This window comes from Arvicola amphibius, chromosome 14, assembly GCF_903992535.2.
Source record: "Arvicola amphibius chromosome 14, mArvAmp1.2, whole genome shotgun sequence".
NCBI lineage: Eukaryota > Metazoa > Chordata > Mammalia > Rodentia > Cricetidae > Arvicola > Arvicola amphibius.
Window position 1 is genome coordinate 6,160,949 of NC_052060.1, and position 139,611 is coordinate 6,300,559.

Sequence of the window (139,611 nt, forward strand, 5' to 3'; positions counted from 1 at the left end):
TATTTCTTATACATTTTTAAATGAACTGCACAAACACAATACCTGTGAGGAGAAATATACACAGTATAACAAAATTGACCTTAAATTTGTATCAATAAATCAAGATCCATACCCATGCAAATCTTTATAGCACATCCTCCTTTAAATGTAAAAAAATTATAAACAATATATGGGAATATGAGCATAGTTCTTCTCTAAACTGCTTCTTGCTTTTTATTGGGCAAAATAATTTTTGAGGGGTATTCAAGGCAACCTTTCAGGGGCTCTTGGTCCATCAAACCACATTAGTCCGGGAGGATTCCACAGGTTCTCACCCTCTGTAGAAACAAAAGGAAAACCTCTTTTCCAAAGCAACATATCCTTAGACTCAAGTTTTAAAAACAAGATACCTTTATAATATACATGCTGATTTAGCTTAGCAGCCCATACAATGAAATGTCTCTCTGTACTTAGCTCCTTCACAGTCAAAAAAATTCAAAGAAGACACAATATAAAAATCCAGACTCTCTGTGTATATTCCAGCTTTACATGGCTTATTTTTACTCTATTACTTTTTAATATTTATCTTTGCTGCTTCAATCTGTGACTGTATGTACTCTGTCTCTTTAAAGACTTTGTTTTTAAACCATTTATTTATTTTTATGACTCTCTATACTTTTTCTTTTCTCTCCCAAGCCTACGTATTTATCCAACTCTGTGACCCATTTAGAGGTCTTTTATATCTGAATTTGTCCTATTGTGTATCTGTAATCCTTTATTGTTCAAGAGTGCTTTTTAAAACTTAAGCGGCACCATTGCTTGGGGAAATATGGTACTTCCTGCTTGCCTTGCCCAGTCCAGCATGGTGGAGCTGCTTGCTGCCTGCGAGAGCTGTGCACAGTGCCCCATCTCTAGGCACAGTAGGTCTATGTTGCCATTAAGCAAGTTGTACCAGTCTGCTCACCGATCCCACTCAAATGCTCTGTAGGTGGACCTCGAGAAAGAGTCAAGAGTTCATGCTGGCAACATGGCCCTGATGGAGGACTCTCATTGGTTAATAAAGAAACCACCTTGGCTTTTTGGTAGGGCAGGATTTAGGTGGGTGGAGTAGACAGAACAGGAAGAAGGAAGTAAGGCAGATGCCTTGGGCAATTGCCATGCCTCTCCTCAGTGAGACAGACGCGATGGAGCCAGCTGCCAGGTCAGACATGCTGAATCTTTCCCCGTAAGACACCGCTCGTGGTGTTACACAGATTATTAGATATGGGTTAGTCAAGATGTGAGTAAGAAGCTGAAACTAATGGACCAGGCAGTGTTTAAATGAATACAGTTTGTGTGTTGTTATTTTGGGGCATAAGCTAGCCAGGCGGCTGGGAGCCGGGTGGGACAAAAAGCAGGCCTGCCTGCAGCTCCCTCTACATGGCCCAGAAAGCCAGCATTTTAAAAATACTGCTTTTTCCCTGCTATTGGTGAATCAGGAAAACTAAATCTCTTAATGGAACCACAGCAAAATGCTGGCTACCAAGATGCCATGCTTACTTAACTCTGGAAAAGTCTGCTAGGTACTATGGGCCTGTAAGCTGAAGATGGATGCCCCAACAATACAGAAGAACTTTGGATGCCTGGACAAAACAAAACAAAAAACAAAGAATCAAAAATTACACCTTATTTAAAAAAAAAAAAAAAAAGAAGGGCACCTCTGTAATTTTCCAAGAGAAGCACATTAGGTTAGTCAGAAGGAATTCTAGGGCCAAATGACACCTTGCTCTCCTTACTCTTCCTCTTCTCTTCAAGCCGAGTGAACTCAGCTTTGGATTCTCAAATCCTTGAGTTAATAGACTGAGTTACAATCTACAAGAGTTCTTCAAGTTTAAACTACTGCAGTTGGGAACTGAAGCCACTGCTCTCAGCTTGAATCACACTTCAGTTGAAGGATGGGAAGGCTGGGTGAAGATTTTGTTCACGCTAACACAAACTGAGCCTGGGTGGAGGACAGAGCTGGAGCAGAGGGGATGTGGAAAAGATCCAATAAGGCTGGGGTGCGGCTCAGCAATCAGGCACAAGTTCTTTCTCCCTGGGTTTAGCCCTAGCACCAACAACTAAGCCATAACAAACAGCTCTAAAGAAAGGGCAGCAAGGGAGGTGAGGACGATCACGCACACTATGTACATGTATGAAAATGTAATAAAACCATCACTACCAGGGTAACGAAAATATTTAAAAGTGGGTCAAGTATTTGATAGAATTTTAATACATGAAAACCAGGTATTTATTCCTTTATATCGCATTTGTCATTTTCAACAATACAAAGAAGAGACAAATAGTAACACTCCATAAAAATGTTGACTCCCCATGTCCTTTTCCTAATCCAAGCCCTCCCTCAAATATTCCCTCCCACCCCTTACAGAACTTTGTCCTGAATACAACACTTAAATACATCATAAATAGTAAATTATGAAAAAAATAGCAAGAATTGTTTCTTTCCTTCTTGTAAAAAAGAACATGGCAGCAAAGACAGGCAGCCAGAAGCTGGCTGGGGTGTCTAATATAGACAGTTACTTAGGGGTAGGCTAACTTGATATCAAGGCGGGACGGACTGGAAAAGTAACAACGTGGGATTTCAACAGCCTGCCTGCAACACCATGCACCGCCCCGCAGGCCGGGGCCGGAGGGACCACAACCCTGAGAGAGGACAGGGTTTGAGACCCCACTTCCAGCTCTCTAACAAAGCAAGGGGGCAGGCCAGGTGACATGCGATCACCCTACTGAGGGAAGTCTGTGGCTCCCCAGGAGTTTAAGAAAATATTCTCTAACCTCATAGATACGGACTGCCTGTTACACAGACACAAATGTCCCCCTCCACCAGAGCTCCACAAAGAGCAGAATACTGTTGGAAATAAGGGAAGGACAAAGAAATCTCCTTTGGAGAATGGTCTAAAATCATTTGATAATTCTTTATATTTAGAAAAACTATTAGAATACATTCCAAATTGCAAAATAGTAATAACTGTATGACCTGGCAGTGAGTAGAGCCCTGCTGAGAAGGTCTACTTTCCTAACAAGGCTGCCCCATTGTTTAACAAAGGGTACAGGGGGCCATGCCCCTCACGACTCCCTCGGCCCTAAGTGTGGGAGGGGAGCAGCTACTGGCGGGGCATAGCTTTTCTGCTTCAAACACTAGGGCTCTTCTCAACACTTCTACAACTTTTATCTGAGACTGACTTGAATTCACAACATGTGCTGTTTGTCCTTTTCCTTTTGTGAGGAAGAAAGAAGGCTGGGAGTAGGATCATCCTTACTCTCCCCCAAAAAGCCTTTAAAAAAAATCACTGGGGTCTTCTCAAAGACCAGAGGGAAGAGCGAAGGTAGAACCATGTCCAACTAGTCTGTCCTGAGGAAGTAAGAGTCCAGCTCCAGGAGAAAGGTGAAGAGAAGAAAACCACCTCGTCCAGCAGCCCCACCTCCACACAAAGAATGGGGTATGAAAATTATTCAGTTACATAGGCCATGGCTGGCCCGGGGAAAATTCATGCCACCCAATTCTGGAGCGGTGGGGACACTGCTGTCCTCGACTGTCAAAGGCACTAATGCCCAGAGGAAGGGGAGAACTGTGTTGGAGAGCCCTGCTAGCTCCACACTTCTCTCCTCTTTTGATGACCAAGAAGACGACTCAGCATTCCTGGGGCAAGGGCTGACATCTTGGGATCAAAGTGATAGTAGAGTCTCGTTTCAGGTCTTCTCAGGCTCACTGCTCACTGAAAAGAGAAAGAATGTTAAGTTGACCATGAAACATGAGACAAGGAGGTAGGAATGGAATCAAGTTTGTTTCATCTTAGCTAGCAAAATTGACTTTTTTCCTTTTCTTTTTAGTTTCCACTTCCAAAGTATGAAGTTGTTTTTGGTTTTTGTTTTTGTTTTTTTTTTTTTTTTGGGCACAGTGTTTCTCTGTGTAGCTCTGGCCTTCCTACAAGGCACTCTGTAAGAACTCACAGAGATCCACCTGCCTCTGCCTCGGCCTCCTGAGTGCTAGGATAAAAAGTGTGCACCACCAGGCCCTGCTCCAAGTATGAGGTTTTAAAACCACAAACCTTTTTACTTTGGGGAGACAGAATCTCACTATATAGCCTTGGCTGGCCTGGAAAGACCAGGCTGGCCCTAAATTCTGTCTTCCAAGTACTGGATTAAAGGTATGTGCCATCATGCCTGATCACAAAACCTTTTAAAAGCAAGGCTCAAGGGTATACCAATATTTCCCAATCAACTTTTTGCTCTGTTCCATCAGTGATCCACTTTACACCCTGCATGCAATCGCCTTCCCTAGACCCCAGGTACTCACATGGGTGAACTCTGACTCTGCAACTTCAAGCTTTTCCAAGGTTGAACTAACAAGAGGAGAAAAAGAGAAAATGCAGAGAATTAGAAGACAAAGGAAGTTGTGGGTGTAGCTCAAGTAACAGAACATGCACAGCATGTATAACCCTGGCTTCCACCCTCAGCACATCCAATGTCAATTATACTGCCTCTTCATATTTCTTTTAAGATTCACAAAACACGCTGGGCGGTGGTGGCGCACACCTTTAATCCCAGTGCTCGGGAGGCAGAGGCAGGCGGATCTGAGTTCGAGGCCAGCCTGGTCTACAAGAGCTAGTTCCAGGACAGGCTCTAGAAACTACAGGGAAACCCTGTCTCGAAAAACCAAAAAAGATTCACAAAACACAACTGGATTGAAGAGATGGTTCAGTACATAAAAGGAGCCTGCTGCTCAAGCCCGGCAGCTTTGAGTTTGATCCCTGGAACCCACACCACAGTGGAAGGATTGATTAATGACACAGAAAAGAAGACCTAGAAGCTACTAAATTTAAGCTAGGCACAGTGGTACATGCACACAATCCCAGTTACTTGGAGGATTGCTAGCTCAAGGTCTGTGTGGCTACAGAGTGACTTCAAGGCTATTCTGGGCAACCTTATGAAAAACTGTTTCAAGATTCAAAGTCAAAGGTGGTAAAGCACACCTTTAACCCCAGCATGTGGGAGGCAGAGGCAGAGGAATCTTAGCAGTGGTTATTATCTAACAACTCAAACAAGCAGAGAGAGCTTTGGGGAGAGCATGGTGGTATAAAGCTCAGTGCCTAACATTAACAGGCTCTAAATTCAATCACAAGCACTACAAAATGACAAACAAAAAGGAAGTTACAAGAATTAAAACTGTTTGCATTTGGGGTGTGTGCTGTGTGTGTGTGGGGGGGGGGGGGAAACCACAAAATCAGTTCTCTTTACACCATAAGGGTTTTGAAGGTCAAACTCATCAGGCTTAAGGGCAAACACCTTTAAAGACTAAGCCATTCCACTGGCCTGAAGCTAATACATTTGTAAGTATTATTGGTTTAATTAGGTTTTTTGTTTGTTTTTTCAGACAGGGTCTCAGGGTCTCTAACTAGAATGGGTCTCTATGTAGCTGAGGGTTATTTAAACTCTTGATTCTCCTGCTTCCCTTTCCCAGGCATGTGCCACTGGCCTGTCTACAGTAGTACTACTCTAAAGCACTTCCTCTGACCCCGTTTTCCTTTCTGTCCACATGGTGGAAGGTGATCTCCAAAGCTGCTCCCAGTACTATCTGCTTCCTGACCTGTCTCCTGTCTCCATTGTGGGCTGCACTCAGGGACTTTCTTCTACAATATGATGCAGCAGAAATACAAAAATGTCAGTTCTGAGGCTAGGTTAAAAAAAGAATGTGGCAGCTTATTCTTTTGAGACAGAGTTTCTCTGGCTGTCCCAGAACTCTCTCTGTAGACCAGGCAGACCTTGAACTCAAAGAGATCCATTTGCCTCTGCCTCCCTAGTGCTGGGATTAAAGGCGTGCACCAACACTGACCAGCTGGCTAAGTGGCTGCTTCTTGAATGAAGGTTTTCTTTGTTTTCTCTGAAGAAAGCTAGCTATAGAAAGGAAATGACAAGCAACTAAGGAATAAGTACCACTGGCCAACAGTCTGTAATGAATTGAGCACCCAGTTCAACAGCCTTGAAAGAATTAGATTATAACAACAGCCATATTAACTGAGCTTGGAAGATGATCCTTGCCCTACCACCCCTTGCCAAACTTCTTTGTTTGTTTTTGTTTTGGGGGAGATTTTTCAAGACAGTTTGTCTATATAGTTTTTTTTTTTTTTTTTTTTTTTTTTTTTTTTTTTTTTTTTTTAGCCTATGGGGTCTACCTTGTAGACCATGCTGGCCTCAAACTCAGAGATCCCCTGCCTCTGTCTCCCGAATGCTGTGATTAAAGGTTTGCGCCAACACCTGATCAAACTTTTGGGTTTTTGAGGCAGGATTACTTTAGCAATCTGTAACTCAAAATGTAGTCAGTCCAGGCTGACCTCATGACAGTCCCCCTACCTCAGTTTCCTAAATGCTGGGACCGTGTGAGCTACCTACCATGCCTGGCTCAAACTTTCTTTTTGGAAGATGAGCACAGGATCTCACAAGTGCTTGTTAAATGTTCTGTTACTAAGCTTCCTCCCCCAGAACTGAGGGGAAGGCTCAGTTAAGACAGCTGCCCAGTCTAGAGTTTCACAGTGACCACTCAAGAGCTCCTGAGCCAGAGGATTCATCTAAACTCCTGACCACAGAACACAAGTCAGCAATGTTTGTTATCAGTGGTCTGTCTGCATGTATGCCTGCACACCAGAAGAGGGCACCAGATCTCATTATAGATGGCTTGTGAGCCATCATGTGGGTTCTGGGAATTGAACTCGGGACCTCTGGAAGAGAAGCCAGTGCTCTTAACCTCTGAGAAATCTCTCCAACCCCAACAATGTTTATTTCTAACTGCTAGGTTATGGAGTAATTTATCATGTTAACACATAATTTGTATTAATACATAATACAAATTCCTATGTAGTGTTTCCCTAACAGAAACCTATAATGTAGCAATGCAGTGGTAATAATGGAGCCCAGAGGCAAAGGTGCTTGTCCCCCTTGTCTACCATGCCTCACACTGCAATACTGGTACTGGGAAGGCCAACTTACGTTACAGAGTCAGACATCTCCAATAAATAAGGCTGGTTATACGCTCAGTTAAAGTGCTTGCCACCAAGCCTGATAATCCGAGTCTGATCCCTGGAACCTACATGGAAGGCTGTTCTCCAATATACACAATATGGCATATGCGCGCCCTCTACCCCACAAAAAAAAAAAAAAAAAAAAAAAAAAAAAAAGTGAAAAAAAAATTTAAAATTCAAAAACAAAGGCCTAAGTCTGGTAAGGTAGTATATGTCTTTAACCCTAACACTGTGAGTTCCAGTAGCCATCCTGTGTTGTGTTGCCAATAGCACGGCAATCCCATAACACCCTGTCTACACAGCAAATTCCAGCCTATTCAAAGTTACATACGTTGAGACTTTTTCTAAAACAACGAAACAAAGAGTGAGATACAGATGTAACTAGCATATATAAAGTCTTGGGTTCTATCCTCAAGTACCACTAAGAAAAACAAACAGAAGCTGCAGTATTGTCTCAGATACTCTTAACCCTAAAAGCATAGGGCATATGAGGAAGGCAGCTGTGGACTGCAGAGATGGCTAACTTACTGCTCTGGCATAGGACCTAAGTTCAGTTCCCAGCATGCATCCAACTCATAACCACCTGGAACTCCAGTTCCAAGTGATCCAATGCTAGTCCCTGTGGCACCTGGCACATGGTACACAGACATACATGGAGAAAAAAATACTCATACACATAAAATAAAGGGAAAAATAATTAGAAAAAAAAGAGAAGAAAAAAAAGATATTCGTGAGCGAGGCTTTTATCTAATGGAGTAAACCTAGTAAGAGTCACACGAAGGAATGACTCTTTCCTAGAATTCTACCAGCAGAAACAGAGCTAACTTACCAAGAAGGCCTGAGACAGAGAAACACCAAGAGATCACTAGAGGCTGCTACCCAAACACGCACGCACACGCACGCACACGCACAGAGTTAAAAATTTCTTATAAAAGTTGTGGGGTTTTTGTGGGGCAGGGTCTCACTCTATAATGCTGGCTAGCCTTGAACTCAGAAATCTTTCTGCCCCAGAATACCCAGTTATGTATCTTATTTTAAGTCATAAAGTATGGGAGTAATTTATTATGATGTAAAAGATAACAAACTAGGTGACTAGGTGACAAACTTAAGTCATGATTATTACTAGCCTCTTGAATGCTTGACTGCAACCCCAGGACATAGGAGACTGATGAGACAGAAGGATCGCCCATCTGAGATAAGCGTGGGCTATTCAGTGAGACTGTCTCAAAAACAACCAAGCAAACAATAAACTCCTCTCTCTCTCTCTCTCCTCTTTTGAAAATCATCAAAATGAAGATTTCTGAGGACCTGAAAGAGATTATATAAAGTAACAGGCCAAAAAACCAACCTCAAATTTAGTATTTGCAAAGGTTCTCCAACTACAGGTGAGAAACTGGGACCGGGAACAGGTGAGCCCTCACTGATTTCTTCCAAAGGTGGAGTCTGAGGTAAGACATCAGGACGCCCATGGTGTACATCTGGAGAAAAAAGAAAATCGATAAACAAGAAATTAAGCAATAAATAAAGGATAGTATAGTCAGGGAAAACATGTAGTGACTTAGAGGGGCGTGGTGATGCATTCCTGTAATTCCAGTACTTGGGAGTCTGAGAAAGGAGGGTTATGAGGTTGAGGTCAGCTTGGCTACATACATAGTGAATTCCACGAGGGCCTGAGCTACATAGTGAGAACCCGTCTACAAACGAACAGCTGAGCATGGTGGCACATGCCTTTAGCCCCAGCACTTGGGAGGCAGAGGCAGGAGGATCTGAGTTTGAGACCAGCCTGGTCTATGGAGTGAATTCCAGGACAGCCAGGGTTACACAGATAACCCTGTCTTGGGGGGGATAAAACAAAAACCCAAGACAAGTTAGCAAGTTAGTTTCTATTGCACAGAAATGGGGAGTAGAGTCCTGGCCAGAGAACATGAGACCTCAGATGAAGGGAGGGAGTGTCCAAATGCAAGGGGACCCCAGCCCTGGCGCTGACCTGGCTCCACTTCCGCCTTTGTAGTCACTTGTGCTTTGTGTTCCCCAGAGACCGATGGCTGGTAAGTAATGCAGGAGTTGCCGCTGGGGCCTGATCTCCGAGAGAAAGACGAGCCAGACCGAAACTTTTTGGAAGGAGAAGGCTTCACTTCAAAAGGGAAAGAAAGAGCCTACTTAGCACCCACCTCAGAAACCATCACCAAGACAGACAAGACACAACTGCTAGTATCCCCAACACATGCACAAAGTAGTTCTCAAGCAAAGGCAGAAAACGGGTTAATGTCAGAAAAGGTGGCCTACAGAGTACTACTGCTCAGAGAAGAGAGACGAGTCCCCTCACTCTGGAAAGAAACAGAAAACTTAAGACGAAGCAACACGAACACAGCTTTCTGCCCGGCTTCACTTACGGAATGACTTTTTCTTTACTAACATAATAAAAGCTACAGACAACACATCTCTACCCCTTCTTAGTCCTGATGCACACAGCATTGTAATTTACACTGGTGCTCACTTTGATTTTTAGGCCTCACAGCCTGTCCGTGATGTCTACGCCTTCTTCACCTCACTAAGGGACAACTGATGCCTATGATGACAGCAAAGGAGGAAGACTTGAATCTGCCAGTGTCAAAACAGAGTTTGAAAAAAAAAAAACATTGGTACTTGTGTATCAAGAAAGACTAAAAACTCCTTCAACAGTCATCAACAAGGCTTCAACCACTTGAACTAGCAGGGTAATTCCTGGGCCCTGGACATGGGAGGGAAGTTAAGAATACTGCTAACATCCTTGCCTGTTCTTTTCTACACAAAAGTCTGTTCTTAGACACCCGAGCCTGTGTCACAAAGTCTACAGTGAGAGCTACACATTTTTTTTTCCAGTCCCACAATCCCCAGAAATGGCCCTCACCTCAGCGATACATGTAGGGAGAGCCAGGGGGGAGCAGCAACTCGGAAACGACTGGGACAGACAGTGACTGACACAAAGACGAGAAGCAGCGCTCACAGGATGTAGGCAGAGCAGGAGAGGCCTCTGGCCTTGGCAGCTCCCTGACAGAGGTGTCCTGCCCACCATCACTTGGGGTAAGGGAGCCACTGGGGGGTCATCTGGTAGAAGCCACTTACAGGGAATCTTCTTGAACACTGTGTTGCACATGAAGCGCTGGAACCGCTCAGCATAGAAGCCTGGACGATGCACTGATACTGTGTCCTGTTGAATAGAAGAGATGACTACAGAGTAAACAGAAAGGCCCAGAAAGAGGCTGTGTCATCCAAGGGCCTTGTTCCCTTACACTGAAACCCTACCAGAAATGAGATGTATTCATTATGTATACACATAAGAAATGAATAATACATAGACTACACATATACATATGAGGTGGGGAGGAGGCCTTTAGCTAACTGCTATACTCACCCCATCATGTACCAGTGCTTTCCAAGAGTGCTCTAACTTCTTAACAAACCTGCCAAGAAAAATGTGTATCACACATTGTCTTTAAATGAAAGGCCATTATAATTACTTATTTTAAAGGGCTAAGAGACCATGATATCAGAAAACCTTAAAAAGATAAACACAGGGCAAGTATACCCATTGTGGTATACTGGCTTTCTGAAGAACTACCATGGTAGCCCTATTCCACACGGAGACCAGTGCTGTTTTTAGCTAAGCCAATTAAATGAGCGGGACAGTTCAGTAATGAAACACTTGCCAACATATATGAGGCCCTGGTTCAATTGCTGGAAGAGCAAAGCCAAACAAAATTAATTAATTGTAAAGGAAAGGCAGGATCAGGCAATAGCACATGCCTGTAACCAAGCACTTGGGAGACTGGGTCTAGAGGATTGTTGTGAGCTCCAGGTCTGCCTGGGCTACATGTGAGACACTGTCTGAAAAACAAAAACAAAACTCAGAACAACCAATGAACCAGAAGAGAAAAAAGAAAGCTAAAGGAATAGAAGGGTAAAGCTGAGAGAGTAGAGCTACACGTGTGTAAGAGGGCTGGTGAGATGGCTCAGGGGTAAAGGTGCTTGCTACCACATCTGATAACCTGAGTTTAATCCCCATGATCCACAAAATGGAGAGAAACTACAAGTTGTCCTCTGTGGCATAAACATACACAACAGATAAATATGCGTAACAAAATTTTAGTAATAATAATGGGTAAATCAAATACTGACAGTCAGTCTACTTTAGCTCCTCCCTCATCACCACTCTACTGTCACAGGCTTGTCATTTTTACCTCACACATAAACCTATCTTCCCCTTGTGGGAATGAGAACGTGCTCCCAGCTATCTCACCGTATGGAGGATGACTCAACCCCCAGGTTTCTCACGGAGAGTCAGGGCAGATGGAGAGCTCTGCCCTAAGCGTCTGAGGACTGACTTGGTATCCACACAAAGTATATATCGTGTTGAAGAGGCGGTAAGCCAGAAAAGCCAGGGAATAAAGCACCTAAAACCTAAAGGTAACCGGACTGTGATCACTGTTCTTGCATCAGAAAGAACACATCTAAAGCAGGCAGATCTCTGAGTCTGAGGCCAGCTGGTTTAAAGAGGGAATTCCAGGACCGCCCAGGTTACACAGAGAAACACTGTCAAGAGAAAACACATACACACACACACACACACACACGCACGCACACACACACAAACACACACATCTAAAAGTATGTTGGGGAGTGGACAGATGGCTCAACAGTTAAAAGCACTTGTTGCTTTTGCAGAGGATCTGGGTTCAGTTCCCAACACCTACATGGTGACTTACCCTCCTCTGACCTCCATGGGTACCAGACATTCAAGTGGTGCACATACATAGACCAAGGTAAAACACATTTATAAAATGGAAAAGGGAAAGTTTAAAAAAAAAAAGGAAGGTTGTGTGGCAGTGGTGCACACTTTCAAGCTCAGCACTCAGGAGGCAGAGACACGTGGATCTCTCTGTGTTCAAGGCCAGCCTTGTCTTAAAATAACCAAAGGAAAATAAGTAAAGAACCTTGAGTGGCCACATCTCAATGTGCCCTTTCCTCAACCTGTGATACACATGCCCCTCACCTGTAGGACTGCAGAATATCAATGATTCCAATATAAAGCAGGAGCCTTTCCCCTTTGTTATTCCGGGCAGGGATGCCACCCATGCTGGGGAAAGCAAAAGGATAAGAGTTAGAAAGTCTGTTCACTAGCAACTAGAGGCTTCTCCTAACCTCCAGGCAAACCTGGGCACGGACTAGGAGCTAAATATAACTGACATCTCCAGACTAAGCCCCTCCGAATCATGTGTGATTATCTCCTTCCATTTCTTTCACATAGCTCCAAAGAGACGGAAACCACGACTATTCAGCAATTTTGGAACTAGTCCCCAAATAAAAACAAACATGCTGGTCCTTTTATATTCTAAGTTGTTCCCACTAGGGTACTTTTCTTGGCAGTCATGTTATATGACACCTAAAAAAAATGAAACATCTGAAAATTTTCATAACTATAGTAATTTTATAAACCCAAGTCAGTACCAGGCCTTCCTCAAAGAAGCCTACAGGAAGCTATGATAAAAGTTCTAATGTGAGCCAGGCTGTGGCGGCGCACGCCTTTAATCCCAGCACTCAAGGAGGCAGAGGGAGGCGGAACTCTGTGAGTTCCAGGATAGCCAGGGTCTGCTACACAGAGAAAATGTCTCAAAAAAAAAAAAAAAAAAAAAAAAGTTCTAACATGAGCTGGGTGGTAGTAGGGAACGCCTTTAAATCCAGAAGAGGTAAGGGGATCTCTCTGAGTTTGGGCCAGACTGGTCTACAGAGGTAATTCCAGGACAGCCAGAGCTATACAGAAACCCTGTCTCAAATAACAAAACAAACAAAACAAAATTCTAATGTGATTTACAAATGTGCACCTCGGCTTCTAAGGGTAGGCAACTCTTTCTCATATGAACTGCAAATTCAGACATTTTCCTTTTCTCATATTCTTTTATTTTTTCCCTCTTATATCCCTATAAAAGAACGGTCAATGGCCCCACGAGCATTAATGCTGCTGGCCTCACTGCAAGATCAAAGCTACTCTTTTCCAGAAGCAAGGTGCCTTCGAGAAAAAGCACTATGAGAATATGTGTGAAAGGTGCTTCTCCCAAGCCCACTCACTGGTCCTCAGTCTCCATAGTGCCACCCCGTCGAGCCTCGCCCTGGATGGATTCCATAGCCGTGGAATAAAGAGCCTTCTGCGGGGCTGGCCTGCGAGTGTCAATTGAGTGTTGTGCTTCATTGTTTATGGGTTCTCGCTGTGCATGATCCATATTGTGGATTGACATCAGGAGGCTATAGTCCATTATCTTGAAGCTCTGTAGCACCTAATGGTTAAGTAAGAGAGAACAGCATGATCAAAATCTGAGAGGTATCAGGACTCTTCAAGCTCTCACCACTTTAAACCTAACTAAACTTGACAAGGGAGATAACCATAGGCTCAGCCTTTGCTCTTAAAGAATGTATCACTCTGGCAGGTCTTTAGTTACACTCCTTTTCTTCCCTTTCTCCCATTTGAGTAATATTAACTACTGAATAGTAATAATTTTTTGCAGTACTAGAAATTGATTACATATCTCTGGCATATATCACTAAACTATATCCCCAGCCTCCCTTTACCCTTTAAATTTTGAGTTATGGTCTCACCAAGTTCCCCATAATTGGAATTAAGGCCAGAGCCGCCAAAGAGAGTACCCAGTGCAACTTTTTTTTTAGTTCATTTTGTCATTTATGCAAAGAACATTCTCTTTTTCAATGAACAAGAACTATGTATTTCTACTGTAAGGAATTTGTAACAACAGGCAGGCATCTTATCTAAGTCCAGCTCCTAGCACTGCCTAAGCCTGCAACCTCAGAACTTGGGAGATGAAGACAGGACAAGGAATTCAAGGTCATCCATAGCTACATAGGGAAGACAAAGATAGCTTGGGCTACCTAAGACCCAATCTCAAAAAAACCAAGGGGGAAAAAAGTACACTGCATGACAGACCTGGTTCAGAGCAGATCTGTAGAGGGACTTAATACAATCAGCTTCAATTCAGCTCAACATTTACTGAATATAAATATTAAAAATAAGTGCAATACAGCAACACAGTACAAATGTTTACATGATAGAAGACCACATAGGAGGTTAAACAAAGATCACTGAGCCAGGTGGTGGCGGCACACATCTTTTATCGCAGCACTTTGAGAGGCTGAGGTGGACGAATCTGAGTAAGTTCGAGGCCAAGCTGGTCTACATAGCAAGTTCCAGGACAGCCGAGCTACACAGAGCTACATAGAAATCCTGTCTCAAAAACAAGACCAAGGAAATAAAGTGAGAAAAGACCAGTATAAAAGCCTAGAGTAAGAAGTACACCCCCTGCACAAGGACGTTCAACCTGATACCACTGAGATCAAATGCACATGCAGGTGTGGCAAATGAAAGAGGCTGACAATGACAGGCATGATGCATCACACCAAGGACCTGGACGGCATCTGACAGTCTGTTAACATGTTCTGTTCCCTAGCACAGGCTGACATTAGCTCCCATGGCTTACTCCGATGGTGCTGTTCAACCAAAGGTGTCATTGATAAGAAGAAAAAAAAATAGATGAGGAGTGGTGGGCTACAACTGTCTGAGTAAAAGTTAAAACAACTATCGACTCATTTAGTTGAGAGGTCTCTAGCCTTTGAAACTGAAGGAAACAAGCTAAAAAATGAGCATCATAGAGGAAGTAGTACAGAGAGAGCAAATAAGGGCACGAACGTGGCAACATGGAGAGGTGGAACAGGATGGACCGTTCCAGTCATCTGCTGAGAAACAAGCTGGAGAGATGGAGGCTAAGAGTATGGTTTAGAGACAGGAGATAGTAGCACACATATTTAGTCCCAGTACCAACAGGTCTGAGTTTGAGGCTACCCTAGTGCACACAGTGAGTTCCAGGACAGTCAGGGATACATGGAAAAGCCCTGTCTCAGAGAGAGAGAGAGAGAGAGAGAGAGAGAGAGAGAGAGAGAGAGAGAGAGAGAGAGAGAGAGAGAGAGAGAGAGAGAGAGAGGGAGGGATTGATTTAGACAGCTAGGCATAATGTCTTTTACTTTTAATTCCCAAACTAGGGAAACAGTCAGGAGGATCAGCTGGAGGTTGGCGGCAAGGAAATGCCTGCTGGGAAGAACAGGAGACAGAATGAGTGATGTGGATGGACGGTCTGGACAAGTGGTTCTCAACCTGGGGTCACGACCCCTTTAGGAGGTTGAACAGCCCCTTCCATGGGGGTCGCCTAAGACCATGGGAAAACACAGAGATTTACATTATGATTCATAACAGTAGCAAAATTAGTTATGAATAAAAATAACTTTAGAGTTGTAGTTACCACAACATGAGGAAATGTATTAAAAGGTCAAAGCATTAGGAAGGTTGAGAACCGCTGATTTAGAACATTACAAATCAGCAGAGCCAGTGTATATCTGTGTAGTGATAACAGCATTCAAATTTCTAAGATATAAATTTGGATTTGGCAGGCAAGACCAAAATTTAAGGAATAATGGCTCCACAGTACAACTAAGTTAAAAGTTTTCCTACAAATGCTAGGCTTTTTCAACAAGAACTATATATACACAGCCCTGGTGGAGGGTAAATGACAAAGGACCAGCATTGAGCTAATGTAAAAGTCATCTAAAATGCCATCTGGGGGTGGGGAGAGGCTCAGTGGGAAAGTGCTCAATGCACAAACACATGGAGTTGAGTCTGGGTCCCCAGCACCCACAGAAAGGCAGGGCATGACAGAGCACACACGTAATAACCCCAGTACTGTGAGGGAAGGCACAGGCAGATCTCGGGGTTGGCTGGTCAGCCACATTAGCTGAAATGGTAAGTTCCGGGTCCAGTGAGAGAGAAAGTGACATCGAGGAAGACACCACTGCTGACCTCTGGCCTCTACATGTCTACACACAAGCAAGCACATACTATTACATAAGTGACAGCACCTGTGCTTCACAAGGCAAAGTACAACTGCAACCCTCACACACACATATATACATTCCCCAGAATAAAAACAAAATAATAAAAGCAGCCCAGGACACAGAGAGCAAATGATCAGTTTCACCTCCCATAGACTAAATGCCAGAGAATCACTGAGGTTTTTCTTTGGGTTTTGTGTGTGTGTGTGTGTGTGTGTGTGTGTGTGTGTGTGTGTGTGTGTGTGTTTGTGCACGCGCGCGCGTTTCTTTTTTCCCCCAGTTTTTCAAGACAAGGTTTCTCTGTGTAACAGTCCTGGCTGTCCTGGAACTCCCTTTGTAGACCAGGCTGGCCTCCAACTGACTCACAAGAGATCTGCCTGCACCTGCCTCTGCCTCCCAAGTGCTGGGATTAAAAGCGTACGACACCGTCACCCAGCAAGGTTTTTTAATGGTTTCTGTGTCTGAAATAGAAGAAATATAGCAACTTACCAAACAGTCACGCTGCAGAGTCTTACACAGAGCACTGTACATGTCAGCATCTAAAAAAAGACCGTCAGGGATATCTTGTAGGAAGTCCAGGTCTTTAAAGGTGGGAAGAAGCTTCTCTCGTTCTTTCTGAGAAGCCCGCCGTTTATAAGTTGAACCCTTCAGGTCATATTTCATATGCATTTTGACTGACCGAGGTAAGAGATTGTTCATCACCACAATTCGTATGTTCTTGCCGCCTGCTTGCACACAGTACAGTCCATAGAATTTAGGCAGCAAAGTTCGAGGGTTTTGGTTAAGATTCTAAGGCAAAAAAGGAAGAAACAGTAGAGCAAGTTAGCTGATTCTCATGAAATTCAAGGCAAAAGTTGCTACCTACTGCTCCTTTGCTCTGCAAGGGATTTAGGTAAAATGTGCTGACCTACATATTTGTTCAGAATCTCTCCTGGCATCTAAGAGAGTTTAAAGAGAGAAATACTATTAAGCCAGGCAAGGTGGTGGTCGCCTATAATCCTGATACCACAGAGACAGCGAGCGGCAGGAGATTCAGAAACCCAAAAACGGCTTCGGGCTACACAAGAGGATTCAGTCTCAAAACAAACAAAAACACCAGAGTGCTTGCTATCTTAGCATTCACAAAGTCTAGGGTTCAATGATCAGCACCACTTAAACCTAGCTGGTGGCAGCACACACATAATCCCAGTACTTGGGAAGCAGAAGCTGGATGATCATGGCCAACATGAAAGTTACTATCTCAAAAAAAAAAAAAAAAAAAAAAAGCAAGCACCCAAGGGAAAAAAGTCTGTCTTGACTTTTATCTCTAAGTAAGATCAGACCCTGGCACTAAGACCCAAGCAGTGGTACTGCTGAGGACAGCTCTGCCAGTGCTCCCCACTCACCATGTAGTATCCGGGAAGCAACTTCTGCAGAAATTCTGCTTCTTTATGCTGGACTGTCTTAATGATGAACTCATCATCACTGGACACATAGAAGAGGGAACCACTAGCTCCAGAGTTGGAGAGTTCAATCAATGGCTCACTGCAAAGGGAGTACTGAAAATAAGAGAAGACATTAAGAGCCAGATATATCAGGGCCTGCCCATCACAGAACTTACGTACAGATAAACATTCATTCGAAAGAACACTAAAGCAAGATGGTGGAAGAGGGAAATTCCTTTTGCCATATTCCCTGGAACTTAGAATCACAGGTTCTGTGACTAGAAACTTACCAAGTAATCATCAGGCCGGATGCCAAACAGCTCTCTAAAGTAACGGAAGGCAACAGGTGCATAGGTCTTGAAACGAAAGTCATTGTAATGATGAGCCGGTGTCAAGTTGCTCCCTTCACTGTGAGATTGAATATAAAGAAATCTTAACTTGCCAGACACCAATATCCATGGAACTTACCCTGGGCAGATGCTGTAAAGGATGCCCAACAACACTTCTCAGAGACACAACAGGGATGAAGATGAATTAATTTATGGGACAAAGGTGAAAATGAGAATAAGTCATAGGACTTACATTATTTGGGTTTTGTTTTGTTGTTGTTGTTGAGACAGGGTCTCACTATTTATCCATAGTTAGGCTGGCCTGAAACTAACAGAGATCAATTTGTTTCTGCCTTACAAATGGGACCACCAAACACAACTAATTCTGTGTGTATGAATGTTTTGCCTACATGCACGCTTGTACACCATACACCTGCCTGGTGGTTTTGGAGGCCAGAAGTGTCAGATCCTTTGGAACTGGAGTTACAAATGATTTGTGAGCCAAAATGTGGGTGCCAGGAAATGGACCTAGGTCTTTTGAAAAAGCAGCAAGTGTTCTAAATCACTAAGTCATCTATCCAGCTCTGAAACTTATTAGATTACATTTATTCAGTGTGTGTGTGTGTGTGTGCGCGCGCGCGCGCACATGCTCGCATGCATATATGCCTTATACATGTGTTAAGTCAGAGTAAAACCTGCAGGATTCAATTATCCCAATCATGTGAGACCTGGGAAGCAAACTCAGGTCGTCAGGCTTTACCTTCACCTGCTGAGCCGTCTCACCAGCCTAACTGGTTTTGTTTTGTTTTTTTAAAGATTTATTTATTATGTATACAATGTTCTGGCATATATGCCTAAACACAAGAAGAGGGCACCAAATCCCATTATAAATGGTTGTGAGCCACCATGTGGGTGCTGGGAAATTGAACTCAAGACCACTGGAAGAACAGCCAGTGCTTTTAACCTCTGAGCTCTTTTAATCTCTCAAGCTCTTTGTTTTTTATGTAAGACATTCCATTGACCAGAGGTGTACAGCAAAGTCTGCTCTCTAAACTGTCTGGTCCCATTTACCCTATTTATAACAAGGTTAAGGACTAACAAACTTAAAGTAGACTAGACCCCTTCAAATTGCCGAGGTTGATTTGAAGAAAGTCCTACTGTGTATTGACCTCTGTACCTGGGAAAGAAGATACTCTCCACCACGTAGAAGTCTTGCATGAGGACATCTCGCTCTGGCTTGGTACTCAGGCTGCCCACAGTGTGGGTGATGCCCAACTGGATGGCACCTTTCAAGGCTGATGAAGTTGTCTAACAAACAGTAAAGAAATTACAGAAAATGTTGTAATATCAAGTCTACCCAAAGTCTGGGCATGGTGGTATATGCCTATAATCCCAGAACAGAGAAGGAGGACTATCTTAAGTTCAAGGCCAAAGACCCTGTATTTCAACTCCGAATCCTCCCCCCTCCCCCCGCAAAAGCCTAATTATACCAAAATGACCAAGGAAACAACTGGGCATGGAGGAACATATCTGGAATTCTACCACTTAAGTGGTTAAGACAAAAAACAAATTTAGATCAGCTTGAGCTATACCTGGTCTTAAGAAACTAAACCAATCAACCAAACCCACAAAAACTCATGATGGAAATGTAAGAAGAAATACTTGAAAGCAAATGCCCTTCCAATAGTTTAGATAGAACTTAGGCTATCCCAGTCCTCTACTTTGCAGTTAATCCTAGAAATGATTAGGAAACAGTAAAGATTCAGAGTAGCCAGGGAGGACCGTCTGTGTTGGCCTCAGTTAGGGAAAAGCTCCATATTACTACTATCTGCCTTTTTATTTTGTATTGGGCCCCTCCAAACGTTTGAGTCATCTGATAAAGAATGTAACGAAAATTAACAGAGATTCTGATTTGACTTTTGATTGCATACTTAGAGAAGCTTTGGTCCTCTGAAAGAAGGACAAGAACACTAAAGTAGTGAAAACATACAAAAAAAAACCTTTTGCTTTGATTTGTGAAACAGGGTTTCTCTGTGTAGCCCTGACTACTGGAATGCACTCTATAGCCCAGGCTGGCCTCAAACTCACAGAAATCTGCCTGCCTCTACCTCCTGAGGGCTGGGATTAAACAAAGACAGTCATGAAAACCCTCTTATTAAAAAAGAAAACACAGCCAGGAATAGTGGTGTATATCTTTAATTCCAACACTTGAGAGGCAGAAGCAGATGGATCTCTGGGCATTTGAAGGCCAGGGTGGTCTACATAGAGTTTCAGCTCAGCCAGGACTACACAGACAGACAGACAGACAGACAGACAGACAGACAGACAGACAGACACTCACTCACACACACACACACACACACACACACAACCATCACACATGAAAAATTTGTGTACAGGTGTTTTGCCTGAATGTATGTCTATGCACCACATGCAAGCAGCATCCTGGTCAGAAGAAATCCAATACTGTGGGACTTAGGATACCGGAGATTAGTTTCTAGTCACCACCATTGTTAGAATGTACGAACTTGCTGAGCTGGGCGGTGGTGGTGTATGCTTTTAATCCCAGCACTCAGGAGGCAGAGGTAGGTGGAATCTCTGCGAGTTCGAGGCCAGCCTGGTCTACAAGAGCTAGTTCCAGGATAGGCTCCAAAGCTAGAGAAACCCTGTCTCAAAAAACCTAAAAGAAAGAATGTACAAGCTTGCTTGGTAGTACCAGGCAACTTGAGACTAAAATCTCAAATTAAGATGAATCAGAAAAGCAATGGCTCAGCAGTTGAGAGCACTGGCTGCTCTTCCAGAGGGCACAAGCAACCACATGGTGACTCACAACTGTAACTGCATCTAACTCCAGTCTGAGCGGACCCAACACCCTCTCTGGCCTCTTTGGGCACCAGGCATGTGGTGGTGCACAGACATACATGAAGGACAAAACATGCATAATACTAAAAATAATAAATTCAGCCAGGCAGTGGTGGTGCATTCCTTAAGCCCCAGCATTCAGGAGGTAGAGGAAGGTCAGTCTGGTACAGAGTAAATTCCAGGACAGCCTGGTCTACACAGTGAATTCTAGGCCAGTCAAGGCTAAATATAAATAGGGAGACCTTGTCTCAAATAAAACCAAACCAAACCACAAACCAAATAAATAAATAACAAGGAAAACCAAATGGAGTAGTTTGTAGAGAGCAGTATCAAGAACAGTACTAGCCATGCCAGGCAGTGCATACCTCTGCACTTGGGAGGCAGAGGCAGGAAGATCTCTGTGAGTTTGAGGCCAGCCTGGTCTACGGAGTGAGTTTCAGGACAGGCTCCAAAGCTACAGAGAAACCCTGTCTTGAAAAACCAAAAATAAACAAACAAAAAAGAACAGTACTGGCCAGGCCTGGTGGCTCACACCTAAAACCTAAGCACGTGAGAGGCTAAGAAGACTACCAGGAGTTCAAGGCCAGCCTCAACTACAAAGTGAGTTCCAGGCCACCCTGTGTTAGAATGAGACACCATCTCAAAAGGAACAAACTATAACAAAAACCAACATGGTAACAGTACTGCCCCTGGTGTGTTACCAAAGTAAGGCATTCCATCTAGTCTGTCCAGACTTACCTTTTTATATGTAGTCTCTCCAGAAGAATCAACACCTCGGTGGCCTATTTTCTTGACAGGCATGACAGAGGCATAAGGTCCCTAAACAGAAAGAATTAAAATTACCATATGGCCAAGTAGTGGCATACACTTATAACCCCAGCATTTGGGAGGATGAATTAACTTGTTAGTGCAAGGCTATCTGAGGCTACACAGTGAGCTAAATGTTAACCTGTGGTACATAGTTGTGGCAGTCTCAAAAGCCCAAAAAGACAATAGTTTCTCATTCCCATATAATATGATAAACAGCTAAAGTGGTAGTATATAAAAATAATGAGTCTGGAAACATAGCTCAGTAGTTAAGGACACTTGTTGCTTTTAGAGAGGTCCCAGGCTTAAAAGCCCCTTAACTCCTGCTCCAGGGGATCTGAAGACGTCTTCTGATCTCTTTGGGCACCAGACATGCACAAGAGCATATACATAAATGCTAGGAAAACATTTATACAAGTAAAATAAACAACCATCCCACTCTCTGTCGCCCAAACAAATCAGGAAGTTGGGAAACGGTTCAAGAACATTTGCTGCTTTTTGGGAGGACACCTGGGTTCAATCCCAGCACCCACCTGGCCACTCAAAACTACTTCTAGGGGCTGGAGAGATGGCTCAGAGGTTAAGAGCATTGCCTGCTCTTCCAAAGGTCCTGAGTTCGATTCCCAACAACCACATGGTGGCTCACAACCATCTCTAATGGGGTCTGGTGCCCTCTTCTGGCGTGCAGGCATACACACAGACAGAATATTGTATACATAATAAATAAATAAATAAATATTTAAAAAAAAAAAAAAAAAACTACTTCTAACTCCAGTCCAGAGGAACCCAACACTTTCTTTGGTCCTCCATGGGTACCAGACACACATGTGGTGCACGTAAGTGGGAAAACGTTCATACAAATCAAAGTAAAATCCATAAATCTAAAAAAAAACTTAAAAAGAGTAATAAAAAAAAGTAGGCACAAGACTAACACCAGCACTTGGGAGGCAGATGCAAGCAGATCTCCGAATTCGAGGCCAGCCTAGTCTAGAGAGTAAGTTTCAGGACAGCCAGCGCTACACAGAGAAACCATGCCTCAAACACAACACAAACAGGACACAAAAGCTTTACAGGAGTCTGTCTAATCAGCCCTGAAGAGACTGTCCTGTGTATGAGACTCTGTATGACAGCTCCAGAACCAGAAAAGGAACAAAGCTGCCAGAGCAGACTCTAACTACTCCCAGGGGTCTACATGCTGGTACAACAATCACCAAGTTACGTTTCATGTTATTAATATCCATCAAGTTAGGAAACCAGGGGACAAGACTAGTGAAAACAGTATGTCACAATCTCAAAACCTGATAATCAAGGCCCTTAATATAAGGGCAGAGTACGTGATCATGGTAGTGAAAAACCCAGTCAGTACTTGGGAGGAAAGAAGTGGGATGACCAATTTTGGTCACATAGCAAGTCTGAAGCTATGAGGTCTAAAATAATATCTAAAACAATAAGAAGTATAATAGTATATCTTTCAAAGACCTGAGAGATAGTCTAAAAAAAAAAAACCCTAAAATCTAAGAAAGTGCCAGTTCAAGATTCTGACCCTGACACAGTACAGGAGTGAAACACAACTGGGGGGGGGGAGGGGGACGGGACGGGACTGGGAGATCTCCATGTGGGGAAATACTCTGCACAGGAAACACAGGCATACATATAACCACAACCCCAATATATGGGAGGCTGAGGCAGGGGACTACCCAATGTTACAAGTTAGCTCATGCTATATAGTCAATACGAGACTAGCCTGAGTACAGAGGGAGACTGTCTCCAGAAAAGAAACAAGCATTAGGCATATAGCTCCTCTGTGAGAGAGCCTGCTCAGTCTGTGAGCAGCCTGGCGTGGTGGCACTTCCTGTAATACCAACATGCAGGTGGTGGAGGCAGAGGCTCCGGAGTTTAAAGCCAGCCTCAGAGGCCCTAAACAAAGAACAGTGGAAGGCTAGACTTGGTTAACTGAGACCCTGCCTCAAAATTAAGTAAATAAATATTCCAGTAAAACTCAAAAACAAAAGATATACTCAATCAATATAAGATATTATAGCTGAGGGTGGTGGCATGCACCTTTAATCCCAGAACTCTGGAGGCAGAGGCAGGTGAATATCTGAGTTTGGGGCTAGTCTGGTCTATAGAGTGAGTTTCAGGAGAGCCAGGGCTGTTACACAGAAAAACCCTGTCTCAAAAAAAAAATTAATGTATATGATATTATTGTATCAGAGTTGGCTCAGCAAGTAAAGAGCCTGCAGTTTAAGCATGAAGACCAGTATTTAGATCCCCATGTAAAAAGCTAGGTAATTGTGGCAGTCCACTGTAATCCTGTCACTTGAGAGGCAGAGAGAGAACTGCCAGATCAGGCTGGCTAGCTTGACTAACCCAATTGCTGAGTTCCAAGTTCAGCAACAGACTCTGTCTGAATATATATGGTGGAGGAGCATCTATACTGAGTATACGTGTATACAGAGACACCTGACAATTGCCCATCTCTACACACATACAAATACAGTGCTCCCACATATGCACGTGCACCAAACATACATATACACTATTAAAAAAAAAAAAAAAAAAGCCTGGGAGTGGTGGCACACATTTTTTTTCTCATTTTTTTTTATTGAAAATTTCGATCTCCTACCCTCCTCCTCCCCCTCCCTTCCCCTCCCCTCCCCCCATACCCCCACTCCCTCCCTCTCCAGGCCAAGGAGCCATCAGGGTTCCCTACTCTATGTTAAGTCCAAGGTCCTCCCAACTCCCCCCAGGTCCAGGTAGGTGAGCAACCAAACTGACAAGGTCCACACAGAGCCCGTCCACGCCGTAGAATCCAAGCCCATCGCCATTGTCCTTGGCTTCTCAGTCAGCCTCCACCTTCGGCCACATTCAGAGAGTCCAGTTTGGTAGCATGTTCCATCAGTCCCGTTGCAACTAGAGTTGGTGATCTCCCATTAGTTCTGTCCCACTGTCTCCATGGGTGAACGCACCCCTCACAGTCCTGACTTTCTTTCTCATGTTCTCCCTCCTTCTGCTCCTCATCAGGACCTTGGGAGCTCAGTCCGGTGCACCAATGTGGGGCTCTGTCATTTTCTCCATCCATCGCCAGGTGAGTGGTGGCACACATTTTTATCCCAACACTCTGAACGCAGAGGCAGGCAGATCTCTGAGTTTGAGGCCAGACTGGTCTATATAGTGAGTTCCAAAACAGCCAGAGATACAGAGAAACTCTGTCTCATAAAAAAACAAAACAAAGCCAGGCGGTGGTGGCACACATCTTTAATCCCAGCACTCAGGAAGCAGAGGCAGGCAGATCTCTGTGAGTTCGAGGCCAGCCTGGTCTACAGAGCTAGTTCCAGGACAGGCTCCAAAGCTACAGAGAAACCCTGTCTCAAAAAACCGGGAGGAAAAAAAACAGGACGGGAGAGATCCTGCAAAAGTCCTGGACGATGATCCCAGACTACCAGTAGAGACCATACATACTGATTTTCGACAGACCCAGAAAGTTTCTGAAAAAGACTCGGGAGAAGTTGAGGAATGTAAAGAAAACACATTCAGTACCGGAGTCGGTGAAGCTGGAGGATTCAGACTTTTCTGTATAGTGTGGGTTTTGTACTAAATCCTGTGCCCTATTCTACAATTATTTGTACTTTTGCTTTGTTTTGTTTATTGAGACAGTTTCTCTGTAGCATTGGAGCGTGTCCTGGAACTCTCTCTGTAGAGCAGGCTGGCCTCGAACCCACATAGATCCACCTGCCTCTGCCTACCGAGTGCTGGGATTAAAGCCATATGCCACCACCGCCCAACCATTATTTTTGACAACTGCTGTGTTTAGAAATATGATTATGATTGTTTTTATACAATTGCATGTTTTCCTTTGAATAAATTAACAAGTCAAATAAATGTTTCTCTCTATCTCTCTCTCTATCTCCCTCTCTCTCTCTCTCACACACACACACACACACACGAAGATCCTCTCTAACTCTCCAAGACATAAGCAAAGAGAAAATCATAGCCATGTCTAATCCATGGCCTACATCCAGCTCAAGACAACTTCAAATATGACCCAACACAAAGCCATAAACTTATTTAAGATATTTTGTCATTTTTTTAAAGATTTATTTATTTGTTTTCTTTGTGTGGGGGCTCTACCTGTATGCATGCCTTTATGCCTGAAGAGGACATCAGACTCCTCCATAGATGGTTGTGAGCCACCATATGGTTGCTGGGAATTGAATTCAGGGCCTCTAAAGGAACAGCCAGTGCTTGGAACCACGGAGCCATCTCTCCAGGCCTTCTTTTTCATTTTTTGCAACTCAACTACATGGTTCTTAAGTATGAACTCTGTAGGTGACAGCAGTGTGTTGTGGGGTCAGGAGTTTGGACATACCTAGACAGCTATCCCTCTATGCCAGAATTATGCTTTTAGCAAACCAAGAATCAATTAAAAACAAAAAACAAAAAACTCACCTCAGAACCTGTGGCTCTCTTGATTCCAGATGCTGCTGCTTCAAAAAACAGAAAAAAAGAAAAGAAAAATGTTAAGCATATAAACACAGTCACAAAACCTCTACCAAACTCACTTTGGAGAACACGGTTTAAGTCAAACCAAACTAAACATGGTCATGAACTATTCACTGCCTCTTGCACTAATACCAAATCCTTTTAGATAGCACTTTCTGTTTGTTTGGGTTTTATTTTGGGGGGGGGGGGATGAGTAAGGGTTTCTCTTTGGAGCCTGTCCTGAAACTCGCTCGTAGACCAGGCTGGTCTTGAACTCAGATATCTGCCTGCCTCTGCCCAAGTGCTGGAATTAAAAGTGTGCATGCATCCCCACTGCCTGGCTGAATAGCACTTTTAAAAAAAATCACCTCATTTAAAATCAAATCTACTTACTTATTTATTGTGTGTATAAGCCTAGATCATTCGTGTAGATAGCAAAGACAACTCTGAAAAGCTAGTTATTTATTGTCTTCCACCTTTTATTTGTTTGTTCTGGAGGCAGTCTCCTTTCTGCCTCTATGATGTTTACTTCCTGGTTCCTGAGCCTTTCTGCTATAATTACAAAAGTGAGGCACCAGCTTTCAGGGCTAAACTTGAGTGCTTAGGTTTGCATGGCTATTTTACCAGCTGAGTCAACAGCATTTTTTTTTTCTTTTTTTGGTTTTTCGAGACAGGGTTTCTCTGCAGCTTTTTTAGAGCCTGTCCTGGAACTAGCTCTTGTAGACCAGGCTGGCTTCGAACTCACAGAGATCCGCCTGCCTCTGCCTCCCGAGTGCTGGGATTAAAGGCGTGCGCCACCACCGCCCGGCTCAACAGCATTTTTTTAAAAAAATATTTATTTATGTATCATGTATTCTGTGTGTATGCCTGCAAGGCCAGAAGAGGGCACCAGACCCCATTACAGATGGTTGTGAGTCACCATGTGGTTGCTGGGAATTGAACTCAGGACCTTTGGAAGAGCAGGCAGCGCTCTTAACCTCTGAGCCATCTCTCTAGCCCCTTCAACAGCATTTTTAAATGTTCTTTCTTCCTCTTCCATACTTGCAAGGGCCTTATACATATTCCATTCTTTTCTGTTCAAGACAAGGTTTCTCTGCATAGCTTTAGCTATCTTAAAACTCACTTTGTAGACCATGCTGGCCTCAAGCTCAGAGATCTGCCTACCTCTGCCTGTTGAGGTTAAAGGTCGCACACTGCATATTCCATTCTTATTGTATCCCTCCCCCTTTCTAACTCACATGGTTATATTTGTTAAAAAAAATAAAAGGGACGTCTCCGTCGGTGCAAAGAAATCCAATTAGGTCAGATCAAACCAGATTAAAATGCCCATCGTTTTATTAAATACAGCGCTCTCGGGTGGCTGGGAGCATGGCGGAGGGACAGGACAGTGGGGAGCACATGCAAACCCAGAACTACGTGTTTCTCCTCTGGGAGCCCACTTAAAATACCCTGTGGGAGTGGTCCTGACTCCAGGGAGGGGTCAGGACCAGACTAATGCAACTCCCAGGCCAGGGGGGCTAGGATGAATGCCAGGGGCTGGGGCTACACTCCAGATTTAACAATATTCTCTTTTCATAATTTATCATTATGTGTTTGGTGTGTGTGTCATGCGAGCCATGACATACATGTGGTGGAGTGAGTTCTCTTTCACCTTTATGTGGATGTTATGGATCAAGCTCAGGTTATCAAAAGCTTTACCCACTAAACCATCTCACCAGCCCACCGTTACTATTTTCAATTGGAAACATATCTGTTTTTTTTTTCTTTTTGGGGCGGTGGCAGTGGGATGGGGGAAGGAGTTAGAGACAGGGTTTCTCTGTGTAACTCTGGCTGTCCTGAAACTTACTCTAGACCAGGGTGGCCTTCAACTCAGATATCCACGAGCTTCTGCCTCTCAAGTGCTGAAATTAAAGGCATGTGCCACTAAAACAAGCAACTGTTCTTAATACATTTAATCATCAGAGAAAATATCAGTGATATATGGCTGAAAGAGAGAAGGCCCAAGAGACAGATACCCAAGGAGCTCGGTCAAGTAGCACTGCCTATAGTTCTAGCACTTCAGAGGCTGAAGCAGGATTATCAAAGTAGAAAGCTTGCTAGCTCAAGGCCAGAGTATGATACATAGTAAACTCCAAGGCCAAACGAAACAATAAAAAGATTTACCTCCATAGATAAGACCAGAACATCCAGCTAGGATAGAATACTTGCCTAGAACGTAAGATCTGAATCTATTTCCCAGTACTAGGGGTGAGTGTGGGGCATGCCTGGGAGACCTAACAGTACTAGCCTGTAATTCCAGCACTTGGGAAATGGAGGCAAGGTCATACTAGGTTACACAGTGAATTCAAGGAGAACCTGAACCATGTGACTGTCTCATACAAATAACAGAGTAGACTACTGTCCATCATAAATTTTTCCTAGTATTTGTTTAAAATATCTTCAGGAAACCGAGGAGTGGTGGCACACGCCTTTAATTCCAGCTCTTGGGAAGCAGAGGCAGGGGGATCTCAGTTCGAGGTCAACCTGATTTATAAAGTGAGTTCCAGAACAGCCAGGACTTGGAAAAACAAACAAAAAAGACAGGGTCTCGCATAGCCAAAGCTAGCCTCTAACTTTTGATCAAACATATAGCAAGACTAGTCGTAAACACCTGACCATCCTGCCTCTACTTCCTAAGTACGGACTGAGACTACAAGTACATACCATCACACCTACCTGCTATATATCTCATCTGGCTCTTACTACAAGGAGTGGGGGCTATTCAAATTAAGATTTTAGAGATATTATTTACCCAAACTTGTTTAGATGCTGAACCAGCAAGATGGGTCAGTGAGTGAAGGTGCCTGCCACCTAAGTCTGATCGCAAGGCACATGGTGGAAGGAGAGAACAGGCACCTGCAACTTTTCCTCTGACTTCCATAAGAGTGTCATAGCACACCACAACCTCCCACACACAAATAGATGTAATAATAATCATTTTAAAATGTAGATAGAAGCCTTAAGAGAAAATTTAAATAATAATTCTTATTATTTAGTGTGTTTTAACTTGTTTGTTCTTTTGCAGCACCAGGGAATAAGGCTAGGAAGGCTTCAAGGCTAGGAAGGCCACTTAGAGGGAAGGGCACCCGACAAAGCCTAACAACCTGAATTCCACATCTGAAAGCCCCATAATGGCAAAAAAGGAGTCAACTTTCACAAGCTGTCCTTTGATTGCCCATACATGCACTGCGGCGCACACACCCTAACACACAGGCAGCCACAATAAACAAATGTTTTACCACTGAATTGCATGTCTAGCCACAACTATTTTTAAGTTTGTAGATACAACAATACTGTGATTGTGACAACATTCTACTCCCCAGAAAGAAGACTATTTATCTATAGAAATACTTTCTCCCCCATTTTGGTTTTACAGACAGTGCCTTCTGCAGCTAGACTGGTCTCCAATTTGATATGTAGGTAATGATGACCTTGAGCTGGATCCTCTTGTATCCACCTCCCACATGATGGAACTGCAGCCTTGCACCACCATGCCCAGGTCTGCAGAAATATGATCTGAAGTGTTTGCTGGTGTAAAAGAACTGAATTTACTTAAGACATTCCAAGACAGGGAAGAGGGAGGTTTGGGGAGAGGGAAATGGAAGAGAGCAAGAGCACATCAAAAGAACACCAAAGCCTTTGCTTCACAAACAACACAGCTGGGCCTAGCCAGGCTTAGTAGTCCGTGCCTTTATCCCAGCTTGGGGAGGTGCGAGGGAGAGGCAGGTGGATCTCCATGAATTCAAGGGCAGCCTGGTCTACATAGCAAGTTCCAGGACAGCCTGGGCTACATAGTAATACCTGTCTAAAAGAAAAAAAAAGGGGGGCGGCACTTAGGCAAGGCACATGTCTTTAATTTCAACACTGGGGAGACAGATGCAGGAGGATCTCTGCTTTCAAAGCCAGCCTGGTCTACATACCTGGTGTAGGAGGTCCTTCTGTTTGTGTGTTGCTTTCATTGGTTAATGAATAAAGAAACTGCCTAGGCAGAACTTAGGTAGGCGAAGAAAACAGAACTGAATGCTGGGAGGAAGAAGGGCAGAGTCAGAGAAGCCATGGATCCTCCACCTGAGATGGATGCCAGTTAGAATTTACAGTAAACCACTGCCCCATGACAAAATACACAGATTAATGGAGATGGGTTAAACTAATATGTAAGTGTTAGCCAGTAAGAAGTTATAGCTAATGGCCAAGCAGTGTTTTAATTAATACGGTTTCTGTGTGGTTATTTCAGGTGTAAGCCAGCCGGGTGGCTGGGACAAACAAGCGGCCCTCTCCTTACAGCACATACCAAGTTCCAGGAAAGTCAGGACTAAATAGAAAGACCTTGTCTCAAAACTAAAATAACAAGAAAAGGCTGGAGAGGTGGCTCAGAGGTTAAAAGCACTGGCTGCTCTTCCAGGTCATGAGTTCAATTCCCAGCACCCGCAAGGTGGCTGACAACCATCTTCAGTGAGATCTGGCGCCCTCTTCAGATGTGCAGGCATACATGCAGGCAGAGCACTGAACATAAACAAATAGATCTTTAAAAAAAAAAAAAGACAAAAGTAACAAGAAAAAGTTGAGCTTGCTGTTGTGTACTAGCAATCCCAGCACTTGGAAGGTTAAAGCAAGATTACAGTGAGTTCCTGGCCAGCTTGGGATACATGGTTCTAGGCCAGCAAAGACTTTTATACAAAAATAAACAAGAGTCCAGCATGGTGGTGTGTATCTTTGATCTCAGCACTCCGCAGGCAGAGGGGCAGTTGGATTTGAGTTCAAAGTCAGCCTGGTATGCACGAAAGACCCAGGACAAACAGGGCCAAATAAAGATTTCATCTTAAAAATAATAATACATGAAATAAAATAAAAAGGAATTAAGTAGAATTTGAGAACTTAGCTCCCCTCTTGTCACAAAAGAAAGCTATCTGTCCATCTTCAAGCCATACACAAGAAACATTAAAGACAGAGTTTCTCCATGTAGCCCTGAACTCAATCTGTCCCTGAACTTTCCAGCTGTCCCAGAACTCAATCTGTAGACTAGGCTGGCCCTGAACTCAGAGATCTGCCTACTTTTGGCTCCCCAGTGCCAGGACTAAAGGCATGTTCTGCCACTGCCCAGCCAGATATGACTTTGAAAGGGTTTCTCTATGTGGCCCTGGCTGCCCTGGAATGTTGTAGACCAGGCTGGCCTCAAACTTACAGAGATCCACCCGCCTGCCTCTGACTCCCAAGTGTTGGGATTAAAGGCGTGCACCACCATCACCCGGCCCTTTTTACAAAAGAAAAAGAAACTTGGGTGTGTGGTGGTACATGCCTTTACCCACAGCACTTGGGGGGGACAGAGGCATGTGGATCTCTGTGAGTTCAAGGCCAACCTGGTCTACAAATTGAGTTCCATGACAGCCAGCACTATGGAGAGAAACCCTGTCTCAAAAACAAAACAAAAAAAAGCATTTTATTTTTTGATGGAGTCTTGCTATATTGCTCAAATGATCCTCTCACCCTTAGCCTTCTAAGAAGCTTCCAGCATACACACCTGGCTCAGAGAGTATAGGTATTCTTTATGGTTTTGGTGTTCTCTACCCAGGCTGCCCTCACTAATGTATAGCAATTCTCCTGCACTAGTCCTTCAAGTGCTAGGATTACAGGAACAGACTACCAAACACATTTTAGAAGGAACTTTTGTTTTTGCTTAAGATATTAGTGGGACCAGGCATGGTAGCACTTGGAAGGCAGAGACATGCAGATGTCTGACTCCAAGTTTGAGGCCAGCCTGGTCTAAACAGAGAGTTACATGACAGCCAGAACCACATAAAGAGATTCTTGTTTCTAAAAGAAAAAACAAAAAGTCAGCCAGGATTAAACATGCCAGCACTCAGAAGGCAGAGGCAGTCAGATCTCTGAGCACAAGGTCAGCCTGAGTTACGAGAGACCTTGTCTCAAAAGAACAAAAGCATGGCTGGCAAGATGGCTTAGTGGGTACTTGTTACGCAAGTCTGCCATCTCCGTTCATCTTCTGAACAGGTACAGGTGAGAGAATTGAGTCTACAGGTGTCCTCTGCCCTCCACATATGCATGTCCCCACACAAATCTCTCTCACACATGTACACAATACATTTTATACTAAAACAATAATAAAAATTTAAAACAAAACAGCATGACTTTTCACTGTTATGTCATATTAGATCAAAAGAAGACTTCCAATAGATAAACACAAGAGTTTCTTTTAGATATCTTGTACTTATCTACAAGATCAGTTATTAATTCTTGGCAAAAACATATATTAACAGGGCTAGAGAAATGGGTTACCAATTAATCACTGACTGCTCTTCCAGAGGACCTGGTTCAATTCCCAGCACTCACATGGCAGCTCACAATCATCTACAACTGCAGCTTCAAAGGATTCCATACTTCTTCTGCCCTCTACAGGCATTAGGCACAGAGCAGAATACATGCAAGAAAACACCCATACACACAAAATAATAAAATAAAATAAATTATTTTTCAAAACTGCATGTTAACTTTCAAAATTGTTTCTGAAGGAGTGACTAATAATTCACATACTAAGTATGCTTGCGAGAGTTCAGAATTTTGATGCTTCTAAAAGAGATCAGAAAGATTAAAGTTCTTTTCTATGCTAGTCTCTCCTTGAAGGACTTCTGGCCTAGAGAAAATACATTCAGCAAAAAACATCTAGTTTACAGCCAAGTTAGTTCACACAAATCAGCAAGGGGAGAGCAGGCAATCCAGCAGAGTGTTGATGATCCTCTTCCATGATCAAGGCACTGGGTTTGAGCCCCAGCACCAGAAAAATAAGACTAGCAGGAGCAATAACAACATAGTGGGTAAGAATATGGGCTCCAGAAAAGGGGGGGGAGGGAGAAGGAGAGGGAGAAAAGAATACGAGTTTTACAATTCAGACAATTAGTTTTGCTAGGTCTTAACTCAGGGTTCAACATTTACTAAGTAGGTAAATTGGGCAGTTTGATTAAAGCTCTCTAGGCCCTGGTTACTTCCTTCATAAAATGTAAAAATAAGGCCTGGAGATAATACAAACTTTCCGTTTGTTGTCTGTTTTTTGAGTCAGAGTTTCTCTATTATTACTGTCCTGCTTTGTAGACCAGGCTGACCTCAAACTCACAAGATTTACCTGTTTCTGCCTCCCAAGTGCTGGGATTAAGGCATGTACCACCATAGCCTGACAATACAAACTATTTTTGCTAGAGTACATTCAAATCTATAGGGTCAATCTCCTGCAAGCCCACCCAATCCACTACAAAAAAAAAAAAAAAAAAAAAAAAAAAAGAACAGGGGGAAAAAAGGAAAAAGAAACCACAGGAATAGTAGCATCAAGTACCTCCACAGAGTTGCTGTAAGAATCAAACCCCATAGACTTATAGTAATTGTCAAGAAACACTATCAATTATCATTGTGAATGATTATAACTACTTGTTTGGTCTTTTTCTTCCCAAGATAAGGTCTCACTGTGTAGCCCATCTCCATTTACAACTCACTGGTTGGCAGTTCTCCTTCTTGAGCACTGACTGGGATTAAAGCCATGAGACTCCATGCTCAGATGTAAGCAAACATTTTGAACCTCATCTACAGGATTGGAAAACTCAAGAGGAATAAGTATAACATAAATAGAAAAGAAAAAAAGAACTGAACTAATAAAAAAAAATCACAAGGAAAAAGCTGGGACTAATGCACTGAAACAAAACTGAGAAGGGGACGCATCCATGTTAAAATAGCATCGTCCTGGCAGAGGACAGCACATACTATCACGGTTAGGGGAAAAGCTGGCTGCCAGTTACTACAAGGAGCTCATGCTTCTTCAGCACAGACACACACTGGATCTACCTCTCTTACGGTGGACCCCACAGCACAGAAAGTTGAAACCTGATAAGGGAAAACAGAAAGTTACCACTCATTCTGGAGTACCATTTGCTTAGACTAAATATATTCACAGTAGTTAATAAAAACCCATACGTACATAATGGCACTCCATTCCCAGCACCACACTGTGAACTGACTGCTTTTGTCATTCTAAGTTGAATTGCTCTTATCCAAGAGACATAGTCCTGGCACAAAAATTCCAGTAGCTGCCAGGCAGTAATGGGACACCTTTAATCCCAGCACTCAGGAGGAAGAGGCAGGCGGATCTCTGTGAGTTCAAAGCCAGCCTGGTCTACAGAGCTAGTGCCAGGGCTATTATACAGAGAAAACCACTTTTGAAAAAAGTAAAATAAATAGATAAATAAAATTTAAAAATTCCAGTAACCACAAAACTTTTACTCCAAATCATTTAACTCTCCAGTAAATTCCAACTGAATGAACTTTTCAGATCTAAAGCTATTCTTTATAGAGTGCATATACAAAGATAGTTACTATACATAAATGTATATAAGAAGTATAAATGTACAGGTACTGTATAGGAAAGAACATATGTAAAGAAGAATAAATCACAGGGCAGTTTAAAATAACCACTACTTTATATCAAATAACCATTATTTTTTAATGTATGTTTATTGATAACTTAGATGGCACGTCATAATAAAAAATTAAAAAAACTTCAGTCAGGGTCTTATAAGTCCAGTCTAGCCTTGAACTCAGAATCTTCTGCCTCAGCTCTCCAAAATCTGGAATTACAGGTGTGAACCACTATACCCAGAAAAAAGTTGCTGTAAAAGAAAGTACGGTAAGAGCTGATGGTGACTGCCTCTACACAGCACCCACAGCTCACAGCTGTTTGCAGCTCCAGTCCAGGGGATGGATAGCCTCGTTTGAACTCTGGAGGCATTGCACACACGTGGTACACAGACATACACGTAGGCAAAACACCCATATACATAAGAACAAAATGGGAAAAAGATTATGACAAACTTGAAAACAACTAGACATATACTTATTCATATGTAAAAGACTCTCAAATGACAGTGAATACATGCTGATATCAGCTTAATTTGATTAGTTTCTATTTTTCGTGAACCATAGATTAACCTTTTATAAACAGCATGTTGACTTTTTTTTGGCTGTTTTTTGTTTTGTTTTTTCGAGACAGAGTTACTCTCTGTTGCTTTGGAGACTGTCCTGGAACTCGCTCTGTAGACCAGGTCGGCCTCAAACTCACAGAGATCCGCCTGCCTCTGCCTCCCAAAGGCTGGGATCAAAGACGCCACCAACGTCTGGCTCAGCATGTTGTTTTTTAAAGGCTGATATTTTTGTTGTTTTTCAAGACAGGGTTTCTCTGTGTATCCTTGGCTGTCCAGGAACTGACTCTGTAGACCAGGTGGCCTGCAACTCACAGAGATCTATCTGCTGGGATTAAAAGGCATGCACCACCACTAGTTTAAGACTGATTTATTTTTATTTTATATGTATGGGTGTTTTGCCTTTGTTTGTACACAAGAGGGTGTTAGATCCTGTGGAACCAGAGTTACAGACAGCTGTGAGCTGACATGTAGGTGCTGGGAATTGAACATGGGTCCTTTGGAAAAGCAGTCAGTGTCCTTAACCACTGAGCCATCTCTCCAGCCCAAGAAGTATGTTAATCTGTATACTGCAAACTAAAGAGACACACAATAAGCTTCAGTGTCATTCTCTTTGTTTAAAAACCTTTAGTTCCAACATTCCAGTATTCAACAGCTACCCAACAAACCACTACCACCACCACCCAAACACACATCAACTAAGATTCTTAACAAAATCACTGTCCCATGCTACAAAAATAAGTTAGAAAGAAAAAAATGCCTAGAGGGCCACTTAATAAAGGTGCCTACCATGGTACCTGACAACCTGAGTTCAATCCCTGGGACCCACATGGGAGGAAGAGAACTGATTCCTACACCTCATTCTTTGACATCTCCCCACACAAATGTATGCATAAACATACACATATACACATGGAGAAAAGTATACAAATTAATAATAAACAGGAGGCTGGACAAATGGCCAATTCAGTTTCAGGGGTTCTGATGCCTCTGGCATCTAAGGGCTCCTAAACTCACATGAACATGCCCACATACAGACATGTATACATACAACATCAAATCATTTTTTTTCTAATGTCATTACTTTGGGATAACCTACAATCTTAAACAAACCTATATAAATATATATAGAGAGAGACTCTTCTCTGAAAGAGGGAAGCATGGGGTTGGGAGGTAACTCCACAGGTAAAAAGATCTTGCTGTACAAATCTAACAACTAGAGTTCAACCCCTAGAACCCACGTTAAGAAGTCAGGTGGATAAGAAGGCTACAAGCCACTCCCAAAGTTGTTCTCTGACCTCTATATGCATGGTATGGTGCATGCACACACACGCGCGCAAACACAAAATAAATAAAAACTTTAAAAAAAAAGACAGGGGCAGTAGTGGCGCACACCTTTAATTCCAGCACTTGGGCAACAGAAGCAGATGGATCTCTGAGTTTGAGGACAGTTTGGCCTACAGAGAGAGTTCCAGGACAGGCTCCAAAGCTACACAGAGAAACCAAACCAACCAACCAAACAAAAAGACAGGCTGGACAGATGGTTCAGCGGTTAAGAATACTGGCTACTCTGCCGGGCGGTGGTGGCGCACGCCTTTAATCCCAGCACTTGGGAGGCAGAGGCAAGCGGATCTCTGTGAGTTCGAGACCAGCCTGGTCTACAAGAGCTAGCTCCATTCCAGGACAGGCTACAAAGCCACAGAGAAACCCTGTCTCGAAAAACCAAAAAAAAAAAAAAAAAAAAAAGAGCTAGCTCCAGGATAGGCTCTAAAAAAGCTGCAGAGAGCCGGGCGGTGGTGGCTTACGCCTTTAATCCCAGCACTCGGGAGGCAGAGGCAGGCGGATCTCTGAGTTCGAGGCCAGCCTGGTCTACAAGAGCTAGCTCCAGGACAGGCTCTAGAAACTACAGGGAAACCCTGACTCGAAAAACCAAAAAAAAAAAAAAAAAAGAATACTGGCTACTCTTCCAGAGGTCCTGAGTTCAATTCCCAACAACCTCACGTTGGCTCACAACTATCTAAACTATCTATAATGAGATCTGGTGCCCTCTTCTGGCATGCAGAGTACTGTATACATAATAAAAAATAAATCTTTAAATAAAAAAGACAACCCTATCTTCCAAATTATTAGTGGTCTCTCTTATAATGTTGATACTCCATATTTGCATATCTCAGGCATGTTACAACATGAAAAATAGTTTTAAAAACCAAACAAAACAGGCTCTAGCAGAGTGTGGTGTCACAATCCAATAATCCCAACACATAAAGTAGAAGCAGTATCAAGAATTAAAGTCCAACTTTGGTTATACAATAAATTGAAGGCCAGCACTATTTTCCATCCCAAAAATCCAAAGCCAGATATACTTTAAGTTATTTATAAATAAGGTGAGAAAGCCAGGCAGCGTTGGCACACGCCTTTAATCCCAGCACTCAGGGAGAAAAGGTCAGGTAGGTAGATCTCTGCAAATTCGAAGCCAGCCTGGTCTACAAAGCAAGTTCCAGGACAACCAGGACTGTTACACAAAGAATCCCTGTCTCAAAATACAAAAACAAAAACAACAAAAGCTGAAAAATCACTGTTACTAAAAATAACTTCAGAACAATTGAAGCAGCCACATCAAATACCAAAGTACAGCCGGGCGTTGGTGGCGCACGCCTTTAATCCCAGCACACGGGAGGCAGAGGCAGGCGGATCTCTGTGAGTTAGAGGCCAGCCTGGTCTACAAGAGCTAGTTCCAGGACAGGCTCTAAAAAAAAACTACAGAGAAACCCTGTCTCGAAAAACCAAAAAAAAAAAAAGAAAAAAGAAAAAAGAAAAAAAAAATACCAAAGTACAGACAATCAATTCTTTCTCCCTTTCCTACCTTTGCAGTTTTTGAGCAAAGTCTTGTTTTGGTAACTCAGTCTGGCCTCAAGCTCCTCCAGCCTCTGCCTCCCAAGTGCTAGGATTACAAGCACATACCACTACACAATTTTGTTTGTTTCTCTCCTAGATTTATTTATTTATTTGGTTGTTTTTTTGTTTGTTTGTTTGTTTTTTTTTTTGAGACAGGGTTTCTCTGTAGCTTTGGAGCCTGTCCTGGAACTTGCTCTGTAGACCAGGCTAGCCTTGAACTCACAGAGATCTGCCTGCCTCTGACTCCCGAGTGTTGGGATTAAAGATGTGTGCCACCACTGCCCGGCTATTTATTTTTAACTTATACATGCATCTTTATTTTGCCTATCTGTATATCTGTGCACCATGTGCATATCTGGTATCTGTGGAGGCCAGAAGAGGGTTTCAGCTTCCCTGGAACTGGAGTTACAGGAAGTTATGATCCGCCATTATGGGTGCTGGGGCTGAACCTAGGTTCTCTGGAAGAGCAGCCAGTAGTGTTAACTGCTGAGTTACCTCTCCTGCCGACCTTTAAAACAAACAAACAAACAAACAAACAAACAGGGTCTTATTACCTAGGTGACCTGGAACTCACTAAGTAGCCCAATCTGGTTTTGAACTCACAGTGGTCCTCCTACCTCAGTCTCTCAAGTTGCTAAAATTGCAGGTATGCACCACAGCACCTAGCTGTTTAAAACTTCTGTGTAACTCTCTACCAGTTTAGTCCTTTGTAGCACCCTGTCTTGTGTTTGTGGAGGAAAAGATACTTGAAGGACTGCTTCCAGCCACTTTGCCAATCACCATTCTTAGTCTCTACAAACTTGTTTGGTAATACCAGGCAATCTTAAACTTTATCAGATTAAGAAGAATTAGAAGACTTAAAAAATAATAATAGGGGCTGGAGAGATAGCTCAGCGGTTAAGAGCAGTGCCTGTTGTTCCAGAGGTCCTGAGTTCAATTCCCAGCAACCACATGGTGGCTCACAACCATCTGTGGTAAGATCTAGTGCCCTCTTCTGGCCTGCAGAACACTGTATTTTATATATATATATATATATATATATATATATATATATATATATATATATATATAATGAATCTTTAAAATAATAACAATAATAAAATGGGGGGCCGACAATGGATGGCTCAGCAGTTAAAGAGAACTGGCTGCTGTTCCAGAGGACCCAGCCACCAATATGGTAGATCACAACTGTCTGTAACTCCAGTTCCAGGGAATCCAATACCCTTTCTGGCCTCTGTGGTCACTTTCATATGTGGTACATGAAGGCAAAACACCCATAATATAAAAATATTAAATTTATAAAGAAAAAAATGTAAGAAAGGAAAGCGAACCAGGTAGTGGTGGCACACACCTTTAATCCCAACATTCGGGAGGCAGAGGCAGGTAAGTAGATCTTGGTGAGTTCGAGGCCAACCTGATCTACAAAGCAAGTTCCAGGGCAACCAGGATTGTTACACAGAGAAATCCTGTCTCAAAACAACAACAAAAAAGAAACAGAAGAAAAAAAAAATTATCAACATGATTCTGAGAAGTATGAAAACAGTACATTTCAGAGGTAAAATGTACTAGTGGTGATAACTGGGTCTGGAGGGATGGCTCAAGGGTTAAGAGCACTCACTATACTTCCAAGACCCAAGTTCTATTCCTAAAATCTACAACAGGGGGAAGCCTGCAACTCTAGCTCCAAGAGATTCAAATGCCCATTTCTGGCCTCCTTGGACATGGCATTCACTCATACATACACACACAGATACACATAAATTTAATAAAAGTGAATCTCTAAAAATAAAGAGGTTATAATTTAAACAAAGACATCTTCATATAGTATGTAGTTCTGAAGTGAGCTGGGCTCTCTCTAATATGTGGAACAAAACAGGGTTGGCCTCAATAGCAAAGCCTCTCCCAGCACTTTCAGAGGAGAAGCATTTCCTTTGGAGATGAGATGACATCATCCACCAGTCGAGAATCTAAAAGACACTGTGGGACTGACTTCAGTGTTTGAAGTACACATATAATTTGTGGATGCTTGAGGCTAGCCGGACGTGCATTCTTCAAGACAACTAGTTTTGCCTGAACAGGTCATAGACAAGGTATTTCAGAGACTCAATTCAATACTTACCAATAACACAACTTAAATGTTTCACAAAGTAAAATACTAACTCTTAGAAGCTAGTTTTGGAAAAAACAAACAAACAATCAAAAAAACAAAAAAAAACCCAAGAGCCTAAGATTAAAAAACAAAATCCCAACAAATTCAAAAACTAAAAATCTCTCTCCAACATTAAAACAATAAAAAAAAAAAAAGCTAGTTTGTTGAAATATCCAGAACACCTCTTTGCTCCCCTAATCTGGAATACTGAAAGTCATTCTAACTATACAGGCAGGAGGCACAGTATGTTCCCCAAAGAACACTCAGAAGTATCAGCATGCTTCAGTGAAGAGCTGCAGATCACAGTCAGCTCTAAGTGACAATGAATGTTAAAAGAAAGACAATGATAATGCCAAGGCCTCAGAAATCTAAGACAAAAGGATCTCAAGCCCGAGGCCAACAGAGGCTAAATAGGAAGACTGTGCTTCAAGAGGTTAAACAATAATTTAAACTTAGAACTGGCAGGGATGGTGTTGCATACCTTTAGTCCCAGCCCTTGAGAGGCAGAGAGACTGGAGGATCTCTGTATTGGAGGCCAGCCTGTTCTACAGAGTGAGTTCCAGACCAGCCAGAGTTCCACAGAGAAACTTTGTCTTGAACCACCACTACCCACCACCCTTCACCCTCTGAAAGAAACAAACAAAAACACCTGGACAGTGCACTTTTAATTCTTGCACCCAGGGGACCATGAGTTCAAGATCTGCCTTAGCACAAAGTGAATTTGAGGCCAGTTTAGATATATCAGACTCTGTCTCAAAAGAAAGTGGAGGGGGGGGGGCTGGAGAGATGGCTCAGAGGTTAAGAGCACTGCCTGCTCTTCCAAAGGTCCTGAGTTCAACTCCCAGCAACCACATGGTGGCTCACAACCATCTGTAATGGGGTCTGGTGCCCTCTTCTGGCATGCAGGCATACACACAGACAGAATATTGTATACATAATAAACAAACGAACAAACAAACAAGAAAGAAAGAAAGTGGAGGGAACAGGGACTGGACCAAAACTACCTCCATTCAGTAACTGAATCTAAGCAATTAAAACCAAGCCACATGGCAAAGAAAAGCTCAATTCTTGTTTCCCAACAAGTATCAATTTTCTTTTCACAGAACAGAAAAAGTCAGAAAAGTCAAGAAAGGGCCTAAAAATAAAAGCTCAAAAGTAGTTTGAACCAGGTAGTAGTGGTACACACCTTTAATCCCAGTATTCAGGATGCAGAGGAAGTCAGATCTCTGTGAGTTCGAGGCCAGCCTGATCTACAAATCAAGTTCCCAGACATCTAGAACTGTTACACAAAGAAACCCTGTCTCAAAACACACACACACACACACACACACACACACAACACAACAACTTTGAACTGAGACAGCAAAATGGTGCATCAGGTAAAGGCACTTACCATCAAGCCCAATGACCTAAATTCAATCCGCAGAATTCCCACAGTAGAAGGAGAGGACCAACTCCTCTGCGGCCCACAGCCGTTTTCTGAATATGCATGCACGCTCTGGCAAGCTCCACTACCACAGATCCACCAAAAAAATGCAGACAACATTTGTTTTAGTTTCATCTACCAATCCTGTCACCTAATAGCCAATATATTGCCAGGAATGAGCCATAAGTTTACTAAGATCCTTTTTAATAGCATTCAATCACCCTTGTCTTTAGTAAAACTCTCTATACCTCAATTGCATAATTTAGAAAATGAGGAGGTGAAATTAAAATTTTCTCCTAATGAACTTTTACTTTCAGTACCACAAAAGCAAATTTCACCATATTCCTTAGCACCAATATTTTGCCAAAAATTATATAAAAAAAACTGTCTTTTTTCCCCAAGACAGGGTCTTACTATGTAGCTCTAGCTGTCCTGCAACTCGCTCTGTAGAATAAGATAGTCTTGAATTTAGAGACTAGCCTACCTCTGCCTCCCAGGAGTGATGGAATTAATGGCTGGTGTCATCACAACCAATCAAGTCTTTTTTCTTTTTTTCCTCTTTCGAGACAGGGTTTCTCTGCATAGCCCTAGCTGTGCTGGAACTTGCTCTGCAGACCAGGCTAGCCTTGAACTCACAGAGATCCTCCTGCTTCTGCCTCCTGAGTGCTGGGATTGAAGGCATGTGCCACCGCTGCTGGCTGCCAGCTGCCAAGTCTTTTCTTAAAAGACCTGAGCCTTCTGAATTAGTCAGCCATAGTCAAGAGGCATTTAAGATTTTTTTTGACAGATTGCCACCTCCCAATTCTATGTCCAAAGTTTGGGTTTTTCTTTTGTGATGGGGAGTCTCTTTTGCTCTATAGTCCTAGCTAGCATGAAACTATGCAAACCAGACTGGCCTCAAAAGTTGTGCCAATACTCCTGTTTCTGCCTGAGTCCTGGGAATCCGGCAACCTCAGGCATGTCATCACACTCCACTCTGGTTCTAGCTATCTGGAGTTTTGCAGGATTAATATACACATGTGTGGTAGAGTTTGACTAGATTATGCTTGCATTCCATCCCGAAACTTGGACAAGGGGGTGTATGTGAACAAAATGCATACAAGGTTGAACAGAAAAGGTTTAGCTTTTATGATTTCAAATCAAGTATCAATTGCAATCAAGTATCAATTGCAAACAGCACTTCCTTCAACCAGCAAAATAAAAATATAGGCAGCTGATAACGAAGCTTCCTTCACGAAGTCTGCCTAAGACAGAATTAAAAAATAATAATAACTCTGCCTTTTCTTTCTTTCTTTTGTTCAGATGCTGGCCCAAAACTGAATGACACTTCCTCTGAAACACTGAACTTGCTCAGTTTTTCTGACCTCCATGGCTGACTTCAAAGGCATGACTTTGGGGGCTCAATAGTTACTGGCTATTCTTCAGGGAGGGGAATTCAGTTTCTAGCACCTGCACTGCTTGTTCAGCACCACCTGTAATTTCTGTTCCAAGATTCTATGACATATTCTGACCTCTGCAGGTCATGTGGCATACACTAACACAGACAGACACACACACACAAATAAAAATTTGAGTTGCTCTCCATCTTTCCCCTAGCAAATACTAGGATTTCCAGCTTGCCTGATCTGTTGTTTTCTCTCGAACTCTAACAAAATGGTCCCTGAAGATTAAATAAATAAATAAAAATATAGCCCCTTTTATACAGGTTCTTGTCAATGAGAACTTACAGCTTAAGAGATTTGGGTTTTTTTGGGGGGGGGGCTTTTGTTTTGATTTTTAGAGACAGGGTTTCTCTGTAGCTTTTGAGCCTGTCCTTGTAGACCAGGCTGGCCTCGAACTCATAGAGATCCACCTGCCTCTGCCTCCCAAGAGCTGGAATTAAAGGCGTGAGCCACCACCGCCTGGCCAAGAGACTTGCTAACCTACACTATGCAGAGATGTGCTGATACATTCTAGTTAGTCATATATTCTAAGAAAGGCCTCTTCTTCCCTCAGAACTCCGCTTGGCTACTTCATCTATCCTAATACCATTTCTGGAACAGAATGTTGGGCTTAGTTTGGAATAAAGAGAGATTCCCTCCACCTGGGTGACTATAGAGAAAACAGTGTACTTCACCAATGTTTTTATCTTTGGGGAAAAAAAAACCCACACAAAGAAGAGACAGAAAAAAAACTTATAATTTTAATCTTCTTGCCTTTTCTTTTGTTTTAGGACAGGGTCTCACGTTACCCAAGCTGGCCTTGAACTCTCTATCCTGCTTTCTGTACCACCACACCTGACCTTCCTTGCTATCTTCTTTATTCATTTATTTACCTTTTATGCACCAAGTACATGCCCTTGCTATCTTCTTCATGCCATGAAAGGTAAGGATACTCAAAAATTTTAAGACATTTGAAGGCAGACACAGGCCCACTTACTTACCAGAAGTAAGCCTGGTCTACATACCAAGCTCTAAGACAACCATGGCTACATAGTGAGATTCTGTCTCAAAAGGAAAACACCTCAAAGATAAAAAAGTTAAATGTCAGGTGGAGGTGGTATAGGCCTTTAAACCCAGCACTTAGAGACAGAAGTAGATCTCTGTGAGTTCAAAGCCAGCCTGGCCTACAGAATGAGTTCTAGGACATTCAGGGCTACAAAGTGAAGGAAAAAAAAAAGAGAAAAGAGTTTAACTTAAAAGAATAAAATAACACTAGGCAGTGTCATCCACCTGTACTCTCAGCTCAGGAGGCTGAAGCAGGAAAATTATAAATTAAGAGACCAACCTGGGTAGCATAGGAAGACTCATCCCAGAAATAAATAAATAAATGAATGAATAAATGAATGAATAGATAGATAGATAGATAGATAGATAGATAAATAAATAAATAAATAAATAAATAGGTTGTTGGTGGCTCACTCCCTTATCTCAACTATAGGAAGAAGACTATTGCAGAAGGATCACATCAAGTTCACAAAACCTTAATGAAATCTCGGCTCATAAAAAAGCAAGCAAACAGAAAGAAAATACCCTTCTCCCCCTTATCTGGATTCTTATTCTGGTTCTTGTTATCTCTGTTCATACCACAAGCCATGGTTTCCTATATGATCAAAGAAAAACAAGCTAATAAAATATTTAATAGCTTTCAGGTAGCACATATTTCAGCGAAGGTATTAATCAGATGAGTTAGCATCAACCCTGAAGTGCACAGACAGCAACAAGTAAAACATACTGTTTTGACACTCAAAGCTAACCTTCAAGTATACATACCAACTAATCTCAGATACTAGACATCTATAAAACAAAATACAATTATACCTGACACTGAGCCTAAAAAAGTCATGGCAGAGAAAATATTTAAACAAAAACAATGACACTCTGAGAAGCCAAGTGTGACTGAATTTACATGTATACCAGCTACCATAGCAACTACAGTAGTCTAAAGCAGGTTTGACTGAAGGCCCTGAAGTCCAGGGCAGGTACAGTAAAGACCTGACGTTCTTTGTTGTAGTTTAAGAAGTAGTAGGGAGGGGCTGGAGAGATGGCTCAGAGGTTAAGAGCACTGACCTCTCTTCCAGAGGTCCTGAGTTCAATTCCCAGCAACCACATGGTGGCTCACAACCATCTGTAATGAGATCTGGTGCCCTCTTCTGGCCTGCAAGTATACATGCAACCAAAACACTGTATATGTAATAAATAAATAAATAAATCTTAAAAAAAAAAAAAAAAAGAAGTAGTAGGGAGATCAGGCTGGCAGGATGGCTCAGCGGGTAAGGGCATTTGTCACCAAGAGCACAGGAAGTCTGAGGACCCATATGATGGAAGATTCAGATGGAAGGGTAAGGTGTCCTCTAGCTTTCACTTATGAGTGCATACACGCACACATACATGCATTCTCAAAATGAAAACAGAAGGTCTGATAAAACACATGTGGCAGTTCATGCTGATTAAAACAAAAAAACAGCAAACAAGAAACCAGAAGAACTCCGTGTGACCAGACTAGGCCATAACCCTACCTGACAAGCCAGAGCTACACAGCAAACCCTGAGTCAAAAACAACCTGCCTGGTGTGGTGACACACAACTTTACCCCAGCCCTTGGAAGGCAGAGGCAGGCAGATTTCTAAGTTCCAGGCCAGGCTGGTCTACGAACCAAAACAAACAAACAAAACAGCTAAGTAGAGAATCAGTACACAAGCGTGGGGTTATTCCCAAATCATTTATGGTTTCGATAAAACACAACAGATGAGCAAGGAGTGACTATTCCACAACTGTTCTCGGGTAAAGCTGAAGGAACTAGAGCTCACAATCATCTAAGGTTTCAAATGTTTTTTTTTTTCTTTTGGGGAGTCAAATGTGATTGATCACCTAAAGTTTCAGATGTTTTTCTTTTGGGGAGTCAAATGTGACTTTAACCACAGAGCTCTCACTTCAGGGGAGCAATACACATCTGGGCATTGGCCTCCCTTTTCAACTTCCACTCTAACCTCAAATCCAGACTCCAAACACCTGGGGTGATGACTCCACCGAGTTCCTTCCAAAACAGCATGGTCTACACGGAGAGTTCTAGACCAACTAAGACGGCACCTTCAGACTGTCTCAAAACAACACCACAAACTCCAAATCAGAAACTCTTGGCTCTCATTTCTAGCAAAAGCTGAACTTGGCAACTTGAATTCCAAGTTACTGACTGACTGAAGAGAACAGGAAACCAGGACCTAGGACCCCTGAAGAGATTGTCAGTCACCAGTACCTCATCAGGGCTGATTTTATGAAGTGGGTGCCATTATCCAAATAATGAAGACAGGGAAAAAACAAAGGGAAGGAATATGTTTTCTTTATAGACCAAACAGCAGAACCCATGTGGCAAACTACACACTTACTACCAGTCAAAGCATAAGAAGCATATGATGACAGTGACCTTAAGATGAAATTTCATTTACAAGTGCCTCCTCCAGATTCAAACATGGTAACTACACCAATGGAAAAAATGCTAAGTATCATTTAAGAGCTTATAGTTTTCCCAATGTGGTGAGGCACACCTGTAATCCCAGCATGAGAGGCAGAAGCAGGAAGAGCCCATGAGTTTGAGGCTAGCCTGCTCTATATATTGAGTAGCCAAGACTACAATGAGAGACCCTGTCTCAAAAATATAACAAGTAAGAAAAAGAATGTTAAAAAAAATCTAAGTAGGCATACTGGAACAGGCCTATAATTCTAGCACTTACAAGACAGACTAAAAAGCTCAACGCCATCTGCCATATGGTGGATTTGAGGCACACCTTTGATACCAGCATCAGGAAGCAGAAGCAGTGGATCTCTGAGAGTTCAAGGCTGGCCTGGTCTACAGAGCGAGTTCCAGGACTGGCTCCATAGATACTGAGAAACCCTGTCTAAGAAAAAAAGAAAAGAAAAAATAAAAATAATCAAGTAAGACCGGTGGTGGTGGCGCACACCTTTAATCCCAGCAGAGGCAGATGGTTCTCTGTGAGTTCAAGGCCAGCCTGGTCTACAGAGCTAGTTTCAGGACAGCTAGGGCTGTTATGACAGAAAAACTCTGGTTTGAAAAAAAAAAAAGAATTGTTATGGCTCTCTAGTGCTTTTAGAGGAAAGGCAAAAGCTACCTCTCCACAAAGCTGGAAGTGTCTATGACTATGCTTCCTCTGTCTAAGATGAAACGTTTAGGATTTAACTCAAGCCAATCCAAAATGATAAGGACAAAAATCCCAGGCCTAAGAAAAAAATCAGCTCTTAAGAAAAGCATCTAACAGGCAGGCAGGTTCTCAGGCAACAGTTACTGAGGAACACCGCCGTTCCTGACAGCTTCTGATTCACCTCCCATACACATTTCCCTCCTACACACAATCTGGGGCTCTTCCTGCTGGGCCTTTCAGCCCCATCTCCATTAGTCTCCACTGCCCGGTTCCCTCAGGATTTCTTCGTCCATCATCGCGGCATTCCTCCAGTCGTATCCTGTTATGCAACATACCCCATGGCACTAGGAGTCACACACCCTCCCCATCTTCCCGGCCTAACTACAGGCCCAACTCGGGCTCTTCTACAATTCAAGCCTCCATTTCCTTCACCCTCTCCGCTTCAGGGTCTTCTGACCTTTACCCCCGCCCCCTCCTTTCAAACACTTCAGAGTTCTCCTTGTGCGCTGGCTGTGGTACACCCCTGCAATCCCAGTCGGGAAGACACAGGCGGTGCCTGTGTCAGAACACAGACAACAAAACTCCCCGCTCCTTTCCGAAGGCAGGAGTCACCGAGAGAGTTAATCTGAGAAAACACGTCTGTGGCCGCGCTGCTGCGGGCAAGAGCTGAGGGGAGGAGGAATGACGCATGGGGGAGGCTGAGGGGAACCGCCACTCCCCAGAAAATCCACAGTCCCCTCACTCCTCAACGTTGGACCTATCGACTCCGCAACCAACTGCGGCTCCACCCCACACCGGGGACCCCGTCCGCCAACACCCCGTTGACGCTGTACCCTCTGACTAAGATCCTGGGCTCGAACCCGCGCCTGACGCACGCCGGCCAAGCCCTCCGCCACCCGACTGTGCCCCCTCCACCATCCTCCATCCCTCCTCCTCAAAACCCTCAACGACAGCGCCGCTGAGACCCAGTGCGGGCGTTTCCGTCGGCTTCTCTTTCCTAGTGGCACCCATCCTTTCCCCCAAACTCCTCCAGGGCTCCCCAGTTGTCCAGTCTGTTGGGGACAACCAATCGGACACCCCGGCTCCGGGCCCCTCTTCCCAGACGTCGCTCCTGCTCCCGCCCCAGCCTTCCCGGCCGGCTGCCCGCGGCCCCCCGGGCTCACCTGCGGTTCCGGCGGGGACCCCGGCATCAAGGGAGGAAAACCCGGCCGCCGCTGGCCCAGAGGAGGCGGACGCCATCTTGGCAGCCCCCTCCCCCTCAGCGGCCTCGCTCCCTTTCAATCCGGCTCTTCCTTTTCTCGGAATCGAATCTTCCCCACGTCTCTTCACAGAACCCGCGTTCTGCGGGCTTCTCAGGGGCGTCGTTCAGGCTCCAGGACCCGCTCAGGACCGCACCACCTGCCCGGCATGGGGGAGAGCACCCGTCTCTCGCCCTCCGAGCAACTCCAACAGCTCTCCGCCAAAGCGCCCTTCTCCCGCCGGCGGGCACCCTCAAGCCGGCTGCCGGCCGCCCCGCGCCCGCGCCCGGGCGAGCCGAAAGGAGACAGCAGGCGGTGGAAGGCCGGAGAGCGAGCGCCCTCCTCCACCTCCTCCCCGACACAACCTGTTTATCGCCAGCTCCGCCGCTCCGCTCAGGGTGGGCGGCCAAGGAAATCCCAGCACTGCGCATGCGCGCCACCTACCTCCGGCTCCCTCCGTCAAATCCTGAGGGAAGCAGAGCCAATCCGGAGGCGACCGTGGGTCACGTGTAGATCGCGTCACACCCTGAGGACGCCACCGGCGAAAGATTTGTGCCTACGGTGGCCCGGTAGGCCAATATAGATTCGTGTCTTTGGCCGTGTTGCGCTCAGTTTGCTGTGAATTCTGGTCGAGAATCAGCTGGACTGGGAAGGACTGGGCGCTTCGAATGACAGCCCTGGAAAGAACCCAGGACGCAGCTCTGGTGTCAAGTCCAAGATGCTAAGCACTTGTGTACTACAAACACATCACAACCACCAAGAATTCTTCCAGCCTTTACTGTTTAAGGTGCGGTCTTGTGGGACCTTCCTTCTTAAGACATGAGACTAAATCTGTTTTGTTTGCTTCAAACAATGCTAGACACGGTAACAGAGTTCAGTAAATGTAAACATGTTTGATAAATAAATCAATGAGGATTTGTCAACAATATAACAACAAGAAACGTAAGAAAAATACACAAAAACAAAGTTTAAAAGACCTGTGAAAAAGACAACAGAACTCGATCAGACTGCATCACACGATCTTCCTCCCATCCAAAGTCCTTCTTAGTGACCAGTTGCTAATTATCTGTACTCCAAAGGGCACAGAATCACAGAGGAATTCCCTTCTAGCCTAACCTTCGTATGAACTCTGCTCAGTTTTAGCAAAGAACCCTGGTGGCTGTGCCTATCGTGGGAGCCCTAGTGAAGACCTCGCCAACAACCTGAGCTTCTGAAGAACAAAGCCTGTCACGTCTTTGTACAAAAGAATCACTCAAAAATTATTTGAGAAATGAATTCTTAAAAGGTATGGAAAAACAACCTAAGGCGGCCTGGATGCCCATCCAGATGTTTTTTGTTTTGTTTTGCTTTTATTTTTGTTTTGAAGGGAACTAAGGACCAGAGCACCCATCAAAAATCTCCCATTCACTAACCTCTCAGATTTCTTTCTCTTCACAACCTAAAATCGTTGTTTTCTTACTGCCATCTGCTGGCTTCTTTGTGCTCCCTTGGGTACTGAAAGCAAACAGCGTTGTGAGTAGGTAGCAAGGAAATATTGTTTGTTATGCTATCCCTAAAACCTTCACCCAGCTGAACAGCACTGGAATTAGAGTGAAGCATAGGATCTGTCTCACAGGTCCTTGATAAATACTGTTGAATAAATTGTCCATATTTCCAGAACAGGCTTTCAGTTGCCTGGGGACTGTCAAGACAACTCACCAGATAAAAAAGTACCAAGCTTGACAACCCAGGTTCTATCCCTGGGTCACTATGGTGGGATAAGAGAAATGATCCAGTCAGGCACTGGTCGCGCATGCCTTTAATCCCAGCACTCAGGAGGCAGAGGCAGGCAGATCTCTGTGAGTTTGAGGCCAGCCTGGTCTACAAGAGCTAATTTCAGGACAGCTAGGACTAGTATGTAGAGAAAGCTTGTCTTGGGAAAACCAAAAAAATTCAAGAAAAGAGGGGCTACAGGAGAGAATTGATCCACTCAAGTTTTCCCCTGACCTCCACATACATGAGTGCACACACTAAATTAATTAAGTGCAAATTCACCTAATTGATACCATTTCCCAAATTGCTCTAAAAATCAGCTGAGGGAGACATTAAAGCTATTTCTGATTTTGAAATTGCAAATAGACCATTAAGACCTGAATGACTCAGACAGTTAGGAACAGAATTTTCTTCCTATAATCTTTATTTCAGGCCTGAAAGAAAAAAAATCCATTTTACAGCACCCTAGTCACCTTTGTTTCTACCTTGAGTACCAGAAAATGGCTGCTGTAACCTGCCCACCTAATGCCTCTGTAACCTGCCCACCTAGTGCTGCTGTAACCTGCCCACCTAATGCCTCTGTAACCTGCCCACCTTCTGCCACTGTAACCTGCCCACCTAGTGCCGCTGTAACCTGCCCACCTTGTGCTCTTCCTTTACGTGTGTCTCCCTCATAAGACTATTCTTTTTTTTTTTTTTCTGAGACAGGGTTTCTCTGTAGCTTTGGAGCCTGTCCTGGAACTAGATCTTGTAGACCAGGCTGGCCTAGAACTCACAGAGATCCACCTGTCTCTGCCTCTTGAGTGCTGGGATTAAAGGTGTGTGCCACCACCACCCAGCCAAGACTTCACTTTTTAGAGCAAACTGATGCTTTTCATGTTTCCAGCTGAGGAATGCAGACTATGCCTGGCACTCATTAAGTGCCCGAAATATGTTTTCTAAATATATAAATGGGAGAAGGTGAAATTCAAAAAGTGGAATTAAGAATTGGAATTAAGATATGGTAAGCCAGGCATGATAGCACATGCTTTTAATCCCAGCATTTTGGAGGCAAAGCCAGGTCGATCTCTGTGAGTCCAAAGCCAGCCTGGTCTACATAGCCAGTTCCAGAACAACCAGAGTTCCATGGTGAAACCTTGCCTTAAAATAATAATAACAATAATATAATTATTGTTTAAAGATTTGGGTGTGGTGGTACATGCCTGAGGTCCCAGCTACTCAGAAGGTTAGGGGAGGAAAATCTTCATTTCCAGAACAGCCTAAGCAATAGGCAAAATAGCATAGCTTTGTCTCGAGGATAAATACAACCAAAAGGAAAGCTAGGAATGTTTAAGAAGCATTTTATCATAAGTCTCTCTGCCCAAACTTCCCAGTGCTCGAGGCGTCCTCTGAGTCAGGCGCTTCTCTTCCCCAGCAACATTCCTGACATAGCAGGACTTGGGTGATGTGGCAAGGTGTGGAGCAGGGGCAGAGCAGAGTGTGTGGGCTTGCTTCTCCTGAGGAAATGGAAAAGGGTGTTCACCACTACATACTTTTGGGAGGCAGGCATTTGGTGAGCTCAAAGTGGGGCCACCCATTCCCTCTGGAGTTCCTGTGAGTGCACTTTATCAAAGCACCTCTTCCCTGCCTTGTACAAGGCCCTTGATTTAATCCCTGGCCCTGAAAATAAAAATAAAAACAACAATGAAAAAAACAGTAAAAGAATGAGTACCTTATTTCATTTAGTTAGTCTTTCATTAATTACCTAGCCCCAGCTTTATCCCAGGCAATCAGAATTCCTAATACAGATACAACCTCTCTCCTCACTTGTACCTCAGTAGTTGAGTGCTTCCTTAACATTCCCGGGGCCTTGGGTTCAGTTCCCAACAATGAAGAAAAAAAAAACACCGAAATGGCTGGGCGGCGGTGGCGCTAGCCTTTAATCCCAGCACTCGGGAGGCAGAGGCAGGCGGATCTCTGTGAGTTCGAGGCCAGCCTGGTCTACAAGATCTAGTTCCAGGACAGGCTCTAAAGCTACAGAGAAACCCTGTCTCGAAAAACCAAAAAAAAAAAAAACACCGAAATGGAAAAAAAATTTCCTTCAATCTAGTATCATGAAACAAACAGTCAAAAGACCAAGGCAGACCAGTTCAAGACTGGCCTTGTTACTACTGCGTTCCAAGGTAACTTGGATTACATAAAGAGACCCTATCTCATAAAACTGCTCCGTGGATAGAGGTATTTGCCATCAAACCTGTTGACCTGATTTTGTTTCCCAGGGTCCACATAGTGAGAGGGGAGAGCCAATTCCTGAAGTTGCCTTTTGACCTCCACATCAGTGCAGTGGCCCGTGCTCACATGTGAACACAGACACAGTTTTAAAAATGTAATAAAATTTTTAAATATATTCTTTAAAATAGGCCTGACAGTGGTGGCTCATGCCTTTAATCCCAGCACTTGAGAGGCAGAGGCAGGCGGATCTCTGAGTTCGAGGCCAGCCTGGTCTACAGAGCAAGTTCCAGGACAGGCTCCAAAGCTACAGAGAGAAGCCCTGTCTTGAAAAACAACAACAAAAAAAATGAAAAAAAAATCCAGTTATAGTGGTGCATGCTTTTAACTCTAACACTTGGGAGGCTGAAGCAGGCAGAACTCTATGAGTTCAAAGCCAGCCTGATCAACAGAGAGAGTTCCAAGACAGCCAGAACTACATAGTGATACCCTGTTTCAAAGACAACAACAAAGCAAACAAGCAAAGAAAACAAAAGTTCACAAACAAATGGGAATGGGACCATAAATCACTGGAATGAAATCAATAAGTATTAGCATGGAATTGTCTGAGTGCTATATTTCTTTTGTTTTAATTATTTATTTTTATTTTATGTGCAATGGTGTTTTGCCTGCACATATGTCTGTGTGAGGGTGTTAGAACCCCTGGAATTAGAGTTACAGACATTTGTGAGCTGCCATGTGGGTCCCAGGTCCTCTGGAAGAGCGAAGAGCAGCCAGTGCTCTTATCCACTGAGTCATCTCCCCAGCCCATTGAGTGCTGTATTTCATAACTATATTTTCAGAACAAACCATGAAAACAGAAGTTAACGCAGTCTTGACAACACAGACTATTTGAATTTGGAACTATCTCTGAGACTCTGGGAGACATCCTTTCCATGTTTGCGGAAGCTGTGTCTAGAAAGAGAAGGATGGGTGTTTGGGAACTCCTCACTGTCCTATAATAGAGAGGGAAGAAATGCTAAAGCAAAGGGGACCCTGGAGTGACAGAGAGCTGCATGGTAGGAGAATGACACCAAAACCGGATGATGGAGCCAGAGCTGGAGCCAGAGCTGGATCTGCAGAGACACGAAGACAAATGTGAGAGACCTAGATCAGCGGCTCTCAGCCTTCCTAATGCTGTGACCCTTGATACAGTTCCCCATGTGCTGACGGCCCACCCTAAAATTATTTTCATTGCTACTTCATAACTGTTATGAATTGTAACATAAACATCTGCTTTCTAACAGTCTCAGGCAACCCCTGGGAGAGGGTCATCGTGACCCACAGGTTGAGAATCACTGACCTAGACGTTTATGCTAATGGTAGTTTCCTGCTAATGTTTACTATAAGCTTACTAAAGCTGTGCTAAACAGTTCACAAGAGTTATAACCTTAACAATCACGTCTCACTTTACAGGTGAAAAGTGGGGCATTCAGAAATGGATGGCTGCCTTTCCTGAGAGTAGCGCAAGTCACGCTACTGCAAGACTTTCAGGCTGAGTCTGTGGATTTATTTTGTTTTGTCCAGATCTTCCAGTTCAGTCTCCTTCCCAAGCGCTGAGATTACAAGTCTCAAATACCACACTGGGCTTTTGTTTGTGGTGCTGCTGTTTGCTTCTGTTATTGTTGTTTTGAGGCAGGGTCACATTTTGTAGCCCTGGCTGACCTAGAACTTGTTATGTAGATTTCCAACTCATAGAGATCCCTAGCTTCTGCTCCCTGTGTGTTGGAATTAAAAAGGTGTGCAGGCCAGGAACTTAGATGCTTGTGGGTTGTTGCTGTTTTTCTTTCTTTAGACAAAAGCTTGCTTTTGCTTTTTGGTTTTCTGTGTAACAGTCCTGGCTATCCTGGAACTAGCTCTATAGACCAGACTGGCCTTGAATTCACAAAGATCCATCTGCCTCTGCGGCCCCAGTGCTGGGATTAAAGGCCTGTGCCACCACCACCTGGCAACAAAAGCGTCCTATGTGACTGAGGCTGGCCTGGAACTTACTATGGTTACCTAGGCTGGCCACAAATTGTGATCCTCCTGCCTCAGACATTCAAGTCCTAGGGGTTACAGATGCCTGCCACCACCTCTGCTTTTAAGGTTCTGTTCTGTTTGTTTGTTTGCTTCAAGATAAAGGTTTCTCTGTGTAGCTTTGGCTGTCCCGGAACTCCTTCTGTAGCCCTGACTGGCCTGGGACTCAGAGATCCACCTGCCTCTGCTTCGCTAGTGCTGGAATTAAAGGTGTGTGCCACCACCAGCAGGCTTCAGGTTCTGTTCTTAATGACAATAATGTTGGTTTTGAACATGCTAGGGATAAAATCCAGGGAGCATGCACGCTAAACAAGCACACCTCCACTGTGCTATCTCCCCAGCCTTCTTTTCATGTTTTTAAATTTTGAAATAATTCTACTGTGCTAACTAGGCATGCGTTGAATTTGTGATTCTTCTACCCTATAGTTGCTGAGAGGATAGGAGTAACTGTTATTGGGGTTTTAGAGGAAGGAAGTGAAGAAGCCAGGATTTTTAGAAAGGCTCCTGGTAGCAGAATTAAAATCTGATGGGGGAAAAGAGCTTGCCCCGAGCCTTTAATTCCAGCACTCAGGAGGCGGAGGAAGGAGATTCTCTGAGTTGGAGGCCAGCCTGCTCTGCACAGACAGTTCCAGGCCAGTCGGGACTATCCAATGAGATCCTGTCCGAAACAAACAAACAAACAACAAAAAAGTGGGTGTCGTGGAGGGGAACTCCTGATACTGTTCCTAGGCTCTGCCTAAGAGTAGCCAGGACAGCCCGGAGGAGAAGGCTTAGGAGGCTGGATTTAGAACCGCTCGACACTCGGCTGCTTTTGCCTGTAACGCCGGACTTCCGCCATTGGCTGCCGCCGCAGGAACTAGTGTGGAGCGCCGATCTCCACGCACCGGCGCTGGGCTAGGGGCTGCGGATGGCTACGCTGTCTCCGTGGGCAGCATGAGTTTGGCGGGGGGCCGGGCCCCTCGGAAGACCGCTGGGAACCGGCTTTCCGGGCTCCTGGAAGCCGAGGAGGAAGATGAGTTCTACCAGACGACTTATGGGGGTTTCACAGAGGCAAGAGCCGGGCCCGGGAAAAGGGAGGGAGGAAGCGGAGGCTCGAAGGGAAAAACCCTGGACAAAGAGAAAGGGGGCGGGGAGTAGAGAGGTGTTCTGAGAGCTAATGCTCCTGACTGCATGGCGGAGTCGGGAGGGAGGAACACCGTGTGTGTCTGTCTGTCTTTGTGTCTGTGTGTCGGCTTTGCAGTTTGCTTGTCCTGCTGTCGGGTTATTTACAAGAAGAAACCACTTCAGAAACAAGCTTAATTAGCATACTCCGTTTGCAGCTTTCAAATCCATTCCTAGATGACCCTTTATTGGCTGTTCTAAGAGAATCCCTATTTATTCCCATCATAGAAACAAAATTTCGGTCTAATTAAATTTGGCTTCATTTCATTCTCTGATTGGTTTGTAAGGTCTGCAACACTAGAGTTCAGTTTTTTGTTTTTTTACACGTCCGGGGCTGACTCTTGGCTAAATTTTTATTAACAGAAACTATTCATTGAATATATGTTGAGCACCCAGGTCAGCGTACCGTATGTGATAGGTTGTGGTGGGCTCCTTGGAAACATTAAAAACTGCCCTGGAGTTGGGACTATAGTTTGTGGCTTAGTGATAGACCACTTGCCTTGTAAGCCCTAAATCCTGTGTTACCAGCTCTATCCTCAGGGGAACTGTCTGCTGGATTCTCAGTCAACAAAATACTTTTTTTTTTTTTTTCTTGAGACAGGGTTTCTCTGTGTAGCCCTGGCTGTCTTGGAACTCACTCTGTGTAGACCAGGCTGGCCTCAGACTCAGAGATCCGCCTGCTTCTGCCTCTCAAGTGCTGAGATTAAAGGCGTGTTTCACAACCACCTGACTCAACTAATCTGGGAAACGTGAGACGTTAGGGTAACAGGGGAGAGGTTTGCGTTTTGTGTTTTAAATTGCATTAGATTTGTGTGCATGCAAATGAAGATCCGAGGGCAGCTTGCAGGAGTTTGGTGTCTCCATCCATCCTAAGAGCCCTAGGCATCAAACCCAGGTGGTCAGGGTTGGACAGCAGACTGCTTTACCCACTGAGCCTCTTGAAGGCCCCAGAGTGGGCAAGGATAAGCACTCAAGGGGAAATCTAATTTAAACAGAGGACATTACAAGCAGACCTTGGTTGGATGCAGAGTGGGGGAGAGGAAGATGAAACAGTGTGGAGGCGCTGGAGTCCTGGCCTGAGACCAAGGCGTCTGCTTCTGTTCTCTGGGAGAACAAAGATTGGTGTGGCTAGAGGGTGTAGACCTCAGCTGGATTTGTTTTGGGGGTTTTTGTTTAGCTTTGTTTCTTAGAGACAGGGTTTCTCTTTTTCTCTTTGGCTGTCCTGGAACTCACTTTCTACATGGCCCTGACTGTCTTGGAGCTCACTATGTAGACCACTCTGGCCTCACAGACATCCCCCCCCTCCCAGGAGTACCACCTTCCATGTAGCCCTGGAGCTTGCTTTACACACCAGACTGTCCTGGAACTCAGAAATTCCCCTGCCTTTCCCTCTGAGTGCTGGGGTTCAAGGCGTGTGCCACTGTCGTTTTTTGTTTTTGTTTTTTTTTTCTTTTTTTAATGGGGTTACTTAGCCAACCTCAAAGTTGAGGCCGCCTTTTGCCTCAGACTCCTGGAATTACAGGCACTTGTCACTGCCCTCGGTGTCCCCCTCCCATCTCCTGTCAGATTCTGTGGGACAGGGAGGCAGCATCAAGCAGCTTGACTTCTCATCTAGAGGTCTGAGATGAGGTATCAAAGTTCCATCATTAAAAATAAAACGGAAAAAAAGATTACTCTGGGGCTGGTAATCTCAGGGAGACGGACAGCCGGGTCACCTCCAGTTCCAGGCCACCTGGGTTGTGTTTCCAGTTCCGTCCTGGGGCGTGTGTGTGTGTGTGTGTGTGTGTGTGTGTGTAACTAATGAGATAAGCCTAAAGAGGACAGAGGCAGAAAAGAAACCTGGCCAAGGGCTAGCTGAGGATGTCACTGTTGTTCGGGGCTAATTTGCTTAGCGTGCCTGAAGATCTGGGCTCCATCCCCTGGCACTATGGGGAGAAGATGGGTATGAGACAGTGTTGGGGTGGAAGGGAGATTTTTGAACAAAGAGTAGACAAGACTTTATGACTAACTAGGAGCTTCTATGTACACAGCTTTAGTGAACTAGTTTAAAATAGATCACTCTTCATCCTTCCTCCAAGATTGGTTTTCTAGTCCTGTCATTTTATGAGGTGTTATTTAATAGGCGCACTTCATGCTTCCAAGAAGGGTTTAAGAGAGGTTACAGTAGAAAATTAGGAGCGATAAAAATAGAAAATGAGCAGAACAAAATATGTTGTATTAATGTATGAAGTTTTCAGACTAAGTAAAAATATTAATTTTCTTCAAAAATCAGAAGTAATTGTGCCAAGAATCTATGCTAAGATGGAAATGGCATTTGATAGCTGTGAGCTTCCTAGCAGTCAGACTAAATTTGTCCTTTTGTAAGACTGAAGTATACAGTGTATTAAGACAAACTTATTTAGCATTAAATTCTTGGGAGAATTTCTCATTATTTCCTTACATGAGGCTCAACTAAAGTAATCATGGATTTGGTGGATGGAGAACATTCTGGAAAGGAGCCCAGTGCTGCGACAGTAATAAATCCATAGTGTAGTGGAGACATCCAGACTGGGCACACTCGGGACTTGACTTACCACTCTGGTGATGTGACTTAAAGCAGAGTAGGGCTGGGGGAGTTGATGTGTTCTGAGTCTTTCACACAGTGGCTCTGAAGAATGGTGGTCATTTGTGCTGGACTGAACTCTGGCTGGCTTGGGGTTTCAACCATTTGTTATTTGCTTGCTTTGGCAACATGTGTACCACAGTTAATCCACTAGTTGAGTCACTGATTGAAGAGCGAGCACTGCTTGAGGTACCCGGTACAGCTGACTTTCCCTCATCAAGTGATATCCCCCCTTTCCATTGTAGCTGCCATTCAAATCTTAACCAGCACTTGAGGTTCCGTACTCTAGCCCTTCCAACACCCACAGCTTTCTCAAACGTTCCATGTGCGTACCCCACATCCTCAGCGGCTTCCGTTATCCATAGTAGTATTCAAATGGCTTTCTGTCCCAACACAGATGAAGAGCACATTTCTCTCAGTGACTGTACCTTGGCAGTGATGATCAGCAGTGGGATAGGTCAGATGAGGGGGTGAGAGCTGCCGGCCAGCAGATTAAGTTATAAGTGTATTACTTTGACATTTAAATTTTCCCAGGGGGCTGGAGCTGAGATAAGAGCAGTTGCTGCTTTTGCAGAGGACCTGGATTTGGTTCCCAGCACTGTCATGATGATTCACGGCCATCATAACTTTTTTGTGTTCTTTGGTATTTTGAAACAGGGTTTCTCTGTGTAGCTCTGGCTGTCCTGGAACTCACTCTGTAGACCAGGCTGGCCTTAAGATCACAGAGATCTGCCTGGCTCTGCCTCCCAAATGCTGGTATTAAAGACGTGCACCACCACCACCTGGCTCATTCATAACTCTTAATTTTAGAGGATCTGATTCCCTGATTCCCCTTCTGGCCTCCTTGAGCACTAGGCACACACCCACACATGCACATACACACATGCAAGCAAAATACATATCCAAATACAATAAATATGTTTCTCCATTGGGAAAATGGTAGGCTTCTTTTGAACCTAGAGAAGTCGTTGTTGGAACTAGAGCAGTCAGCTAACACATTCCTCTTTTCCTTTTCTTTTCTATCATTTGTTTGTGGGGGAGGGTCGTGTGCCACCCCTTCTGTCATTTGTTTGTGGGGGAGGGTCGTGTGCCACCCCTTCTGTCATTTGTTTGTGGGGGAGAGTCATGTGCCACCCCTTCTGTCATTTGTTTGTGGGGGAGGGTCGTGTGCCACCCCTATTTGTGAAAGCTGAAGGACAACATGGCTTGGCATGGTTCTGTCTACCTCGCCTGGGATCAGGTCTCTGGGCTTGGTGGCAAGTTTCTTTACCTGCTGAACCGTCTCACTGGCTTTAATACAGTTTTGTGACAGGGGAAACTCTGTGCTTGGGTCTAAATCCTTATTCCATAAATAGCTGTGCCTGTGTCTGCCTTCCCACCTACCTGTGATTCATCCCTCCCCCTTGGCTGTTTTAAACACTGCCATGTATTAAATCAAGACTCATGTCCTTTTTGTCCTTAGTACAGGTTCAGCAAGCTTCAGTTAGCTCACATCTGGCTCACTACCATGAGACTGTCTTTAGAAAAACAAAGCCAGGGCCTGGAGAGGTGGCTCAGTGCTGAAGATAATGTCCTGACGCTCTTCCTGTGCTCAGTGCCCAGCGCGCTGTCTTCTGAACTCTGTAGGGGCCTTCACTCACCCAGCATACCCACACATAAATAAAATCCTGAAGAAAGAGAAGAAAACTTTCACAGCCTCTAGCTTTTTGTAAAGGAGTCTAAAGTTTAGACTCTTGGACTGCCAGGCTGTACTGATTTGCAACTTTTTTTTTTTTAACTTAAGCGTCTTTAACGGAAGTTGTATATGAGACACCTCTTCTGCATCTTCTCAATCGTTTCTCCCTTGTGTTTGTCCTTCTCCTTTCCTACTATTGAGACTTGCCTTCCCTTCCAGGATCTTTTGTGGTCTTTGTCCAGCTTTACTCTGGTGCTAACCACCTTGCTGGGGTGGATGCCCACGTGGACAGTTGTGCTATTAGCCTTTTCTCACTGTACTCACTCACTCCGTGTAGGTGACGCATTTCTCACTGCACTCAGTGTAGGTGACGCATTTCTCACTGCACTCACGCAGTGTAGATGACGTATTTCTCACTGCACTCATGCAGTGTAGATGACGTATTTATCACTGCACTCACGCAGTGTAGATGACGTATTTCTCACTGCACTCATGCAGTGTAGATGACGTATTTATCACTGCACTCATGCAGTATAGATGACGTATTTCTCACTACACTCAGTGTAGATGACGTATTTCTCACTGCACTCTGTGTAGGTGACGTATTTCTCACTGCACTCAGTGTAGGTGACGTATTTCTCACTGCACTCAGTGTAGATGATGTATTTCTTACTGTGCACTTGGACCACTTTGCCAGTCTGCTGGCCTTTGTAGTTGGACAACCTGAACTTCATCTTCCTTTTGAATGGGCAAAAATCGAACATTGTGCTTCTGCCTCAGCTCTTATAAAGAGGGGAAGACAAAGCTGGGCTGTGGTAGCATACACTTTAATCCCAGCACTTGGGAGGCAGAAGCAGGCAGATCTCTGTGAATTCGAGGCCAACCTGGTCTATAGAGTGAGCTCCAGGACAGCCAGAGCTATACGCAGAAACTTTTTCTTAAAAAAACAAAAAGAAGAAGGGGAAAGACATGGTCCTCCTCCAGATGTGAGGTACACTGAAATGCTGTTTGAGGTTCTTGCTTCAGTCAGAAGTCTCAAAAGGATTGAATTTCATTTTAGTGGCTGTAATCAGCGATAGCCATAAAGATTACTGTTGTTTTGAGTCAGGAATTCTCTAAGTAGGTCTGGCTGTCCTAGTACTCACTATGTAGAATAGGCTGGTTTCACAGAAATCTACCTGCCTCTGCCTCTGGAGTGCTGGGCTTAAAGGCCTGTGCCACTAATGCCCAGTTTGCAGTTTTGTTTTGTTTTTTTAAAAACATCAGTAGGGATTGAACCCAGGGTCTATCACATGCTAAGAAAGCACTCTATCGTTGAGCTGTAGTTCTAGCCAAAAGTGTAGCCCAGGCTGTCCCCAAACTCATGATCCTTCCTGGTATGTGTCACCACATTTGGCTGTTTTTGTTCTTATATATGTAGGGGTTCTTATTTTTATTTCATGTATTTTTTTATTTTTTTATTATTCTTGTTTATTTATTTTTGGTTTTTTGAGACAGAATTTTTCTATATAAAAACACTGCTTGTCCTGGAACTTTGTAGACCAGGCTGGCCTCAAACTCACAGAAATCCTCCTACCTCTGTCTCCTAAGTGCTGGGATTAAAAGTGTATGCCATTTTCTTTTATTTTTATTTATTTATTAAAAGTATATGCCATTTTATTTTTATTTTCTGTATGTGGCGGATGTTTTGCTTATATGATTGTTTTATGCCAAATGTATGTACTGCTCATGGATGATAGAAGAGGTAGGATGCCCTGGGACTGGAGTTGTAGGTGGTCGTCAGCTGCTTTGTGGGTACCTAGACCTGAACTCAGGTCTTCCAAAAGTGCAGTTAGTGCTGTCCTTCTAGCCCCACTTTCTATGTTTTTGAGACAAGGTTTTATGTTCCTTAGGCTGGCCTCAAACTAGCAACATGGCCAAATATGGCTTTGAATTAGTTTTTTTGTTTTGTTTTGTTTTTGTTTTTTTTTAAAATATTTATTTATTTATTACGTATACAATATTCTGTCTGTGTATATGCCTGCAGGCCAGAAGAGGGTACCAGACCCCATTACAGATGGTTGTGAGTCACCATGTGGTTGCTGGGAATTGAACTTAGGACCTTTGGAAGAGCAGGCAATGCTCTTAACCTCTGAGCCATCTCTCCAGCCCTGAATTTGTTTTTTGTTATTGTTGTTTTTAATTTTTTATTTTTATGTGCATTGGTGTTTTGCCTTCATTTGTGCCTATATGAGGGTGTCAGAGCCCCCGAACTAGGGCTACAGACAGTTGTAGCTGCCATGTGCGTGCTGGGAATTGAACTTGAATCCTCTAGTAGAGCAGCCAGTGCCCTTAACCATTGAGCCATCTCTCCAGCCCACAGTGACTTTGAATTTGTAATCCTCCTGCGTCCACCTACTTAGCCTGGGATTACAATTGTGCAACCCTACACGCAGACAATGCAATGTTGGGGATTGAATCCAAGGCTCATTCATGCTAGACAAGCATTCTACTAACCGAACTTTGTCCTCAGCCCCTATTTAGCTGTTTGGGGAATAGCATCTCTTCCAACCCAGGCTTGACCTGAGCCACTAACTAGCCAAGGAATTTTATATCTATGTTTCCTTGTGTTAGAACGTACTTATTTATTTGTGTTTCATTTCAAGTCTCACTCTGTAGCTTATGCTGTCCAAACCTCACTGTGTAACCAGGTTCCCTTCAGTCCCACAGCAGTCTTCTTGCCTAGGCTTCCTGAATGTGGAGTTACAGTCACGAACCAACATGACTCATGGCTCAGCTTCTGCTTCTTTTCACAGCCGTGTCCTGTCCTTCAATAGATGAGGCCAAAGCACATCCTTTAGATCCCCAGCGATTGATAAGGTATTATAGTTGATATAGGCCAGTTGTCTGTAACACTGGAAGGCGGTGGTACTCGCTAGGAACCATCATCTGGAAAGACTTTGTCTGTGGGGGTGAAAAGCTAAGTAGGAAAGACTCTTAAGAGTCCCTGTCAGGGGAGTGAATTAATCCACTTCCTCCCCAAGAACGTGTACAGTGCCCGCCAGTTGTCCTCTCCCTTTGTCCTCAGGAATCTGGAGATGACGAGTATCAGGGGGACCAGTCTGATACGGAGGATGAGGTAGACTCTGACTTCGACATTGATGAAGGAGATGAACCATCCAGTGACGGAGAAGCAGAAGAGCCCAGAAGGAAGCGCAGAGTTGTCACCAAAGCCTATAAGGTACAAAGGAACCTTGGTTTCCTTGGACACCAAGGAAACCTGTGTGTGTGGTGGGGAGGGTGTGGGGTTGGGGTGGGGCTTGTTTTCTTTTTTGTTTCTTGCTGTGTAACCCTGTCTGGCCTCAGACTCAAGGATGTTTGCCTGCCTCTGCCTTCTTGTGCTGGGATTAAAGACATGCTCTTTGGACTATCTTAATTGTATTCTCTTACTGGGTGCTAGTTTTCTCTGATAAAGTCCTCACCTTTACCCTTATCTCTTATGTTTTCTTGTATCTGATTCTAATTTGTCCCCAGGAGCCTCTAAAAAGCTTGAGGCCTCGAAAGGTCAGCACCCCAGCAAGTAGCTCTCAGAAGGCCAGAGAGGAGAAGGCACTGCTGCCCCTGGAGCTGCAGGATGACGGCTCTGACGGTGAGTTATATACGTGTGCCTACTCCAGTGTGTGTGCACTTGTGTGCACAGATGCATGCAGAAGCAGAAGAGCTAGAGTTACCATTACCTGGGGGCGGGTTGTTACGTGTGTGCCAGTGTCTGAGCTGCAGTGGGCTCAGCAAGCACTTGAGCGACTGAGCCGGCTCTTCAGCTCAGGAAATCCTTATTCTTAGAAACAGACCTGGGTCTGATGGTGCGGGCCTGTAATCAGAACTCTCCTGCAGAGGCTGCAGCAGGGGAATCGCAAGTTCAAGGCCACCCAACAGTTGAGTGAGAATGTCTCAAAATAAAAAATATGAGGGTGACAAGATGTCTCGAAGGTGTTTGTTGCCAAGCCTAATTACCTGAGTTCTGTCCCTAGGACCACATGGTGGAGAGAACCAAGCCCTGAAAATTCTCTCATTTCCACATGAGTTGCCTCCCATAGATGAATGTAATAAAAAAGGTTAAGGTACTAATAAAATATAACTATGAAAAGGTGTGGAGAGCCGGGCGGTGGTGGCGCGCGCCTTTAATCCCAGCACTCGGGAGGCAGAGGCAGGCGGATCTCTGTGAGTTCGAGACCAGCCTGGTCTACAAGAGCTAGTTCCAGGACAGGCTCCAAAGCCACAGAGAAACCCTGTCTCGAAAAACAAAAAAAAAAAAAAAAAAAAAAAAAAAAAAAAAGAAAAAAAAGAAAAGGTGTGGAGATTTAACCAGTGATGACATACTCCCCAATACCACAAAAAATAAAAAAAAAAAACTAAAATATTTAAGAAAATATGTATACAACTTAATTCTTTTTTTTTAAATATTTATTTATTTATTTATTTATTATGTATACAATATTCTGTCTGCGTGCATCCCTGAAGGCCAGACAGGGGCCCCAGACCTCATTACAGATGGTTGTGAGCCACCCATGTGGTTGCTGGGAATTGAACTCAGGACCTTTGGAAGAGCAGGCAGTGCTCTTAACCGCTGAGCCATCTCTCCAGCCCTACAACTTAATTCTTAAGTCATTAAAAAATAGTAATCTACAGAATGAAACAGGGTGTGATGTTTACAATAGATGATGAGACTAAAGGCTGCAGACATTATTTTTATTATGTTTGCTAACATTTTTATAAGCTTAAATTGGTTTTTTATTTTTTTAAATTTTTACCTACATATTTTTTGTAAGCTTAAATTGTTGAGTTTGTTTGTTTTTTGGCTTTGTTTGTTTTACTTGATTTTTAGCTGGGCATGATGGCATATGTCTAATCCCAGTGCTCCAGAGGCAGAGGCAGGACATCTCTGAATTCAAGGTCAGACTGGCCTACATAGTGAGTCCAGGACAGTCAGGGCTGCATTGCTGGAAGCCTGTCTAACGAGAAAAAAAAAAAAAAGAAAAGGAAAAAAAGGAAAAAGAAAAAGAGAGACTACAGAAACAAATTCAAAGATTTCTTCCCATCTCACTTCCTGCAGGTCGGAAGTCTATGCGTCAGTCTACAGCCGAGCACACGCGGCAGACTTTCCTTCGGGTTCAGGAGAGGCAGGGACAGTCGCGGAGGCGGAAGGGTCCCCACTGTGACCGACCCCTCACCCAGGAGGAGCTGCTGAGGGAGGCCAAGATCACAGAGGAGCTGAACTTACGATCGCTGGGTCAGTTGTGGTTCGAGGAAAGGAGGTGGAGACACCTGCAGGACCAGAGGAATGGAGATTTGAGGCAGAATAATTAGAAAGTTCACATTTAATAGTCCCAGCTTGCTGGGTGGTGACGGCGCACGCCTTTAATCTAGCACTTGGGAGACAAAGACAGGCGATCTCTGTGAGTTCAAGGCCAGCAAGAGCCACTTAATGAGAGCGTGTCTCCCTCATAGACAAACAAGGGGAACGGTCCTCAGGAATTGTATCTTAGCTGAGAACTGGACACGCTGTCTGGTCTTCTTGTCGGGGTGAGGAGCAGGTTCCCGGACTGAGAAATGAAGGGGTTCTTATCACAAGGCCTCTGCCTACCTGAGATTCTTCCCATACTGAGTGAGTAAGGACCCTGTGTATTTGAGAAAGGAAGGACTTCTGCCAGAATGGCAGTGATTAGATTGATAAGTAAGATCATAGGACAGGGCCCATGAGATCTGTGATGGCTCAGCCAGTAAAGGCACTTGCCAACAACCCCGTTGACCTGAGTTTGATCCTTGGAATCCACGTGATATACACAGGGAGCTGACTCCATAAAGTTCCCTCTGACCTCTGCATGTGTGTGCACACACATACACAAACACTCATAAATACATAATGTAATTTAAATAGACCATGGGCCAGAGCTAGCGTGTGGGAAAAGGAAAACTGATCATTTCCTCATTTCTCCTTTGCTCCTGAAGAGACCTATGAAAGGCTTGAGGCTGACAAAAAGAAGCAGGTTCACAAGAAGCGGAAGTGCCCTGGGCCAATCATCACCTACCATTCAGTGACGGTGCCGCTTGTTGGGGAGCCTGGTCCCAAGGAGGAAAATGTGGACGTGGAAGGGTGAGTGACTCCTGTGTCCCTAGCTTCTCCTCATCACATTCCTCACCGCACATCTCAGATCTCACCCTTCCCTGTAGCTCTGGCTGGCCTGAACTCACTATGTAGCCCAGGCTAGTCCCAAACTCATGATCTACCTGCGTCTTTCTCCTTAGTACTTAGTACTGGGATCACAAATATGAATCACCATGCCCAGTTTTTATTTATTTGTTTGTTTGTTTCTGTGTGCAGCCCTGGCTGTCCTTGAACTTGCTCTGTAGGCCAGAGCTGGCCTCAAACTCATAGAGATCCGCTTGTGGGGTTAAAGGCGTGTTCCCAGCCCAGCATTTTTATTTTATTTATTTCATGTTAAATGTGTATCATTGTTTTGCTTGTGAGTATGTGCCCACTGAGGCCAGAAGAAGGGGACAGATACCTTGTAACTGGAGTGGAAAATGGTGTGAACCACTCTTTGGGCTCCTATGTCCTCGGGAGAGTAGCCAGTGCTCTTTTTTTAAAAACAAAAATATTTATTATGTATACAGTGTTCTGCCTGCAGGCCAGAAGAGGGCATAAGATGTGGTTGCTGGGAATTGAACTCAGGATCTCTGGAAGACCAGTCAGTGCTCTTAACCTCTGAGCCATCTCTTTAGCCCAGTAACTAGTGCTCTTAATTACTGAATCATCTTTCCAGCCCCATGTCCAGCTTTTTGTTGTTGCTTTTGTTTGCTGTCTCTGCAGTGGCTTGAAACTCTGGGAATCATTTTCTCACCGCCTCTTGAATACTGATGTTACAGGCATGAATCACTTCACCCACCCTGACTTCTTCCTCTCTCTGCCTCTTTTCTTCTCCTCAGCATTTTATGTTTTCTATCTTTTACCCTCAGACTTGATCCTGCTCCTGCAGCTTCTGCACTGACCCCGCACACTGGGACTGGAGCTGCGGGCGCTCCTGCTCAGTGCTCACGCACCTTCATCACGTTTAGTGATGATGCAACATTTGAAGAGTGGTTCCCCCAAGGGCGCCCCCCAAAGGTCCCTGTGCGGGAGGTCTGCCCAGTGACCCACCGTCCAGCTTTGTACCGCGACCCTGTAACAGACATACCCTATGCCACTGCTCGAGCCTTCAAGATCATTCGTGAGGCCTACAAGAAGTACATCACTGCCCACGGACTGCCACCCACTGCCTCGGCCCTTGGCCCTGGTCCCCCGCCCCCTGAGCCACTCCCTGGCTCTGGGCCCAGGGCCTTGCGGCAGAAAATTGTCATCAAATAGACGCTTGCTCCTTAGAAACGTCTTCTGGCGACCTGGGCTCACATGTCCACCGTTCCCTTTGTCCTCGCTCATCTTTGCTCTGGGTTTTGTTTTGTTTTGTTTTAAATCATTTCCTTCCCTAGTTCATTCTGGTTTTGTTTTGTTGTTTTTTCAATTCTAATAAAACGGTAAAATCCCTTTTGTGTGGTGTGTAGGGTTGGAGGCAAGATATGGATGTGTTAGTGTATTGGTATATTTGGGTTGTTTAGTTTTGTTTGTGCTAGCATTGAACACGTGGCCTTGTTCATGCTGGACAAATGGTCCGCCACTGAGATACCCCCTTGTATGTTTTCTCCCTCTTTCCCTTCCTCTTCTTTTTCTCTCTCTTTTAAGACAGGGGTCTCTACCTAGCCTAGGCTGGTCTCAGATAAGATCTCCCTGCCTTTGCCTCCCGAGTGCTAGAATTCGTCTTGGCTGTCACACCCGTCCCTATATCTTTTTTATTGTTTTATAGCACTTGTTATGAACTTTCAAACCACCTTGTTATTTTTTATCAGACCTCCACACAGGGCTTCTCTGTGTAGCCCTGGCTGTCCTGGAACTCACTCTGTAGACCAGGCTGGTCTTGAACTCACGGAGATCCACCTGCCTCTGCCTCCTGAGTCTTGGGATTAAAGGCCTGTGCCACCACCGCCCGGCCTTGTTTCCTTATTTTTTGAAACAGAAGTTCTTACTAAATTGTCCTGGTTAGTTTCAGACTCCTGGGCTCAGGCAGTCCTTCAGCCTCAGCCTTCCAAGTGCTAGGCCTAGAGGCGAAATCACGGTCCCTGCTTTGTCTTTTATTAGTACATATTTATTATACAAAGTAATTGGCTTCATAAAGATGCTTTTGTTCGATCCTGTCACATATTTTTATTATACTTACCTGGGTTGTTATCCAGGCAAATGTACAGAGGCATAGTACCGACTCTACTTAGATGTAAAGGTTCCTTTAAGATACAGGCTCTGCCCACTCCCACTCTCTGCTGTGTCTATGAGGAGGCAGGTCACTGTCTCTGTCCCTTTCTTTCTCTTCCTCTCTCTTTCTCTCTCTCCCCTTTCCCAGTAAACTTCCTTCCCATTTAAGCTCTGTTTGATGGCATGTTTGTCCCCTGCCATGTGATCCACGGTCCCATCTCGCACTGCATACCATTACATGGGTTGTCCATATTTAATTCTAAAGTATTTGTTCTTTCAACTAAAGTTAGATACCAAATCAAAATCCTTATGTTGAGCGTGTGTGTTTGTGGGTGATGTGCACATGCAAAGGCCACCAGTGTCTCTGTAATTCTTTCTACTCCTGAGCCTGGGGCCATGCTTTCTAGGCTATCAGTAGCCAGCAGCCTCCAGTGATCCTCTGTCTCTGCCACCCACAGAAGCTGGGGTACAAGCATGTGTGAAATGACCAGCTTGTTACGTGGGTGCAAGAATGGCAACTCCAGTCCTCACAATTGCACAGCAAATGACCACTTGAGCCATCTCTAGGTCCCACACCCCTTTAAAAAAATGTTTTGTAGTCAGGCGGTAGTAGCGAATGCCTTTAATTCCAGCACTTGGAAGACAGTGGCAAGTGGCTCTCTGTGAGTTTGAGGCCAGCCTAGTCTACAGAACGAGTTTTAGGACAGCCTGGGACACAGAGAAACCCTGTCTCAAAAAATAAAACAAAAACAAAAAGTTTTGCTATAGTTCATGCTGTTTCCATCTTGTAGCGGCCCTGCCTCAGCCTCCCCTGTGGCGGGAATACAGGTGTGAGGCACTGTCTGGCTACACTGACTACCACCCCATGTTCAGTGCTTTGAACGGCAGGCACCGCACAGTGGGAGTCATCTGATGCTCCCCTGGAGGACTCTGCTCGTAGGGAAAGAGAAGATGTCATGGCTGGTACTGGCCACTAGAGGCTCTCAGGGCTGGACAAGGTATGGGGTCTGTGTATATGTGATCTCCCACCACTCCCCACCTGGCCAGAGCTAAAATAATAAAATGCTGAGCTCACTGTTCCCCCACTCTCTCCCCCGGCACCAGACTCCTCCTGCTGACCGGACGGTGCCCTAGTAGAACAGACGGACCAACTGACAAGGGGAGGTGAGAGGTGGCAACTAGGCCTGGTGGGTGGGAAAAGAGGGGTCTTCTGGGTGAGGGCCTGGTGGGCGATAGGAAGGAAGAGTGGCCCTGGGGAAGTGAGCTGCTGTGTCCTTGCCTCTGTCACTCTGTATGTTTCTGCCACTTCCCTGTCTTGACTCTGTGCGGCTTATGTTGCTAATGTCTCCCTTTCAGGATCATCTTCCATGTTAAGCATGATATGTATGTAGAGGTCGGGGGTATTTTTCACACTGTGAAAGACTGTGCAAGCGTACTCACCCCACTACCCCATTTAGAAGGCCTTGGGTTTTTTTTTTTTTTTTTTTTTTTTTTGTCCAGAGCTCTGGTGTCACCTTTCTGGTGACAGATTATGGGAGCCGAATGCCTTCTGAGGCCATATTGCCCTTCTCCCCATCTGGAAGTGCCCCAGCTTCTAAGCCTTACTTTCCCTCACAATTTAGAATTTTAGCAAATACAAAAAGTAAGATCCTGGTTCTTTACAATAAAGGAGGAAATGAGGACGGCATAAGAGGCCGCCAGTCCAACGCAGCCATTCTTCCTCACTCACCAGTTTTGGAAAAGGCCTGGGTGCTGGGGAAGAGAGGAGGAATTTCCCTGGAGCTCTCTGTCACCCCCTCCCACCTTTCAGTGGGAACTGGGCATGCAGCCAGCTGTGCTGGCAGGGCCTCCAGCAGCTGTGTCAGGGCGAGAGCCACTGTCGGGTAAAGTAGGGGAGGGCACTCCCAGTTTTTCTCCATCACACAGTGGGTGCACAGACCCAGCCTGGAGCTTAGACTCCCCAGCCAGAACAGCTGCAAAGTGCAGGAACCAGGAAGGAAACTGTAACGATGAACGGTCTAATCTTTCCATCCCCAGTAGACCCTGGCCTCCAAGGTGTCTAGCTCAGTGTGCTAACCATGGCTGGACTTCTGTGTCCTCAGTGTCCATGTTCAACACCTTTTCCCATACCCCTCCAGGCTGTGAGTGTCACACGGTGGGGAGGGGGTAGGGGCCACCATGTCATCATATCAGAAGGAATTGGAGAAATACAGAGACATAGATGAAGATGAGATCCTAAGGACCTTGAGCCCAGAGGAGCTGGAACAGCTGGACTGTGAGCTACAAGAAATGGACCCTGAGGTAGGGGCGCTAGCACAGTGACTGGAGCATCCCTACATATGCGGGAAGGAATGGGTGCTGGGTGGTGGCTGAGATCAGGGCCTGAGCTAAGGAACCAGCACTGGGGTCAGGACATCTGCACATGCAGGAAGGATAGTGGATGCTGGGTGGCTGAGACCAGGGCCTGAGCTAGGGAACCAGCACTAGGGTCAGGGCATCCCACACATGCGGGAAGGAGTGGATGCTGGGTGGCTGAGATCAGGGCCTGAGGTAAGGAACCAGCACTGGGGTCAGGACATCTGCACATGCGGGAAGGATAGTGGATGCTGGGTGGCTGAGACTAGGGCTACCAATAGGACCTGGAATCCTAGAAAGGCCAGAGAAAAGATGTCTGGAGAGCGCCTGATTTGTTCCCCAAAACTCATCCCTAAGAATATGCTCCTGCCAGCTGGACTGAGACAACGTGACCAGACAAAGAAGAGTCCAACAGGGCCACTAGACCGAGATGCCCTGTTGCAGTACCTGGAACAACAGGCACTGGAAGTCAAGGAGCGTGATGACCTGGTGCCCTTCACTGGCGAGAAGAAGGGTATGGGCACCCTAACATGTATGCCCTACAGGAAGCAAACGGCTGTCCCTGGCACCTTTCCGTTAGCTCCCCTCCCCTTCTGGCAGCCATCTGTCAGGGACTCCGGTGCTGGACACCTGCACGCTAGTTTGTTCTCTTTGATTTTTGTGTTCTTGTTTTCAATTTTTTTTTTGAGGTAGGATCTCACTGTGTAGCCCAGGTTGGCCCCGAGCTAGCTGCTAGCTCCGCTTACCAAATCCTGGGACTGCAGACACATACTGACTCATCAGCATGTACTCTTGGGTTTTTCCGAGAGTGGAGAGGACAGGACTCAAGGGTCCTGTGCTTGTAGAGAATTCAGGCTTCAGTCTCACCCCACATGGAGAAAGGAAGGAAGGTGGATGCTGCCCTCTTGGAAAAAACTACCTCTTCCTGAACTGTCTTTCATCCCTCTATCAGGGAAACCCTATATTCAGCCCAAGAGAGAAATCCCAGCAGAGGAACAGATCACGCTGGAGCCCGAGCTGGAGGAGGCACTGTCCCATGCCACAGATGCTGAGATGTGTGACATCGCAGGTGGGAGGATGGGGCTGGTGCCATCTTTACCTTGATATAGAACTAGAGGGAAAGTCCAAGCCAGAACATGGGCATCCGAGAAAGCCTAAGGCTGTGGTTTTTAACTTTTATTTGCTTGTACACTGGTTCATTCTTTTAATTTAATAAGTTAACATCCCAAGAGTAACCTTCCAGGGACTGTGAAGGTAGATGAGGGTGGAAGCAGCAGAGGATCTCTGCAGATGGGCCTCACCCTCTAGCAGCTCCTCAAGGGGCTCCCTGAGCCCTCTCAGGTTCTAGAAATCACTCCAAGGCAGGTGCATGGAAGAGACTCCTGGAGCTGAGGGAGGGCGAGAAACTCCGCAAGAGTGGACGGTCAGACTGTAGAACTGCTTCAAGAGAGAGGCAGGAGACAGGAGGCAGGCCCGTGGCAGGTACCTTAACTGCCATGTCCCTCTGCTTACCCTCACCAGCCATCCTGGGCATGTACACACTGATGAGCAACAAGCAATACTATGATGCCATCTGCAGCGGGGAGATCTGTAACACCGAAGGCATTAGCAGTGAGTGTGCTGGGGCAGCATGCCACCCCCGACCCCTTGAGCTCCGGGGCTGAGGAGGCTCCAGTGTGAGACATGGTGCACGAAGGTTTAGAGGGCCAATGGGGAGATGTGGTGAGGGATATGTTGGGGTTCCCTTTCTGCTCTTATCCCCACCAGGTGTGGTACAGCCTGACAAGTATAAGCCAGTACCAGATGAACCCCCAAATCCCACAAACATTGAGGAGATGCTAACGAGAGTGCGAAGTAATGACAAAGAGCTGGAGGAAGTGAACCTCAATAACATGCAGGTATTTGGCTCCCATCCCCAAACCGTAGCAGGAAGGGCTGTTGAGGCACGAGGATCTTTAGTCCCCATCCTGTGTCCCTTAGGACATCCCGATACCCGTGCTCAGTGAGTTATGTGAAGCGATGAAGACTAACACCTATGTCCGGAGCTTCAGTCTGGTGGCCACAAAGAGTGGTGACCCCATCGCCAATGTAAGGCTGGCTGCTGTCCTCAGTCCTCTTCCTATACCCTGCCATGCACTCCAGGCAAGGGCTGTCTTTCTGGGTCACACTAGGGGGTGCTGTTCCCATTATGAATTATATGGCAGCCCTCAGAGATCCCGTACCCTTACCTCTCTGGCTCACAACTCTGAAGTTCCAAGGCATTGCCCCCCAAAAAACAACCTTCTTTAGTAGCCTCCATCCTTCCAGTGATCTTAATCTTCACGCTTTCACCAACTCCCCAACCCTAGCTCCTCAGGGAACTGCAAAGGGCTGTGTCCCTCCTGCTCTCCTTCTGCCTCTCCTCAGTCACCTACGAAACTGTCCCCAACCCTAACACAAGTCCCTACCACCCAGGCGGTAGCTGACATGTTGCGTGAGAACCGTAGTCTCCAGAGCCTGAACATTGAATCCAACTTCATCAGCAGCACAGGGCTCATGGCTGTGCTGAAGGCAGTTCGGGAGAATGCCACTCTTACCGAGCTTCGTGTAGACAACCAGGTCAGCATTCCTTTCCCAGGGTCATTCATTCAGCTAACACCCACTGAGTTCCTCCCTGGGCAGCAAGGGGACCAGCACTCCCTTCACCTACTCTAGAGAAACAAGCCTCTTAACTTCCCGGAGGCCCGCGGGCTGGGCTGAACAACCACAGGTTTCTGATAGCTTCTGCCCCTCTCCTCAGCGCCAGTGGCCTGGAGATGCAGTGGAGATGGAAATGGCCACTGTGTTGGAGCAGTGTCCCTCCATTGTGCGCTTCGGGTACCACTTTACACAACAAGGACCACGAGCTCGGGCGGCCCAGGCCATGACCCGGAACAATGAGCTGCGTAAGTAGAGACGAGGGCGAGTGCCGAGATGGGCAGACAGTCCTGCAAACACACCTAGTGACACGCAGAGAGGGATGAGCGGGAAACAGATACAAAGTCCATCTTCCCCCAGCACACATCTGTAGAGACGTGGGTGGGAGCTTGGCATGACAGTACCGCCCAGAAACATGGTCCCTTTTATTTCCCAGTGTGTGTTCTTGATTTGCTGTTAACATGGGGCAGGCCCCTCGGGTGGCATGGGGCAGCAGTTTACAGTCTAAGGAAAGGAAAAGAGAAACGCGCCCTTGCCAAAACAAGAGATGAAGCTGTGTCACCATTCTCCCTTTATAGGTCGCCAGCAAAAGAAGAGATAGCGCCACCCTTCCTTTTGCTAACAAGAGATGAGAGCCCTGGACACATAAGTCCTCATCTCTCTTCCCTTTCCTGTAAATAAAATCCCTTTTGTTCACGCCGCCTGTCTCCTTCCGTGGGTTGGGGTGGGAATCTTGGCGCTACCCCTCAAGAGTTACTGCCAGTTCATCAAGGGATTATTTATACTCTGGGGATCAGCAGGCAGAGAGGTTCGGGTTACTAGGAGGAGGGGGAGCTCTGTCCCTTGTGTTCCCCATAAATCTGCCAAAGGCTTCAGTCTCTTCACAGGGCACTTGGCCACAGTGCTCTCTGCAGACAGAGGTGGCCAGAGCCCCTGTGCCCATTGGTCGTCCACATGTGAGCTGAAGGAAAGGGACTGAGGGTGAAGGTGGGGAGGGAGTCAGACTACACGAAGGGCAGGGACCTCCTCCTGACAGACTTATTAATAGGGCACTGGGCTGAATGCAGCTGACGCTCGGCAAGGCTTTGGTAGAGAGTGGGGGAGGGGTCAGTATGGCGAGCCATGAACACTGCAGGAAAGGAGTGGCCAGGCTGAGAATGAACAGAGTTGAAATTCTAAGGTCCAACAAGGAACCTTACTCGAGGACCACTAGGCTCCCAGAACAACTACAGTTTATCTGTGGAACAAATGGGGAGAGGGGTTGTTAGTCCACGGGGAGATCAGGGGGCTCTTCCTCATCCGAGTCAAATTCAACATTCTCATCTTTTATCCATCGGCCTTGTCCATCTGGGACCCATCCCGAGCTGGAAACATCAGAGAAAAGACAATGAATGGGTCAGGAAAGAGGTCTTTTGGTTTGTTTGTTTATCGAGACAGGGTTTCTCAGTGTAGCTTTGGAGTCCGTCCTGGCACTCACTCGCTTCTGTAGACCAGGCTGGCCTTGAACTCAGAGATTCACCTGCCTCTGTAGGCGGAGACTGCTCATTCGTTTCTTGGCCACCCAGACCCAAATAATCACAAAGAAACTATATTAATTACAGCACTGTTTAGCCAATGTCTCAGGTGTGTTTCTAGCTAGCTCTTACATCTTAAATTAACCCATTTCTATCAATCTATGTATCACAAGGCTGTGGCCTACTGGTAGGCAGTAGGCATCTTTCTCCTTCAGCAGTTACGCGATGTCTCCTGACTCTGCCTACTCTCTCTTGCTCTCTCTGGATTTCCCGCCTGGCTTTGCTCTGCTAAGCCATTGATGGAAACAGCTTTGTTCATTAACCAATGGTAATAAAACATATTCACAGCATACAGAGAAGAATCCTACATCATTCTCTGCCTCCCAAATGCTGGGATTAAAGGTGTGTGTCACTACCACCCAGCAGGGACGTTTTATGAATAAGGTTCATGGTGTTGAGTTCCAACCCTGGGACCCACAGGGTAGAAAGAAAGGACCAACCCCCATAAGTTGCCCTCTGACTTACACAAGTGTACCCCAATATAAATAAATAAATGTAATTTAAATAAAAAGTTACTGGTGATAAAAAAAAAAAGCAACTAGGTTGGTTTGAAAAGGGCGGGTAAGGGAAAAATGAAGGAAACCAGAAGAACGTGATTGGCGGACTAACCTTCGGAGGGTGAGGTAATGGTTCAGGATTCGTCGTTTTGTGGGGCTCATGGGAGCAGATGACTCTTTGGCATGCGATCCTTCCTTAGGCTCGGGTTCCCTACTGATCTTTGCACTCTGGAGTCCAACCTCTGGGGCTGGCAAAGGAGAACTGGAGACAGAGGGAGCAGGAGCTTCTGGTCTGTGTAGAGAAGAACCCAAGTCTTGAAATGCACTGAAGGAAAGCTGCAGTTGTCGTGCCTCCCAAGCCCTCACAGCAGTGCTTCCTGAGCTAAGCTTCTGAACTGAGACAGGGGAGAGGGTCTCACTATGCATCCAGGGCTGACATGGAACTCACTCTGTAGACCAGCCTGACCTCAAACTCATAGAGATCTGCCTGCCTCCGCCTTCCGAGTGCTGGGATTAAAGGCGTGCACCACCACTGCCCAGCTCAATGTTACTAGTCTCCACTTTCTAAAATTTATTTTAAAAGTCATAAACTAGGGCTGGAGAGATGGCTCAGAGGTTAAGAGCATTGTCTGCTCTTCCAAAGGTCCTGAGTTCAATTCCCAGCAACCACATGGTGGCTCACAACCATCTGTAATGGGGTCTGGTGCCCTCTTCTGGCCTGCAGGCATACACACAGACAGAATATTGTATGCTAAATAAATAAATAAATTTTTTTTTAAAAAAAAGTCATAAACTATCATTTTTCTTTAAACATCTCCACAATACAATAAATATTAGTATTGCTCAGAATACACTTTGGAGAGCAATAACTTTAGAGCCATCTACTTCCTTCTATCCTTTCCCACTCGGGTTTCCAAGTCCACAGACCTGTGTTTCCTCCGGCAGCAGCTGTTATAGTGGGGAGCTCTGTGCAGAGCACTCTGCGTGATCAATCGGGTCTGGGTTAGTAAAGGCGCCTGTTTAGGGAGGAAAGAGACAGATCAGAGCTGCGAGAGCAAAGGTCCCTTCAGGCCTGGAGCACACCGTCCTGCCGGAACACCTGACCCGCTCTCGTACCTCAGCTTTGTTTTCTGACTTCAGGTCATTCTTCTGTCTTGGATTTTGCTCTGTTTCCTTGCCTGTCTGCTTTTTGCCATAGAAGAGCTTCAGACCTGAAAAGCAAAGGGGATGCAAAGCACAACAGCAGGGGGTTTGCTAAACTAAAAGTCAAGAGTTAATTCTCCATCATTCTTCCCTCCCCTCCTTCCCCTATACTCACTGGACAGATGCTTCTTGCCTGCACGGTGGGCAGTCAGCATGGCCAGGGTGTCCAGTACTGGGCGATGGGGGCAGATGGCACACGCAAAGCTACGGGAAGGAGAAGCAAAGTGAATGACAAAGCTGTGTGAGTTCCAGAGCAGGCGGTGGGGCTGTTCCTGCGGGAGCAGGGGCTACACCTGTCAAAGCACTCCACCAACACCCAGGTCTCCTGCTCGCCGCCTCTTCCAATCCTCACTTCCCACCAAAGAATCCTACCACACCCCTGCACTACTCAGTAACAGAAGTCTGTTGAGCCTTTGGTCGCAAATCCCCAGGCTCGATCCACTCTTCACACTCACCGTCCATCCCGCAGCATCAGCGCCTCATCCTCTGGGATGTAACTGGCCAGCAAGTCTCCAACCCGCCGTTTCTGCAGAGAGCAGGACAGGAGAACTGAGGAAGTGGGACGGATGAAAGGGAAATAAAAGGGATAAAGAGTCAGATGGACCGGGCCATGCAGACCATAGGGTAAGAAGGAGGCATCACTCAGTTCTGGTCCTCTAACTGTGCAGCTGAAGCCGAGCAGTCTCTCAGTCAGTCAGCCTCTCTCTGTCTGTCTCTGTCTCTCTCCCTTTTCTCCCTCTCTCTCTCTCTCTTCCTCCCTCCCTCGTTGGTTTTTCGCGACAGGGTTTCTCTGTGTAGCCTTGGCTGTCGTAGAACTAGTTGTGTAGACCAGGCTGGCCTCGAACCTCAAACTCTGCTTTTGCCTCCCAAGCGCTGGGATTAAAGGCGTGCGCCACCATTGACGGTGGTCTGACACACACTAGGGCTTCTTACTTTTAGCACATTGAGCTGACTCCAGTCGTCCCCTTCCCTCTTGAAAGACATCGCAACTGAGTCCCAAAAATAATAAATTCTCCTACTTCGCTTCTCCTTTAGGCCACCGTAGGAAGAGTAGGTTATCGCTCTCTCCGCTTCCTGTCTTTTTCAGGTTAAGCCTGTACTTCCGAGGATGCATTTCCACGCATGCACCGCGCGAGCCGGAAGACCCGCCTCCAGCGCCCTGAGGGGGCCTGCATTTCCTCTGACGTCCCGAGGACGCTTTGCCTCTTGGGAAATGAAGTCTTTTAGTTATTTTTTTCCCTAGTTTTCGAAGAGCTTACCGTTCACCTGAATACAGGCCCGCGCATCGCGAAGGATCCAGGTGTTTGGAGACCAGGAGCCTGAATGCGGAGCCGGCGTTTCGGGGTGGGACACCCCGATGTGGAGTGAGGCTTCGGGAGTCTCAGTGGACTGTGTACCGCGAACTCTTGCAGTCCTCAGGCTCAGCGCCCGCAGCCACAACCCACTTGGGGTGGGCCTGATTTGGAGCCGAGAGAATGGGGGCGCTCCCGGCGGCCTGGCTGCGGGAGGTGGGGGCACACTGAGGGAAGAGTGTTGATGAGGGAATCTAGGGTTCAGAGGTCAGAGATCAGGCTTGCGAGGAGTTGGAGGGGGGCGTCGAAAGTCGAGGGGGCCAGCGGCTGACAACTCAGGCAAGATGTTTATGGGTAAGGGGCTTGAGGAAGGAGAGGTGTAACCGGTCTGGCAGCCTTCTTCGGGTACGGGCTGTGACCCCAAGCTCGCTCGGTAAACAGCAGAAAGAGGAGGAGGACCGATGTAGTCTCTCGAGAGCGAGGAGACTGAAGAGAGACGAGAGAACGAAAAAGGAATTCCCTGAATATTTATTCCTTGGGTTCGGCTCTCACTGTTAGCTACTTAGCCAGGCTTTCCTCAGTTGTGACCTTAGGTCTTGGCATCCCGAGGAGATAGATGGCTTCTCCCTCTAGACAGCCCCCACTCGGGGGATCAGGGCTGCTGCAAGGGAGCCGTGCTCGTTCTTATGGAAGCCTGGTACAATCGTCCTGCTCCCCAGTGAGGGAAAGACGCCTGGAGCATCAGTTGGAGCCTGGAGACACCCTGGCTGGACTAGCTCTCAAATATGGGGTGACGGTGAGTCTTCCAAGGATTGGGGGTGTGATGACCATTTAGGAGAGAGTTGTGGCCCGTTAAGCAGTCTTCCCCGACGTTATGTTAATTATATTGTGGTCTGCTTTGCCTTCCTTACTCGTTTTCACATCTCAGTGTAGTTCTATCTAGTGGGACACGTCTCCCAGTGGGAGGAGCAGCTCCTGTGGATTGGGTTGGCCGCGGGGGTGGTGGGGTTGGGGGTGGACCTATCAGCTTGAGACTTAAGACTGATAACCAGTTAGCCTGCAGGTATGTCTGTTGTATGAGGATTTCAGGTCCCCTGGAACCGGAGTTAGACAGCTGTGAGCCGCCATGTGGGTGCTGGGAATTGAAGCCGGGTCTCTCAACGGCTAAGCCCTCTCTGCAGCCCTGGTAACCAGTTTGATGAAGGTCAGATAACTTGAGTGTCAGAGGGAGGTTTCAGATAGGTCTGTCTGTCTGACTTAAGGCCCCTACCATTAGTCACGCAGAAACACTGGGAGTGGCTAAACCTTTACAGCAAGTCAGGAAGAGTTAGTAGATTTCCCAGAGTGCCTGTTGTAGTTCTTCCCGCCAGGCCTGTGCTTTCTTTCCAATGAGGCACAAAACAAGTACCCTCTCCATACAAGAAGTATTTCTGGTCACACCTAGGAGGAGTTTGATGGGCATAAAAGTTAAAGTTGTAGCCGTCCCCTCTGTATCACCACATACAAACAAATGTTGAATTTAGACAAATTCCCATGCCTGCTGTACTTAAAGCCTTATAGTAACCCTTCCTGGAGGTAAAGCATAAATGTGTACTGATGTGTTCGTGTTTAAATTCTGTGAGGAATGGAGAAGAAGCAATGGTTATGTAAGAAATAGTCACGAGGAGTGGGAACCAGGAACTATTCATTTTTGTGTGGAACTGGGAGTGGCAATCAGTTGACGTGGAATTTTGTTTGGTGGGGAGGGTGGATTTTCTAGTTGGTATGTCACTGTGTAGCCTCAGCTGGCCTGGAACTCACAGTGCTCCTGTGTCGTGAGGGCTGAGATGGGTGTGAGCCATGGATGCTGTGGCGTAGGTTTTCCTCACAATGGGCCTTGAAGACTTAGAAACCTTGCCCTCCGTGTTCCCTTCTACAGGTCTGTCTAACCCAGATATTTTCTGTCTTTGACTTCCAGCAGTCCGCAAGCTCTTTAAGAGCAGAAATAGTTCCTTTCAACCTTCCGTCTCTAAATTCTGGCCTAGTCTCAATTACATGGAAGTTTAACAGCTATCTGGAAGCTGCCTGGCATGGTGGCACACGCCTTCAATCCCAGCACTCGGTAGGCAGAGGCAGGCGGATCTCTGTGGGTTTGAGGCCAGCCTGGTCTACAGAGTGAGTTTTGGGACAGCCAAGCTACACTGAGAAACCCTGTCTGGAAGGAAAAGGAAAAGCTGCCTGAAAGCCAGGCTTGGTGATACAGCCTGACAGCCGTTAGGATGCCTATGCAGAGGGACTCAGAGCTCCAGGCCAGGACCACACATAACAAGACCAAGGGAACTGGTGATTTGAAGGTGTAGTTCAGTGCTAGAATGCAGGTCCTGTGGGGGCAGCTAGAGAAAGGCCCTGAGTCCCCACTTGGTTTTTGTTGTTTAGCCCAAGAGGAGCCCTAGAAGTTGCTGAGCCAGCTGGAGGGTTAATCAGATTCATTTTTCTAGATGGCGAGGGGAAGATATGTGGACAGGAAAGAGGAAGAGCAATTAAACTGAACAGTTAGCCCAGATGAGAGACAGTTAAGTGTGCTGTTGGTGGGCAGGACTGTGAGAACGTGTGTGAGAGTTTTGTTTATTAATTGTTGGAGGTCTACTAGGGGTCCAGCCTAGGGCTCTGCACATGCCAGGCAAACACTGCACTGCAGAGCCACAAATATAGCCCCATCCAGCTTTATTTATTTTATTGTTAACCAGGTCTCATTATGTAGCTTGATTGGCTTCACACTCAGAAATCCCCCTGCCTCTGCTTTTCAAGTGCCGAGATTAAAGATGTGTACTGTCACCAGGCGGTGGTGGCACACACCTTTGAACCCAGCATTCAGAAGGCAGAGGCAGGGGGATCTCTGAGTTTGAGGCCAGCCTGGTCTATACAGCCAGGGCTATTCTAGAACCCTGTCTCAAAAAAACCAGGAAAAAGAAAGGTACACTACCATACCTGGCTCAGCTTTATTATTTTATTTTAAGTTTATTTTTAGTGTTTTCTTGCATGTATATCTGTGTGCCATGGGGGTGCCTGGTGCCCACAGAAGTCAGAAAAGGGTTTTGGATCACCAAGAACTAGAGTTACGGATGGTTGTGAACCACTATATGGGTGCTAGGAATTGGTCTGCAAGAGCAGCCAGTGCTTTTAACTATTAAAACTATCTCTCTAGCCCCTCAGCTTTAATTATTAATAATTAATTTATTGTTATTAATTATTTAATTGTTAGCTTTAAATACTAGTAGCTTGTTCTGTTTCATTTGAGACAAAGTTCCTGGGAACTCAAGCTAGCTTCAAACTCACATACCCATAAATGGCCTTGATGTCAAGGTCTTCTTGGCTGCCTCTAGAGAGCTGGGGTAGGAGGCTTTTGCCACCACTCCTCTTTGGTGGCCTTAAATAAATAAAAGGGTTGTAGGTTGTTTCTCTTTTTGTTTTCTGCTGCAATAATTTTTAAAAATGTGAAGAGGAAAATGGTAAAACACAATTAACATCAGCCGTTATGCTTGAGCTGCTGTGTTATGGAGTCAGAGACTTGCACAACGACTTAAAACGTTTGCGTTGGTGGCTTGGGAAGATGGCCCAGTTGGTGCAGGCATGAACAGTGCAGCAGCCTTTGGGCTCCGCTGAAGTGCACATATCCCCACCACCATACCAATGACAAAAGTCCGAGATCCTGAGCCAGGCTTGGTTTGACATTAGCTTGGCCTACATAGTAAAAAAGAAGACAAAAAGTTTGAGATGCTATCTAAGATTGGTGGATTTACCCGAGCGGTGGTGGCACACACCTTTAATCCCAGCACTCAAGGCAGAGGCAGAGGCAGAGGCAGGTGGATCTCTGTGAGTTCAAGGCCAGCCTGGTCTACAAGAGCTAGTTTCAGGACAGGCTCCAAAAGTTACAGAGAAACCCTGTCTTTAAAAACCAAAAAAGAAAAAAAAAAAAAAAAGATTGGTGGATTGTACTGTCATTCATTCATTTTGGGTGTTTTTTGTTTTTGTTTTTTTAAGATGGAACAGATTAAGCGTACAAACCGCCTTTATACTAACGACTCCATCTTCCTGAAGAAAACTCTCTACATCCCCATCCTGACAGAGCCCAGAGACCTGTTTAATGGTTTGGATTCTGAGGAGGAAAATGATGGAGAGGAGGTACGACCCAGGAAGGATGGCGCTGGTTCACTTTCAGGGAAGAGGAAGAATGAAGAGTCAGGTTCGGGCCGGGCCAATGGCGAAGCCCTCCCGCCGCACCAGGAAACCTCCACACCCATCCATGACCTTTCTGCCTCTGATTTCCTTAAGAAGCTCGATTCACAGATCAGCCTGTCAAAGAAGGCTGCTGCCCAGAAGCTGAGGAAAGGGGAAAGTGGGTGAGTCTCCAGCTGGCCCCTCCAAGGCCCTGCACAAACCCCTCTCTTTTAGCGAACCACAAACTAATAACAGAATGGCCTGGAAACTGAGGATATCCTTTTTTCCCCATATGGTTCCGAGGCCGTGAGCAGAGCGGGTGGCAGCGGGAAGGGGGTGAGGCAGTGGGAAAATGGGTTCTGTGGCCTCTGTGTTCTCACAGTTCTCCCTAAGGTAAGAACTGTGCAGCAGTGTGAGGACAAGCGGTTTTCCCGGCGACATTGAGACTCGGTCCACCTCGTGAAGCACACCTTGCACTGGGTCCATTCTCACAGTCTCCCTCACTCTGTTGCTCTTTCCTCACCTGCAGGGTCCCTGAGGAGGGCACAGGGCTCCACCTCAGCTCCCCTAGGACGCAGCAGCGAGCAGTGCTCGGTCCGGTACCACTGACCCGGACCTCCCGGACCCAAACACTGCGGGATCAGGAGGATGAGATTTTCAAGCTCTGACGGTACCACTGACCCAGACCTCCCGGACCCAAACACTGCGGGATCAGGAGGATGAAATCTTCAAACTCTGATGTCCCCGGACTGATGCGAGAAGCAGGCTGGGAAGGAACAGCGGAGCGGGGAGGAGTCTGAGGTGAGGCTCAAAAGCAGAGCTTCCCAGCCTGCCTCATTCCTCTCCGGCCATCTTGCCCAGCTCTTTGTCAAGATTTCCTCAGCTGGGAACACTTTTTGCCAAGAGTTGGGAATGGGAACAGAACTCTTCCCAGTTCTTGGGCTGAATCTAGCATTGTGCTTTAGATTCAAAGGCTCCTTTACGGCCTTGCTGTCCCTTCCACCGTTTCCTGGGTTAGAGCAGGGAAGCAGAGGACCCCCCACCCCCATCTTTAATGACGTTACCTAATTTATTTGGTGCTATATTGAAGTAATATTTATTTGCTATATCTAATTCCTTCCTCCTCTTAACTGAAATAATGTGATTTCTGTATCACTGAAGAGAGGGAAAGCCAGAGCTGGGAGTGGGCTGCTTACCTTCCGGCCTCCCGCCTCCCGCTTCCCGCTTCCTTAGTGAGCGTGCTACTGAGGCCACAGAGACTGGTGGACTGGCGGGCTGAGTCTTTCCCTGCGCTCAAGGTAGGGTCCTAATGAGCAGTCCCTCTAACTCTTGACAGTTCTTGGCTCTGAGAGGAAGTAGTGGGGCAGGGCACTGACCGCCTCCCAGTCCACCCCTTCACCTTCTTCCCTCTCCTGCTTGGCTAAGGGGTGGAAGAGGATGCCTTGGGCTTCAGGAGGCAGTTGCAGAGCTCACCCCAGCCTGCCTATGTTCCTCACTTCGTATCTGTTTGTAATCGGTAGCCCCGACCTGCAGTACAGTGTGTCTTTTGTTCCTTAAGCTGAAGAATAGGCATGGCAGCTCAGTAGTACCGGAGGCTGCCTGGCTTCTGTTCGCAAGTGGGAACCAGCGAGATGAGTGGTGTTTCTAGTCCTCGCCTCTATGTCCAGCCTGAGTGTGGAGCTGGAGAGATTAAACAGTGACCCCTGCGCCTGTTTTAGTGGTTTTATTTCCCCATGCCTCCCCTCCCCCAGCTCCTTCTAAAGACTTTGGAACCCAGCCTCTGGTATGTGTCCAAGGGCTCCCTCCAGCTCTAGGAGATCTAGAGGCCTCTGACAGCCAGCCACCTTCCTGCTTCTGGCCTTCCGTGCCCCCTTCCTTGGGTTCGTGGAAGAGGAGGATCTCGTTTCGGGTAGTTCTCCTGGGAGAAGCAGACCCGAGTTTCACTTCATCTTCCTCAATCAGCTGTTTCCTTTGCTGGCACGGGATAGGAGAGCCCCCTCAGTCGGCCCATTGCTGTCCTCGGCCAGCAGTTGGGGGTGGGAGCAGCCTGGGCGTCAACAACCTCGGGGGAGAATGAAGCCAGGGATTGAAAAGCGCTTGAGCAGAGTTAGAAAGCCCGGTCAGTCATTTTGCCAAAGTCCAGTCAGAGCTTCCCCTCATCCAGCAGCTTCCGGAGCCCGTCACAGATCTTGCCCAGGTGCTGAGTGAAGTCAGGCCCGTAGAGGGCTGCCAGCAGGTCAGGGTCAGAGTAATGATCAAACACGTGCCGGATGCGGTCATGTGACTTGGGGGTGAGGTGATGCTCCACCAGCTCCAACAGAATGTCCCGGCACTCTCTGAGCAGGTCCGCTAGCACAGCAGCCTCGAAGGTGAAGTCCACCTCACCAAAGCTGAGCGCTGTCATCGCGCCCTGTCGCAGCTTCTGGCGAAAGCGTGTAGCCAGAGCCAGCTCCCCAGGGCCAAAGCAGCCACTGCGGTGCAGCACGGCCACCTTGACAGCCACCTTGATGAGGTCTTTGAGCACCCGTTGTGCCTTGGGCCGGCTGTGCGTATACTCTTTGGACACGCGGTAAAGCTCATCTAACACCTCGCTGCTGGTCTCGTCGATAAAGAGATGAGCCACAGACCGACCAGCCATTTTACTCAGTAGCTTCTTCTCTGCTTGTAGTGCCAGACTCTTTGAACTGAAGGACTCCATGGTACCGGGGTGGGTATGTGGTCAGTCCCTAGAGAGGCCACAGGCGTCCTTAGAGAGAGAGAGAAATGGCTTTTCCCCATTTTCTTTGTTTTGGCTGCTTTGTCCTCCCTCTCCCTTGGGGCCCCTCCATCCTGTAAACCTTGCTTCTGCTTTTCCCTTTATTTCTGTAAACTCAGACTTGTGCTTCTCCAAAACAGCACAGAGGAGCAGGGAAAGCCTTGGCTGGAGGAGCGTGGGGATAATTTTTTTTTTTTTAAGATTTCTTTATGTATTATGTACAGTGTTCTGCCTGCATACCTACACCCCAGAAGAGGGCACCAGATCTCATTATAGATGGCCGTGAGCCACCATGTGGTTGCTGGGAATTGAACTCAGGACCCCTGGAAGAGCAGTCAGTGCTCTTGACCTCTGAGCCATCTCTCCAGCCCGATAATTGGGTTCTTAGAGCAGGAAACTACTGCCACGATGGAGAGCCTAGTGCCCATTTGGCAGGGAATTTGAACAGATACCAGTTACGGATGCTAACTGTGTATCCTGCATCCAGAAACATAGGCACTACCCTCGTGTCTCCAGGCTTCAGATCAAAAAAGCCCATGTCGGTAGGGTACCATAGAACCTTAAAAGAAGTGGGAATACACAGGTCTCTAGAATCCCAATAAGAACTCTTGGTGCCAGGCGGTGGTGGCGCACACTTAGTCCCAGCACCTGGGAGGCAGAGGCAGGCAGATCTCTGTGAGTTCAAGCCCAGGCTGGTCTGGTCTACAGAATGAGTTCCGGGACAGCCAGAGCTGTTAAACAGAGAAATCCTGTCGGGGGTGGGGGTGGGGAAGCACTTGGCATTTTCAGAGGCCTACTGTGTGCAAGTGCTTCATATGAACTGTCTCGGTTTCCAGTCTCCAGGCTAAGAGAATTTCTTGTTTGTTTGTTTGTTTGAGACAGGGTTTCTCTGTATAGTCAGTCCAGCCTGTTCTGGAACTTGCTCTATAGAGCAGGCCTGCCTCTGCCTCCCAAGTGCTGGGATTAAAGGCATGTGCCACCACCGCCCAGCAAGGCTAAGAGAATTTAAGCTACTTTTCCTAGTAAATGAGAAACCGGCTTCAAGGAGCGGGAGAGGTGGCTTGACCCACACACTCATAGGCGGCTCACCATTGCCCATAACTCCAGCCTCAGGGGAATCCAACACAGCCACACTCATATACATAATTTAAAATAAAAAATTGTAAAAAAGTATTAGCTACGAGTTAAATAATCCCCCCAAAGCCCCTTCTGTCAAGGAGTGGTACCAATGAGGTGTCAGCCCACTGAGGAAGGCTGGGCCACAGCGGTGGGGTTGGAGCTGAGGCCCTCCTGGTGGCGGAGCCGGTGCCTAAGGCAAGGCCATGGTCCTCCACTGTGCTTCTGCTTGTTTTGCTTCTTACTTCCCCCTCCCCTGCTCTGCAGGATGTGGCTGTGACCGCAATGAGGAGCAACCTCACCCTCTCCCCCAAATGAAAATGGGAGTCTGAAGAGGCAGAGGGAGACTAGCCAGCAGGCTTTCTCCCCCAGCTGAACCATTCCACTGGGAACCTTTGTAGCCTGGCTTGCCCTGGGCTTGGTAGGACTGCCCTCCACAGTGGGGGTGATTGCTCCGTATGAGCCTTCCTGCCTTCCTGGCCCCCCATTGCCCCTACTTCCATCTCCAGTTAGGTCCCCCGTCCTCTCAAGGTCTCTCTGTCTCTGGCCTTCTCTTTCTAGCCTCTACGTCATCCCCGTGACCCCCGAACCTAGCTAAGCTTTCACTCAGAGCCACTGTCCTTCCATGCCCAAAGAGACTTTACATCTCTAAACCTCCGCCGTGCCCCACTGTGCACCTCCATTCCCTCAGCCTGCACTCAGCCCTCATCCCAAGCCAGGCCTCTCTCTCTTCCAGATATGCCTTGCCCCATCCGCTACAGTGGTCCTCGTGGGGACACAAGGATTCCCCAATACAGAAAGGAAGGTCAGGGTAAATGGGTAGGAGTATCCCGAACTGTCACCCCACCCTTCTCTCACGGCCACCCTCTCACCTGCTGGGTGCTGGGTGCTGGGTGCCAGTCTCGCCTCGGTTGTTCCTGAGAGTTAACAGAATGGAGAAGCTCCTAAGAGGCCCTTTGGTCTAGCCCCACCCCAAGCCCCGCCCACCTACTCTCAACCTCCGGTTCATCATCTCTGTCACCAAGAAGGCCCGTGTACCGAGAGCAACCTAGAAATAAGACAAAGGTCAGAAGGAATGGAATTCTGTAGGAAGCACGGACTCTGAGGTGGGAGGGGCCGATTGCATACCCTCCACCTCAGCTGCTTCTTTCTCGCTGCCTAATATTCTTGTGGTACTGAGAACGATGCAGAGTCCGGATTTTTAATGTGGGGGTCGGTGAGGGAAGCGCTGAAGGTCATCGAGTGGTGCGGAAAAACAGCGTTATCACAAGTATCTTCAGGCTCAGGCAGGAAAGGTTGGCACAGCCTGTCCTGGCCTCCAGTACGGGCAGGAAGCAGGTGCCAGGGTTAAGGCTGCTGAGCCATATGTGACCAGCAGGTGTCAGTATCGAACTGAAACACTAGTGGATCAAGTACAGCGCCTAGCAGCCCCTTAGAGGGCTTAGGAAACGAGGGCGCCAGTGAGGCAAAAGTATTTGCCATTAAGAGTTTAGCAGTGGGCTAGGCGGTGGTGGACCAGGCCTTTAATCCCAACACTCCGGAAGCAAAGGCCGGGGGGAATCTCCGTGAATTCGAGGCCAGCCTGGCCTACAAGAGGTAGTTCTAGGGGGCTGGAGAGATGGCTCAGTGGTTAAGAGCATTGCCTGCTCTTCCAAAGGTCCTGAGTTCAATTCCTGGCAACCACATGGTGGCTCACAACCATCTGTAAAGAGGACTGGTGCCCTCTTCTGGCCTGCAGACATACACACAGAATATTGTATACATAATAAATATTTAAAAAAAAAAAAAGAGGTAGTTCTAGGACAGCCATAGTTCTAGGACAGCCAAGGCTACATAAAGAAATTCTGTTTTGCCAGGCAGTGGTGACTCACGCCTTTAATCCCACTCAGGAGGCAGAGGCAGGGGGATCGCTGAGTTCGAGGCCAGCCTGGTGAAGGGCTGCAAAGTGAAATCCACCCATACCTCCAGCTCCAGGGGCCCAGTGCTCTCTTCTGACAGAGTGTCCTGCATACGCATGGTCCTAGACATGTATTTGGACACACACAGACACTAATCTTTTATATCTTTTAAAAATTATTTATTTTGTGTTTTTTGAAAGATTTATTATATATAGTGTTTTGTCTTTTTAAAACTTATTTTGTGTTGTTTTTAAGATATACTTATTACATATATAGTGTTCTGTCTGTGTGCATGTATGCCTACACAGCAGAAGAGGGCACCAGATCTCATTACAGATGGTTGTGAGCCACCATGAGGTTGCTGGGAATTGAACTCAGGACCTTTAGGAAGGGCAGGTCGTGCTCCTAACCTCTGAGTCATCTCTCCAGCCCCCAGCTTGTCCTTTCCTGCACTGCTTTAGCCTGTTGGTGCTTTCCTGCTCCAGTGTACCCTGCGGGGTCTGCGGCCTCTTCCTCTGTGTTAGCCTTCACTCTTCTGACCTCTCTGCCGAGAACTCTCCCCAACTCCCAGCTGGTACCCCCCATACACTCCCACTCATCCGGGTGTCAGCCCTCATGCCTCTGCCTTCTGAGTGCACTCTGAGGTTACAGGTGTGTATCACACAGGCTGTCCTCATTCTCCAGACTGCTTAGCCTGTGTTCTGTAGTCCTCCATGGGAGCGGGTGTGTCATTGTGAGGCCAGAGGCTGACAATGGGTGTCTTCTACTGAAGCTGGGGTTCAGCTTTGAGCCCCTAGGATTCTCCTGAGCCTCCTTCCCCCAGCACACATACCACCGTGACATGTGGCTTTTGGTGGGGTCAAGGGATCCAAGTTCAAATTCAGGTCTCCACGTCTGTACCGCAAGCACTCTACCCTCCCCCCCAGCCACCTCCCGTGCCCCACACCTCCCTATTGTCATGTGTGACTTTATTAACTACCAGACCATGAACACATGAGGGCATCTATGCCTTACCCTGCACATAAACACCTCCTGGGTCAGGAGATAAGGGGCTGTCAGGAAACTTGCTTAGGAAGCTGCTGGCCAGGTAAGCTGAGTTCAATCCCCGTAACCGCCCCCCCCCCAAAAAAAAAGGTCAGATGGTGTACACTTTAATCTTGCGGCACCGGATGGCAGAAACAGGAGATCGCTGTGGCTCACTGGCCAGAAGAGACAGCTTGGCTCACTTGGTTAGCTGCCAGACAATGAGAGACCCTGTCTTACAAAATAAGGGTGATCTAGGGGTGGTAGCACACACCCTTGATCCCAGCACTAGGCAGCAGAGGCAGGTGCTCTGAGTTAAGGCCAGTCTGGTCTGTCTCACTTTCAACCAGGACTACATAGTTAGACCCTATATAAAAAAAAGTGGGGTAGAGTGTGCTGACACTTGAGAAAAGACACCCCAGGTTGACCTCTGACCTCTACATATACATGCATGCACATGCACAGGAGTGAACACACACACACAAAGACGATGGTAAGGAAGAAATGGTAGCAGATGACAGTACATGATATTGTTCTTATGGGAGGGTTTGACTTTTATTGTTTTATTTTTGCTTTTGCTTTTTTGGGGTTTTTTTCGAGACAGGGTTTCCCTGTAGTTTCTAGAGCCTGTCCTGGAACTAGCTCTTGTAGACCAGGCTGGCCTCGAACTCAGAGATCTGCCTGCCTCTGCCTCCCGAGTGCTGGGATTAAAGGCGTAAGCCACCACCTCCCGGCTTGCTTTTGCTTTTTGAGACAGGCTTTCTCTGTGTAACAGCACTGGCTGTCCTGGAACTCACTCTGTAGACCAGTCTGGCCTCAAACCCACAGACATCCTCTTGCCTCTGACTCCTGAATGCTGGGGTTAAAGGCATGCACCATGATGCATGGCTTCTTTGTAGACAGGATGACCCTGCACTCACAGAACTTTCCGTTGCTGACAGAGTGCTGATCTTTGGTGTGCACCGCCACTCCACCCACTCACAGAACTCTCTGTCCCTGACTGACAGAGTGCTGAGCTTTGGTGTGTTCCGCCACTCTGCCCACTCACAGAGCTCTCTGTCGGTGGTGGCGCACGCCTTTAATCCCAGCACTTGGGAGGCAGAGGCAGGCGGATCTCTGAGTTCGAGTCCAGCCTGGTCTACAAGAGCTAGCTCCAGGACAGGCTCTAGAAACTACAGGGAAACCCTGTCTTGAAAAACAAAAAAAAAAAAACAAAAACAAAAACAGAGCGCTGAGCTTTGGTGTGCACCACCACTCCGCCCACTCACAGAGCTCTCTGTCCCTGACAGACAGAGTGCTGAGCTTTGGTGTGCACCGCCACTCTGCCCCACACCCTTCCGCCTTTTTATTTTCACCTTGCCGGGAAGTTTGCCCAGGGCCTGTGTGCGCCAGGCAAATGTCCTGCCGCTGCGCTCCTCTAGAACATAACCGGTTCTAGTAGGAGCTGAACCCAGCACACAGTTAACAATGGACTTAGAAAGTAACAAGGAGCTTTCAGAAACCGAGAACAGGCCGGAGACACAGGTCAGCTGTTAGGCACCCTGACTGTTCTCCACAGGGTTCGGTTCCCAGCACTGAAGCCCACAATCCTCTGTGACTCCAGTCCCAGGAAAGCCAACCACACCCTCTTCTGGCCTCTGAGGGCACCAGGAATTCTGTGGTACACAGACATGCATGCAGACAAAACACCCACATTCATAGAATAATAAATAAGTGGAACTAATTTTAAAAAGAAATTAAAAAGTAATAATAATGGGAGTTAGCATGAAAAGACTAGGAAAATCAAAATATAAACCATTGGGAACGCACGTGGAGTGGGAGGCAGAGGCCGGTGGATCTCTGAGTTCAAGGGCAGCCTCCTCTATAGTGTGCGATCCAGGACCACAGAGAAAGCATCTTGAGAAAGAAAAAAAGAAAGCTAGCATTTTGGCCGTGTAGAAGAGGAGCAGACAGTATTGATTACAGATCTTCTGGCTTTGGGGTCCTTACTGTGTTCCTGGGAGTTTTAGGCTACCTCGAGTGAACTGAACAGGTGTGGTGACACATGTCTCTACTGCCAGTGCTATGGCCGTAGAGAAAGGAAGACGAGCTGTCTTGGCTCCACAGTGTGTTTCAGGCAGCCCAGACTACATGACCCCCTGCTTCAAAGAGCAAGAACAAAAGTCTAAGCACGTGGTCTGATTTATGTCTGTGAGCCCTCTCGATCCCGATATTCACAGTGGCTCGTGCTTGTAAGGCCAGCCCTCAGGAGACTGAGGCAGGAAACTTGCTGAGAGGACCAACCTGGGCTGTGAAGTGAAGCCTCCAAAACTAAATCCACACACATCCATGCATACAAAGACATTTTAAAAGATTAAATGATAGCCTGGTGTGGGGGCACACACTTTTCATCCTAGCCCTCCAGAGACAGAGGCAGGTCGATTTCTGTGAGTTTAAGGCCAGCCTAGTCTACTTGGAGAGTTCAAGACCCAGTGGGGCTGCATAGTGAGATCCTGTCTCAAAAAGAAAACGAAGTTAAATGATACCTTTTGGGTTTATATTTTATTTATTTATTGGTTTTTCAAGACAGGGTTTCACTGTGTAGCACTGGCTGTCCTTGAATTTACTCTGTAGACCAGGCTGGCCTCAAACTTGCAGAGATCTGCCTGCCTTTGCCTCCCAAATGCTGGGATTAAAAGCATGTGCCACCTCTGCCTGGCTTGTTATTGAATTTTTAAAGTGAAAGAGTTTATTAAATATGCTGCCAGAGGAGCAATAAATCAGAATCCATCATTTAATTTTTGTTTAGTTGTATGTAGCTCAGGCTGACTTTAAGCTCATGGCTAGAGACTGAGCTTGCTGGGCAGGCGGATCTCTATGAGTTCAAGGCTAGCCTGGTCTACAAGAGCTAGCTCCAGGACAGGCTCCAAAGCTACAGAGAAACACTGTCTAAAAAAAAAAAAAAAAAAAAAGAGTCTGAACTCAGGGCTTCAGATACTAAGTATAACAGCCATCACTGGCTTGTCCTTAATCCAGCTGAGGTTCAGCATGGTGAAGATCTCTCTCATCAGTCAGGCAGGAATTCGGCCTGACAAAGATGGAGCCGGTACATGGTTTGTAATCTACCCCACCCTGCCTTGCCCCTTTCTATCTTTGATACTTTTACTTATTCCTTTACTTATTGATTGCCAGACATTATAACTAAATGCTTGGGATAAGGAGACAAAAGACACGATGCCTGCTGGGCGTGGCTGCTCACAGTGGCAGTGTGAACACCGTGGAGGCTAAGGAGATCGTGGGTGTGGCCACACAGTGATAGACAGTCCAGGCCGGCAGGACCGCAGTATGCGACCCTGCTTGTTGCTGTTTAACCAAACATTCTGTTTTTATTTATTACATTTCTCTGAGAAGAATATATTGACCTTCTTGGTAGAATTTACTGGCCAGAACATAACTGCTCATACTTCTGAGGGAGCCAGCGCATGGCCTCTTCACTGGTTCTGACTACATTGCAGTCTGTGCAGCTGAAACCTGGCCTGCCCAGAACCATATAGAAGTCTAGGCCTGGTGGCATACACCTTCAATCCCAGCATTCAGGAGGCAGAGGCAGGTGGATCTCTGTGGTTCAAGGCCAGCCTGGTCTACAGAGTGAGTTCCAGGACAACCAAAACTATACAGAAAAACCCAGTCTTAAGAAGAAAGAGAGAGAGAGAGAGAGAGAGAGAGAGAGGAGAGAGGAGAGAGAGAGAGAGAGAGAGAGAGAGAGAGAGAGAGAGAGAGAGAAAGAAAGAAAAACTAACCAGTCAAACAAACTAAGAAAGTAGTCCAGGCCCTGGATCCTAATGCTTGAATTGTAGTTGATAGTTGATACCCGGGTCAATGCATTCCTGGACCCCAAACCTGGCATCTCTAGCATCTGGGAAGTTATCTTCAGAGCTTTGCCAGGATTCCGTCTGCCCAGGCCCCGCTGCGCAGTGAAAAGCAGTCTTTTCATTTCTCCTGATGCCAAAGGACCTGCTGCTGTCCTTAGCTTTGGAAAATGCAGGTGTCTGGCCTTGGCTGCCCGGGGCAGTCTGTTTCTGCTCTCCCGTACGCAGACATTGAGTGAATTCAGCTTGTGGATATGAAGCTCCTGCACGGTCTCCTTTCAGCCGATCCGGTACCATGCTGGGGAACAGGAAGAGCAAGAGACAGTCTCACTCTGGGGCCTTCTCTCTGGAGACCAGGCTGGTTTTGAACTCACAGAGATCCACCTGCCTCTGCCTCCTGAGTGCTGGGATTAAAGTAAAGGCTGTGCCACCACCCCTGGCTAATCCCATTTTTAGACTGAGTGGTGAGTACACATTACAGCTGAAATGGAAATAGCCATCAGGTATTTATTTCTCTAAGTGGGGGACTCATGCACAGCAGAAGACCTGAGCTGGACCCTGGGTTCTCAGTGAGAGGCACTCAGTCAGTCATTGCAACGGGGTGGGGATTGTCTTAGCCGGAGAGAATGCACAGCAGAGGAGCTGCCCAGAGATGTGACCCTAGAGACCACCCACACTTAAGGCAAGGTCGAGGAAGCCATTCACAGATTTGAGAAATATTTATTAAGCCACTTGTCTCCGTCAAGAGAAAAAGAACCCTCTGAGGTCAACGGGGAGAAGATTTTAAGGAAGGAGAGAGGTCAGTGGGGTCGAATGCCATACTGGGGACAAAGGGATGAAGGCTGAAGAGCTGTTCAAGAGCTGATTGTGACCAGGAGGTCACTGGCAGCCTTGGTGACAGTAAACTCTGGGAACTGGAGGAAGCAAAAGGAAAAGTGATTCAGGATTAACGAGAACCCAGAAAATAATCCAGCAACAGTTTGTCACGCAGAAGTCACACACTAAATGCAGACACAGACCAAGAGAAAGTCTGGAGTTCTCAGTCTGTTTTGCTTTGTAGCCTCAAGCTCAGGCTCTCCTCGGTTGGAATTGTAGACATGTGCTACTATGGCCATCTGAAAACCTGACTGACCCAGCTCTTTGGCGTGTTTGGGGCAGCACTTCAGTAACGAACTGCAGTGTAGCCCTTGCTTATTTTGAGACAGGAGCTCACATTATAGCCCTAAACTCCCTGCAATCCTCCTGCCTACCTCAGCCTCCTAAGTTATTTCTCATACTGATCTCAAGTTGCCCAGGTTAGTCTTGAATTCCTGATTCTTCTACCTCTACCTCCAAAATGCTGGGACACACTGAAACACACGTGTGTGCACACACACACACATTGAAGGAAAGATGTCAGTAGAAAAGAAAAAGCCAGGTGTGGTGGTACACTTGGGAGGCAGAGGCAGACGATCTCTGTGAGTTCGAGGCCAGCCTGGTCTACAGAGTGAGTTCCAGGACAGCCAGGGCTCTGTTACACAGAGAAACCCTATCTTGAAAAAAAAACCCAACAAAATAACAACAACCAAACAAAACAAATGGGCTAACAAAACCATAAGGAAAGAATTAAAAATACAGAAAAGAATGGACTGTTGAGATGGCTCAGCAGTTAGGAGCACTGGCTGCTCTTGCAGAGGACCTGGGTTCAGTTCCCAGCACCCACATCACACCCACCTACAACTTCTGCTTCAGGGGATCCAGCAGCCTCTGCTGACATCCTCAAGCACCACACACATGTAGTACACGTACATGCACGCAGGCAAAACACACACATAAAGTAAATCTAAAAAAATAAAGGAGTGAGGGCTCGGATGGTGGCCTAAGTCTGTAGTCCCAGCACTTAGAGGCTGAGACAGGAAGATCACAAGACCTAGTCAGACTCTCTCTCAGAGTAGTTATCATCGGAGGGAGACTTGGCACTATACACCTGGAACCCCAGCACTCGGGGGGCTGACAGGAAAACTGTCGGGACTTGAGGCTACTTTGGTCTACATAGAAAACACCAGGCCAGCTGGGCTACAGACTGAGAGTCTTTCTCAACCCCCACCACCAAAAATCATAACTCTAGTAAATAAGACAATTTAAAAAGAATGGGTGCTAGCCGGGCGGTGGTGGCGCACGCCTTTAATCCCAGCACTCGGGAGGCAGAGGCAGGCAGATCTCTGTGAGTTCAAGACCAGCCTGGTCTACAAGAGCTAGCTCCAGGACAGGCTCTAAAGCTGCAGAGAAACCCTGTCTCGAAAAACCAAAAAAAAAAAAAAAAATGGGTGCTATCTACAGTGGGACTATCCCCATAGTCCTAGGTACTCTGGTGACGGAGGCAGGAGTATTGTTTAAACCTGCCTGGGAATTTGGAGGTTAGTGACTCGGTCTCAAGTAAATAAGAGGAGGAATTTAAAGATGTAGAATTATGTTCCTAAGTAGAAAAAAATAAGCACAAGTTTTTCAACTAATGTTCTAGATCCCGACGGCTGCAGCTGCCCAAGACTCATGTAAGAAGCCAGATGTAAGGCGGGCGTCCTGGGGCCCACAATCCTAAGCAGCTGTGGGATGGAGACAGGAGAAACCACCCTTAGGCTCAAAAGCCAGTTTGCCGGAGTGCACAGCACAGCAGCAGAAATGAGAGACTTGGTTGGCAAGGTGCAAGGAGAGAACCGACTTCCAGAAGCTGTCCTTCACACGGAGTTGGGTTTACGTGGGGACGCGTGCACAGATACAGTTCTGAAAGCATAGGAAAGACGTTGAAGTCTGCTGTCAGCTGGTTCTGTGCCAGACAGGAGCTGGTGAGCAAAGTGGACATTCTGTATGGAATGTTGAGAAGGATGCTGGGGTGTGGTGGCACTGACCTAGGGTTCCAGCTACTTGGAGGCTGGCACAGGAGGCTTGAAATTTCAAGGCCAATCTGGACTAGAAGTCAGCCTACAAGATTTAGTTAGAATTTGTTTCAAGATATGTGTGTGTGTGTGTATACATGTACATATATGTATGTATATGTATTTGGAAAAAACAGAAAAAAAGAGAAAGAAAGGCTGGGATGTAGCTCAGAACTACCCAGCACGGGTGGCTCACACCTTTAATCCCAGCACTCAGGAGGCAGAGGCAGGCGGATCTCTGTGAGTTCGAGGCCAGCCTGGTCTACAGAGCGAGTGCCAGGACAGTCAGGGCTACACAGAGAAATCCTGTCTGTCTCAACCCCCACCCCCCCAAAATGTTCAAAGCTGAGAGTCACACACACATGCACATGTTAATACATATACTCACACATATACATACACTATCACAAACAACATACATGCATGCACACACATATATGCATGCATTCATTAGCACACACAAATGCATGCACAGATACATGCGCAGACATGGATACACACTCTCACACACATGCATACATGGGGCAGAAAAGGGGATGTGGATGCCTCTTCCACCGGACAGGATACAGACAAATGCATCTGTAGGAGACAAAAAAACTGATGAAATTATCACTTTTATCGTTTGTTTCCAGACAGGGTCTCTCTGTAGCTTTGGAGCCTGTCCTGGAACTAGCTCTTGTAGCCCAGGCTGGCCTCAAACTCACACAGATCTGCCTGTCTCTGCCACCCAGGTGCTGGGATGAAAGGTGTGCACCACCACCGCCTGGCAAAATAATCAATTTTGCCTCTTTTTTTCTGAACATGGGTAAGAGGTTCTGTTGAGATGAGCAAGAAGTGAAATAGAATAGAATTTGAGGTGAAAAATAGAATATTTGAAGTAGCTATTTGTATGGATTAGGAGACGGTAATTTTTGAATTTAGAGATCCTAAATTTAAGAGTCCAATTTGTGAGGACTTTGTTTTTCTTTCTTTTTAACAGTTACTTATTTATTCTGTTTGTGTTTGTGTGTACTCACAGGCGTGCCATTGTGTATATGTGGAGGTCAGAGGACAATTTTTGGGAGCTAGAACTCTTCTACCATATGGGTTCCAGGAACTGAATTAGGTCATCAGCCTTGGTGGCAAGCACATTTACTCAGTGGGCTGTCTCCCCAAGTCCCTTGTTTATTCCTCTTAAGAATTATTGTGCTGGAGGCAAAGGCAGGAGGATCTCTGTGAGGCCAGCCTGGTCTACAGAGTGAGTTCCAGGACAGCCAGGGCTACACAAAGAAACCCTGTCTCGAAAAAAAGGTTACTTATTTGCCAGGCATGATTGCACAGGCCTTTTATCCCAACTCTTGGGAGGCAGATGTCTGTGAGTTCGAGGCTACCCTGGTCTACAGAGTGAGTTCCATGACAGCTCCAAAATTACAGAGGAATCTTGTCTCAATAAAGAAAACAATAACAAAAGATACGAAAAACCCACCCCCTAGAAAACAAAAAGCAACCAAAACCAAAAAGAACAAGACACTTTGACAAGTTATTCCCTTACTAAGGAACTTAAAACAGCATACCCTACCCCCTCCAAATTGTTTTATCCAGCCCACCTTGATGATCTATCCTCCTCTAACAAGATTCCCCTTTCACTTCTCCTGTTCAGAACCAGTGTCTTTTATACACACAGCCTCGCGTGACCTTTTGCTGTCTACATTCAGGCTGCATATTTACCAAGGAAAAGCTTCTGCTTAAACACAGACTCCTAGGAACACTATCTCCTCTCTTCGGGCTGACTCCCATCAAAGCTCCCTCCCCTTCCAGATAAAACATCTGCAAAAAGCAGGGTCGAGAATCCAGTGGGAGAATGTTTACTTAGTATATTATCAAGGGCTTGGGTTTCTTTCCCCAGCACTGAACAAAAAAGTAATTAAAATGTTTCCAATACTTCTTGCAAACATCAAGAAATGCGGAGGCTGGCCTTGAATTCCTCTGCCGGGACTCCTCCATCGACAAACTATGAGCTTCAGATAGTCCCACCATGACAGGCTTTTTGGCATTGCTCTTTAAACTTTTTGACATTTACTTAGATTTTTTTTTATTTTATGTGTATGAGCGTTTTTGTTTTGTTGATTCATTCATTTATTTTGTAACCCTTGCTCTCCTGGACCTCATGTAGACTAGACTGGTCTCAAACTCACAGAGGTCCTTCTGCCTCTGCCTCTGCCTCCTCAGTGCTGCCAACCACTTAGTCATCTCTCCATCCTGCTATTGCTTTTTAATCATTTAGTAAATGTAGATCTTGTTTTAACTCAGATAGATAGTGACAGATAACATTGAGTCTCTGATCCTGCCTCCATCTGATTTACACTGTGCGGGGGACAGAACCCAGGTTTTGTGCATACCCTACCAGCTTAGCCACACCTCCAGGTTTGGCTGCAGATGCCCTTACCCACTGTGCCATCTTACCAGTTCATGGGAGTCCTATTTTTAAAGACTGGGATAATATGTCACAGTAAACTGTGCATGTATTGTTGAATACTTACTGAATTGAATTGAGGTGTGATCTGTATTAAAACTTGAAGGAATAATGTGTTTTGTTTGTTTGTATGGGTTTTCAATACAGGGTTTCTCAGTGTAGCCCTGGCTGTCCTGGAACTCTCTCTGTAGTCCAGGCTGGCCTTGAACTTACAGAGATCCACCCGCCTCTGACTCCTGAGTGCTGGAATTGAATGCGTGTGCCACCACTACTTGACATGCAATTATGTTTTGGTCTATATATACTAACCTATCTAGTAAGTACATATTTGAATATCCAAATCCCATTCTAGAAGCTAGGAAACATGTTTGCCTATCTTTTTCTTAAAACTTCTTTACAATCTTCAGAAGATTCCCCAATTCTCTTTCTTTTGTTTTTCAAGACAGAATTTTTCTGCGTAGTCCTGGCTGTCCAGAAATCTCTATTTAGACCAGGCTCTGGCTTCAAACTCACAGAGATTCTCAAATGTCCTCTGCCTCCTGAGTGTTAGTGCCTCCTGAGTGCCACTAGGCCCAGCCCTAACTACTGTTTTCTTTTTATTTAGCATCAATATGCGTGTGATGAGTGTCGGAACGCTACAGTGTGTGTGGAGGTCAGACACAACTTTTGAGAGTTGGTTCTCTCCTCCCACCAGAGGTTCTGGGCATTGAGCTCAGGGCCTCAGGGTTTTCAAACAAAATATTTTATCCATTAGGCCATTTTGCAGGCCTGCGTTCTCTAATTTTACTGTCTGCTAACTTGCTTTGGACCCAGGCCCCTTCAGCAGTTACCTTGTGTAGGTCTCATTCCTTTCTCGTTCTGTGTATCTCATTGCGTCCCCTGACCTTAAATCTTTGAGTCCGTCTTTTGTCCGTGTCTGTGTGTGAATCTTACTCACTGCAGGGCATAGTCTCGCTGGTGATATATTTACTCTATTCGGATTCCCATTCAGTTAAGGCTGCTGTAGAAATTGGCAACTCCGTGTTTTTGTTTTTTTTTTTCTCCAATCCAGAGAACAAACGGCGGGTGGAAGTGCCCACTCAGACGACACTCTCTGAGAATGTCAATGTCTCCCAGACCACCTACATTCCTGGGAATTTTGAAAATATCTTTTGTCCTAGCCCCACGCAGGGAAAAATCTTAGCAGGCAAGCCCAAGGTGGAAGCTAGGCAGCATTGTCTGAAGTAGCCTTGAACTTCCTCTTCACTGACATTCCTCTTATCGGAGGCTCTTTACTGGGGCGTGGAATAAAGAACAGTTTTGCCGTTTGGGGGTTTGTCCAAAGGCCTTTTGAGGAGGTGGGACACACTAATCTTGCATCTATGGGGTTCGGGCAGCTCCCTTCCAGGTCTCTGTATTTCTCTAGTGTTAGTCCAGCTTTCAGCGTTAGCCTTCCTACCTTTCCTCCTTTGTCAAACAACTGTCTCCTGACAGCCAGCCCCCTAGCTTCCTGGCTTGGTGTCTCAAGGCCGACCTGTTCTGACTGTCGAGGTCCGATGGGAGAAGCTGAGGAGCGCACGATAAACCGGAGGACACTTTTTTCTTTTTTCGTTTCTCAGGCCTCCACCCCCAAACTACATGCAGGCCTTCATATTGGGGTCGGGATGAACGTGAACCAGAGAAAGCATATGGGGATGCAGCACAGGCAGAAGCTTAGCAAGCTGGGTCGCTTAAGTCGCTGATGGAAGTGAGGGAGGATCGCGCAGGCTCTGACAGCCCAGCCCAGCTGAGGCCCCCTGGCTTCCTGTCTCTCTTCTCAGGTTGTCCTCCTGACTTTCTGGGACACTTCTGCCCAGGAACTCGTCTCTGTCAGTCTGTCTCCGTCTGTGTGTCTCGTGCCGGCGTCTCAGCCACTGTCCGTGGGTCTTTCCATCTGGTCTCCAGCTCACCCTCTCCGCTTGGCTATGGGTGGACCGTGCGCTCAGCGCCCCTCCCCCTGCATTACTATTGGTGGAGAGGTGGCGAGAAGGCGGTGTCTAGCCCGCTGATGAGCATTCTATTGGTCGCAGGGACCGAGAGGCGGGCCGGAGGTGGGTCCGGCCAAGAGGCGGGCGGGGCGGCTGGGGCCGAGCCCAGAGCTCCGGGCGGTCGCATTGTTTTCCTCCGCGGATCTGCGGCGGGAGTAGGGGCTCCCACTCGGACCCAGGACTCTCGTAACCCGACAGCGCCTTGGAGCCTAAACCCAAGCATCATCCAGACGGGACGCTCGTCGCTTCTCGCCCGAACCCCAAACACGGATTGCGAACTCTGTGCGGCGCGGAGCTGGGGGCTGCCTAATGCTCCCTGGATCTCGCTGACCCGGATCTCGGAGCAAGTACCCTGGGGTAGGGATGTAGCTGCAGGGAGTGGCAGGAGCGCCGCAAGAGGGGGTCAAGCTTCTGAGTGTCACGGAGACCCGAGTGTGTTCAGCGCGCCTTGCGCCTAACAGAGAAAGGGTCAGCGGACTTAGGGTGCGTGGAGGAGGAGGGGACCGTGGCCGAGCCTAGATGCTCTGCTGGGTGCAGGGTGTAAGCTTCTTTTCCGACTGGTAGCAGTCCCGTCCCTCTAGACTGGGGGTCGCGAAAGGGGATATTTTCTTTTTCTGAGGCGCGCATGATGCGGAGGGTGGAAAGCCCAGCATCTTGCCTCTCCCGCGGGAAACTGAGGCTCCGGGACCTGTGGAGAAATAGACCTTCTCGACGCCCCTGCAGGAATAGGAAAGGGGACAAGTCGTTCTGGACTTTGGTGTCAGGGTTGCTTCTTCGTCCTTGTGCAGGCTGGAGTCTGAGCACTCCCAGGGGGAGGGGTCAGCTTGGGCAAAGAGTCCAGGAGTGGGGCCACGGAGAAGCATCAGTCCCCGCGCCCACCTCTACGCTTCACCTCACTCCTCCCGGGGCTTTGTTAGACTGGTCTCCCACGGAGGAGAGCGGGCCTGGCGACAGCATCCTAGCTCACCTACCGGCTCCGCGCGGGCCTACGGCCCGCCCTCGGCGGTTCCCAGCCTCTGGCCCTGTTTCCCTGGTCTGGGAGACCCGCCTCCGTCCCCCAACCCCAAATCCATCCCCACTCGATCTGCGCCTGCAGGCCCTTCCAGCCCCTCCTCCCGCTAACGTGGCTCTGGGACCCGGTCCCGATCCAGACGTTGCTACCCGCCCCTCCTCGGAGCCCCGGATCCAGTGAGGGGGAGACACGTCGAGCCCCTGGCCCTAGGCCCACCTCACGCTAAGCGCTCGCGAAGCTCCGGACACCTGGTTTATCCACATTGGGGGGTGGATTGGAGAGAGGGTAGGTACAAAGCCTGGAACTGAGAGGAAGGGTAGGGTGAAAGGGTTTTGAGGCTCAGCATACCCCAGAGCCTCCTGAGGAAGGTGGGCTGGGGCAGGCGACCATGCCTATGGTTTCCTGCTATTGTCCCCGGCCGGCCTCTCAATCCCTTCCCTAGTTCCTCTAGACACCGGCTGTGACCTCGGCCACTCCCCAGAGGTGGCTGTCTGGCTAAGAGGAAAAAGGGGGGCATGTTTCATCTTTCAGTCAAGGGGAGGACCCAAAAGGGAAAAGAGTGGCCAGGTCTCTCCTTGGGATTTCTCCAGGTCACAGCATGCCTGTCCCCAGGCCAGGGATTGGATGGGAGCCACCCAGATGTTGCTCCCCTAAACAGCTATGGGAAGCCCTCTTAAAGATGTATCATCCTTGAGTCTAGTGGGCCAAGGAAAAGGCCAACCAAGTGTTTTTAGAGGCTGGACTAACCCAGCTTAAAGTGAGCGAGTGTGGGGGGGGTCCTTAGTGAGAGAGGTTAGGTAGGAGCTAGGCACGATTTGCTCTCTGAGGAAGGAAGGGGATGAAGGTACTTGCTATCAGAGCATTTTGCCTGAAAATGAAGAGCATGCAAATTAGATGCAAATTAGCCTCTATTGTCCCTAGCTAGGGCGCTTTTGCAGGGAGGCTCTTGGATTCTGAAGGTTTTAACATGGGAGTGGCCATCAGCCCCACAACTCCCAGACAACCTTTTCCCAAGACTGGCCCTGCAGTTCTAGGAGTTTCTGGCTAAAGGCCAAATGCTACCCTCATATCTTCCGGTGCAAAGCCGTCCTCATTTTGTGACCAAACAAAATGATCCCCCAATAGCATCTCCCCCACACTGGCTTCAACAGCTTTTTCACAAATTTGCACATTTACTTTTAGAGGATGTGTACGGGAGATGTGATTTTCCCCCCTTCTTTTGTCCCTTCTTCTCTAGATCAAAGGGCTCCTATCCCCCTTCATCCCCCACAGGACCCACCACCCCAGGTAAGGAGAAGAGAGCAGGGGATAGAAGCAAACTCCACGGGGGGCGGGGGCAGGACGAGGGTCTGGATGTTCTCCCCACTTGCCTGAGACCAAAGTTGTTTCCAGGGTGAAGATAGCAGTTGCCCAGGGCAACTTGAGGGGGGGCAGGTAGGAGAGCATAGAAGACAAGCTGTGTCCCTTTCTCTTCTCTTGGGAGTACCAGCAACCGGAAACATGGGTTGGGGGAGGGAGGAGGACCTGGTCTTTCAGTGGAGGGGTCCTTAGCTAGCTAACTGCTCTGCCTCTGGGGAAAGGGGGGGGGTCATACCTTGTCCCTTCCTCCAGCTCTCTTGGGGCCCCACCTGACGTCAGCCTCCCCACCAGTGACGCTTGATTGGGCTTGGGTGGACACTTGGGTCCTGGCTTTGCGTGGCATTGTTGGGGAGATGGAAGAAGGCTTGCCCTGTGAGCCCAGAGTTTCTCCTTTAGAAGACTTGGAATGGACCACTAAGGCTTGTTGTGATCGGCCCCAAAAGAAAGGACTCCTAGCTCCCTGACTTGACTACTGGAGCCTCTTCAGCCCCTCACTTCAATGTGATGGGAAGGCAGGAGGCTTGTGTGCACCGCCTCCAGTGGGCCCAGGCAGGGTCAGCTGGCTGGGGTGGGCTGGTGGCGGGAAGGAGACCCGGCTCACCGCTCCTTTCGCCATAGTCATCTTTTCTTGGACTTTGGGCTACAATTGCCTGTCATTGAATTATTTATATTTCAATTTCAGAGGCAGCCTGATGAGGGAAGAAGGGGAAAGCGGGGCACGTTCAGCCGTTTCTCCTCACCCGTCCTTTCTGTCCTTCGCTCTGCAGAGGGGGTGGGTCTGCTCTTCTCCCCTCACTGAGAACGTGCATTGGTTCTTAGGAGCCCTGGAGGCAACAGGGGGCTCCAGGCTGGGAGGGGGCACAGTGGTCGAGGAGACAGCTGCAGCCAGAGCTAAATTTAGCCTCTGATCTGGCTTTCACGCAGATTCATTTTTGGCTAAGACAGCCCCTCCACGAACACCCCACTCCCTCCCTCCCCAGCTTCTTCCTAAGCAGTGGGAATGGCCCCTTAAGTATGAGCTTAGGCCAGGTCAGTGACCCCCCAGGCTGTTTGTCCCTCTCCTTCTGTTCTTTCTCAGTCCTAGACAGGACCATGGCTGCTGCACAGCTGCCTCTGCCTGGGCTCAGTGCCTGCATTACTCCCAGGGTGCTGTGGGGGTCTGTGAGGGGAGGGGAGAGCAGACTTGGTGCCCTCTTCCTCCTCCTTGTGCCAAGGAGTCACTATTTAGAATTTTAAGGCGTCAGTGTCTAATTATAGCTGAGAAGGGGTTAGCACAAGGGGGGCCAGGAGCTGTCACCGACTGAATGTCCCAGACCCAGGCAGGAGAGAGGAAGAAAGGCTGGGAGGGGCAGCAGATCTGTTCTGTCCTTACCTGGGGTCACACCGGCAGGCTTCATACCAACCAGTTTGGGCCAGTTGGAGAGGGAAGGGCCTTGAGTGACAGGGACAGCTGGCTGGGAGTGAGGCAGAGATGGTTCTTTGCCCCACCCCACAGGGTCTTCTGGGGATAGACCTGGGGAGGAGTCTGCCTGCAACAAGGCTAGAGAGAACTTAGTCCCTTCCCCCACTTTTCTGTCTCCCCTTCCAGAGCCAGCGTATGGGTGAGGGGGTACCCCCTGGGGCTTGAGCTGCCCCGCACAGGATGCCCCGTGCCCCCCACCCCATGCCCTTGCTGCTGCTGTTGTGGCTGTCACTCCCCCATGTCCAGGCTGCCTTTCCCCAGGACCCCATTCCTCTGGTGACCTCTGACCTGCAAGGTGAGTACTTCACCCACTTGACCCTCCGGAGGGGCGGGGCGGGTAGAGGATGAGACCCCCCATGTGGGAGGCAAGGTGTAGGAAGAGAAGAGAATGGCCAAGCGAAGGGGAACAAACAGGTGGAGTGAGCTGGTCTCAGCCCTGGGTTTTGCTTCTTCACTCAGAGGTGGTGTTGCTGTGTGGCTAAAAAAAAAAAAAAAAAGCATGACCCTAGCTGAATGAGGTGCAGGCTTACAGTCCCAGGGCTTGGGAGTTTGAGGAAGATTGTAACAAGTTTGAGGACAGCCTGAACTAGGTAGCAAGTTCCAGGCCAAGGTCAGCCAGGATTACGTGGCAACACTATCCTCATCAGGCAAAGGAGCCTGTGAGGAATGGAAGGTCTGAGCCAGACCAAACCGGAGCAGGTTTGAATCCCCACTCAGGTGCTCACTAGCTGTGTGACCCAGGTTCTTTCTCTAGCCTTTCTTTGCCTCAGTTTCCACAGCTGTAAAAGGAAGGTAATCATAGTGAGATAATCATACCTCACAGAGTTATTTAGAGATTGACTGAGGTAATAGATTCAGCACTAACGAGGTGCAGTCCTGAGACACTGTCTGGCCCGAATTAAACACTTTATATTTGTGTGTTATTCTTAGCTACAGCGTGAAGTCCTGAGCCAGGTCAGTGGTTCCCAGCTTTTATTTCCCTCGCTACCCACCGGTGAGCCAGGTCTCACCATGACAGAAACTGTAAAAACCCAGTTTTTCTGAGAAGATCTTCACATGTTTGGGGTCTCTGTTCTACATGTTGGATTTAGAGTAATTTTAGTTGAGTTATTGGAATGATTGTTGGGAGATAGAGAAGAATAATAGCAAACGCGACCGGGTGGTGGTGGTGCATGCCTTTAATCCCAACACTCAGAAGGCAGAGGCAGGTGGATGTCTGTGAGTTCGAGGCCAGCCTGGTCTACAAGTTCCAGGACAGGCTCTAAAGCTGCTGAGAAACCCTGTCTTGGGAAAAAAAAAGAATAATAGCAAACTTGAGTTGGGCAGTGGTGATGCACGCCTTTAATTCTAGTATTCGCAAGGCAGAGGCAGGTGCATCTCTTGTGAGTTCAAGGCTAGTTTGATCTACAGAGTGAGTTTCAGGACAGCCAGGGCCACAAAGAGAAACCCTGTCTCAGGAAAAAAAAAGTAAACAAACGAAAATAGCAGACCGCATCAGATGGGTTCTCAGCGCTCTGTTGACATCAAACCATCTTTAAGCCTGGTTTCCCCCTAAACACCCATACCTGTGGCTTCCATGACCAGACCAGGTGGACAGTGGGGTTGGTCAGAAGAGGGAGGAGCTTTGAAGGGTGACGTGGGGACGAATCTGGTGGGAGGACTCGAAGAAGAACCGATGCTTTAATTATTCGCGTGTGTGTGCAGGTGCTCTTGTGTGATAAAACTCTTCCTGGGGAGACAAACACTTGTCTAACTCACCCCAGATACGGAGCCCATGACAGACCAAAGTACGAACATTACCAAAGTCAACGAGGTTTACTGGGGTCATTTACAGGAATATGGGTGAAGAGGTACAGGAACAGAAATGACTCAAAGACAGCTGCATCAGCAGAGCCCACCCCAGCATGAGTGACAGCTCAGAAAAGCTGGGAACCTGGAGCACACTGCACAGCCTGCAGGTAGCTCAACAGGTTGGAGAGCATCCTCTCAGGGTCCCTTAGTTGGTCTCTTCCAGGCAGTCTGGCTGGTGTCTGCTTCTTGCAGGCAGTTGGTGTGGTCTCAAAAGTTTTTGTTTGTTTTCCTTCTTCTCTGAGAATCTTCTTTGCAGCTCAGCTTCGCTTCCTCTGATGGGGCTTCTCAGCTTTTATTGTTTATTCTGGCAGGGAGGGTCTTAGTGAATCTGGTCAGTTTCAGGGAGTTCTTGAATTTTTATTTTTTAGTTATGTACTTCCCTGCGTAAAGGGCTCCCCTGCAGGATGGAATGTTTTGATCTCATGGAGGTCAGAGGAGGTAGGTCTCCTGGAGTTGGAGCTGAAGGTGTTTGTGAGCCAGTTGGTGTGCTTGCTGGGAATTGAACTATGGCCCTAGAAGAGCATTGTATGCTCTTGACCACTAAACCATCTCCAGCCCCTTGAAAGGAACTATCTAATACAGAAGTGATCTGGCGTCAGTCAGACTTCATATATGCCCTGCTGCCTTCCTGGTCGTCATGTAAATCCCTCCATGTACTAAGCCTTTGAATTGGGGCCAGTGTGAAGTTAATATATTAATATGTCATATTAATATAGGTTAATATATTAAGCAAGGTAGATCAAGTAACTCACAGTGTCTGGTAAAAATTAAATGCTCAGTAAGAGTTGATTTTGTATTTGTTTATTTAACTTTTTGGTTTGTTTTTTTTTTTTTTTCGAGACAGTTTCTCTGTGTAGTTTTGGAGCCTGTCCTGGAACTTGCTCTGCAGACCAGGCTGGCCTCGAACTTACATAGATATGCCTGCCTAGTGATGGGATTAAAGGTGTGCGCCACCACCACCGGACTTTAACATTTACTTATTTGGGGGGAGTGCACGTGCTATGGTGTATGAGTGGAGACTGAGGGTCAACTTGGGGAACTGATTCTCTGATTGCACTATTTGAACTCAGGTAGCCAAGCTTGGCTACAGGTGTCTTTACCCTCAGAGCCATTTCATTGTTCCCCCTCCCCATTTCATTTCATTTCTTTATTTGGGGCCAGCATCTTGCCTTGTATACTGGCCTGGTACTTGCTATGTAACCATGGCTGGCCTTAAACTCTCAGTGGTCCTCCTGCCTCAGCCTCCCCATTGCTGGTCTGCACCACTATACATAGCTTCTGGCATTGTTTTTAGATGTGGATTTGGGCCTCTCTTCTCTCCTGCTCTGTTCAGGGCTGCATTTCCCTGGCAGGAAAGAGAGTAGGAAAGTGTGTGTTATCTCAGCTGTCATCCTCTAGGTTCTTCTCCATTATCCTGGTTCCGGGGCCTGGAGGAGGATGCTGTGGCTGCAGAACTCGGGCTGGACTTTCAGCGATTCCTGACCTTGAACCGGACCTTGCTTGTGGCTGCCCGGTAAAATGGCCGTGGCACAGTTGTGGGGCAGACATGCATGCTCCTGGGCAGACATGGGACCTGCATGGCCACTGCAGCATCTTGCAGGGGACACATGCAGGTGCACAAGCCATGGGACATGGACATGCTTGGACCCAGAGAACAAGGCGTGGAGGAAGGGGGAGGCTAGGGAGCAGGAACTTTGTGTGGCTTGGCCCTGAGCAGGCGAACATGGGTAAGCAGGGGACTGAGGCGCTCAGGCAGGCAGGGTGCCTCGGCTCAGCTCTGACCCCTCCTTACCTACCCTTCAGGGATCACGTTTTCTCCTTCGATCTTCAAGCCCAAGAAGAAGGGGAGGGGCTGGTGCCCAATAAGGTGAGGGGCTGTATGCGAGGAGGTGCAGGCAGGGAGACGAAGCTGGGAAAGGTGTATTGGGGGTCTCGTGGGTGAGAAAAGCGTCTAAGAAGGAGTCGCGATGTGAGGAGGGGTCCTGGTTGCCCCATGACCTCCCCTCTTTTCTCTCTTCAGTTTCTGACATGGAGGAGCCAGGACGTGGAGAACTGTGCTGTTCGGGGAAAGCTCACGGTGAGGAGTGGAGCGGGTCGGAGGGAGGGAAGGCAAGGAGGTTCAGAGACAGAGAACTTGGTGGAGGCTAAAGGGCCAGCAAACAGCCTGAGACTCTAGCCGCATTGCTATGACCGGCTCAAGACTGACGGCTACTACCTCACTTCCTGTGGCCCCTAACTTCAATCCCAGGCTTGTCACTAACCTTGAATTTTGGGTTCTCTAGGACGAATGCTACAACTACATCCGTGTTCTTGTTCCCTGGGACTCGCAGAGGCTCCTTGCCTGTGGAACAAACTCGTTCAGCCCCGTGTGCCGCAGCTATGGGGTACAAAGGCAGAGGGCTGGGAGCAGAGTCCAGAATAAGCAGTTTGATGGGAAGAGATAGGCATCTGGGGATGGGACTGGCATGCTTGCAATGCGAGTGTGGAAGGGGCTGCAGAAGAGGTGCGGAGGAGTGGGCTGGGGCCACACGTCTAAGACCCCAAGGTTCTAGGAACCTGCCTCCTCTGCCCCCAGATAACTTCGCTGCAACAGGAAGGCGAGGAGCTGAGTGGACAAGCTCGATGCCCCTTTGATGCCACCCAGTCAAATGTGGCCATCTTTGCAGGTGTGCACCTGGGCGTGTGGCTGGAAGGCGTTCCTCTCCCAACTTGGTTTTTCCCTCAAATCCTTGTGTGGAGGGCAGAGGGTCATGGGGAAGGGCCTGAGTCGCAGTGTGGGTACCAGTGAGAGACAAGCTGCAGGCCCTGAGCTTCCCCTGACCCCCACCCCTCCAGAGGGCAGTTTGTACTCGGCCACAGCAGCGGATTTCCAGGCTAGTGATGCTGTAGTTTACAGAAGCCTTGGATCACAGCCCCCACTCCGTTCTGCCAAGTATGACTCCAAGTGGTTGCGAGGTCAGTCTTCCTGGGGGTCAGACTGCCTGCGGGGCGGGGGGAAGATGGTGCAGCATGAGTTTCTGAGCAGGTATGGATACCCTTTTCTGTCACGCTCTACCTTAGAGCCACACTTTGTCTATGCTTTGGAGCACAGAGACCACGTCTACTTCTTCTTCCGAGAGGTTGCTGTAGAGGATTCCCGGCTGGGGAGGGTAAGCAGTTGGACACCAGGGGTGGGTAGCTAGCTGCAGAGGTCTTCTGGGTCCTAAGAATGGTTCTTGGCTCTAATCTCCATCACAGATTCCTTGGACTCTGACCCCTCCCCATACCCTCTGCATAGACTTCAGCTCTCTCATCTATGATATCTGGCCATACTCTCCTGAACTGACCTGCCGTACCATTCCCTTGCTTTGCCTCCTGGGGCCCTCACCTCACAGCAGCTGCCGTGTGGCTTTCCTCAATCTTTCCTCAGGTGCAGTTTTCTCGGGTAGCCAGGGTGTGTAAACGTGACATGGGCGGCTCACCTAGGGCCTTGGACCGCCACTGGACTTCCTTCCTTAAGCTGAGGCTCAACTGCTCTGTCCCCGGGGACTCTACCTTCTACTTTGACGTCTTACAGGCCTTAACGGGGCCTGTGAACCTGCATGGCCGCTCTGCTCTCTTTGGGGTCTTCACTACTCAGACTAACAGGTGGGTACTAGGCTGTGTGATCTAGTTCTCCACCCTGCCAAAATTCACACTCTCTTTCAATGCCTCCTGAGGAGGAAGCTCCAAGCAAGGCCAAGCTGCTGTCCCACATGACTTTCCTGCCAGCCCATTTCTGTTAACACCTTGAATCTTTTCTGGCTTCCTCAGCATTCCTGGGTCTGCAGTCTGCGCCTTCTACCTGGACGACGTTGAGCGTGCCTTTGAGGGCAAGTTTAAGGAGCAGAGGAGTCTGGATGGGGCCTGGACTCCTGTTTCTGAGGACAGAGTCCCCTCACCCAGGTACCGGGATAGAGGTGACTCTGATGGGGCAGAAGCAATGCTCGTTCTTAATATTCACTGTAAGGAGGACTCAGGTCACTGTGGCCAGGACAGAGCTAGCACTGGGTTGGACTAAGGAGCTGCAGCCGGGAAAGGAGCAGGTGCTGCAGGGTGTGTTTGCAGGGGAAAGACAGTTACCGACCACGTTTGAGAGTGGGGGGCACATAGCTTCATTAACCCCATTCTCTGCCCTAAGGCTGCCCCTTCCCATGTGCCCACCAGGCCAGGGTCCTGTGCAGGTGTGGGTGGAGCTGCCTCGTTCTCCTCCTCTCAAGACCTACCTGATGCTGTCCTGCTCTTCATCAAGGCTCACCCACTTCTGGATCCCGCTGTGCCGCCTGCCACTCACCAGCCTCTCCTCACTCTCACCAGCAGGTAACCAAAGATAAATCCCATTGGCGTGAGGGTGGGGCTTGTGAAGGAGCAAGAGTGGGAAGCGGGGCATCTGGGCTGGCTCTCCTGGCTATGCTGTCCTCACCTGAAGCCTGTCGCTGCAGGGCTCTGCTGACCCAGGTAGCTGTGGATGGCATGGCTGGGCCGCACAGAAATACCACAGTCTTGTTTCTTGGGTCCAATGATGGGACAGTGCTGAAGGTGTTACCTCCAGGGGGACAGTCTCTGCGACCTGAGCCTGTCATACTGGAAGAGATTGATGCCTACAGCCCTGCCCGGTGAGTTCTTAGTGGGGCAGAGGTGGGGTGGGGGAATCGGTTGGGCGCTCAGTGCTGGTTTGGCAGAATCAGAGGCCTTGAGGTAGGGAAAAGGATCTGGTGAGAGAGCTCTACTGGGCTGGGGAGGGTGCTTCCATAGGGTGAGCCCAGGTCTTCTGGGCACTCCTCCTGTCTCTTCTCACCCAGACCCCATTCCTTTTAGGTGCAGTGGGAAGCGCTCGGCCCAAGCTTCACGGCGGATCATAGGGCTGGAGCTGGACACCGAGGGTCACAGGCTCTTTGTGGCCTTTCCTGGATGCATCGTCTACCTCCCTCTCAGCCGCTGTGCCAGGCATGGGGCATGTCAGAGGTGAGGAGCCTAAGGGCAGATGCTGCCTGGATATGCTTCCTGGGCGGGTAGGAGCACAGAAAAATCCCCAAGTCTTGATGGTGGCAAGGAAATAGAGATGGTGAAGTTGGGGTGCCCTGGGGAGTCTGAAGGTGGGCAGCAGCTGGGGTCTGGAGCAGAATGGGGTGGGTGGAGTGTGGGGCTGGGAGTGTCCTGTAAGGCCATGGAATGGACTGTGTAAGCGGAGGGTGCCAGCCTCACTCAGCTCAGTTTCCCTTAGGAGCTGTCTGGCTTCTCAGGACCCATACTGTGGGTGGCATCGACTGAAAGGCTGTGTGAGCATCAGGGGACCTGGTGGGTAAGTGAGGAGCCCCTGGGACTCTTGAGGAGAGTGGCAAAGCGTAGAGCCACAGTGAGCCACCTCCCTTTCCTTTTAGGACTGATGTGGATATGACTGGGAACCAGGAATCCATGGAGCACGGTGACTGCCAAGGTAAACACGAGGGCCTACTGCAGCCACAGCTGCATACTCTCTGATGGCCACCAGCATCTTGGGCTTGGGCATCTGTCTTTCTCGGCATCTGTTCCAGTTGCTTCTACCACCTTTCCTTCATTATCACTGTCTCATAGATGGAGCTACTGGGAGTCAGTCTGGCCCTGGGGATTCTGCTTATGGTGAGTCTTCCGGCCTCAGTTTCCTTTTTCCTTGCTTAGCCCACACAACCAAATCTGTCTGGGCTATAGGCAGGCCAGCACCCTGAACAGCCAGAAGAGACACTGGAATTCTGGACTTGTGTTCCAAAGGGGCGGGGCTTGGTGGTGTCAGGGGTGGAGAGCGGAAGTCTCACTGGCACTGACCTGGTCTCTGTTACCAGTGCATCTGGGTCCTGGCCCTTCCCTTGAGACCCCCAGTCCCCCCAGTGATGCCCACCCAGGGCCCCAGTCTTCCACTCTTGGAGCTCACACGCAGGGTAAGGGGGTTGCCTGGGAGGGACCGAGTGCAGTGTGGACCGGTTGAGGCTGAGAATTCTAAGCCCGGTGCTGATTGGTGTTCGATAACCACTAACACCTGTTTGGAACTGCCCTTCACCACAGCTGGACATCCCAGCCAGTGTCCTGCACAGGCAGGGTGGCAGATGTGCCTGGCATGGCTGCCGGAGCTAAAACTGGGCAGGGACTACCCCAGCCCCGTGCTCTAGCCTGTGTGTTTAGGGATCCTGGGAAAACGACTCCTGAGACTGTGTGGAGCGAAGCTGAGCAGCAGCATGAGAATTTGTGGTTGGCCCCACCTGTGTCCCTTCCGTGCGCCTAAAGCTGAGCCGCCTCCCTCCTTCTTGGCCGGCAGGCGTGCGCAGGGACCTTCCCCCAGCTTCAGCCTCCCGCTCCATCCCCATACCACTCCTCCTGGCCTGCGTGGCGGCGGCCTTCGCCCTGGGCGCCTCAGTCTCCGGCTTCTTGGTGTCCTGTGCTTGTCGCCGAGCGCGTCGCCGTCGGAGCAAGGACATCGAGAGCCCGGGGCTGCCGCGCCCTCTCTCCCTCCGCAGTCTGGCCCGGCTGCACGGTGGCGGTCCTGAGCCCCCGCCTCCGCCCAAGGATGGAGATGCTGCGCAAACGGCCCAGCTCTACACCACCTTCCTGCCTCCGCCCGATGGCGGACCCCCACCGGACCTCGCCTGCCTGCCCACCCCCGAGTCCACGCCCGAACTGCCGGTGAAGCACCTCCGTGCCTCCGGGGGGCCCTGGGAGTGGAACCAGAACGGGAACAACGCGTCGGAGGGCCCCGGCCGCCCGGCGGGCTGCAGTGCGGCGGGCGGGCCCGCGCCGCGGGTGCTGGTGCGGCCGCCCCCGCCGGGCTGCCCGGGGCAGGCGGTGGAGGTGACCACGCTGGAGGAACTGCTGCGCTACCTGCACGGCCCGCAGCCGCCCAGGAAGGGCGCCGAACAGCTCGCTCCGGCCGCGTTCAGCTCGCGGCCGCCCGCCCCGGCCCCCAGCCCGCTGCCGCGGGACTGCGTGCCGCCGCTCAGGCTCGACGTGCCCCCCGAGGGCAAGCGCGCGGCTCCCGGCGGGCGGCCCGCCCTCTCGGCCCCCGCGCCGCGCCTGGGCGTCGGCCGCAGGTTGCCCTTCCCCACGCACCGCGCGCCCCCGGCGCTGCTCACGCGCGTGCCCTCGGGGGGCCCGGCTAGGTACTCCGGGGGGCCCGGGAGGCACCTCCTGTACCTGGGCCGGCCCGACGGCTACCGCGGCCGCTCCCTGAAGAGGGCGGACGTGAAGTCCCCGCTGACCCCCAAGCCGCCCCTCGCCGCCTCGACGCCGCCCGCGCCGCACGGCGGCCATTTTAACTTCTGACAGAAGCTGCTAGCGCCGGTGCGGGCGCCGGAGGCCCAGGCCCGCGATGGCCGCCGGCCTTTCCGGACTCCGAGAGTCTCCCGGGGCCCGCTCTCGCCTCGGTTTATTTATTGACTGTCGTTCCCCTGTCCCGGCGAGGCCAGCGAGAGGCGCGGAGCTCGCCGCGACCCGGCCGCCCCCCACTCCCCGCTCCCTCCCTTCCAGCCATGCTGCCTTAACTCGCCGCCCCGGGCTCCCGCGGACGGGGCCCCGGGCGGGCCGGCGGGGCTGAAGCCGCGCCTGTGTACAGGGTCCTCGGGCCTCCTGGGCCGGGACGTGCCGCCTCCTACTGTGTAGGAGCCCCGGCTTCCCAATACAGCCATGTCCGCCCCCCCAGCCGCTGCCTGACTTTTCTCACGGAGCGGGAGGGACAGGAGGGCGGGCCGCCTGGCCCTCTGGGTGCCTGTGCCCCTGAATGTCTGCCTCCGCTTCACCTCGGCCCCCAGGTCTCTCCGGAGTAATTGGCTTGGCGGCTCTCCCATCGGGGTTAATCAGGAAAGGTTTCCTGAAGGAGGCAAGAGAAGACATGGTGTGTGGGGATGAGGCAGGGCCCAGGAGAGCCGGGGTACCGTTGGGGTGCGGCGGAAGGCGCTCAGCTCAGCAGGTTTCTGAATAGAGGGCAGGCACCTTTTCACGGCCTACACTATGGGGTGGGAGAGGGAACTTTTGGAGAAATAAAACGAAGCTGCTGCGTGATTTGGATTTCACATCAGCACATCTTGTCCTAAAGAGAACTTGGGTTAGGTGTTTGGGGCTCTTGGGCCTGCAAAACAAAACAAACAAAAAAACTGGCCAAAGATGAGCCCTGTTAGAAGAAAGGGTTTGCCCACATCTGTTTCCCTATGGGGCAGCTTCAGCAGCAGGCTAGCCCAGGGCTGGAGCGACTAGCGTGTGTCCGTCTCGATGCTCCATTGCAGTGGCTGCAGATACCTGCACAGTACCCAGAGTACCAAAGGGAAGGATGGCCCGGAACGCTTGTCCCACCCACCACCCTGGCGCAAAGAGCAGTAAGGCCTCTCGCGGGTGCTGGCTGAGCTGGAGGATTTGCAGATCTGGAACTTGGCAGGCGCGTGGCGGCAGTGTCCACCCGGCTGCGGCTCCGGCCACTTCCCGTTGGCGCCTCCTAGAGGTCCGCCGGAGCCCTGCACTGAATCAGCCGCCGGGTCTCTGGCTGCTGGCTGCTTCTTGAGAACTATTTGGCCAATAGTTCTGGGTGTTTGTTTACCTCTTTACCTTTACCCTTGAGATCCTAACTCTGCCTTAAGCCTACTTCCTCATCTGGAATAAGAGAGTCAAGAGGCTCAAGTACTCTAATGTTTGTAAATGCTTTGTGAAAGAGAACTCTTGAAATGGCGGTTCCTCCCGTCTCACTAGCTAGGCTGTGTATACCAGATTTTATGGTCTGTTTTCACTAGACACCACATTCCCTTTGTATTATAAATTCGACTTAGAGGCTTTTTCTCCCCCTCAAGGTTTTTGACGCGCAGAATGTCTCTTAACACGGCTCAGCTAAGCTTATGCAGACTGACCAAGGGTCCTCCAGAGTTCAACATCTCTTAACTTGGCGGGTTTTTTATTTCTCTTTGGGAACCTTACTTAGAATACACCGGGCTGTTGCTAGTATCCTAAAAAGTGCTGGGGCGCGTGGAAGAAGAGGATATGTTTTTCAGTCACCTGGTTGCATTAATCTCTTCAAAACGTTAGAGCTAGCATAGAGGACATCTGTAAATGGTGCAGAAAGATGATGAATTCTAGGCTCTCTGAGATGAAGAGAGGGAGAGCAAGATGGTTCAGTGGGTAAGTGCTTGCCTGGCAAGTCTGGCCGCCAGAAGCCTATGGTGGGAAGAGAACCAAGTCTTCAGACCTCCACATGTGCGCCATTGGCTTCTTCCACCCCATTTCTCCTGAAAAGACAGAGAGGCTTGGGATGTAGCTCTGTTGGTAGCATGGCGAACATGTACTGATACAGAACCCTCAGTCACAATCCAAGCACTGCACACAGCAGAGCGCTGGAGCGTGCCTGCAGTTCCTGCGCCCGTGAAGCTGCGGCAGGTTTGCTGTGAAATGGATGGCAGCTTGGGCTTGAAGGAAGACGATATCAGAAAGGAAAGAAGCAAGGAAAAGACAGAAGAAGGCATGCCGAAAGGGCTGCAGTGTCATCTCAAATAGCAGGTTTGAGACTTGCCTAAGCTGAAAAATCCAAAACCAACCCCAAAGGGAAAAAAATAGGTATGTAAAGAACTAAAATGGACCACTCAGCACAGGAGAGGCAGGGAGGTGGGGCTCTGTGAGTTAGGCTAGCCTGGTTTACATAGGCAAGTTCCAAGCTAGCCAGGGCACCACAGTGAAACCTCATCACCAAAAATAAATAAATAAATAAAAGCTAAAACGGAAGTACAGTCATTCCCCAGTGTCTATACGGGATTGACAGATTCTAGAACACTTACCACATCTTAAGAAAAAAAATCAGGATATGCAAGTCCCTCAAATAAAAGTCATGGTACATGCTCATGACCCATGCCCAGCCTCTGGTATGCTTTAAATAATCTCTAGGTTATTTAACAATGCCTAAGTTAAATGATATCACTTTTGTGTGTTTCTTCTGAGACGAGGTTGCACTCCAGTATGTAGTAGATGCTGCCCTTAAACTGATCCACTGCCTTAGTAAGTGCTGGGATTGCAGTTGCAAACCCCCATGTGAATAATTGTTGTGCCATATTGTTTAGGAAGCAATGACAAAAAATCTAGACATGTTCAGTACACATACAATTTTTCTCCAAATATTTTTGATTTGTGGTTGGTTGAATGCACAGGTGTGGAATATGCGTGCGTGTGCATACACAACTACACATAAAATAGAAAATCAAACACAGGGCCTTGCACATGGAGACAAATGTTGTTGGGGGGTTTTACTCTTTGGGGGAGCCTACCACCTAGCTCCCAAATAAATACACACACAGAGGCTTATTGTTACTTAAAAATACCTAGCCTTAGCTTGACTTATTTCTAGCCAGCTTTCCTGAACTTAAATTATCCCATCTACCATTTGCCTCTGGGCCTTTTCTTTTCCTTCTGTATATCTCTTACTTTCCCTCTTCCTTTGTGACTGGATGTGTAGCATCCTCCACTCCTTGTTCTCTCACTCCTCCATTCGCTCAGATTTTTCCTATTTATTCTCTCTGCCTGCCAGCCCCGCCTATCCTCTCTCCTGCCTTTCTGTGGCTGTCATATTAGACCAATCAGGTCTTTTAGACAGGCAAAGTAACACAGGCTATACAGAGTTAAACAAAGGCAACATAAAAGAATACAACACATCTTTGCATCATTAAACAAATGTTCCACAGCATAAATGAATGCAACACATCTTAAAGTAATATTCCACAACACACAAATGCTCCATCACAGAGCCACAGCCCAGCTTTAATCTTGGGCTTCTCTGCAGGCAGCAGCAATGTACAGGTCTGCGTCCTGGGTGTATTCGTTTATCAGTATTTTTAAGAGAATGCTTACTTCTTTTGCTGGAAACCAAGAGCAAGCGAAAGGAACTATGTTGTCGTGAGAGCGAGTCCTTGGGCTTCTATGAAACCTTTGCAGTTTAATCTCTCTAAACTCTCCCCCCACACATACATTTCTCTGTGCAGCCATGGGGGTTCTGGATCTCACTCTGTAGGTCACAGAGATCCGCCTGCCTCTGCCTCTGGAGTGCTGGGATTAAAGGTGTGCATCACCACCACCTGGCTAAATGTTATTTCCTTTGAGTTTTTGTCTGCATGTAATGTATGTCTGTGTACCCCATGAGCACCTGCTGCCTAGGGAGAACAGAGGTGGATTTGAATTTCCTGGAGCTGGATTTACAGTGAGCCACCCTGTGGGCGCTGGCAGTTGAACCCAGGCCCTCTGGAAGAGTGTCAGTGCTCCTAATCGCTGAGCCACCACTCCAGTCCTCAATTTCTTTTTTTCAGGAATGGAAAGAACATATGATAACAGGGGTTTGTAAAGCATGTAAATACATGGGCTTAAAGTGAGCGGGTTAGCTCGGTGTGTGGTGATCTTATGTTACCTCACGGCCCTTGGAGTCTGAGTCAGGAACATCGGGAATCAAGGCAAGTCTGGACAACACAGTCTCCCTCACCTCCCTCCCAAAGCCCCACAATTAAGTGTTCTGTAGGACATGGTGATTTGCTCAAAATAACATAGGCCACCACCAAAAATGCAATTCATTATTACTCATGAAAACTTCCTACTGGCAGATTATAATAGTGGTGATAAATTAAGGGATAGTTTGCAGATGTTAGTGCTGAAAAAGAAATCACAGACAGACATGTCCTCCTTTAAGTTCAATTATGGAATCTGCTCGGTGGATTTTTGTTTTCGTTCTTTTCGGAGTCTCGTGGATCCCAGGCTGGCATTGAATCCCTGCCTCTCCTGTCTCCCCTTCCCAGGTGCTGCTGTGATGGGAGGTGTCTCTACTGCTGGGAGTCAGGCTTTACAAGTCACAGGATCTGCCTGCTTTCTTATTAGGAAAAGCAGAGTATGACAGCAGCCTCATCCTTGGGGATCTCTGAGCTAATTTCTCAGAGGCATCCCAGGAGATTATGGGGAAACCAGGGCCCCAGCAGGCTGAGGCCATCAGGTGTCTAAGGCTTTGGGGACCTGAGACTCAAAAGGTTCCACAATCAAGAGAGCTTCAAAAGCTGTTCAGCATCTTGGGTTCTTTGGGGGCAAAGTCACAAGGGCCTGAACTATCTCTTACTCGTTTGTTGCTTCTGCCACCCCAAGCTTTGGAACACACAGGCATGAGTCACCGCCTCTTCACTCAGCAGATGACCTTTAGAACTGTGCTCCCCTAAGTTCAAGGTCATACAGGCTGAGCACAGCTCAGGTGGCAGTGCTTGCCTACCGCCTGAAGCTCTGCATCTGATTCTGAGCACTGTGTTAACGGATGCAGTGGTTGTAATCCCAGCACTAGGCGGGATGTGGGTAGAGTCGGGATCAGAAGTTCAAGATAATGCTGGGCATTGAGTTTGAGGCTAGCCTGGGAAACATGAGACCCTGTCTCAAAACTGAAAAGAAAAGGAAGGAAGGGAGGGAAGGAGGGAGGGACGGAGGGAGGGAGGGAGGGAGGGAGGGAGGGAGGAAGGAAGGAAGGAAGGAAGGAAGGAAGGAAGGAAGGAAGGAAGAGGTTATATACACAAAGTCAGGTTTGCTGGCACAGGCACGCACTCCAGCTCCTCAGGAGGTGGCGGCAGCAGGGTTGCATGGACTAGGAACGAGCCAGGACTACACTGTGAGACCCTGTCAGAGAGGGAGACTGGGAACGGAAGCGGGAGGTAGAGCTTGCCTTCGGAGGAGCAGTGACTGGGGCAAGTGATGGAGGCTCAAAAGAGCGAGCCTGGGAGCTAATACACTGATAAGTTATTTGAGTCTTTTTTGTTGTTTGTTTCTGACTTTAAATTTTTTTATTTAATTTTATGTTTATTGATGTTTTGTGCGTATGTATGTCTGTGCACCACATGTGTGCCTAGTGCCCATGGAGGCCAGAAAACAGCATCAAATCCTTTGGAAATGGAGTTACAGTTAGCTGCCATGTGGATGCTGGAAATCGAACTTGGGTCCTCTGGAAGAGCAGCGAGCTCTTAGTCACTGAGCCATCTCTCTGGTCCGTTTTGGGTTTTAAAACTTTTTTTTTTTTTTTTTTTTTTTTTTTTTTGGTTTTTCGAGACAGGGTTTCCCTGTAGTTTCTAGAGCCTGTCCTGGAACTAGCTCTTGTAGAACTCAAAGGTCTGCCTGCCTCTGCCTCCTGAGTGCTGGGATTATAGGCGTGCGCCACCACCGCCCGGCAAAACATTTTTAAAGATTTATTTTTATTTTATGCGGTGAGTATTTTGCTTGCATGTATCTGTGTGCATGTGTGTACCTACACAGAACAGAAGAAGGTATTACACCCTGGAACGAGAGTTGTGAGTCTCCATGTAGGTGCTGGGAATCAAACCAGGGATCGCCTGCAAGAGCAGTGAATGTGCTCCTAACCGCTGAGCCATCTCTCAGCCCCACCTCTAGTTTCTTAAATGCAAACAGAGATGAATTTAGATGCCTAAGGTTGCCCAGCTCGCTGGCTCAGCTAGGAAAGGCGCTCGCCACCAAGCTTTTTATTCAGTCTGGGACCACAGCCCATGGAATGATGCCACCCACATTTAGCGTGGGTCTTTCTACCTCAAATAACCCAATCCAGAAACTTCCTCACAGACATGCCCAGAGCCTTGTGTCTTAAGTAATTCTAGGTTCTGTCAAGTTGATAGTACCAACTACCACAACATGGTGAGCATTCTCCCCAACATCCCTTTCGTTACTATAGTAACCTAAAAAAGTCTTGCCAGTTGTGGTGGCACGCACCTTTATCCCCAGAATTTAGGGGACAGAGGCAGGAAGATCTCAGTGAGTTCAAGGCCAGTCTGTTCTTCTGATCAAGTTCCAGCACAGCCAGGGCTGTTACACAGAGAAACCCTGACCTGAGGGCAAAAGAATCTTATTTAAGGGGCTGGCGAGATGGCTCAGCAGTTAAGACTTAAGCCTGCTCTTCCAGAGGTCCAGCGATGGATTCCCAGCACCCACACAGCAGTGTGCAACTGTCTACAACTCCGTTCCCAGGGGATCTGGCACCCTTTCTGGTCTTCATGGGTACTGCGTGCACATGCATGTGGAACACAGACACACACGCAAGGCAGAGCTTATCCACTGACATAAAAAGAATCAAGATAAAACATTTTTAAAAATTACCTTTTTTTAGGGGGGGCTGGAGAGATGGCTCAGTGGTTCAGAGCACTGGCTATTTCAGAGGTCCTGAGTTCAATTCCCAGCAACCACGTGATGGCCCACAACCATCTGATGCCTTCTTTTGTCATAAAGGTGTACGTGCAGATGGAGCACTGATATACATAACATAAATAAATAACTTTTAAAAAGGTATCTTTTTAATAGATTTGTTTTTATGCATGTGTATCTGTATGCATGTATGTGCCTGTGTGTGAGTGCCAGAAGAAACCTACACTCTGCTCTGGAGGTACAGGTGGCTGTCAGCTACCCAGAGTGGGTGCTGGGAACCAAATCTGGGTCCTCTGCAAGAGCAGGCAGTGCTCTTCCGTGTAGCCATGGCTGGCCTGGAACTTGCTGTGTAGACCAGACTGGCCTTGCAGCAATCCACCTGCCCCTGGCTCCTGTGTGCTGAGTTTTAAGCATATGTCACCACACCTGGCTTCTAGTAACTTCCTTCACTTTTCCTAAACCTTAGGGCTGGTTGTAGAACCCGACTAGCCCTATGCTTTTGCTGAGGAGCCACCTATGTATCTTAACTTATTCTGGTATCTATTAGATGCTACCTAGGATGTTTGTAGGCACAGGAATCTCCAGGTGGCTCTCGTTTCAGCCTTCCAGTACTCCTTGTGATCACCAGGATTTTAATTCTTTGTTTCTCAAGACTCTTCAAGTTCCTTCTCTTCCCTTCAGCCCAGGGATGACTATATTTATGATACTTCAGTAACCTCATGGTTAATGTGTGGTATTTGCTGGACATGCACATTTGCCAAAGAGCAATTTACCAACACGAAGCCTAGTTCGTGGGAGCTGTTTGGTCTTCTAATCACTGACTTGAAGAACTTGCCTACAGATGCAGCCTTAGGCTTCAGCCTCACTCCCAGCTCAACCCCCTTGTGCCTGAGCCTTCTGGGGAGTTGTAGGCATAAGCTACCGTGCTTAGCTGAGAAGCTAGTGTTGAACGCAGGTAATTACTTTTTGTGGCTTTGATGGCATCAGCCACCACCCCAGTACTGGGATTGAGCCCAGGGCCTCACACATGCTATGCAAGTGTATATCCTCTAGCAAGTTTTTTTACATTAAAAGTATTTAGTTTAAAAAACCTATTGTATGGGTGTAGCATGAATAATAAAAAACTCAGAGACAGACATTGGGGTTCAAGCTGAAGATCAGAAAAGCAAAGCTGCCAGCCACTGGCTCTTAACTTTACCTTAGACTGAAATGGGCGAGATCCAGTCTCCACAAATCCTCAGACTGAAGACTAACTGAGAGCTGTCTCCTCCCATCTAAGATTCTTCTCTAGTGCTGGGATTAAAGGCATGCACCACCACCAACGGGCCTCTATGGCTAACTAGTGTGACCGCTGGGATTAAAGGTGTGTGCTACCACTGCCTGCTCTGTATTGTATGGCTGACTAGTGTGGTTGCTTTGCCCTCTGATCTTCAGGCAAGCTTTATTTATTAAAACACAAATATTATAGCACTATATTTGTCTAAAGTAAAAAAAGGAGGGGATAGCTAATATAAGAAGAATTATATACAGTAAGTACAGTAACTATATACAATATATACAGGCAATAAATACACCCACAATGTCTAGTTCATTTGCATTTGACAAATTCAGAGAAAATGCTCCATATCTATATATTTTGGTGAGTCCAAAGTCTTGTACCTAATTTATTTATTTATTTACTTAAGATTTATTCATTTATTTATGCCGTATCCTGCCTATAGGCCAGAAGAGGGCCCCAGATCTCATTACAGATGGTTGTGAGCCACCATGTGGTTGCTGGGAATTGAACTTAAGTCCTCTGGAAGAGTAGTCAGTGCTCTTAACTGCTGAGCCATCTCTCCAGCCCCCTAACTTATTTTCTATCATAACTTGTTTTCTGCATCTGGCAAACAAGGAAAACTATAACTATGTAGTCTTCAACTCCATCAGAGACCCAAGAAGGAAATAATATTAACTGAGTAAGCAGGAAGTGCAAGCAGGCGACTTTCAAAAAAAGTGTGAGAAGCCAGCTGCCTGGGTGGTCACCCAAGCTCCTCTGCAACATTGGAGCATCCGTCTTTGGCTTACAGGCCTAGAATATGCAACATACTTTTCTGTGAAGCAGTATATTCTTTTTTTCCTTTTTAAAAGACTAAACAGGGTTTATTGAGGGAAGCAGATGAGCAGAAGCCAGTGGTAGGCACCAGGTCATCACTATCCCACAGGGGTGGCTGCTTCATGACTTGCTTGCTAGAGGAGAGGAACATGCAGGCTGACAGGGTAAGGACAGTTCTGTCTGGGGTGTAGCACACAGAGTTCTGCAGTACCCAGGGATGTTAGTGTCACTTGTTGCATGGCTCTCTTAGTTCAAAGTAGGATATTCTGAAGGGTTGTCCCACTCCGTCTTGACAACATTTGCCAGTCACTCTCCTTTGTGCCTGCTTGTCTAACTAGGACAGCATACTTTCAGCAGTCCAGGCAAGGGCATTTTCTTGCCCAGTGGCTTACTTCTGCCACAAAGAAAGTAAACTCTACATGGAGTTTCTTCGATGCCTGCTGCCTGCCGGAGCTTCTTTTGCTCCTTCAGCCAATAGCCGCTGAGATACCAGCCCACTGGGGCGTGGTCTCTCTCTCTTTAAAAAGCAGCGGCCGCCCTCCACCCGCTCTCTTGTTTCAGGCTCCGCTTCCGGCTACTAGACTCCTTTCCTGATCGTGCAGAGGGCTGTTGTCTGGGACAGTGATCTGTAAGTTTTTTCCCTTTAAATAAATAACCATTCTATTAATCATATTCCAAACTGGTGTGGGATTGTTTGTGACTTATGCCTTCAGATGCCCATTATCTTCTCTGAAGTAGATTGAGGCTGCCAGGAGCAGACATGTCTCATTGTCATGAAAAAAGAGCATGTTATTAAAACATCTAAAATGCTATATTCTGTAGATCTCTGAAGTGTTTGAGGAGAACCTGTTTATCTAAAATATATATTTGTTTGACCTTGAAAACATACCTAATTTGACTACAAGTTCAATTTTAATAGGTGATTACTAACTGCATTTCCTTGTTGTCTTAAACAGTTGGTAATAATAATTTTGAAGGACTAGAAATTTGTATTATATTATTAAATGAGTTGTTTGGGTATAATATGTTGAACAAGAGTAGAAATGTATATACAGTATATGTGTGTTATGTATATGGATGGGATGGTGCTTACTATGAATAAATAACGAAATCAATTCTGTATCGCCTGGTATAAATGCAGCAGTTTCAATATGCAAAACAACTCCTTTTGCACATGCAAATCAGTAACTATGTTGAGAAATTCTTTAAAATCCCTTAGTACTGCTGGGCAGTGGTGATGCATGCTTTCAATCCCAGCACTTGGTAGGCAGAGGCAGGTGAATCTCTGTGAGTTTGAGGCCAGCCTGGTCGACAAAGTGAGTTCCAGGCCAGGCTCCAAAGCTACAAGGATACCTTGTCTCAAAAAACCAAAATAAATGAATGAATGAATAATCCTTTATTACCATGAGAACAGCATGTAATATTGACTTTTGGACAAAATCATAAGGGTTTTGATCCACTTTACTTAAAGCATCTTATTTGTAACCTGCCTTTCCTGATTTATTTGCATTAGTATAGAATGTAGGGATGCCAATTATTGGTGTTTTCTGTACAATGCAAGGAAGGATCAAGTTTGTGCTCTTTAGTTGAATTCTCTTGCTTTTGGAATAGTTGTTGTTAACCTCTCCCCCCAAAATTACTACAAGCTCTTTGCCAGGGTTCCTTTTCTGCCCATAATTGGTCAATTTCATCATTATTAAAAGATACTGTAATTTCTTTTTTTAAAAAAATTATTTTTATTATGTATACAATATTCTGTCTGTGTGTATGTCTGCAGGCCAGAAGAGGGCACCAGACCCCATTACAGATGGTTGTGAGCCACCATGTGGTTGCCAGGAATTGAACTCAGGACCTTTGGAAGGGCAGGCAATGCTCTTAACCACTGAGCCGTCTCTCCAGCCCAGATACTGTAATTTCTGCTGGATCTATTCTTGCTAACTGATGACAATTTCCCTTTTAGAATTAACTCAGAGATCTTTTCCACATACGTTTTAATTTTTTATTCTGTTTAAGTGTTAAAAAGATTCATCCTAAGATAATATCTTCCCTCTGCATTAAAATTCCCGTAGGGGAATGTTTGGAGGGTACTATGACCAGAATGCAGTTAAGATTCAGATCCACACCATCCGATCCACTGTGCCTTCTCTAATATCTCTTCAATCAAAGTCAATTCTCTCTCAGTTTCAGCTGATAATTTCCTGGGATTAAGTCACTGTCACCATTTAAAGTTTTGTTTAAATTAATTAGTTCATCAGATTTTATCCCAATAGTGGGCCATAGATGGGAACTGTCTCCTAGCAATCTTTGTTTTTTTGTTTGTTTGTTTGTTTTTGTTTTGTTTTTCGAGACAGGGTTTCTCTGTAGCTTTGGAGCCTGTCCTGGAACTAGCTCTTGTAGACCAGGCTGGTCTCGAACTCACAGAGATCCGCCTGCCTCTGCCTCCCGAGTGCTGGGATTAAAGGCGTGCGCCACCACCGCCTGGCTTTCCTAGCAATCTTTGGAAGTCATTAAGAGTCTGCAATCAATCTCTCCTAATTTGTACCTTTTGGAATCTAATTTTTTATAAACCTATTTTATAACTTAAATAATTAATAGAATCTCTCTTTGTATTTTTTCAGGAGTACTTTGTAATCCCTAGCGAGGCAAAATTTTTCTTTACTTCTTCAAGCATTCTTTCTAAAGCATCTTCATTTGAATCAGATAGTAAAATGTCGTCCATGTAATGGTAAACTACAGATTCAGGAAATTGCTTACTTATCATTTCCAATGGCTGCTGTACAAAATACTGGCACAGGGTGAGGCTATTTATCATTCCCTGTGGGAGCATCTTCCATTGATGTTTCTTAGCAGGCAGAGAATTATTATAAGTAGGCACTGTGAAGGCAAAATTTTCTGTCTTGTAAAAGTGTAGTGAAGAAACAATCTTTTAAGTCAGTAACTATAAGAGGCCATCTTTAGGTAATAGAGAAGGCAAAGGAATTCGAGACTGTAGAGAGCCCATTGGCTGACTCACCTTATTAACAGCTCTTAGATCTGTTACCATTCTCCAGATTTCATTTTGACAACAAATACAGGAGAATTCCAGGGGCTGGCTGATTTGTCAATATGATGAGAATTTAATTGGTCCTGTACCCACCGTTCTAAAACCTTAGTTTCTGTTGTTAGAGGTCATTGTGCAATGCATACAGGTTTGTCTGTCAACCATCTTAAAGGTAGGGTTGTTGGTGCCTTTGGAAGATCAGCAGCTGTTGTGCCCTGTTCTTGTACAACCTGAATGGTCGGTGACTGTTCTTTATAATATCTTGTAATATTTCCCCCAGAAACATAAGTTAATTTATGGTTTGTTTCTAAGATTGGGGGAGTATTAATCTGAGTATTCCATTGCTATAACAAATCACATCCCCACAAATTCATTGCTATGTTAGTCACATATGGTTTTAATATTCCTCTCTGTCCTGGCCCTACATTCGACCCATCTTGTGCTCTTCTTTGCCTGAGATAAAGTTCCAGTCCCTAAAAACTGAACACTTATGTCCTAAAGAGGCCAAGATTCTGATGAAATTGCTGATGCGCCTGCACCTGTGTCCACCAGACCTTCAATGACATCGTTTATTCCTATCTTTAATTTTGGTCTTTGTTCATTTATAGATGTGTGTACTTGCTTTATTATTTCTCCTGATTTTTTTTCCTCTTCTATACCTGTTCTATTATCTAGAGCAGTATGGTTTCTTACAATACGCACTAGGTTCTTTAATTGCCCTGGGAAGGAGTTTCCTCTACCATGGCAGTAAATGACTGAACTGGATTTGGCATAGGCGCCTGCGAGAGGCCCCTCAAGGAGTTTTCCAATGGCAAAGGGTTACCTTGAATATCTCTTGTGGACTTACATTCATTAGTTCAATGCCTGCCGTTGCCTCACTTTCTGCATAATCCAGACAGGAGGGGCATTCTGAATGGATTATTCTTAGAAAAAAACATTGGAACACCCTGTCTACAGTCCCTTTTTATTTTTATTTTTTAAATATTTATTTATTTTTATTATGTATACAATATTCTGTCTGTGTGTATGTCTTCTGCAGGCCAGAAGAGGGCACCATACCCCATTACAGATGGTTGTGAGCAACCATGTGGTTGCTGGGAATTGAACTCAGAACCTTTGGAAGAGCAGGCAATGCTCTTAACCTCTGAGCCATCTCTCCAGCCCCTACAGTCCCTTTTTAGATGACATTGTTTGCCACAATTAAAACACTTAACATTTCAGTTTTTCTTCAAACCTCTGGAAATCACCTCTCCTATCCAAGAATCATCATGGTCATGAGATTCAATATTAACTGTATCTCAAATCCATTCCTCCAAAGATGTTGGTCTTGCCTTTAACAACCTAATTATCCTTTTGCATTAAGAATTAGCATTTTCAAAAGTCAGAGATTCAATTATTATTTATCTAGCTCCTGAATTTGCTATCATTCTATTTAATATGGATGTCAATCTTTGTAAGAAATCTGTGGGCCCTGTATGACTTGAGTAAATGAGTCAATCTTATTTCCTACTTCTTCAATTCTGTCCCAAGCATTTAAAGCTGCTGCACGGCACAAGGCCAGGATATGACCATCATATAGAGATTGCCTTTCTACAGTAGCTTAATGTCCTTTTCCAAGAATTTGATCTTGGGAGATTTCCATACCTCTAGCTTTACTCTGTTGTTCAATAGTCTTAGCCTCTTCTCTGAATGAGGTACTCCATTATAACTGTAGACCAAGCTCTAAGAGAGCTTTAACCAACTCTAGCCAATCTTTAGGGGTAATTCCACTACAAACTGACCATGAGTCTAACATTTGCCATTAAGAGACTATTGCTTCCTTCAATCTCCTTACTCTAACACTGACACTGAGGTCCATTCAGCTCCCACTCTATCACTTGGCAATCCCTGAAAGGTTACTGGATATATTAAGCTTGTTTATTTGAAAACCTTAGGCTGTTCTTCTCTATTCTTTTTAGTGATAAGAAAGAAAAACCTAGCCTGCAGGGCTTTGACCTCATTCGTGTGTAACTCTGGTCTATGACGGTTTTTTCATGAATTTGTACCCCAAAGTTAGGCATGAAATGTAGCACAAATAATAAAAACCCAGAGACAGATACTGGAGTTCAAGCTGAAGACCAGAAAAGCAAAGCAGCCAGCCATTGGCTCTTACCTCTACCTCAGTCTGAAATGGGCGAGATCCTTTCTCCATGAATCCTCAGACTGAAGACTAACTGTCTCCTCAGATCTTAGATTCCTCTCTAGTGCTGGGATTAAAGGCATGAACTCCCCAGCCTCTATGGTAGCTAGTGTGACTGCTGGGATTACAGATATGTGCTACGACTGTCTGGTCTGTAAGGCTGACCAGTGTGGCTGCTCTGCCTTCTGATCTTCAGGCAAGCTTTATTTATTAAAACACAAATTAATACACCACTATATATGGGGGCTGGAGAGATGATTCCCAGAACCCATATGACAGCTCACAGCTGTCTGTAAGTTTAGTTCCAGGGGATCTGACACCCTCCCACAACATATACAGGTAAACACCTGCGGCGAGCGAGCCCTGACCAGCAGGGAAAGATCACCACCGACACAGGATTCTTCTCTGATCACACTTTAATGAAGCGCTGCTTGGTTGAGGGAGAGCTGGAAGCAGGGGGCCCCGAGCCGGGCTGGGTGGCGGCTTATATAGAGGAGGACGGGGCGTGTCTACTGATTAGGTGACGTGGCAGAAAAGGATTGGTGGAAACCTGTTGCCAGGCAGATGTGGCGCGAAAAGTTCGCGCCACATACTTGTTTACTTTAGCCCTCGGCGCCATCTTGTAATGGCGAATGTAAGTGCGGCCGCCACAGTTCCCCCCTTTTAATTTTATGAAATTTAAAAGACAGTCAAGGCTGAGGTCAGAGGACCTTACCCTGAAAATGTAGACATGTCCCGTTTTTCTCAGGGATGGGAAAAATAAGCGGGACTACCCATATGCATAAAGTCATGATCTCCTGAGTGGATCTACTCAGTGCACTCTTAGGTGCAAAACCTCCTGTCCAGGACAACACATCCCCAGATTCAGGGGAACCTCATCGATCCCTCTTTCCGAGTGCAATGGCTCAATGGCCTTCGGGTGCAAAAGCAGGGATTAGGGTCAGGAGTCCTGTAAGATGCTGATCCAAGCTTGGGGGGAGTTACCGGCCTCCAAGGCTGCGAGGGCACGAGCAATGGCCACCTTTTCCCGTTTCCTTACCCGAATCAGCCTTAGAATCAGAAACAACGCCAATATCACTCCTGAAGTTAATATTAATCCTAGCACGCCAACCCCTGCCCATTCCTTAATATATGAAAAGGTATCTACCAGCCAATCTGTAAATTCCCCCAGCGAAACCATAGTCGCCTGGGTTTGATTCAAAGCCAAAATCTTCAAACTAAAATTTGCTTGCAATTGTTCCAATTCCCTTGTCCAATTGCCATTTAGATATTGAGAAATCGCTCGGGATTCATTAAGGGTAGCAGTATAGGGGGTAACACACAAATGCTTAGTACGATCTACACAACCAAAGGTAACTATATCAAACATTTTTAACATATTTCTTTCCACCAAATCAACTCTCTTATTTAACAATAAAATACCTGACATTAATTGATGGTTAATCTTTTCTTGTATATACATAGCGTCCGAGGTTTTTTGAACCACGGAATTGATAAAAGTAACTGTCTGAACTTGATTGGCCATAGCTACTCCTGCAGTAACAGCTGCAGCAGCAGACACTGCAATAGCCGTCACAATAGTTGCTGTAATGCCAAAATCCCTTTTCCGGCGAACCAGGGTGGCTAATGGGAAGTTCTTAGGATTGGCTTTTACAGGCAAAAACACAAAGGTAGGGATGCGCATAACAATCGCACCTGAATGGTAGAAATTCCAACATTGTGACAGAGAGCAATTATCCTTCTTGCAATCAACTGCAGTATTATTTGAACTCCCTGTAGTATTAAACAAAAGCCAGACAAAGGGAGGATCCAGGCAAACTCTGGTTTGCCGTAGAGTAGTATTATGTTTTTTCTCTACACTAGTTATATTAATTTCTTTAGAAGTGTGATTCATAATCCCTGTATAATTATTTAACATAATTATTCCAGAGCGAACAAATGTAGCAAATGGAGACAACTCAGTTATAGCTCCTCTGGAATTCATAAGTATCCATGGTGTAAAGGGTGATCCAACCTTTATCATAAGTTTTCTCTTAACCTTAAAATGGTTAAGATTCCTAAGAACCCATCCAGAATTATTGTAAAACTTATCATATCGTCCTCTGCAATCCACAAATTCAGGGGGATAGCTCAAATCATTACCAGAGCATCTAGGGACAGACCAAGAAAAAATATTATTACTAGTATGATTACTATTGCCAACCTGTGAATCACTATTATTAACCTTGCTAACCTGTACCCAATTGGGCGTTGTAAGGTTGCAACTGATCCCATAAGTGGTAACATTAACAGTATCATTGGAACCGGAATAGGAGCCAGATCCAGATTTAGCTCCAGATCTGACCTGAGGCAGGGCTACGCTAATGGCCTTTCTCAAAAAATTAGGGGTATCTTCTAAAAATGGATCTCTAGCTACAGTAAGATTCATGGCATCTAGCAAGATGCAGTCTGAGATAGAAGTGCTCTGATTTGTGGTAAAACATAAAGTTCCTGCTAGGGGCACTACAGTTTGATTAAATTTTTGTTCCTGAGCATCCACCTTTTTGCAAACTAAGTTCAATTGGCAACTATCAACAAAAAATTGTGGCAATATTGTGGACTCATTGTGAACAGGAATTGGAATGGGCCATGTACGGGCCACAGCCCAGAAATAAGATTCTTCAGATTCAACTGGAACCGGCAGGTTCACCAACAGGATCAGGAGCAGCAACATCTCCTTGCTCTTCGTCAGGCTGTTCCAGTGTTGTCACGATCCTTGTCAGTCTGGTAGGGATCCACACCGGATCTGGCCGATTCTGAGGAAAGACACAAACAGCTCCCCTGGACCTCTGTATCACAGGGTCCGGTCCATACCATTTGTTATCAATTACATCCTTCCATTTTACTAATTCTGTATTTCTGTGTCTGTGGTCCATATGTCTTTCCGCGGCTGAACAGCCATTGGAATCCAAGGTCAAAAAATTAAATGTAAAGAGAGCGAGAGATATTCTATCTCGCGGGGATGCGCCCTCGGCTATTCCCCCTTTTTGTTTTTGAAGCAATTCCTTAATGGTGCGGTTAGCCCTTTCCACGATGCCTTGTCCTTGTGGATTATAGGGCAAACCAGTAGTATGATTAATTTCAAAAATAGAGCAGAACTGTTGAAAACTTTTAGAGGCATATGCCGGGCCATTATCAGTTTTTAAAGAATAAGGCTTGCCCCAAGCAGCCCAGGCTTCTAGGCAATGGGTCCTTACGTTAAGGACCTTTTCACCACATAACGGGGTGGCATGTATAACACCTGAACAAGTGTCCACAGAAACATGCAAATATTTTTGTTTACCAAATTCTGAAACATGAGTAACATCCATCTGCCAAAGGGTAAGTGGCTTTAACCCACGTGGATTAACCCCAATATGAGGCGGATGATGAAAGATCACACAGGAGGAACATTGTTTAACTATCTCACGCGCTTGGTCGCGAGTAATATTAAACTTAAGGCGAAGGGTATTTGCAGGCACATGAAACTTTCTATGAAATTGTTCAGCCGATTGCATAGGATCCAGGGCAACTAAAGCCATTTCCCTGGTAGCCCTATCAACCATATCATTAGCTTCAGTCATAGGTCCAGGAAGACCGGAATGAGCTCTAATATGACCGATAAAAAATGGTTTAGCACGTTGAATTATACAATTCTGAATTTGTAATAACAAAGATGCAACCATGCTACTAGGTTTAACATATGCAGCCACTTCCAGATGTTTTACAGCATTAACTACATAGCATGAATCAGAATACAAATTAAAAGGCTGATGGGGAAAGGCCTTAAAGACCTCCAACACTACTTGACACTCCACGACTTGGGGTGCTCCAGAGCGAAATTTCAGAGTAACAGGCGGGGAGCCATATACCATATAGGCTCCAATTCCAGTTTTGGACCCATCAGTAAAAATAGTCAAGCCATTATTCAAAGGAGAAGCACTGGTAATCTTTGGAAAATATACAACATTCTGTGCCATAAAGGACAGCAATTTATCAGACGGATAATGATTATCAATAACGCCTGAATATGAGGAAATCAATACGGCCCAATCATCAGTAGTCCCTGTCAAAACTTCAATTTGATCTTTGGTATAGGGCAATATTAACTTCTCTGGCATTTTTCCAAAGGTGGTCAAGCTGAACTTCACTCCCAATAATGCCTGTTGTGCCACTAAATCAGGATAATAGCTTAACGTGCGTGAACCAAGTGTATGACCATGTATCCACCAAATCGGGCCTGTCTGCCACAATACTCCAGTAGGATGACCAGCAGTGCGCAGAATGCAAAGCAATAATGGTTGTTCTGGATCAAACCGAAGAACCTGCGCTTGTTCTATGGCCTTTTCCACTATCTTTAATGCTTCTTTTCCCTTGGGTGTAAGCTCTCTAGGTGACGTTACATCAGGATTTCCTTCTAATATTGAGAACAACGGCTGCAAAGCTTCACGGGTAATGGGGAGATATCCTCTCAGCCAATTTATATCTCCGAGCAATTTTTGAAAATCATTTAAAGTGCGTAAATGTGATGTGCGAATGCAAATTTTTTGTGGAAAAATCTGTTTTGGGGTAACATGGGCTCCTAAAAACTCTATAATACTTGTCTTTTGAATCTTATCGGCGGCAATAATCAGCCCCTTTTGTTTTAAGGATGCCTCCAGGGCAACTAATGCCCGTTCTAGCATATGCTCTTGTTTTGCTGCCAATAGGATATCATCCATGTAATGGATCAGCCTAACTTTTGGAAAACTACGTCTCACTGGTTGTAACGCCTGATTCACGTATAGCTGGCACATGGTGGGACTGTTGGCCATACCCTGTGGTAAAACCTTCCATTGATAGCGTTCATCAGGCTGTTCATGATTTATAGAAGGAACAGTAAATGCAAAACGATGTTTATCTAAAACATGCAAGGGTATAGAAAAGAAGCAATCCTTAACATCTATGGCAAAAACAGGCCAATCTCTTGGTAAAGCACTTAAAAGAGGCAACCCTCTTTGGACAGATCCCATGAGTTGCATTTGTGCATTAACTGCTCTAAGGTCATGCAGCAGCCTCCATTTTCCTGACTTCTTTTTTATGATGAAAATAGGGGAATTCCAAGGAGACACAGAAGGTTCAATATGACCAAGCTGAAGTTGTTCTTTAACTAATATGTGTGCGGCCTGGAGCTTTTCCATAGACAGGGGCCACTGAGGCACCCAAACGGGTGTATCTGTGCCCCAGGGGATGCGTAACGCATCATCAGTGGCCCCTAGGAAAAACCCAAGCCCTTCCGATCAGATTTGGGAGTGGGCAACACGGGATCACTTCGTCCTTGAAGGCGAGCCCCCAGCCCTTTTCCTGGTACAAAGCCTTGTGCCTTCATGACATCTTTACTCACTTGAGAATAATCATTGGTAATTATCAATTTTAATTGTTGTTGTACATCCCTTCCCCATAAATTTAAAGGAAGGTCTATGACAAAAGGCTGAAAAGTGCCTTGACTGTGTTCCATCCTCCAATGCAATTGCTTAGCACTCATATCTGGAGTATTTTTGTATCCTAGACCCTGTAAGGTTTGTGCAGCCGTCTGTAACGGCCACCTCTTCGGCCAATCCTGTTTACGCATCACACTTCTGTCCGCTCCGGTATCCAATAGGCCCGTAAAGAGCTTTCCTTCTATTTCTAGGGTACACATGGGGCGATCATCAAGTCCTATAGACAAGCATGCTAGTTCAACCCCAGAGGAGCCGAACCCTCGCTTGCCCCTCTCTTTCTCATAAGAGGGAAATTTTTCATGGTCTGATCGAAGAATTAACAATTGTGCAATACGATCTCCGGGTGCAATCGAAATGATGCCAAACGGAGAATGACACATTACCTTAATAATGCCTTTGTAGTCAGGGTCGATCACTCCAGGTAGCACTAATAACCCTCTAAGAGTACTGGAGGATCTTCCTAAAACTAGTCCCACTGTTCCTTCCTCTAGAGGTCCTGACATATCTGTGTCTATAGCTTGAACACCCATACTCTGAGTCAGTACCAATCCGGTGGTGGCACGGAGGTCCAACCCTGCGGAGCCTGTGGTGGCCCTTCTGATGACTGGGGTGGTCTCATGTTTGGCTCCTGAATTGCCCCATAAATTCTCGGGCCCTGGGGTAGTGGGCCCTTCTGCCCGTTTTTTGACATGGCTGATGTTGCATTAGGTATGGGCTGTCCATTGATATCCTTTACGGATCGACACTCATTTGCCCAGTGTTTTCCCTTTTTGCACCGCGGGCATGTGCCCGGCTGTCTCTGACCTTGGCTCTTTTTATGTGTGCCTTGGGGGCAATTTTTTCGTACATGCCCCGGCTTCCCGCAATTAAAGCAGGTACCTGATCTTCCCTGCCCCCTGGAGACTGCTAGCATAGCAGCTGCTAGGCCAGCATTAGTTAGAGGGCCGCCTATCTCTCGGCAGGCCTTAAGCCAAGCATCCAGTCCTTTATTTTTCCACGGCATGATGGCTCTCTTACATTCTTTAGTAGCCTGTTCAAACACTAACTGCTGAACCAAAGGCATAGCTTCTTCCGCCTCACCGAAAACTTTTCCTGCAGCTTCCATCATGCGAGCCACAAACTCCGAAAAAGGTTCAGTAGGGCCTTGAATAATTTTAGTAAGGTTGCCTGTCACTTCACCTCTTTTTGGTATCATTTTCCATGCTCTTGTGTAAATTTCATTAATTTGTTGATATACCTCCACTGGATAGGCTGTTTGATTAGCCGTCCATTGCCCTTGCCCTAATAACATGTCTGCATTCCAGGGAGCTCGATTTGGCGTTTGCGCATTTACTCGAGCCTGAGTGTGAGCAGCTTCTACCACTATAGATCTATAATCTAGATATTGACCTGTAGAAAGGCATGCTCTAGCAATTTCCCACCAATCTGTTGGTGTCATAGCTCTGGTGGTCAACCGAGTCAGTAATGTGCGGGTATACTGCGCATTAGCTCCATAAGTCTTTGCCGCTTCCACTAAATCTTTTAACTCTTTATAAGGGACTGGCTCATGATATCTTTGTTGATTTTGATCCTCAAAAACAGGAAATACCACCACTGAAGGTGGATAATGCACAGCTAACTGCGCAAGAGTGCCCCTGTCGATGAAATGGCAGCTACTCCTGGGCTGCACGTAAGGAGGGGGAAACTCTCTAGTGGGCACTTTTAGAGCTGGCCCATATCTCTCCTCCTCATAACGTGCATCTTCCTCCTCTAAGCTCTCCTCCTCTGCCTCTACCAGCTCCTCTTCAGCCAGCCGCAAGGCTGCGAATTCATCCAGCACCGGATATAGGGGAGGTGCTGAAGGTTTATTTATCTTAGGATCCTCTTTTTCTTTTATATCTTTCTTTTCTCCTTTTTTGTTCCTTATTACCGTGCACTTTTCTTCTGTATCCTCCTCTGTCTTTGAACCTGCTTCTGAAAGGCTGTCCTGGTGTCTTGCCAACATTTTCCTTCCTTCTCTTAACTCCTCTACATTTTTTCCGTCTTTCAAACAGGAGTGTACTAATCTCCAAAAAGGATAAGTCCCCTTCTTTAATTGCCCCTGTTCCTTTGCTGCCTCCAAATCTTTGCCTAGCTTTCTCCAGCAATGCAGATTTAGATCCCCAGACACCGCAAACCACGGCGCCATGCGATCAATATCCCCGACAATCACCTTTATGGTGGATTTCGAGATTTTCAATCCTCTCTCCTGTAGTAACCGCTGTATGGGATCTACAAAATCGCATACACTGGAGACAGACTGATCGTTTCCCATCTTTGCTTACTTTTCTACAAGAGGCTTACAAAAGGGCAGAAAAATCGCCTTATCTGCCACGGACTTACTTTCGCTTTAGATGTTGCAGCAGAGACACTCCTCTCCTGGTCTATGACAACGGATAAAAATGCAAAAGGCATAAACCACTACAGCAAAAACAACCACTGCTAGTGCAAACCACAAAGGACTAATTCCTCCAAGAAGCATACCTGAGGATACTTACCGGCGCCGACCGCTTCGTGTGTAGAGTTCTGAATCCTCTTCGACCCCCCGCGTGTGTCCGCCGAAGTTCCCGGGTTTCGGCACCAGCTGCGGCGAGCGAGCCCTGACCAGCAGGGAAAGATCACCACCGACACAGGATTCTTCTCTGATCACACTTTAATGAAGCGCTGCTTGGTTGAGGGAGAGCTGGAAGCAGGGGGCCCCGAGCCGGGCTGGGTGGCGGCTTATATAGAGGAGGACGGGGCGTGTCTACTGATTAGGTGACGTGGCAGAAAAGGATTGGTGGAAACCTGTTGCCAGGCAGATGTGGCGCGAAAAGTTCGCGCCACATACTTGTTTACTTTAGCCCTCGGCGCCATCTTGTAATGGCGAATGTAAGTGCGGCCGCCACAAACACCAATGCACATAAAAATTTAAAAACCTTTTGTATGTTTATGCTTGCATGTGAGTATGGGTGCATGTACCACAGCTCAGTTTTGGGCTTCTTGTTTGCAGTGGCCAGATTAGGAGGCCCTCAAGCTTTCTGGGATTCTCCTGGCTCCATTCCTATCTCACAGTAGGAGTGCTGGTATTGCAGATGTGAGTTTCCACTGTGAGTTTCTAAAATTCCTTCCCAGACAGAGGGAGACATAAATGGTGTCCACCCTTCTTCTTAAGGTCCAGATGACAAACCGACAAACTGAGGCAGGATTCCCCCAAAGTTCACTCTGAGAATCAGTGGGTTTCCTTAAAGAGCACAGGTGAGGGGTTACTTAAAAGGGTTTGCTCTTCCCACAGCAGGCTGCACCTGAAAGCCTTTATCCAGCACGCCCCTCCCTTGGCCATGCAGTTAAGGCCACATGCAGCTACAACAGGTGGTAAGGAGCTGTGGCCATCAGGTGAGAACCCTGGGCCCTGTCCCTCTGTGCAGGGGACATAAGCTGTCAGGAAGACACAGCTGATGGTCCCAAGAAGGCAGCAACACTGTTTATGTTTAGTCATTCATACCCTCTGCCCTTCTTGCCCAGCTGCCTTCAGCCTGGTATTCCTTACACAGGAAAGAAAGAAACTGAGTGACAGGGCAGTGGTGGAGCACGCCTTTAATCCCAGAACTCGGGAGGCAGAGGCAGGTGGGTCATGGCCAGCCTGGTCTACAGAGCAAGTTCCAGGACAGGCTCCAGGCTCCAAAGCTACAGAGAAACCTTGTACACACACGCACGCACGCACGCACGCACGCACGCGCACACACACACACACACACACAGAACCCTGTCTCAGAATAAAAGAAAATAAAAGCACTGAGGTGAGATGGGGCACTGAGGCTGTGAGGCTGAGGCACACACCTTAATTTTAGTGTGGCTGCTTCACTGTAACAGAGACATTCTTCGCCAAAGACTTCAACAACACTAATGCTTTATTAAGAAATGTCTTTATTTTAAATGATAGTACAAAACTGTATATATAATATAGATCTGTATAGGTATATGTACATAAATGCTCATTCACACATATGTACACACAAGCTTGCTCATTAGAATGGAACTATTTTATCCTAAATAAAAAAGAAACTTTTATTGACGTTTTCCTACAAGTTTACTGTACACAAAGCTGCCAGACAACTTGAAGAACGAGAGGACACTGTAAAGGGTCCTGGGCATCCGCCTTTAAGTGGCCTTGGCAGAAGGACACACTGGGCGAGGCCAGCAAGCGGAGCTGCTACTGTAACAGCTGACATCACAAGATGTCAGAAACCAAGTGGGAACACAGATACAAAGTATAACCTAGTTAATTCTCAGAAACAAATCACCTCAGAGCAAAATGTGGTGGGGGAGGAGGAGAGAAAGAAAAGAGGAGCCCCAAAGATTAGAGATGACCGACTAATTAATTATGTTCCAGTGCCTGGCAAAGCCTTCCTAAGACAAGAGCCGAGGGATGGAAGGAACAGAAGTAGTGGGGTGGGGGTCAGGGAAGACAAAGAGGGCCACAATTTCCCGACTGTAACAAATCAACTTACTACTACAGAGTTTAGGACTACCTTCCTCCCCCAGCCCCAGAGAGGTTAAAGCCTTCAGAAGGACAGCACCAGAGGCTCAAGGCTATTAAATCTAACACACATCTTTCCTGTGAGTAAAGGAAACAGAGTGTGACTCCGACGGGGTTAGAGCCAGTCTGTCAGGGCGTGAGAGGCCATGGCATCGGAGTCTGAGGCTAGCCTAGGTTGCACAGTGAGTTCCAGGTCAGCCTGGCTAGAGTGAGAGAGACCCTGTCTCGAAGCAAAACAAAACACAAAAAGGAGGTAAGAAGTTAAAGTGCATACTGGTGGCCTTGACAGAAACATCTGTCTGCATGAGAGAAGAGAAAGCTGGTCTCCAGTAACTGGGACCAAAAGGGACCCCTGCTCATTGTCAGACTGTGACAGGAGTTCACCAAGGGCCTCAGCTCTAGCCCTGGAGGCGGCTGACGTAGGGGACAGCCACACAAGCTTTCTCAGAATAAGTTATTTCTCGCACAGTGAGGCCTAAGCTGGGAAGTGGAGCTTCAGAGCTCAGTTCCACAGCCCCTCACCCGGGCTCTTCCCTGTCCAGAAGCCTGGAGGCTTTTCTTTTGAGACACGGTCTAACCGTGTAGCCCAAGCTAGCCTGGAACTTACAGAGATCCACCTGCCTTCGCTTCCTGAGTCCTGGGGCTAAATATGTGCTTCACCACACCCATCTCTTGAGGGTTTTTCTAAGTGTCAAGGCAGCTTCAACAGGAGGAAAAGACAAACGGCCACGGAGGGCAGCTTACTTTGGTCGCTGTACACTGACCATGGTGTCTTTGCACTTACCCACTGGCTTCCCTGTGAGCATGAACCAGCTCCTTGGGCCTCAATGCTCATATTTTCTTATTCACTGTTCTCCTATTCCCTGCTCCCCAGTGGATTAAGGGGATTAAAAAAACCTATCTATGTATTTAATAAGCTTCCAGGTTATCCCAGATAATTTAGAGCTGAACCGCAAAGAGAAAACTGGGAAAGATCATTATACAATTACATACATTTATACTAACATGCACCCAGCAAAGGGATATAAAAACTATCTGTTGCCAGGCACCTTTAATTCCAGCACTCAGGAGGCAGAGGCAGGTGGGTCTCTAAATTTGAGGCTAGCCTGGACTACATAGTAAGTTTCTTGCCAGTCAGAGCTACACAGTGAGATTCTGTCTGGAAAAAGCAAAAGTACATATGCATCTGAGAGAGTATCTCTTAAGGCACAGAGTTCAGAGCAAACTCCGCAGGCTGCTTCTCCTATAGCAGCCATGAGGGCTCTGCTTTGGCATTAGAATGATAAGCCCCCACAGAAGCAGAATATGGGGAGAAGGCACATTTACACATTTGTCACCAATTTCCCTGAAGGCAGGAAGAACAGAAGCTGTAACATTCTTTTTTCTTTTTTGGGGGAAACACTTACAACCCAGATGCAAATGTGGGGTTACATCCCTCAATTAGCACAGCACCAGCACTCACGCAGCAGCTGCCTGGAGCCGAGTCCCTAGGCCGGCATTCCGCAGAGCTGCAGCCCCAGACAGCTCATCTGCTACTGATTCTCACATACCCAGCCTTCGCAATCAGCGGGACCTCTTCACCCCGAAGATCCACGGTAGATCTTCTCAACTGACCCAGTCCAAACGTGGAGCTCACACTTATAGTCCCAGCACTCAAGAGACTGAGGCAGGAGGATTGCCCTGAGTTTGAAGTCAACCTACAGAGTGAGGCCCTGTCTTTAAAAAGCAACAAACTTACAAAAGGCTGACCTAGAAGGCTACATGAAGTCAGTAAATAGTCTTAGTGTATTTTCATTTCTCCTCCCCAATTCCTTACGTGTGAGTGCGGGGTATGTGTCTGTGTGTGGAGGGGAGAAGAGAACCTTGGGTGTCCTCTTCCATTACTCTGTTGTGTTCCTTTGAGACAGGGTTGCTCCCTGAACCTGAAATTCACCTTTTCAGAGAGGCTGGCAACCAGCAAACCCCAAACCCTTCGTCCTTAGCCTAACGGGTTAGGGTTAGGGTTATGGGTGCCCCAGGGACCAGGACTTGCTAGAGTGGGTGCTAGGATCTGAACTGGGCCTTCGTGCTTATGTATCGTGTTCTTATGCAGTCCTATCTTTGTTGTTGAGACAGTGTCGTCATGTAGCCCAGTGTGGCCTCTAACTCCTCAGCCTCTTGCTTCAGCCTCTCAGTGCTGGGATTTCACATGTGCCCCATGCTTGGCTATCCAATACCTAAATTTTTAACTAACTGAAAGAGTCTTCTCCCACACCCTTTCATCTTCATGGCCGTATAACTGAAAAGCAAAACCTACTTCCTTTTTGAGATGAACAACAGAGACCTCATGTTCAAAATTAACTTGGAACAATGAAGCAGGCTCCCCTAAAGTAGAAGCTCTGCTCAGAGGGGGGGACTAGATGGACAGATCCATCCCCACAGTAACTACCAAGGTAATGAGGTGGTTAGGCTTTGACAGTCTCTGCAGATACTCTCCATCCCCTTAAAAGGTGGGAGGGAATTAAAGTCAACACTCCAAGAATGTAAACAAAAGTCATCTAAATGGAAACTTTCTCCCTCTAGTTAGCCATGGCTCTGAAATGCCACACACAACAGCTTACTGCTAGCACCTCA

The 139,611-nt window shown here is 46.8% G+C and overlaps 7 protein-coding genes across 22 annotated transcripts; 4 read left to right on the plus strand and 3 right to left on the minus strand.

Moving 5' to 3' along the window:
* Positions 1-2,184: 2,184 nt before the first annotated feature.
* On the minus strand, positions 2,185-48,621 carry Pip5k1a (phosphatidylinositol-4-phosphate 5-kinase type 1 alpha). Of its 3 annotated transcripts, XM_038310912.2 has the most exons (16): positions 48,142-48,213; positions 25,831-25,868; positions 25,513-25,704; positions 21,313-21,393; positions 18,890-19,020; positions 17,674-17,791; positions 17,345-17,497; positions 16,449-16,748; positions 13,140-13,345; positions 12,067-12,150; positions 10,429-10,477; positions 10,140-10,224; positions 9,022-9,168; positions 8,383-8,512; positions 4,316-4,361; positions 2,185-3,734 (listed from the first exon to the last, which is right to left on the minus strand). In XM_038310912.2, exons 3-16 carry the CDS (start codon positions 25,642-25,644, stop codon positions 3,732-3,734), a joined length of 1,665 nt encoding a protein of 554 aa, XP_038166840.1. In that variant the 5' UTR covers positions 25,645-25,704; positions 25,831-25,868; positions 48,142-48,213; the 3' UTR covers positions 2,185-3,731. The 3 variants fall into 3 exon arrangements, with proteins under 3 accessions (XP_038166840.1, XP_038166842.1, XP_038166841.1); XM_038310914.1 differs by lacking the exon at positions 25,513-25,704 and having other exon boundaries at positions 25,831-25,865; positions 48,142-48,621; XM_038310913.1 differs by lacking the exon at positions 25,513-25,704 and having other exon boundaries at positions 48,142-48,621.
* A 6,467-nt stretch (positions 48,622-55,088) lies between these two features.
* On the plus strand, positions 55,089-67,233 carry Vps72 (vacuolar protein sorting 72 homolog). The gene is made up of 6 exons (XM_038311931.1): positions 55,089-55,284; positions 62,740-62,892; positions 63,186-63,300; positions 64,765-64,941; positions 65,661-65,805; positions 66,669-67,233. The coding sequence occupies exons 1-6, from the start codon at positions 55,168-55,170 to the stop codon at positions 67,054-67,056; spliced, it is 1,095 nt and encodes a 364-aa protein (XP_038167859.1). The 5' UTR covers positions 55,089-55,167; the 3' UTR covers positions 67,057-67,233.
* Positions 67,234-69,793: 2,560 nt separating this feature from the next.
* Positions 69,794-73,686, plus strand: Tmod4 (tropomodulin 4). 2 transcript variants are annotated; one of them, XM_038311191.1, is made up of 9 exons: positions 69,794-70,293; positions 70,705-70,861; positions 71,300-71,416; positions 71,869-71,958; positions 72,115-72,245; positions 72,328-72,435; positions 72,802-72,945; positions 73,127-73,271; positions 73,602-73,686. In XM_038311191.1, the coding sequence occupies exons 1-9, from the start codon at positions 70,171-70,173 to the stop codon at positions 73,622-73,624; spliced, it is 1,038 nt and encodes a 345-aa protein (XP_038167119.1). In that variant the 5' UTR covers positions 69,794-70,170; the 3' UTR covers positions 73,625-73,686. The 2 variants fall into 2 exon arrangements, with proteins under 2 accessions (XP_038167119.1, XP_038167118.1); XM_038311190.1 differs by having other exon boundaries at positions 70,167-70,861.
* Positions 73,406-77,408, minus strand: LOC119800865 (sodium channel modifier 1). Of its 5 annotated transcripts, none has more exons than XM_038311198.2 (7): positions 77,317-77,408; positions 76,753-76,823; positions 76,413-76,501; positions 76,199-76,305; positions 76,022-76,110; positions 75,207-75,386; positions 73,406-74,387 (listed from the first exon to the last, which is right to left on the minus strand). In XM_038311198.2, exons 2-7 carry the CDS (start codon positions 76,767-76,769, stop codon positions 74,288-74,290), a joined length of 582 nt encoding a protein of 193 aa, XP_038167126.1. In that variant the 5' UTR covers positions 76,770-76,823; positions 77,317-77,408; the 3' UTR covers positions 73,406-74,287. The 5 variants fall into 5 exon arrangements, with proteins under 5 accessions (XP_038167126.1, XP_038167124.1, XP_038167123.1 ...); XM_038311196.2 differs by having other exon boundaries at positions 76,211-76,305; positions 77,231-77,406; XM_038311195.2 differs by having other exon boundaries at positions 77,231-77,406.
* Positions 77,409-77,478: 70 nt separating this feature from the next.
* Lysmd1 (LysM domain containing 1) lies at positions 77,479-83,492 on the plus strand. 2 transcript variants are annotated; one of them, XM_038311192.2, is made up of 4 exons: positions 77,479-78,385; positions 79,547-79,690; positions 81,610-81,968; positions 82,316-83,492. In XM_038311192.2, exons 1-4 carry the CDS (start codon positions 78,206-78,208, stop codon positions 82,452-82,454), a joined length of 822 nt encoding a protein of 273 aa, XP_038167120.1. In that variant the 5' UTR covers positions 77,479-78,205; the 3' UTR covers positions 82,455-83,492. The 2 variants fall into 2 exon arrangements, with proteins under 2 accessions (XP_038167120.1, XP_038167122.1); XM_038311194.2 differs by lacking the exon at positions 79,547-79,690 and having other exon boundaries at positions 77,480-78,385.
* Positions 83,493-83,494: 2 nt separating this feature from the next.
* Positions 83,495-86,602, minus strand: Tnfaip8l2 (TNF alpha induced protein 8 like 2). Of its 3 annotated transcripts, none has more exons than XM_038311200.1 (2): positions 86,530-86,602; positions 83,495-84,532 (listed from the first exon to the last, which is right to left on the minus strand). In XM_038311200.1, exon 2 carries the CDS (start codon positions 84,482-84,484, stop codon positions 83,930-83,932), a length of 555 nt encoding a protein of 184 aa, XP_038167128.1. In that variant the 5' UTR covers positions 84,485-84,532; positions 86,530-86,602; the 3' UTR covers positions 83,495-83,929. The 3 variants fall into 3 exon arrangements, with proteins under 3 accessions (XP_038167128.1, XP_038167129.1, XP_038167130.1); XM_038311201.1 differs by having other exon boundaries at positions 83,495-84,512; positions 86,530-86,586; XM_038311202.1 differs by lacking the exon at positions 86,530-86,602 and adding an exon at positions 85,631-85,643 and having other exon boundaries at positions 83,495-84,512.
* Positions 86,603-99,940: 13,338 nt separating this feature from the next.
* Positions 99,941-113,534, plus strand: Sema6c (semaphorin 6C). Of its 6 annotated transcripts, XM_038311162.1 has the most exons (21): positions 99,941-100,153; positions 102,046-102,095; positions 102,850-102,939; positions 103,756-103,924; positions 106,879-106,993; positions 107,284-107,347; positions 107,501-107,557; positions 107,763-107,864; positions 108,056-108,146; positions 108,316-108,435; positions 108,541-108,629; positions 108,890-109,107; positions 109,273-109,404; positions 109,666-109,818; positions 109,941-110,114; positions 110,317-110,463; positions 110,723-110,800; positions 110,880-110,935; positions 111,073-111,117; positions 111,318-111,413; positions 111,788-113,534. In XM_038311162.1, the coding sequence occupies exons 4-21, from the start codon at positions 103,810-103,812 to the stop codon at positions 112,786-112,788; spliced, it is 2,853 nt and encodes a 950-aa protein (XP_038167090.1). In that variant the 5' UTR covers positions 99,941-100,153; positions 102,046-102,095; positions 102,850-102,939; positions 103,756-103,809; the 3' UTR covers positions 112,789-113,534. The 6 variants fall into 6 exon arrangements, with proteins under 6 accessions (XP_038167090.1, XP_038167093.1, XP_038167091.1 ...); XM_038311165.1 differs by lacking the exon at positions 111,318-111,413; XM_038311163.1 differs by lacking the exon at positions 102,850-102,939.
* Positions 113,535-139,611: the final 26,077 nt, after the last annotated feature.

Excerpts from the sequence above, each read along its gene's own strand:
- Vps72 (XM_038311931.1), top strand. The coding sequence starts at position 55,168 with ATGAGTTTGGCGGGGGGCCGGGCCCCTCGGAAGACCGCTGGGAACCGG. Across the intron at positions 64,942-65,660 it reads GCTGAACTTACGATCGCTGG|AGACCTATGAAAGGCTTGAG; the intron begins GTCAGTTGTGGT and ends TTGCTCCTGAAG. Across the intron at positions 65,806-66,668 it reads GAAAATGTGGACGTGGAAGG|ACTTGATCCTGCTCCTGCAG; the intron begins GTGAGTGACTCC and ends TTTTACCCTCAG.
- Sema6c (XM_038311161.2), top strand. The coding sequence starts at position 107,027 with ATGCATGCTCCTGGGCAGACATGGGACCTGCATGGCCACTGCAGCATC. Across the intron at positions 108,630-108,889 it reads AGGATTCCCGGCTGGGGAGG|GTGCAGTTTTCTCGGGTAGC; the intron begins GTAAGCAGTTGG and ends ATCTTTCCTCAG. Across the intron at positions 110,936-111,072 it reads GGAGCACGGTGACTGCCAAG|ATGGAGCTACTGGGAGTCAG; the intron begins GTAAACACGAGG and ends ACTGTCTCATAG.
- Pip5k1a (XM_038310912.2), bottom strand. The coding sequence starts at position 25,644 with ATGGCTCCGTGGTTCCAAGCACTGGCTGTTCCTTTAGAGGCCCTGAAT. Across the intron at positions 10,225-10,428 it reads AAGCACTGGTACATGATGGG|GACACAGTATCAGTGCATCG; the intron begins GTGAGTATAGCA and ends TCTATTCAACAG. Across the intron at positions 4,362-8,382 it reads TTGCAAATACTAAATTTGAG|TTCAACCTTGGAAAAGCTTG; the intron begins GTTGGTTTTTTG and ends TCCTCTTGTTAG.
- LOC119800865 (XM_038311195.2), bottom strand. The coding sequence starts at position 77,281 with ATGTCTTTCAAGAGGGAAGGGGACGACTGGAGTCAGCTCAATGTGCTA. Across the intron at positions 76,824-77,230 it reads GTCAGCTCAATGTGCTAAAA|AAACGGCGGGTTGGAGACTT; the intron begins GTAAGAAGCCCT and ends TGCTCTCTGCAG. Across the intron at positions 76,111-76,198 it reads AAGCTGAGGTACGAGAGCGG|GCGCCTTTACTAACCCAGAC; the intron begins GTCAGGTGTTCC and ends CTCCCTAAACAG.
- Tnfaip8l2 (XM_038311200.1), bottom strand. The coding sequence starts at position 84,484 with ATGGAGTCCTTCAGTTCAAAGAGTCTGGCACTACAAGCAGAGAAGAAG.
- Tmod4 (XM_038311190.1), top strand. The coding sequence starts at position 70,498 with ATGCGGGAAGGAGTGGATGCTGGGTGGCTGAGATCAGGGCCTGAGGTA. Across the intron at positions 72,946-73,126 it reads AGCTTCGTGTAGACAACCAG|CGCCAGTGGCCTGGAGATGC; the intron begins GTCAGCATTCCT and ends CCCTCTCCTCAG. Across the intron at positions 73,272-73,601 it reads GACCCGGAACAATGAGCTGC|GTCGCCAGCAAAAGAAGAGA; the intron begins GTAAGTAGAGAC and ends CTCCCTTTATAG.
- Lysmd1 (XM_038311192.2), top strand. The coding sequence starts at position 78,206 with ATGGCTTCTCCCTCTAGACAGCCCCCACTCGGGGGATCAGGGCTGCTG. Across the intron at positions 79,691-81,609 it reads GCCTTCAATCCCAGCACTCG|ATGGAACAGATTAAGCGTAC; the intron begins GTAGGCAGAGGC and ends TGTTTTTTTAAG. Across the intron at positions 81,969-82,315 it reads CTGAGGAAAGGGGAAAGTGG|GGTCCCTGAGGAGGGCACAG; the intron begins GTGAGTCTCCAG and ends CCTCACCTGCAG.